The 144,179-nt window shown below is 42.1% G+C and overlaps 4 protein-coding genes and 1 pseudogene across 13 annotated transcripts; 1 reads left to right on the top strand and 4 right to left on the bottom strand.

The window, feature by feature from the left end:
* Positions 1-350: 350 nt before the first annotated feature.
* On the bottom strand, positions 351-46,427 carry DBN1 (drebrin 1). Of its 6 annotated transcripts, XM_034442104.3 has the most exons (15): positions 45,529-46,111; positions 19,480-19,535; positions 19,113-19,225; positions 16,408-16,482; positions 15,448-15,594; positions 14,997-15,074; positions 14,251-14,402; positions 9,165-9,228; positions 8,854-8,913; positions 8,242-8,353; positions 5,753-5,893; positions 4,129-4,263; positions 3,235-3,977; positions 2,454-2,556; positions 351-1,354 (listed from the first exon to the last, which is right to left on the bottom strand). In XM_034442104.3, the coding sequence occupies exons 1-15, from the start codon at positions 45,612-45,614 to the stop codon at positions 1,284-1,286; spliced, it is 2,136 nt and encodes a 711-aa protein (XP_034297995.1). In that variant the 5' UTR covers positions 45,615-46,111; the 3' UTR covers positions 351-1,283. The 6 variants fall into 6 exon arrangements, with proteins under 6 accessions (XP_034297995.1, XP_034298014.1, XP_034298006.1 ...); XM_034442123.3 differs by lacking the exon at positions 5,753-5,893 and having other exon boundaries at positions 45,529-46,384; XM_034442115.3 differs by lacking the exon at positions 8,854-8,913 and having other exon boundaries at positions 45,529-45,800.
* Positions 46,428-48,286: 1,859 nt separating this feature from the next.
* PDLIM7 (PDZ and LIM domain 7) lies at positions 48,287-112,294 on the bottom strand. Of its 5 annotated transcripts, XM_087887598.1 has the most exons (15): positions 112,124-112,284; positions 96,454-96,560; positions 71,826-71,977; positions 68,089-68,119; positions 66,194-66,366; positions 63,985-64,005; positions 63,174-63,257; positions 61,186-61,340; positions 60,649-60,685; positions 53,700-53,758; positions 53,108-53,348; positions 52,555-52,735; positions 51,436-51,556; positions 50,091-50,206; positions 48,292-49,491 (listed from the first exon to the last, which is right to left on the bottom strand). In XM_087887598.1, exons 1-15 carry the CDS (start codon positions 112,164-112,166, stop codon positions 49,405-49,407), a joined length of 1,608 nt encoding a protein of 535 aa, XP_087743724.1. In that variant the 5' UTR covers positions 112,167-112,284; the 3' UTR covers positions 48,292-49,404. The 5 variants fall into 5 exon arrangements, with proteins under 5 accessions (XP_087743722.1, XP_034298075.2, XP_034298084.2 ...); XM_087887596.1 differs by lacking the exons at positions 60,649-60,685; positions 61,186-61,340; positions 63,174-63,257; positions 63,985-64,005 and having other exon boundaries at positions 48,287-49,491; positions 112,124-112,294; XM_034442184.3 differs by lacking the exons at positions 60,649-60,685; positions 61,186-61,340; positions 63,174-63,257; positions 63,985-64,005; positions 112,124-112,284 and adding an exon at positions 104,413-104,925 and having other exon boundaries at positions 48,287-49,491.
* On the top strand, positions 93,384-93,477 carry LOC117660645 (U6 spliceosomal RNA; annotated as a pseudogene).
* A 3,454-nt stretch (positions 112,295-115,748) lies between the features above and the next one.
* On the bottom strand, positions 115,749-125,104 carry DOK3 (docking protein 3). Its single transcript, XM_034442227.3, has 5 exons — positions 125,048-125,104; positions 121,813-122,103; positions 120,238-120,328; positions 119,118-119,290; positions 115,749-116,762 (listed from the first exon to the last, which is right to left on the bottom strand). Exons 1-5 carry the CDS (start codon positions 125,102-125,104, stop codon positions 115,983-115,985), a joined length of 1,392 nt encoding a protein of 463 aa, XP_034298118.1. The 3' UTR covers positions 115,749-115,982.
* Positions 124,732-143,972, bottom strand: DDX41 (DEAD-box helicase 41). The gene is made up of 17 exons (XM_034442214.3): positions 143,817-143,972; positions 143,557-143,730; positions 142,541-142,700; positions 142,386-142,460; positions 141,656-141,716; positions 141,083-141,219; positions 135,900-135,972; positions 133,687-133,840; positions 133,422-133,558; positions 132,460-132,622; positions 131,258-131,389; positions 130,861-130,932; positions 130,553-130,649; positions 129,681-129,830; positions 126,958-127,029; positions 126,520-126,630; positions 124,732-126,134 (listed from the first exon to the last, which is right to left on the bottom strand). The coding sequence occupies exons 1-17, from the start codon at positions 143,838-143,840 to the stop codon at positions 125,998-126,000; spliced, it is 1,929 nt and encodes a 642-aa protein (XP_034298105.1). The 5' UTR covers positions 143,841-143,972; the 3' UTR covers positions 124,732-125,997.
* Positions 143,973-144,179: the final 207 nt, after the last annotated feature.

Below are 144,179 nucleotides of genomic sequence, written 5' to 3'. Positions count from 1 at the left end.
TCACCAGCTCCACCTAGTGGTGTGTTCTTTACTTTCATGCAAGGTCGGTCACTGGACAGATGTTTACTACCATCCCTCCGTGCTCCCTTACCACACAAATGCTTGCTTGCCACATGAATTTTAAAAATTGCACAATCCTCCCTCCCCCCAACACTCTTTATAAAGTACATTTCTAACCATTTATGGTAGCGGAGAAAAAGAACGCCACCAGAAATAAAAACAGACAATAGAGTTGCCCTCAATGGTTTTCTGTAGAACTCAGCCAGATTCCTTGGGCCTCTGCAGTTCTTCAGCAATTGCACCCCCACCCCCACACTTCCCCACCCCCTTTTCAATAAAGCCATCCTGGATTTCAAAGCCAGCTGCCCTGCTTGGAATCAATTTATTTATTAACATACATAAGCACATTGCTGTTACAGAATTTGTGCTTTCAAAAAAAACAATTACTGTACGGGAGGGAAAGAAAACGAAGCATGGAATGGACAAGGAAAGAAGAAAGAGAAAGGAGAAGGGTGCCCATCCAGAGTGTCCCCTTGTCCCAGGCTCTCAGGGCAAACAAAGACCTGAGGAGAAGGGTCTGGAACAGGCTCGCTCTCAGACAGAGGGCCACGGAGCTGAGCTGAGCTGTGGGGGGAAAGAACTTCTCTTGCTGCTAACGTTTGCTGGAACCCAGAATGGACAGGGCTTCTGCTTCTCTGGGAACAAGGCCTCTGGGGACCAAGTGGAGAAGGGAAGAGATGGAAGCCAGTGCCTTGCCCACACAGGGCCATTTTATTGCCATATTTTATTTTAAATTCGTGCAAAATACTCAAAACTCTGGCAGAGTCCGAGTGGAGGAAAGGCCCTCCCATCCTCCCCCAAGAGCAGCACACCTCACCCCCATCTCAAGAGATCAACCCAAATGGCATAAATGGCATTGGGACAGGAGGGATCTGAAAAACCCCCATGGGCAAAGGCAACAGGAAAGGGGTCTGCAGGGAAGCTACCAACAAAGAGGGGACCAGGCAGATTTACACATTTCCTATTTGACACCATTAGAAAAAGAGAGAGAAAGAGAAAGAGAGAGAGAGAGAGAGAAAGAGAGAGAGAGAAAGAGCGCGCACTGGAAAAAGTTATCTCCCCTCCCAGATTTTTCTATCTGGCCGGGGTACAATCTGAGGCCATGGACCGCAGGGCTACAATATGGAGCAAGGGGGCACCAGGCCCTCACTGCGGCTGCTCCAGGCTTGCAGACACTGGACTTGCTAGGTGCAGGGTTGAGGTGTTTGGCCTGAGAGTCAGCCTTAAACGCTGCCCCCAAAGCTCTCCTCATCTTCTGGCACTGGGTCAGCATCCCAACAGGTGATGTCAATCTCTGAGGGAAAAGAAAGAAGAAGAAGAAACAAACAAACAAACAAAAAAAAGATTAGCTGCAAGCAGGGCTGGCTGTTTGCCTTCTCCAAGGAAATCACTAATGCTTCTATTTCAGGAATCCCAAGGGGAGCCCATTTTATGCCTCGACAGAAGGTTAAAAGTGTGTTCAGGCATTAAGAATGTCTGACTGAGCAGGCTACAATGGAGACGCATCCACCAGATCCACCTCTTCATTCCCTCTGTTGATGGGAAAGCCTGAAGGACAGGCTGGTGGTCACGACTGAATGAAGTAACCATGATCCACGTGATAGGACGGCATCCCCCAGTCACATGAAATCCTGTTTTCATGTCTGGCCTAACTGTTCTGATGTTCCCTGTCTATTAGAACAATATGACCATGCAAGGCCCACGTGCATCTGTTTATATTGCCCTCACAATTAGCCCCTCTTAGAATCGCAGAGCTGTAAAGTACCACAGGGGTTATCTAGTTCAAACTAGATAAACTAAAGCATATTTGGGAACTGACCTCCACCTCAACCAAGAGAGAACTCATCACATCAGGCTGCAGCCTATTCCGCTGGCTGACAGCTTCTACAGTCAGGAATTCTTCCTTATCTCTAGCCTCAAACCTTGTAATTTTACCCCATGCTGGCTGGGGAATTCTGGGATTTGAAATCCACACATCTTAACATTGCCAAGTCTAAAAAACACCAGTCTAGATTCTATGTTCTCCCCGTCAATTCAATTCAGGATAGCTGTTTATCCAGCAGAGTTGGAAGGGACCTTGGAGGTCTTCTAGTCCAACCCCCTGCTCAGGCAGGAAACCCTATACCATGTCAGACAAATGGTTGTCCAATCTCTTCTTAAAAACTTCCAGTGTTTCACGCTGGTGGCTCATGCTTAACTTGGGGTTGACAAGGACATCCAGATTCATTTCGTAGGCACCACTGCCAAGCAAGGTCTGCCAGAGTTTATATTTGTACCTTACTTTTTTTTTTCTATCAAATGCAGAATTTTGTATTTCTCCGATTTAAATTAATTTCTTGTTTTTTGTTATGGAATGGATTTCTCTAAGACCACCTATCAATCTCAGAGCCTACCTGGGGGCTTATTGTAGAACACTGGAGGAGGAGCTTTAGCAGAGAGTTCTTCTGATTGGTTAAAATCTTCATCTTGTGATTGGCTAAAATAGCCCTCGCTGGTCTGGAAGAGAAAATCAAATTGTTGCATTTGCTTTCCTTTGAAAGATGTTCACAGTGTCTATTTCCAATTTATGAATACAGAATAACCATAATCTGTGCTTGCCTACTCCACCTCATTACAATTTGCACAAAAGGTTGCTATTCATTAACATGCATTTGAAAATAGGGGAAGGCCCATCTTTTCACAACTCTCATTGTACAAAAATGTTGTAAAAAAAAAATCACCAAAGATTAATTAATCCACATGAATGGAACAAACACTATTTAAGACTGCATATGGAATTCATCCGTCTTTTCATTCATTTACAGGAAAGGAAACTCTAGGTATCACTTCTCCAGGAGCAAGGTTAGCAAATACTTCAAGTTCAGAGAAAATGCTAAATTTAAACCCAAACTAACAAAACCCACTGATTTTCTTTGTATATCATTCTATGCTTCAATCATACCCTGGCATAATATGATGGCCTGATTTAACAGTAAGTTAAGACAACAGCTGGGTTGTCACCGTGCTCTCAACCACAAGCCACTCCAACTCGTTTCAGCTAAGCTGGTGTGAATCCTATCTGTGAAAATGTGCTACAGGAAGCTGTGATATAGTAGCATCACATGTGAGCTTTGTCCTACTTCCAAAGGCCGGCATAGGGATTGCAAAATTGTTTTGAAGCCTTGTCAGCCTTACCTGCGTGCTTTCCTTTTGGGCAGTCTCCCCATTGGTGAGCAGTTGGGGCTCCTGGTGCACCCCGGAGGCTTCCTGCAGGGCATGCTGGTAGCTGAGTGTCATCTGATGCAGCCCTTCAACAGCAATAATGCTTGCTGGCTCTTCGTCCTGATCTGCATCACAGAAAGTTGCTGGGGGCTCAGGCAGGTCGTTGAAGTTCAAGAGGTTATCTTCAGGAAGGCCTGCAGAAGATGGGGGCTCTGGTGCCCCTGGAGGGACATCCACCTCAACCAGCATGGGGGCAGGCATGGGAGGCCCATCACGAAGATCCCACGGGGCTGGAGTGGGAGGTCCACCCTGCTGGAGCTCCCAGGCATCAGGAGGGTTGGGTTCCGCGACGGTGCTGTCATTCTGCCACAGGTCAAGAATGTTCTCAGAGGGGGGTGCAGGCGGTTGTGAAAAACCAAAGGCCTCCCCCAGATCTAAAGCATCCTCACTCTGCACAGGGACCGGGGCTGCTGGGAACTGAGGCTCTTCTTTGGGAGGCGGGGCTACTGGGAAGAGAGGCTCTTCTTTGGACTCTGGGAGCACCACGTCTTCAACAGGGTCAGTCCCACTTTGCTGTGGTTCTGTCCAGTCAGGGCCTTGCCAGGCTGTAGCCCCAGGAGGCTCTTCTGCTTTCTCCACTGGTTGTTCTTCACTGGGGGGAGCCCAGTTCGTAGCAGATGCCATGCCTGTCTCTTCACTGCTCGGGCTGGAGGAGTCTGCAAGAGGGAGGAAGCGAGAGGGGGTGTTTGGAGGGTGGCACAGGGCTGGGCCTCTGTGAACTGGACAGAATGCAAAGATAACCAACGTCCTGCTAATTCGTCTGGGAACAGAGACAACACTGACTGTGGAGACAGGAGCAGCGCCTACCTTTTAAAGCATCCTGTTGCGTCACCTCATCCAGGGCACGCTCAATCTGCTCACCCACTGGCGTGGAAGCCGTACTGGAGTCACAGGGGCTACTAGCAGAGGCAGAGGCCTTTCTGTGTGTTTCCGTCTGGCTGCCTGTGAATGAGCCACATAGGCACTCAAGAGGGAGCGGACAAGGCAAAAGCCACAAGTCCCTGAGGCACAGGGCCCCCCCAAGTGCCTACAGAAAAGATGTGGCACCTTCACTTGAAACCAAAAGAGTAATATGATCTAACAGCATCTCCAAAAATACATGATTTCATAGCCAAGAATAGAAACCCAGGGTCCTCCCAGTATCTCTTTCTCTTCCTCCAAGAACAGTTGCAGCGCAAGGCCATCCTCCCTTTCTTTTCACTGACAAACATGCTGGAAAGTGGAGTAGTGAACCCCCCTGCATTTCCTGCTTTTGATGGGGCCGGAGGACAAAAAGCAGAGGTAGCCCCGGAATCATAGAACAATAGAAAAGGGCCTGATTCAAGAAAATGCAAGGCTGCAGCTGCAGGTTTTCCTGCTGCCAAATGACATTTGGAAGTAACAGGCTGCATCCACCCCTCTTTTAGCTATCTTCGGAAGCACAGCCCACAGCAAGCCATAGGATCAGACAATTGTGCCAGATTCTCAGGGTCCCCAAACCACACATGGGCAGCCGATTAAGCCGAGAATGCCACCCGTGGCTTTTCCCCACCAACACAATCTATACAGGGAATCCTCCTCCCCTCCACCCCCAAACAGACATGCTGTGTGTAAATGCTGCCGGGCTTCACATGCGGGTGGCTTTAGCTTCCAGCAAATGAAATTTACATCAAAAGCTTAAACGATGGTTGCCCCAGGTGGTGTTAATACTTTGGCCTGGGAACCAATGCTTGGATGTAGGAGTGTTCCTGAAGAAACCCATGTGCCAAGATTGCATTAATGGGGAAGGAGGGCAAATGAATGGAGAAACTCTCCGAGGATTGTTACTGTGGAAACCTCATTCAAGACCTCACTCTTCCCAGCACCGTTGCTTTCATCTGAAGCGAGGAGGCGCTGCTTTCCTGTGACGGTGTGATGCTGGGGAACTGGTTTTGACCAGGGTAGGACCTCCCTCTCCCCTTCCTTGCTAACGTTTTAGAAGCTTTTAAAGGCCAAGTTGTCCCGGAGAGCCTTCCCCTGATTCTGTCAAGACATCTCAAGTTTTATTCTTGATAGTTTTGGTTTGGGCGAGATTGTCTTCTTGTTTTTAATGGCGTCTGCTTTTATGTTCAGTTTTATACTTTATGTAAGCCACTGAAAGTCCCTGAAATTGTGACAGAACAGAAATGGGAAATAAATTCATAAATTGGGGTCTATAGTTCGGTGACGATGCATGCAGCCGGTTCACAAGCAGGATGCCAAAAGAAGAGCCAATCCCTGAGCTTTCGTGAGCCAGTCTCTGATGAATGGTTACTGGCTCCTGTTCCTGCTTTCAGAGGTGAGATGAGATGGGACATGGCAAAAGAAAAAAAAGAAAAAGAAAAAAAAAGCCTCTGGGGGTCTATCAAAGCCCCTTTAGGAGCCACCTCTGCAAACCAACTTCCCAAAGCCCAGCCGGGATCTGGCTACCTACATGGGAAGAAGGAAGAGAGGTTTGGTGTGCGGTGGCAAGTGATATAGGGGAAGGGAGTCCGTGGAGGGGAGGAAGAGGAAGAGGAAGAAGAAGGCGGCCCACTGTCAGGTGTCTTTATGAAAGGACAGTGCAGACGACCTGCTGAGAGAAAGACAGACAGACGGACGAAGACAAAGAAAGCAGAAGAGAACAGTCAGTCTTCCCTCCAGCAGCCCACTCCATTACCCACCCCCCCTTCTCCTGCCACTGGGCGGTCCATACTCAAGTCCAGGGCCAGATAGCAGGGAAAGAAGGCAAGTCCCTGAGAAGCCAAAAAGAATGAGAGGACACTGCCAGGGGCAGTGCAGGAGGAAATGGGAAGCAAAGTCGGGGACTATGGAACAGGAGGGCCAAGACAGATCAGCGTGAAGGGTTTGAGCAGCTATGCAGGAAGGTTGAGGGAAGAAAAGAGAGAGCCAAGAGGCAGGAGATGTCGGTAGTGATGGGAAATGAATCTGTACTTGAAATAACTGTATCTGAGTCCCCAAAGAGCCAACCAAGCAGACAGTATGGAGGTCCAAAACGTAAGGCATAATGCAGAAGATTTCAGAAAGTATAGCTGTTGACTTACTGCAGATAGGGACAGAAGTGGTTGGCCAGCTCTTGGGGGTCAACCCAAAAGGAGACAGAATAAGTCACAGTAGAGGTGCATCAAAGGATCAGTAGACTAACAATGGCTGCCCTGAGCTGCCTACCTCCCATTTCTTGCAGGAGCAGCTCAGGAGATTGTAACATGCATTAAGGCTATTGGCCATCCCAGATCATCTATCTGACTTCATTAAAAACCTTCAGTTTAGCTCCTCCTCTCAAAGACTGCATCTGTGTCCTAAGCAGCAGATCTAGCTTGCTTGCGGAAAAGGATACTCTCTGCTGGTCCTGCACCTCTTATCCAATTACAGCCTTCGCACACACCCCACTGCCACCCACATCACATTGTGAAAAACTGATTCTCCCAGAAGCCAAGATGGCCCCACCCACTGTCTCCAGGAAGCGACAAAGATCATTTTATTTAGTCATTCGAAACTTAAGTTAAGAGACTTCTCAGGAAACAACAACTGAATGAAAAATTGCTGGTGACCTTCTACCACTGCACTATAGAGTATTTTAACTTACTGCACCTGTGTATAGTTTGCCAATTGCACAGTGGCAGATAGGATAGTGCTCTAGAGGGTTAACATCATTGCCCAGAGGATCATTGCTTGCCCTCTCCCCTCCTTGGAAGAGCTTTATAGCGCCCGCTGCCTTAAGAAAGTTCAAAATATTCTTAAAAGATCCATCTCATGCTAGGCACCCTTTTTTTGAACTATTACCATCTGGCAGGCGGTACAGGACAATAAAAAAAAGGACCAATAGGCTGAAAAACAGCCTACTGAGCCTTACTCAGAGCAGTAACTATATTGAATTCTACTGTATAGAGCAATATTAATGCAATATCAGGGGTTTTCAATTCAGTTGTATAGAATGTGAAGGATGTGTTTTTTTTTTAATTTTATATGTATAATCTACACTGAAAATGGCATTTAATATCGTTGTATGAGGTGCAATGACAATAAAGCAAACTAAACTAAGTGCCTTTTGAATAGTTTGCTAAACAATTTGATTTTCATTGTACAAGGATAGTGATATGAACTTAGATTTTATTTGATCTTATATATTACTGTTTTGGGACCACCTGGAGTCTGGTGATAGGAGAAGTATTTAAATATTAGAATAAATAAAGCAATGCTTTTCATCCCTCATCATGCTTCCCGTACTATCCATGATCGAAAGTGCAAATGCTTTGCAACATGAATATGTTGTGCCTCTGAACAAAAGAAACTGAGCAAGTAGGTAAAAAAATGTTGTGACATCATGATATAAACTCTTCCCCTTGTTCACTGGGTGCAATATAGTGATGTATTGTGATGTCAAACACATATTTTGTCATTCTGGGGTCACTTTGGTTAGGAATGGAGGCCTATGCATGTACACATTCCAAATTTCTAAATCAATGCACATACATATCAAATTCTATGGAATAACTGGATTCAATCATATTCTGTGAGTTTGAGTTTCAAAACCTGTTTATATGTTAAATGGAATGGTGTCCTTTTATTTGTAGTAGACGGTATCCCATTTTTTAAAGTCAGCTTTGTTATAAGGTGCTGGCTTAATGTGCTTTCCTGTATCAAAAAAAGCAACCACCACCCAGCTTGTCTTTTTCTGCCACCATCGTTCTCTGCCTAGATTCTCCCAGTGGCAGAAGTTGCCAAGGTCTCTGGATATTCAATGGGCTTTAAACATCAGTGTGCATTTTCTCACTTTCCAAGGCAAAGACCACCTAAGTATTGACAATAAACTCCCAAACCCTCATTGCCACGTTTCTATGGTTATTATGTCCCTTGAAAGCCACTGTTGCATTTTTTGCTTTCTCTTTCCATCCAGAGCAGGAGACCTTGAAATCTGCCTACCTGTTCTGTTGAAGGGTGAGGGTGTCTCAGAGCTGGCCGAAGCCACTCGTTCTTGCTGCCGGAAGAACTCCCGAGGGTTCTCAGGCCGCTGAGCAATAATGGCAGCTGCCTCCTACCAGGAAGCGAGGGGAAGGGAAGAGAGACAAGGGTCAAGCACAGCACAGCCTTTCAGATACCCACTGCCTTAAATACAGACTGAACTCTCTGCCCCATCCTTTCCATGCAGTATAGCCAGGTCAAGAGTGACAAAAGTAGACACGTGCCACGCATATGCAATGTGCCCCCATGCCCCTCCAGCAGGAACAATGGCACAGAGTGACATCAAGAGGAACAGCACGACAAACTGGCTTCCAGCGAAATGAATACGAAGCACGCACACACACACACGTTGCTTCCCCCAAGATAAAACTCAGGCCCAACCCTGCTGCTTAAGCACAGACTCCATTCATCGACATACAACTCCAGCTAGGTCACAGCCATCAAACTGAAGCCTACCTTTCCCTGCTGAACCTTTGCACACAATGCCACAACCTCATGCAGCAGTACCCTAGTAGGGTGCAAGGGGAGTCCTTTGCCTAGACAATGCATGCTGTGCCCCGGGGCCGCACTCACCTCCACCTCCGACTCAGACTTTTTGGGCTGCTGCCTGTCTTCATCGTCCTCCTGCTCCCCCTAGGGAGAGAGGTCAGCGTCAGCCCCAGGGCACCTCAACCACACCAAAAAGCCCTACTTATGCCCTGACCTAGCATTAAGCTGGAGCAAGGGAGAGCCCCTGGGAAGAATGTCCTCTCCCTGGCTGCAGAATCAGTCCCCAAAGTCCCCAGCCAGCCTTGGTGCTCCATTCTTCCTCCGGCCAAGATCCTGGGTGGGGAGCCGGCTGCACAACTAGGCAACCTTCCCCCAGCTCCTGAAGCTTCACTTACAAAGATGGATTGCTCCTTCAATCGCTGCTTGGCTTCTTCTGCTTCCAGGGTCTGCTGCTTTCGCCTAGTGGTAAAGGAAAGATGGACATTTGCGACACTGACTCAAGCATCCTAGGCAGAGTTGATAGGCTATTTGAGTTTCCTAACATTAAATTTGATGTCCACAATTCAGTATTCTCATCCATCCAGAGGCCACGGAGAGCATTTCACGCTCTGGGATTTATTTATTTTTATCAAACCTGTTATTGCGTCGTCTTTCAGTGTTCATTAACAGGTCCAAATGTTTCATTTGTCCATTCTAAAACTGGCTTTGCATCTCTGTTTTCTGGCAATAACCCTTTGCAGCTGAGGGAGGAGGCACAAATGTAATGATTTATTTGGCAGCAAGAATTAAAGGGGGCAATGACGATCATAATGATGTCATCACCAAAGGGGATGGAGAATTTCCAGCCCATTTTTCCCCCAAATTTGTGGAAACTCTGAGGATAGTTGGTTTGTAAAAATGTTTTAAGTTCCTGCCAGAATTCAGTAGAAAATTATACAGACTCTTATTCAGAGCTTAGAAATTATAAACATCCTTTAACCTGTGGATTGCTTACATCCATTGTACCCTGAAGGATCCAAAGCGAAAAAACATTGCTGCCATATTATAGTCTAGGTTTAGTTCTAGGTTTAGAAAAATTGTTTTGCAAGAACATTATATTTCAATTCTCAACTTACCTTAATACCTTCTTTTAAAATTGCTGTTTATCTGAATGTTGTTTCTGTGTATAGTATTACATTTTATAATTCAGACTATTATTTTGTTTTTTGAAAAGCAACTATGTTTCATATTTATTGTTTAATTTTGTATCCTAATGCCTGCTTGAAAGTTAACCAGTCTTCACTATTTCATGCAAATTATGAAGGATTATTCTTTTAATTTAATTCTTCCTAAGCCTTCAGATATAACAATAGCAATATCACTTAGATTTATATACCATTTCACAGTGCTTTACAGCTCTCTCTAAACGGTTTACAGAGCCAACATATTTTCCCCAATAATCTGGGTCCTCATTTTACCAATCTCAGAAGGATGGAAGGCCGAGTCAACTTTGAGCCGGTCAGGGTCGAACTGCTGGCAGTCGGCAGAATTAGCCTGCAATACTGCACTCTAACCACTGCGCCACCATGCTCTTAGATATATTAATCTATATTAAGCTACAGATAGTCCTTGAGTTACAATCGCAATTGGGACCAGAATTTCTATTGCTAAGCAAGGCATTTGTTAGGTGAATTGTGCTTGATTTTACAACTTTTGCCACAGTTGTTAGGCAAATCATTGTGGTCGTTAAGTGAATCATGTAGTTGTTAAGCGAATCTGGCTTCCCTCATTGATTTTGCTGGTTGGAAGTCGGCTGCAAAGGTCACAAATGGCGATCACATGACCCTGGGACATTGCAGCCACTGTAAATACACACCAGTTGCCAAGCACCTGAATTTCCATGATGTGACCATGGGAATGCTGCAACTGTTATAAGTGTGAGGATTGTAAGTCACTTTTTCAGTGTTGTTCTAAGTTCAGATGGTTAAACAATGGTTCTCAGTCAAGTACCTGTATGAAGATCATCCCCTGGAATACAGATCTGGGTTGCGGTCAAGCAACCTCCATTAAAATTCCTTGACTTTCACCCATATGAACATAAACTTATTTGTTGCTGATACTTTTAAGTTTTAACTGACCATAAGCACATCTTCTTTGAAGTAAGACCTACAGAGCTGAAGTTTGCAGTTTCTTGACATTGAGTGATTAGAAATGCCATTTTTGCATGTAGATAGAGTCTCATAAGAGTGGCAAAAATGCTTTTGATTCTGGGAAGTTGTGGAATGTGCATAATTTCTTACATACCTAAATTCAAAACCACAAACCCTTATACGATTTTTTTGGTAGATGGTTCCTACTGCCTGCCTCCCACTGCAAAATTAAGCAGAGGGTACAAAAATTGTCTCTTTTTTAACATCCCTTCTCTCTCATTTACTAAAAGAGGGGCTACCTTAAACATAGGGATCAAAGGCAAACAGAAGCACTGCATGAATCATCTTTGTAAATAATGACTGCTATAATAATAAAAAAGACACTTCTCATATGAAGAATAAGCCAAATGATAGAATCTCTCCCCCAGCCCAATTAGCTCAGCCAGCTTTATAAACATTCAAATCTAATTTTGTTAAGTCATACCTTAACTAGGTATTGTCAGCATTCTGATGCTGCCATAAAAAGGAGGAGACGAGGCTTGACTTTTCACCTACTTATTTTCTCTGTAGATAATATCCCCTAGGAGATGGGATGGGAGGGGGGCATTCCTGTGGGCTGAGGTCAGAAGCTGGGGAGACTGACTTGGAAGATGGCCAATGAGAAGATGAGAATTGGGGAATGGAAAGGGTTTGGGAGTCAGAGGGTTAGTATCGGCTACAACGAAGTCGGGGCCAGATCTGTCGTACTCAATAAATGGAATATTTCAGCAAAGATTAATTGTTTGGGAGTGCAATTTATTTGAGATGACATCGAAACCTGACAGGTATCTTAACTAGAACAATGTTTCACAATCACCATGCTCCGTGGTGGCACAGTGGTTAGAATGCAGTATTGCAGGCTAATTCTGCTGACTGCCAGGGGTTCAGTCCTCACCAGGCTCAAGGTTGACTCAACCTTCCATCCTTTCAAAGTCAGTAAAATGAGGACCCAGATTGTTGGGGGCAATATGCTGACTCTGTAAACTGCTTAGAGAGGACCATAAAGCACTGTGAAGTGGTATTGCTACCTTAACAATTTTTAAAAATGTGGATTTCAACTTCCAGAATTCCCCTGCCACAATTCTTTGAAAGAATTGGTCTACCCATCTTAAAGATGCCAAGGCTGAGAAACACTTCTCAAGAAGAAAACTGGCAATACTTCTTGAGATCACAAACCTCTTCTCCATTGATCAGTTATCTAACAACCTGTGTGAGTTGAGTCGAGTAGCTCAACACTGTTGGGAAGGTATGTTTTCTGCTGGCAGGGTTTAGCAGTGAGTTCTGTGCAAATAGTCCTCATTTAGTGACTACATTTGGAACTGGCAACTCAGTCGTTAAGTGAAGTGGTCACTAAGTAAAACCATGACTATGCTTACAATCTTACTACTGCTTTCCTTTGCTTTGCAGATCTGTGGAGATCATAAATGTGAGGATTGGTTGCAAAGTTACTTTATCACTATCTTAACCGCGAACAGGTCCCAACCAAGGTAGTCACTAAATGAGAACTTCCATGCTTTTGTAGCCATTCTTTGTTTTCAGTAATTCTCCCCCCCCCCCAAAAAACACAACGGATAGGGTTTTGATAATCTTCCAACACAGCTGATTGACTTAGTGTAACGTGTCCATATGGGGGTAAGTTTTGAGCTGAATGGACTCCAGCTAACTGGAGTCAATTAACTGCAGATTGTTCTTGCAACAAACTATATTCTTCCAACTGGCCCATTTAAGCATATGAAAGGAATGGGACCACAGATAGCTTATAACAAGTGGAAAGGTGTTTTTTTTTAAATCAATCTGATTGCTAGGATAACCCTGCAGAGCTACCACAAACTACTGTATAAGTAGCATTTTATCTGTCTCTGTCATTGTCTATCTATCTATATTTTAGCCTGCCCCAATCCTAATGGATCTTGAGCAGGGAATGGCAAAACAAAAATAATAATATATAAACACACAAGACAATTAAAAACCATATACTCACAGGCACCCAAGATCCAAAATCAGTTTGAATAATATTACTTTAACTTGTTAATGAACTATAAAAAGAGTTGGGGCCACATGTAGTTTCAGGATGAGAGCATTCTGTGACATATTGTCTCCCACTGAGAATGTCACTCACGGAGGTGCCTTGCCTATTAATAGAGGAGGGGGTCCCTCAGCAGACCCTCTGGGGACAATGGGACAGCTGGACAATTTTGATTCTAGTGGGGACATTTCCTGATGCACCTCAGAGCTGCTTAATCAATCAAGCCACCAGTTAGGCCTTTCGGGCTTCCCATTAAAAATGCAGAGAGAGATTATGCTCTAGTCTAGTGCACAGCCAACAGATTTCTGTAAGTGCTCACTTCAGGGCACAATCAGGAAAAAAAGGAGCTGCCTTTTCTAGTTGTCATATGTTTCCAAGAGACCGAAGAGTGCCATAAAGCACAGTCTGAAAAATTATGTATGGATTGAGGAGGCTGAAATCCCCACTTTCAAAAACCAATTGGGAGGCCTATAGGCAGTCACTGTATCTCAGTCTAATCAACCCACAGGCATGCTGGGAGAATGAATTCCTTGAAATGTTTTTTATTATTATAATAAATAAAACAAGTTATAGCTTGCTCAACAATTCAATACACACACGGCAAAAGGCCAATCAGTTAGGGAATGAAACAAGTTTTTGTAAGCTATTCAAAGCCCTTTTTGATGGGCAGCAGCACTTGAACCTGGGACTTTCCGTTGTCAAAACGTAGCCTGTACCCTTGAATTCCTGTGCGGCCTTTTCCCAGTACTGAAGAAACATGTAAGAATCTAGCTGCAGCATGTTCATTAAAATTAGATCGATGCAGGCAGAACATTGAGACACAACTTGGACACACCGAGGACAAGCCAAACAGAAGGAAAAGCAACTGGGCAAGCAATGAGACAAGACAATTTTTACTTCTAATAATATGAAAATGTGTCGAAGAAACATCCTTGTATTTCTACATAACATCAATGACACCTCCCAAAGAGAGGTAGAACTATAACTTCACCCTAGGAGACCAGCAATCTCTTCTCAAAGAAAATCAATCAGACCATGAAAAACATGACATAACCACGATCGGCAAAAAACAAAAAAACAAAAATAACAGGAGTATATAAAATTCTAAACCTAACACGTCAAAGAATAATGGACAAAATTACAGCTGCTCATAAATGCCACCGTCTGTGGGAAGAAGCAGCTTTTGTCTCAGTTGGAGAATGCCATAGATCTGGCTATTGCTTCTCCCACTCACTATTACTACTACTATCAGCACCCCCAACCTCCTCCTCCTAGTCCCTCCCTTGCCTATGCTCCTCGATCTGCTCTTCACGCTCCCGGTAGCGCTTCTCACGCTCCTCTTGCTCCTGCCTCTCCTGCTCCATGCGCTCTTGCTCAAAACGCAGCCGCTCGTCCAGGGCTTTCTTCCGCTCTTCTTCTTTGCGTAGCTCTTCCTCTTTCTGCAAAGGAAGAAACAGGGATGGTCAATGCCAACTCTACTCATGACATGCCTCCCATCACACAGTAGAGGTGATCAAAGGAAGCCAGGACTGACCGTGTGTTTTGTGCAGGTCAAGAGGCATATTGGCACCCACACATACAGTATGTGTGTCTCAGCCTGAGCTATGTAGAACAGGGGTGTCAAACACAAGGCCCGCAGGCCGGATCCGGCCTGTGATGTGGTTGGATATGGCCTGCGGGGCCATCCTCGAAAATGTAAGGGGCTGGCCTGGTCTACCCAATGTGAAGAGGAAACATCGGGCCAGTGTGGCTTCGGCCTAGTCTACCCAATGCAAAGAGGAAACAGCAGTTTGGGGAGTGGTGTCAAGCTGGCCATGTCCATCCAGTTGGCCACACCGAGTGTCGTCAAGCTGGCCACACCCACCCAGTAGGCCACGCCCAGTGAGTGGCGTCAAGCTGGCCATGCCCACCCAGTCAGCCACGCTCACCCAGTCAGCCACGCCCATCTGGCCCCCCAAGGTCAACCACAACCCTGATGCGGCCCTCAATGAAATTGAATTTGACATCCCTGATGTAGAAGAAGGATGACCAACCTTAGCCTGCTCCCAGAACTGCTCCCGGTTGAGGCGTTTCATCTCCACAGCTGCATCCGTCTTCTGATAGACTGTGCCCTAGAATTCAGAAATCGGTCAGAGAAGGCTCATTGGGACATGTGTGTTTGTATTCTAGGTTTGCTGTCCCCCTTAAAAAACAACCATCTTTTCTTACTAGAGTGCATGTCACCTTAATGGAATGATTTCTTCCATTGTGCATGATCATAATTGCATGGGAATAGCTGCCTAGACATTTCCATATAACTTCCTCTGAAGGAATAGTAACAAAAGATAAACCCCAAGAACTGTATTGTCACTCTTAAAAATGAAATGTTTTGTCCTTGAGACCCAGAAATAAGCTGGGATCCTGTTGTTTCTGTTCCTATCCCAACAGCAAAAAAAGGAAACTAATATGAGGTTGGCTGAGTGAAGAGTGTAAAAGAAGCATTACCACAGGCTGGGCATTCTCATCCTCACGCAGGCGAAGGCGGTGCAGCACTGGGCTGGCAATGCGCGCCAAGCCATTGGAGAGTCGCTGACCAATAGCTCCCGGGTCTATGTCTTCCACACTGCTAGCATTGACAATTACATCCACACCCTGTCAAAGGAGGCATTAAAATCACAAAAAAGTATTCAGGATCAGCTTTTCTGAGACAAGACATGGCCACCCCAGACTCACCATGTGGAACTGGGCCCACTTTCAAATAGTTCATTATCAACACATTTTAGGGGAAGACCATCTTTAAATTATTATTTATTACTTATCCTTCTTAGTCTTATTATTACTTATGTATTGCCTAGGAGTTATCTGTTGGGGTGTTCATGATAGGTAGGATTGAAGCAAACTGTGATTGGGACCATACCTAAATAATTAATTCTTTAATTTCCCTCTTTTTTCCCTTCCTGACATCCTTATTTTTCTTGCATTCTGTTTGTATCACTTTCTTTTCTCTGCAACCAACAACCTGCCCCATAAGAGGCAGCGTGGAAAGACATTTTTTAAAGGCTGAAATTAAGTTACAAGTTACATTTATTTCTAGAGCAATAGGATGCCCTGTTCTATCTTTTATAGAGTAAATATCATACTTTTGTGGAGTCCAAAAGCATGATATTACACTATATGTAAAATGGCTATTATCTCAACGTTTTGGATACAACAGAAGTTTAATTATTGATTTATTCTATTTACATCCCATCTTTTCTCTAAGAGCTCAGAGCAGCTTATAGGAGATTATCTCCTAATTTTATTTTCACAGCAACAATGCGGCGAGATAGACTGAGCTGAGAGAGAGAGTGACCAGACCAATTTCATCCATATGGCTCTCCCCAGTCCAGGTCCAACTCTTAAGCATTAACCTGCTCTGCCTCTCATTTCCACCTGCATGTTCCATTCACATAACTTCTCACCTACCTGGAAGAACTCTGCAATTTTGGCCACGTGGCTAGCACAGGCACACTTGCGGGCATCAGCTACATCCTCTCCAACCTGCCAAGAATAAAAGGAAAGAATGATAGGGAAGATTAATGTTGAGAAATGTCATTCATTGCACTGAAAGTAGCAGGCATATTCCTCATGTACCCACAGGGTCTCCAGAAAAATTAACAGAAACAAAGATGGCACCAGACCAGAAGAAAACCAGTAAAGTTTCTTAGGTTTCAGAAATGAAAGGTATTCCAGACATACATTTGGGCCAGCAACAAGAGATGTGATACTTAGACAAAAGCCATATCATTCTGCTAGCAATGTAGAAAAGCAATGCCCCTCTTCTTCTGACCTCTCTTAAATTCTATGGATGCCAAGGTGTTCCCCTCATTTGATGTGATCCTATTGCCCTGATCTTTAGTAAATATAATTTTCAATAAATGGAAAGCAAAGCAAAGCATCATGCATACATTTCTAAGGATATATCCCAAGGAGTCCCAAAGATGCTTTTTCAAAAGGCAAATGGGCTTTGTTTTTCCTGAAAGACCTTTTGCTTCTCATTAAAAAGCTTCTTCGGTTCTAACAGAAGCTTCTTGGATGAGAAACGAAACATCTTCAAGGAAAAATGAAGTCCAGATGCCTTTTGAAAAAGCACTTTTGGGATAATCTGGGTGACTGAGAATCTTCCATAGACAAACTCTTGAGATATTCTTAGAAATTTTTTTAAAAAATGGATGGCTGCAATCTAAAGCATTGTGTGAATGTTTACCCACCCGGGGAAAAAAAGTTTTCAAGGATAAGCAGAGAAGTGAGAGGAATGGGGAAGAACAGACTCACCAGTTCTGTGACCGCCCCCACCCCCCGCCCCCATGACTATCATGAGAGCCATTTTATGTTATAGTCTCCCACTTTTGAAATTCCAGATGTGCCTACCAGCACAAATAGGGGGTGGATCTCCATGGGGACTCTCATAGCAACAACATCTGGAAAAGGGAAGCTGGAACTTAGAGTCAACATAGCTTCTATTGCTTTATATTAAATCCTCTCATAGTGGAGGAATGGACAAGCTCTTCCTAGGGCATGTTGTTCATCCCCTTTTCACTTTCTAAATTAAGATAACAATTTGCAGCTCTTAATCAAAAAGCAAGGAATTTATAGGAAGGTCTGCTGCTCAGCAATATCCAACCATGTGATATCCAGGAAAATGCCATCACCCCCAGGCAGTCAAACAGACATGGTTGCACTTCACAAATACACTCAGCTGTTTCTTTGCCATCTCAATTACTGCAAAACACCAAGGGATATCCTTTAAGTGTATTCCTCAAACAGTTTTCTCTAGCTTGGCATCCTCAAATGTATTCCATATAACTCCCATCGTTTCCAAGCAGCACAGCTCTAGCTATTTTGGTTGGTGGTAATTATAGTTATAATTCAACACATTTGGAGGGTAATAATCTGGGGGAGGTAATCCTTGAGAGAGTGGACACAGCAGCAGGAAACTGGTATTCAGGATTCCTAGGCCTCTCCTGAATAATGGGAAAACAGCACTGCCTTCTTTGTAATTGCCAAGTATTCACTTATAAGAATTCACTTATTTTAAAAAATATGCAAGCTATTTTCTCCCTGAAGAATATTGTGTATAAACATTTCCATTAGCTAAGGTCTGAGTTAAGTGCTGAAAATATAGGTTAAAAACTAGGGAGTGATGAAGGAAAGAAAGACAGTATGGTATTGTGAGAATGGGCGGTTTCTGGATGGTGCGGTAAGCAGTATAAACTTATGCTGTTTATTACCACAATAATTCCATTAGAGGGCAATACTGTACAATCTACGGTGGTCAGTGGAAGCCAGCAATATGTCTGCTAAAAGTACCGGCTTTTCCTTCACTGTATTCCTCAGAGCCATCTTGGTGTTTTCTTGAATAGGAGAAAGCACAGATGTTCTTACAAAGAGATCACCTTGTGTTGAAAAACTGTCATGTATGACTGGTCCAAAAGTTGGGAGAGACACCAATCTTCATCATGAGGATCAATTTCATGATATTAGAGGGCCACTTTCTATCTAAATTCTATCTAAATCTTAACGCTGTTATACCCAGATCCCAAAAGGACTCCTGTGGTGTAAGAATAGGAAGAGGGGGGAAAAAAGGAAAAATGTAATTTTGTGGTGAGGAAATCATCACTTGGAAGTTCTCCTGTTCAATTCTTGAAAGATAGCTAAGTCCACTCAGGACCAAAAAACACAGCACGTGGAGCTTAAAATGATTGTGTCCTTGTCCAGTTTTTTTTTACCATGAGGGAAACACACAACTGCTTGCTTCAGATCAAGCTCATGTTTGAGTAGGGTTTAGGAAGAGGCCTCTTACTCCCAGCCCCTTGGAAGAATGTATGTGCACACACTATTCTACCCAAACCAGATATGTGACTGTATTTACTAATTATTTTAAACAAAGATAGTGAGAGCAAGGATCAGGCCACTCAGCCTTACCTATCGAGTATCAATCCAGATAGAACTACTCAATTAAATGAGGGTGAGAGGAGGGAGAAGGAAGAGTATCTGCTTAGTATACATTTTAAATACAGCATAATTTGTTCTTCTAGCCTAGACAATTTTATACCACGCATATAAATGAAACATCAGGAAACGAGAGTGAGCTATTCCCCAGAGAGGGTTTTTTTTTTTTTAGGCCTTACCCAATTAACAAGGACATATTTAGGCAGGGTGGCCTGCGGATCTTTGACACTGCAGAATCCGTACATCACCTTCTGGTTCTCAAAATGGCTAGACAGCTCTTGCAGGCCACCAGCTGGGGAAAGAAAGCAACACACTCATGGGACAAAGCAAGAGTCAGACCCTTCTGCTTTTCAGCTTATGATACACTTTATAAAATTAAATCTGTTTTCTCCGCCATCTGGGGAGATTCCTGTCACAAGTCAGGAGCAACTCACTCCCAAATTCAACCCCCGGTCTATGCAACCGTGCCCTATGGAAGGGAGGAGCAGATATTCCTTTGTGGAGACAAAAGCTGCTCGGACTAAAGACAAAGATGCCAATACTCACTTCCTGAGGCTGCCAGTTTCAGATTATCAGAGTCTTCTTCATAGGTATACAAAGCCCTGGAATAAAAAAAATAATAATGCAAATACGTTGGAACAGGAAAGCACGTATAGAAGTCTGACTATTCCTGCTCTCCCAAACCTGCACAAAGGAAAACCGGAGTCTCTACTAAGGAAAAGACAATGTGATGGTTTATATTGCAATAGTTTTGCACATGTTGATCATTTGTTCTCCTGCTACAATCCCAAAAACTGTGCATGTCTTTAAAACACTTTATCTTAATTACTTGCAATAGAGACTTCTGTAGACAGAAATGAACCTCACCCTTCACAAGGACTAAATACATTTGGGATCCTTTCGCTTTCTAAAAAGTGAAAGATGTGGCTCATAAAGTTGAGTTGAGTGATGCTGAATTAATTTGCATGCTCTCTGCACAGAATGCGTGCCATACTGGCCTTGAAGAAAGACTTATTTAAAATATATTGCGTTCGGTACAGAATTTCACTTCCCAAACAGCTGAAGTTTTTTACAATAGAATTATTAAAAGTATTATGATGTATGTTTTCATGAATTAGTATCTGTTTCATCAAGGTCTGAAACACAGTCTGAGTTCTAGATTTATGGAGGGGAGATTGTAAAAAGTGAAATCGGGGAAAATGAAATCAGGAAGTACAAGTATTCATGCAATCGTATTAAGAGGAATCCTGCACAAAACAATACTTATTGGGAAAATATAAATATAATAAGAAGAAATGGATTGAGGGAGACATGGTGTGAAGAAGTAGGCAAGTTACTGTAGGAGGAGGGTCAAAAATTTGGTGCTGCTCCCCACTTCTAGCCCAAACACCTCAATCTGAAATCTAAGAAGTAAAACTGCTAGTGATCCTGGCCTTGAGTTACTAATGGTAGATGCCAGATTTACTTGTAATTTAATCATATGCATCCACACTTTGATACCGGATATCCAAGTGGATCTGGCATGCATTATCAAAATCTTGTGGGGGAAGAGCAATGATGTCATCCTGAAATTTCCCCTAAATACTCTAATTTTGAGTATTTCAGCAACCAACTCCAGGACTGGGTGAGGTTGTGATAATTATGGGATCCATTTTGTCTGTGGCCAAGGTTTCAGTTCTGGGGAAACAGGGCATTCGTGCCTATGTGTATGATTGCGCAACAGAGATAGGTTGGGGTCCTGTTAAATGTTCTGATTGCTGTGCTGCTGAATATGATGCTTTTTTAAACCTACCTATTAAGACTGGTTTGGAAATTGCCACATCTTGAGAGAAGCTTCAGAGAAGGTTCAGGAGTTCCAAAACAACCATTAGGCATATCCACATAAATCTGTTCATACACATACGTACCTGTATGTGTATAGGTTGGGAAAACAACCTATATCTAGGTTGTTTTCTCAGAGCAATTAATGAGGTAGCGGGCATTAGGTTGAAGTTTTTTATGAGATAACTCTCTGGTCCAGATAAGATTCATGATTGCCCAGAACCTCTGCAAAGCAGGTCTGTCTCAGCAGCCTAATGGATTCGGGTGGATTCTAGAGGGTATTTGGGAATCATCTTAGTGATCTTAGAGTAACCCATAGACTTTTGGATTCAGGAGGCAACTTTAATACTTAATATGTTTGCTCCTAAGTGGCCCCTTCCCATTAACCAATTCTAGGGAGCTCTTTGGAAAATCAAGGAGATGAAGCAGCAGTAACTATGCCTGGAATGCTGGTGGAGGAAAATGAAATGTGAATCCGACTGCGTAGGGGCATGAGCTTATGTTCAAGCCTACACAAGAGCAGTAAGAGCAAGAAAGCATCAATCCTGTGCTGCTAATCTCACTTTAGATGAATGTTCAATTCTTGCCAGAGGAAGCAGGAAGAGCTGCCACCTGGCTTCTATGACTTGTTAGTCCAACATTTTGATAATAAAAGTCATTGCAATTTGGATTTTCCATGAACAAAGACAGAAATGATGGCTGGAATAAGGACTCCTTTCAGCCTATGGACTCCAATGAAGTGGACAGGGTGCTGTCTAACAAACTATCTGTGAGATTTGATCCATGCTTGTCTTAGATCCTTCAGTTTACTTAATTTTATGTGCAGTGTGGGACACACACTAACTGGGACTAAGAAATAATCAGTCTCTAAGGGAGGGGATGATATCAGCCATCTTGAAGGAGGCAGCAGTACACTGCCTTTTCAAGAGGCTTCCTTCAGCTCTTTCGGACAACTATTGCCTGGTCTTCAACCTTCCCTTTTTGAGGAAAGTTATAGAGAAGATGGTGAGTTATCAGTTAACAAACACCTTAAAGGAAGCAGATTATTTAAATGGCTTTTAGTCTACATCTCCACCTTTTCACCTATATACCTCAACTTCTGATTGGAGGTTCAGGAACCAAACAGCCTGAAGTTAAATCCCAGCAAAACTGAGCTACTGTTTAGTCAGAAGAGCTTTCTATCAGCTTCAGGTGTAACTCTGAAAGGGTTTTTTCTAAACCCACAGTCTACTAGGATAGGTAGAGGCATGATCAGTTCTTCTTCTGTTTTGTGCCAGTTGTACCCTACATGGAGTGGGAAGTTTTAGCAACAGTGACTTATTCTCTTATTACCACAACTGGACTACTGCATGGGGCTGCCTTTAAAAATCACTCAGAAACTGTGTTTGTTGCAAAATGCAATGGTGTACTTGCTGGCAAACGAGTATCACCATAGTTACGTGACACCCATTAACACAGGGCCTCAACTGGCTATAAATTTGTTTCTAATTACAGATGGTTTTAGCTTATAAAGCCCTATACTGCTTAGTTTCAAAGTACCTCGGGAGCACTTCCACCTACCAGATGTATTCTCCCTGGCCAAATCTGGGCATTTTTATTGCAATCCCTATTTTGGAACTCTTCTCTCTTCCCCTCAAGGCCAGACTAACACTTAACTGGTGGCTATTTGGAAGTTAGTGGAGGCTGAACATTTCCCAAGAACATTCAGGAAATGATGGCTTGGTATGATCTTATTGTCTATATTGCTCAGGTGTTGTTGATTGTATGCAATATTGTTTTATTCAGGTCAAATTCCAAGAGCCCATGCAAATTGCAATGGTATAGAAATTAAATACCGGTAACCATGAAACTTTCCATTTTCAGAAGACAGAACTAAGCTTCTGGATGAATTGTTACTTGACTCTGGATTTTTGGAATACGTACCTGAAGTATTTGTGTTCCTGGACATCACCTTAAGTTTAACAATATAATTATTGGGGAGGTTGAAGTGTTTTATTCATTTTTTAACAGTGCCTTTTTAAAATATTGTCACTTCAAATCTCAGATTTTTATGTTGATTTTGACTTCTCCTTAGTAAGAAATTAGAGGTATGTTGTATTAAGGTATTAAAACAAAGAGTGAATCTAGGCCCTCCTAAAAAAACTGAATACCAAACATCATTGGGTCCAGAATGTAATTCCTCAGGAGATCTCAAAATAGCTCAGATGTGAAATCACTTGTCTTCTAATAAGAGGGTTGAAAGCACCTCCCACACTAATGTTGCAAAAAATTAATACAACCCAGCACCATCCACAGGCACTTATTGCCTTAGCCAAGTTGATCAAAGCAGCACTGCAGCATTGTGTCTATGGAGATTCTCAGTCCTCTGGGTCATGGTTGTCCCAAAGGTGCTTTTTCCCCAGAGGATTTCCAGAAAAACTGCAGACTACAGGAACCATTTGCGCTTCAGTGTGAGATGCAGACAGCACAGACGCATCCCCATCAGCCTATGCTCAACAGTGAAGGGACACAGGGTGGAAAACATCCTGCAGAAAGCACAGCTCCAACTTCTCAATGAAAGAAAACCAGAAAGTCCAGTTGCAAAAAAAAAGCACCTTTGGGACACTGCAGCATTGTGACACAAGTCCTGCCCTTAAGTTCATGTGACGTTATGATGTGTGTGGAAAAGAGGGGGGGGTGTCTTCCCTCATGATGCTGCTTCTGTCACTCTAACTCACTTGCCCCCTGCAGACCCCACGGAATATAACAGAAAATAAATGGAAAAGTATCAACTATATTTAAATATGTTAATTTGATAAATGTCAATTAAAATTAAATCAAAATTAATTTTTGTCCTATTCCTGACCAATTTTTGGAGTATAGCTCCTGGCATGCCACTCAAAAATGGTCCTTAGTCCAAAACAATTCAGCACCCTTATATAACAAAAGCATCCCTAATATATTCTGTACCAGAAAACATAAAAGTGGTTACGATAATGTTAATTAAATAAAAAAAAAAGGATTTGGCGAGGAAACAATAAAAAGCTGACCAGTTAGCTGTTTAGAGCATGCCCCAAATAAACTGATGGAAAGTATTATTAATGATAATTTTCTATAAGACATATAGAAAGCCAAAGGAGATGGTTTCTACAAAAATGCAATGGTGGTTATCTATTTGAAGGGTTTTAAGACAAGACTAGACACATTTCTTGAGACTAAAGCTATCAACACCTTCTAGTCATGATGGCTCTATTATTGGAAGCAACTACTAGTTACAAGAGAAATGACGGGAGATTTTTGTGTCATGCCTGTCTTATGGACCTCCCATACTCAAGTTTCTTGGTATTTTCCCCATCAGGCAAAAGCAAAATTCAATCATCTATGTCAGTAAATTCCACAAAGCATCTGGTTGGCCATTGTGAGGACAGCATTAGCTAGGCAGGCTTGGGATTAATGAGGCGATCTCTTATTAGTTGTATCTTTAACTTTATATTGTCAAAATATTTCAGAGATCCCGGACAGAATGACAGATTAATAATTGGCTGCAAAGCAAGGTGTCGACTGCTCAGCCTCGACAGAGAGTTGCCTTCCTAACAGTTCCTGCAAAATAATGATCATCACAAAATTGTGTTAAAAGAAAGCAATGATCATTTCTTATTTTAGAACATAGCTCATCTCAGAATTGTCCAGAGCATATTCTTTACTTTGGGGGAGTTGGCCTGGCAGAGTGAAGATTCAGAATCACTGCCGTGAGACGGGCAACTGTATCAGGCAACTGACTGATTGATTTAGTGAGACAATCAGTCAGGTGACCTGTTTGCCCACGTCCAATTCCAGCTGCAATATGACAGGGCAAAGATGCCAAATTATAGCGCCTTCCACCTGAGCAGGACTGCAGCTCCTATCAACCTGGAGCAGCAAAACTACTGGAGGACTGAGGGAGACTGAAGTGCACTAGAGTTAAAAAGCATAGTATTCAATTAGGGCCCCCAAAGCAAGACACCTACTGCAAGGTAACCCAATTCTTTTTCTTCTACATGTAAATTGACACATAAGTCATTTGCAAGGTCGTGAAGCGGAAGAAAGGATTTCCACTGAAACAGCAAATTAAGAACTAGAAACCGGATGGCATTAACGCCCTCCCTACCTGGTCTTAAAGACCCACACAGTTCTGGCGGTGAAGGACAGGCCCATTAAGCACAGGAGGGAGGAGGAGAGGGAGGGGAGAGAGCGTGGCAAAATTAAAACAGCAGCTGCATATTAATGAGCCATCGTGGTTTGTGTGAAGGGGCCTCCATGGAGACAGTCTCTAAGATACTGCCCTTTTTTCCATATCTACTGAGGGAAGCCTATTTGTCCACCATTGCCACTCTTCCAGCAGGAATCCAGTCCAAATGCTTTTGCACAGCCTCCAAAATGCAGAGGGTTCTGTTCTCTTTACCACCTCATCTGAAGGCCTCCTGTGAAGGAGGAGGAAGGAGCATAGAGAATTGGTCTAGGCTGCGTGGGTGGAGAGACTTAAATCTCAGCTTATCAAGGCAACCAGCATCTCTCTATCACCATGGCAACTACACTGCCATCCAGCGGGAGACAGTTCATATGATGAGAACAAGGTGATTTAGAGGGGAGTGGGGGATGAGAGACCGTTGGCTGTGTGCGGTTCCTGCCATGTACAGAGCCACCATGGCATTACAAATTGAGAGGCACTTTCGCGTCTGTGTATTTAATGGCTAAAGTGGGAGTTTACTGAGTAAGGTCTCTTTCTGGATATCATGTGCTCTGTTTGCTGAATTGCTAAATTTTTTTCTACTGCACGCCTTCCAGCATAGACTACGTTCCATCTGCTCTCCATTTCTTGCTGCAAAAGTCCTGGTAGAATTTAAAGAACTTAACATGGACTTCATCCTTCATAAAAACGTTAGATTTACACAACCAGCTTCTTGGCAATGTGTCCATTCCTTTGATATCAGAACAGGGAATTTTACAAGATTCAAATTATCCTATTTTGGACACATTATGCAAAGAATTAGCTCAGGGGAGAAGGCTGGAAAGAAAGAGGAGATAGACAATGACCAGCAGCAAGGTAGCAACAAAGATGATTAGGGGACTAGAGGTTAAAACATATGAAGATCAGTCGCAAGCGTCAGGTATGTCCAGTTTAATGAAAAGAAGTACCAGGGGTCACATGACAGCAGCATTCCAATATCTGAGGGGCTGCCACAAAGAAGAGGGGGTTATCAATCTATTGTCCAAAGCATCTGAAGGCAGGACAGGAAGCAATGGGTAGAGAGGAGGAGAGAAGCAACCTAGAACTAAGGAGGAATTTCCTAACCATGAGATCAATTAATAAATGGAATGGCTTGCTTCCAGAAGTTGTGGGTGCTCCAATATTAGAGGCTGTTAAGGAATTGGACAACCATTTGTTGGAAATGGTATAGGGCCGTGATGGCAAACCTATGGCACGTGTGCCCAAAGTGGCATGCAGAGCCATGTCGCCTGGCATGTGCAGCATCGCACAAATAACATTTGCCAGCAGTCTGACTGACTCCAATTTATCAATCAGTTTGCCATAGATGTTAGATTGCAAATGACACCTTTGGAAAAATGTGGTTGATCGATGAACAATTTCCTATTCGTTATCAGAGGGACACAGTGCCTTACCTGTACCCCTGGTTTTGAACCTCTATTTTCCTATTGCTGCAGCAAGCTCTATGCAGCCTCTGAGGGTCCCTGCTGTCTTATTTCTCTTTTGCCATAGTAACAATGGGGTTAGCAATTTATTTCCCAAGTAATGCTCAGGAAGATTTGCTATGACCTAAATTTGAGGAACCTGAATTGATTGGCCATTTCTTCGCTGACCTTAACCAAGAAACCTGTTATTTTAAAGGTCCAAATGTATATTTAAAAGGTAGTTAACCTTGTTTAAAAGTCATCTGTCTCCATCAGTGATGGCTGTTTATGGAATTTGACATGTGCTAAAAGCATCTATATTGAGAAACTACATATGCCTGCAGCGGTTTCAATCATGCAAAGCCATCAATGTTTCCTGGAATTATTTACGTTATTTTATTGCTATCTCTTTGCCTTCTATACAGCAAGTAATTTGACAGGTCATCTCTATACTGAAAGCATTTCCATCAGCTGAAAGCTGGCAGCCTGCTGGTTCGTAGAATAGCATATTTCTATCCAAACATCCTGGAGTGACACTCAAAATATCTGAGTGTGATGTTAAACAGGGTATTGCATTCAGTTTATCAGAGGATTGTTTTTCAAGCAGAAGAAGAAAAGCAAGAAAGACAAAGAGATGATTGTGTCAGTTAAGCAGTGCTCAGTAGAGTTATAAAGTTCAAAGGCTTACAGCTATAGATTGTCACCAACCTTCTGCTACTCTTCGAGTGTTGCCCTACTACAGGAGTACACACTTTTATCAGCTTGAGCGCTGCACCGTGTTGAAGGTTGCATTCCACAAATGGGAGAATCCAACTCGTTTTGGGGGAGAGGGAGATTTCCAATGATTTTGAGATGAAACGGCGGCTGAATGTCCCCGGAAGGCTTAAGATTTTAATTAGTCCCTTATAAGCCATGTTCAAAAAGAAAAGCCTGGAGAAAAAGGTGGTTGTGGTGACTCACATTTGGAGAGCACCAGACTGGGTAAGCCTGCTTTATTTTAATATAAAAACTCCTGGGACAAACACTGAATATTTTTATCCCCCGTTTTAGTGGGGATTATCTTAATAATAGAGTATCTGCACTGTAGGACTAATTTAAACAATTGACTGATCGGTAAAACATAGCAGAGAGTTTGGAGATCCTTACCGAACAGAATTGGTAAATAGTGAATTGGTAAAGGGAAACAAATAGTTTGCCCTTGGATATTGTGGATTCTTTCATCCATTAAGTAAAGTCCAATTCCTGATCTTTGGGTAAATATCTTAGATTGTATACCTGGAGCTCTTTCATATTAGCATTATAACACCCAGTCAAAACTACATTATGTTGAGATAGGATTGGTCAATGAGAGTCACAGCTGGCCAGCAATCTGGATCTAGTCCTGCTTAGTCAAAATCCAACACTTTGTACTAACTTTAGAGCTTTAAAGACCTATGGCTAAAATAATATGTAGAGTATTATATTCTCCTAGAGCCAACTTAACAGTTGGGTAAGGAAAAATAACCTTACCACATAGTAATCCTCAGAATTAAGGGAGAGTAAAAAACATGGTTAGTTAACTGGCCTGCTCTCAGCTAAATCCTTCTCCTGTTCTTTTTAGACAGAGGCATCTTAATCTTCTTCTCTTGGCACAGGACATGTTATAGATATTATAACATTTTCTCTTGCACCAGCGGATGTCTTAATTTCTGTAATGGAAGTAAAAAGCACAAAATCCAGCCTGCTTTTTTTGCTCCAGGCATTATTTTAAATGTTCAGGCCTAAAAGAAAGAGTAATGCAGTGAGTATAAAGGGCCATAGACTGCAGTTCAGGTTTTCTCTCTTCTGAAGGATATCTGGGGATTTAGGTAGGGTTGAAATCTTTTGAACTTTCTTTTTTTAAAGGATGGGAATAGGAGCAGAGGGCCTCCTGGAACCAAACTTCTCTTATCTTAAATCTCTTCCTTCTGAAACAGCATAAAACTGCCATTCATCAGGCTAATTTGGGATCTTCAGTGGGTGGGGATGGGGATAAGAAAGCTTCCCAGGGATTTCCTAGGGAATCACATGCAGCTCATGCTTTCTTGACTCCTGCTGAAATTCAACTTGGAATTATATTACTTTATAATACCACTTTATAATGCCTTGGTAAAACCATATTTGGAAAACACTGCATCCAGTTTTAGTCGCCACAATATAAAAAAAGATGTTGAGAGTGCAGAGAAGAGCAACAAAGATGATTAGGGGACTGGAGGCTAAAACATATGAAGAACAGTTGCAGGAACTGGGTATGTCTAGTTTAATGAAAAGAAGGACTAGGGGAGACACGATAGCAGTACTACAATACCTAAGGGTTTGCCACAAAGAAGAATGGGTCATCCTATTCTCCAAAGCACTTGAAGGCAGGACAAGAAGAAATGAAACTAATCAAAGAGAGAAGCAACCTAGAACTAAGGAGAAATTTCCTAACAGTGAGAACAATTAATCAGTGGAACAACTTGCCTCCAGAAATTGTGAATGCTCCAACATTGCAGGTTTTTAAGAAAAGATTGGACATTTGTCTGAAATGGTATAGTGTTTGTGCTGGAGCAGGGGGTTCAACTAGAAAACCTCCAAGGTCCCTCCCAACTCTATTATTTTGTAATGCTTAGGTTTACTTTTCACCATTCATATACCTGTATGTCCAAGGGCAGCTCTGTAATAAGCCAGGTGAAGCAATCAATTTCTGGTCTCAGCATGGATTTAGAGTTAATGAAAGCAGGACTGAGTTTCTGAATGGTTCTCCCTTCCCCAAGTGCTGACCCTCTGTGCCTTTATATTAGTAGGGCATCTAGACTCTGTTTCAAGCCTCCAATGATTTGGCAGTAGTGCACACTAAGGTGGATGAACCATGGACCATAGCATACATGAATGCTATCAAGATAAAAAAATAATTAGCATCTGGAATGGAACTGGCTTCATAAGGGCCAATGCTTTTTGTTTTTCATTGGAACAATGTAGAACTCTTGCTGCCTGACAGATTTTTAATATCTCAAACTACCATCCCTATCTGCTTTTTAGTTGTGATTCCCTCTTTAACTGCTGAAAATCTGGCTTCTTCTCTCAGTCCTCCTCCCTCTTCTACCTGCCTACCTCTTTATCTCTTTTTGCTAACATACAATTCTTTTGTAAACCTATAATTTTGTTTTTTGGTTTTTTGTTAACTGCTAATTACAGGAACAATGCCAAGCCAAATAAAAGTATGTAAATTGTGTAATGTGCATACTTTATTCCAAATACTTCCTTGTTATGAAAGCAACAGCACGGCATATGACAATATAGTGTACGGAAACTTCAGCACTTCTAAGAAACAGCAGCATAAAATATTTGCTCTGCTTTTGGCCCCATCTTGGCCTTATATCCAAGGGGGAGTAGGAACATTTCTAGAATATGATTTATAATAAATTCTTCTTGAAAATTGGAGATTTGATGCAAGCCAGTTGTACCCAGCCCATTTTACTTGCAAGTCAATGGCTGGGGAGAGAGAGAGAGAGAGAGAGAGAGAGAGAGAAAAAACCCCAGCCAGCTAGAAGAAAAACTACCTCTGCATTCCCAAAGTATCTGTAAGGAAAAATTGGCATAAGCAGAAAGCATTACATTTCCCAACCCCACCCAGCAATAGTTTGATAAACATGGGCTTGGTAACTGCCACTTATCCTCACAGATTCAAAGAGTTAGAAGGGTCCATTTGAGCCACAGAATCCAACCCTTTGCTTCATGGAGGAATCCAGATTGAAAGTATCCCAGCAAAGGGAAAAATGCCACATCTCTCTGTAATTGGATTCCAATGTCAAACTACTTTTATCCTCACTTTTTCCTAACATCCAGTCAATTTGCTGTCCTTTAGCTTCAATTAATTATTCTGTCTCCAGCATCTCTGGCAACTTCTTTAAACTTTCTGCTGCGTGACATCCTTTTAAGGATGAAGAGAGCTGCCAGTCTTTTCTTGTCACAGTTAAATACTCCCTCTTCCTTCAGCCACTCTTCATAGGACTTTCTTGTTCCTGGATCATCTTTGTTGTCTTCTAAATCTGTTTTTATTTTTGAGGTACCTATATATCCACCTAATTGCCATGTCATCGTGTGTACAGCTTGCTAATGAGAGTATCATGGGATATTTTGTCAAATGCTTTACAAGATATGTTATAGAATTTCTACAGATGCTAAGGAAATCACCTGACCCAAACATGAAATTTATTTCCTCTGACAATGGCTTCTTGAAAAATCCATGTTTCCTGGTAATAACTTCATTGTCACTAAAGTGAAATAAGGTTAGTCTGGCAGGATATTATTAATAATAAATCACATTATGAACTCTCTATAACTTTTTCTCCTTTCTGTAGCTAGGGACAACCCTCTAATTGCCTGGTACCTCAGGATTTCTCAGTGCATAAAACCAGAAAGTCCTCCAATATTCTAGGACACAATTCAACTGGTCAAAAGATTTAAACATTCAGTATAAACCAATATTCTCTGACCATATTTCTATCAGACTCTAACTTCAATGCTGTCCTTTCATCCTGTTCTTTCTGGTTGCCTCCTGGAACACTCTTCCTCTCAACCAAGACAGGTTTTTTTTAAAGAGCTCCCACCCATTTTGAACTCTTTATTCCATTAGTTTATCTTGCCTTGGAATCCTAGTTATACTGCTCTGCTTTTATTGCAAACCACTTTCTTGAACTCTAAAGTATGCATTCAGCTGCACTTAGTTTCAGTTTTCCCTCAAATGAGATACAGCAATTCCCCCAATCTTCTTGCTATTTCCACATCTTTGACTAAGTTTATACTGATTAGTATCAAGTCTTATTGATCCTTTCTTTGCTCTCTGAAGAAAAAACAGTATCAGCAAGAATCAAAAATTTCCTAGAAAAAAACATGCTTGGCAGAATTTGCCTTTCCACAGATGTTGGAATAATTAGAGTCCCCTTGTTATGCTCACTTGTTGAAGTTTAACACAGATTCACTCCTCATTCCAGTTTATTTTTCACTTTGGGGGCTGTAACAACATTGAGTTCATTGGTGAATGAGCTACCTCAGGAATTGGACACGGAGAGGACATCCATATTATTCCTGCTGGATTTCTCAGGGGCATTTCATGCTACTGACCATAGGATCTTTCTGGGATGCTTGGACTGATAGCTTTGAAGACTCATTTGGCTCAGAGCCCTAAGAAGTGCATGCCTCAGTGAGCCACTCTCCTCAGAATTTCATCAGGAGTCCATTTTACACATTATCCATGTTATACTTTTTAACATGGGAGTCTTGGGGGATACCTTCAGGGTAGGTCTTCCAGAGTTTGGAGACTCATTTCTATGATAGTGATAAACACGTTTACTTCTTTTTCATTTAATGTTAATGAGGATGTACATCGTTGCACTGAGGCAGAAATGCTCTGCAAATTAGTACTCAGCTTAGAGAAAGCAGCAATTTGATGCTGTGGCCCACCCTTTGCAGTCTCTACTGTTCTTTCATCCTTCATCCACAAGATTTTTTGCTCATCGTACCTGAACCCAGGATTTTCTACCCTTGTGAAATGAAGTTTTTAAAGTTCTGAAGTGGGGAGCCATTTTTCAAAGCAGATGTGACTATTTTATATCCTTAAGCTCGAAGTAGTGGCAGGAAATTTGGTTTCCCCCAATGAAAACCCAATCGTTCAGATCCTGTCTTGAATTCTGGAACCCCCCCAATTCAAATGAGTGCAGTCACAAAGGGATGGGCAGTAAAGGAAAAGCACCAGAAAGCTATGGATTTTGAATATATTTTAAGGTTCCTGATGCTTCCAGGAACCCCTTGGCTTGTGCAAATATTTCACACCAGGCTGGTTGCATCTGCTCTTGCAATAAAAAGGCAGCTGTTCACTACACCTGAGGGAAACAAAATTATGAACGTATGTGCATGGAACCATGGTGACAAGACATACCCGCACAAACATCACTGGAGGACTGTCTTCACAATGTTTGCATAAATTCTGTGACTTGGGAACATCGCTGTAATGTGGCAAGTTTCCTCTGATCAGCCACATGTTCTGTGGCAGAGAAACCCATGAAGTCTCATGCTGTACACATCTTAAGGGCACCCTTTAACATTGCTGTGAATGAGGCATGCTCTTGCATCGACTGAATGGACCAAAGAGCCTCCAGGTGCAGGTGCTTCACATTTCAATTACAGCAATTGTCTACATGGCCTTTGGCTTCCCACTTCTGTTAGAGGGCTTGTTCTTATTTATAAGGCTCAAAATGTTAGATACCATGTTATCTGACGTTTCCTGCTTGTAGAACCCATCTTCTTTTTAGGGACTGCTATGCATTCCAATATCATAAGAAACAAAATCAGGGTCAGATCCCTTTTCAGTTGCAGCAATGTAACTCTGAAGCTGCCTTCCTATTTCACAGCTCTTCAAATTGGCATTGTCCTATGTAAAGAATTATGTTGGTCTACTGCTTAGAGACCTCTGTGTGGGACAAACAATGACTAATAAATATTGTAATGAATAAATTGAGGGGGGAAAGCCAGATTTCCATGGTAGAGTGTAAAGCAGTGTTTTTCAACCTTGGCACCTTGAAGACAGGTAGATTTCAACTCCCAGAATTCCCCATCTTAATTATGCAGGTTCCCATGGCTGGCTGAGGAATTCTGGGAGTTGAAGTCCACTCATCTTAAAGTCGGCAAGGTTGGGAAGCCCTGCCGCAAAGTATTGTTGGTTTTTTTTCTCCATATAAAATAAGCAGATGTTCCCATTATGTAGAAATGCGTCCTCAATTTTGTTTCCTATCCCTGGTAAATGCACTCACAAGACTGCAGCATCAGTTCCCTCACCACATAATGAATGTGTTGACTAAGCATTTCTGAATAGGTGGCACTAGCCCTGGAATACAAAAATAGAGCAAACATTTCTCTTCAAGTTCAAGTTTTGAATTAACATGGTGATAACCCAGCCACCTCTGAAAATTCAAGTTTTTCTGAAGAGAGCTGAAGGTAGTATTGCAGTGGCAAAAATGGGCATTATAAAGTATCAAAAATGTGTTAAGTAAAAATAGAAATGGACTGAAAGAGAAATGTTAGGCTGGCAGTCCTAGGATAGGGACTGAACTCACCAGATTCACTTTCACTTTCCAATCATCCTGCACCCAATTTGCTTCTGCTGAGCCACCAAGATCCAGGAAAATCATGGAAAGCCTTCCCCAAGGCTACTGCCACATTATAGACAGCTAGACACAGAGGGCACAATACATGAGAGGGACTCTGAATGGGAAACCCAAATCCTGTGTTAGTTCAATATTGAATATGGGTGCAGCTAATTTGCAGGGGGGGAGAGAGACCATCTGGATCCTGAGAGCAAGAGAAAGAGAAACCTTAATTACAAGTACAAGTACAAAACCACAATGGATTTGTACACTCGGGCACTTAGAAGGTGCTAATAAAAAAAAGTTGTGATAAGCTTGATAAATTTGTCAGCTCTGGAAGCTGGAAAATCAAATAGATGCTTGGCTTCTGAGGCCATGCACCAGAGCTAAGGAAAGGTATCAGGCTGTTAACTTCCCCATTGGATCTTTGGGTATACAGTCCTAGTCCAGAAATCCAGGCTCCCCAAAGATTCAACATAGTACTAGCTCAATAATGTCTAACCCAACGCCTGGGTGCCTTCTTTCCATTCTAATGTCCTCTCTGCCCATTTATTACCAAGAAATCCTAACCTCAGCCTGCCTGTTTTATTTCCTAGAGGCATCTAACTAATACCCCAAAAACCAAACCTATGAGATTGGAATGCCTTCATAGATTTGGTAGTTAGTAGCAAGGTACCAACGAGGCAGAACTAATATATGTCATTCACATCTCCCTCAAAAGCATAAAATTACACGGTACTGCTTGAAATGAAGCAGCAGCTGTCTGTGGACAGCAGAGCAGGGCAGCTGGGAGCACAGCCACATCAGATAACAAGAGGACTTGGGGCTTCCTGGACCATGTGAGATTCATACAGGAAGTGAACACCAAAATGAGGCTATAGAGATAAATGCACCTCTTGCTGAGCGAAAAAAGTAAATCACAGTTTCCAAGACCTAAACCCATTTATTTTACTGCTAGGAATTGAAGGGGATTTTCCTAGATGAAACATATTATGCTGATGAGTTTATAAAAGTGCCCACAATAATATTAAAAGCATCATTTATTACTCCTGGTTCTCCCACAGCATACTCTGTCATGCTCCTCAAGATACATCTAGCTCTACACTATGTACTACTTAGGCTCAACGTCTTATCCATGGATCCAGTGACTGGGTTAAACTCTGTAGGATTCCTTCCTGCTAGTAGAGAAATACATATTCAAAGAGGAAGTTAATTCCTCCTGTGGTTTAACCTTACTGTGGGCTGAAAATTTATTAGAGTATAAGTCACAAGATTTAGTCACTTATATTTCCTAGAAGGATTAATAACGCAATTCCTCTGAAATGGGACCACACCTATGATTAGCTGTTTTCATCTTCACTCAATATTTGGAAGGAAGAGGACAAAAGGAAGACCTCATCCTTTCTAGCAGCAGATTTTGTCAGAAGACATCTGCTGTAGCCTACTGCAGTCTATCGTAGAAATAGCTTGTGCTGGTTTTAGCTGCAAGTTGCTTTATCCCCTTCTCCTTATTAATTCAGATAGTCCTCGGTTTATAACCTTTTTTTAGTGACTATTTGAAGTTGTAACAAACTGAAAAAAGTGACTTATGACCATTTTTCACACTTATGACCATTGTAGCATCCCTCTGGTCGCATGATCACATTTTGGATCATATCTATAATGGTTGCAAGGTCCTGCAGCCATGTAATCATCTTTACCAATCTTCTGACTAGCAAAATGGGGAAGCCAGTTTTACTTTGTTTCACTTAAGTTAGTGTTACTAACTTAACAACTGCAGTGGTTCCCTTTACAACTGTGGCAAGAAAGGTCATAAAATGGGGCAAAACTCACTTAACAAATGTCTCACTTAACAACAGAAATATTGGGCTCAATTGTGTCGTAAGTCAAGGACTATCTGTACTTTGAAAAATATTATTTGATTTCCACTATGCCTGAAACACTGAAGACAAAGGATAGAGAACTGAAGTGGGATGATTAATTTCAGAAGGTGTCACATTTTAGAACTGGTATCCCCTTCTCTATTTTTTCCTGTCTTTCATATGTACACACATATACACAGATTTTCTGGAACTGAGACAGGTTTTGCTGTAAGAGACATAAAGTGCAAATATGGCAAAGGTCCAATAAGAGTTAGATTGCACACCTCTAAGCAGCAATAGCAGGATCCTGCCACCAAAGCAGTTTAGCTTACAGCTGTTTGGGGACTAGAAAAATTCCTCTTGACAGCCTGCCAGAGCCATGCCGTATTCCATCATTCCATATGAGCAGTCTTCAGTACGATTATTAAGGTTATTTATTGTTTCACACAACTGCTTTACTTTTCTTCAGTAGCTTTGTCTTCAATTATCAATATAGCAGCAATATATTCCTTCTACTGGATCCTTTTCCAATTTAAGGTCTGTTTTGAGAATTCATGGCTTCTGCTGCAGACCGAGAAAGGTCCGTGCCCCAAACACACCATTTACAACAAGGCTGTGCCTAATATGGTCTTGAGACGGGTTCGGTCATAGATGACTTGAGTGTTTCCATCAAGAAGAAAAATCATTTTAAAAATGGGAGGAACAAAATACCCTGTCTGTGAAAAATGGATGTCCGGGACCAAGACAGATGTTTCATTTCTTCATTACTGAATCCAAAATCGATTAATAGTTAGGCCGAGTTAATAAAAATATTAAGAGCAGAGGAGAGATCTATCCTCCTGTTTTTATTCTCACAACAGTACTATCAGACAGATTGCTTAGAAAACTGGAGACCAGCTCAAGGTCACCTGGCAACAGAGTCAAGCAAAGATTTAAGCCTGCCTCTTTCTGAACCTGGTACCACAGTTTCTAATCACTATGTCACATTACAAAGTATAGTGCTGGATTTGGAAAAACGGAACCCTAATTTCAAGACAGAAGGCAGGCATCTCATCAGAAGAACTTTATTGCTACCTTACTGTACTCCTGATTGAATGGGGAACTACCAGTACAGGAGCTCTGTTATTTCTAAGTCCAGAATTGCTCTGTGCCCTTTTTCCAGGTCACTGTGCAGAGAAGCCCAGCTTGGCACCAACTGAGGCGCCCACACTGCCTTTAGTTCAAACAATGCGTCACTAATTACAGTAACTTCCATCCACTACTAATTTGGCACTCAGCTAGCCGATAAGTGCTGGATAGAAAATTTCCATGGGTATTTGGACGGAAAGGGGCACAGCCTGTCATAAGGAGCAATGCCCCCCCAATGCTCCTGAATTCAGCAATTAAGCTGCTGGCAAGGGCTGCATGCAACTTAACCCTGAAATATAATTGTTCCCCACGGGTGGGAATGGAAATGCAGCAGCTGCTGCTACTCTCAGCTAAGTAGTGTTTCACCCTGATTCTCCCAGCTGTATCACATCTCTCGGCTTCAACAGCAGGCAGTGCTTTGGGTGGAGATATGATGCACAACTTCTCATTGCCAGCTGCTCTGCTCTTTGTCTTTTAGCCAGTTGCTGTTGGACTGTCATTTTGACACAGAGACAACTGCCTTCCCCTCACTGTGTCCTAAAAGGTAAGAGTGGGTCACATTTTCTGGTTTGAGAACAATTACAAGGCCCTAAGCCTACATTTTGCATCAGGGGACTATCCGAAAGGGAGGGAAGGGAAGAGAGATAGTACTAACCAGGTCATCCAGGAGAGGGAAAGGTTTCAGCCTTGATCTTACTCAAAACCTTCTGTGGTTTTGATTTTTAACACCTTTGTAAAAAAAAATAAAATTCTTCTAAGATACACCTTTCAAATGGGGGTGAAGTTTGGCTGTCCCATCATGTACTACAGTGTGCAATAGTAATATTATAAAGACCAACTATACCCCATATACAACTTGTGTGTATAAAGGTAATTACACATAGGCCTTGTTTGCAGGTCATACTTAAATTAACCATGGTTTACTCAAGCCCCAGTTTTCTAGCTTTGCATGTCATTGAATCCTCATTAGACCATGGAGATTAAGATGTGGATGGCTAATCCCTAGTGCAAATTCATATATTCACACTTATCTGCCTTATTCCTATGTTAGGAAATCAAACTCTGTTACTGAGGTTTTAGAAATGGTTGTACTACACCCGAGACACCCCATCAGAGCTCTTTCCTCTCATTGGAACTGCAGGCAGGGCCTTTGGTGAGAAGCACATTTGCACAGTGAAAGCTGCAATACAGGTAGTCCTCAATTTACAATGGTTCACTTAGTGACCATTTGAAGTTACGACGGCATTGAAAAAAGGGACTTATATGACAATTTTTCAGATGTATGACCATTGCAGCATCCCCATGGTCCTATGATTTACATTCAAATGCTTGACAACTGACTCACGTTTATGACGGGTTGCAGTGTTCCTGGGTCTCGTGATCACCTCTTGCAACCTTCTGACAAGCAAAGTCAATGGGGAAACCAGATTCACTTAACAACAGGTTACTCATTTATCAGCTGCAGTGATTCACTTAATAGATGTGGCAAGAAAAGTTGTTAAAAAGGGGCAACATTTGTTTAGCAAATTTCTCACTTACCTAGCAACATAAATTTTGGGTTCAATTGTGATCGTAAATTAAGGTAAACTACCTGTGGTAACTGCAAACCTTTCTGAGCCAGCTGAATTGTTTCCGATTATCTACAATCGCATCTGACCACTCTATATGGAAGAAGTCTTAATTGACTAGAAGTTGCAACTGGGGGGGGGGGAAGGCAGCAGGGCTGGGCCTATCTGAAAGATCTGCATCGGTTGTTTCTAGGACACAGATTGATGGGTTGGTATTTATTTTTAATCACATTTCCTTTCAAAAAGATCAGGACAACCATAAGTTAGCAACAAAGAGTTTTCTGCATCTCTTTGCTATCATCTAGAGTTGTCCAGATTTTGGCAGCTGGTGTTTAATACCTTGCCAATGGGTTAGGATGTGATTACCTAAATTAGTGCTTCTCCCTTTCTGAACTTCTGAACTTGTCCAGCCCTTAAAATATAAAGAGACACCCCTTCTCAGAGGCCAGCCTTTCTCCACTTCAGGATAAACTAGCCTTCTTCTGCATTACTCTCAGGCTATGGAATGTACTTCCCTGGGAACTGCTTTGGCAAAATTCCTCTTCCTGCACGTAAAGTCGGTGTAAATGTGCCCCTCTTTCTCCAGCCTATTAATTTATTGTGATATTAGGTTTTAAACTTTTAAGTTGATTTTTCTTTTCTTTTCCAAAGGACAGCCACCGGAGTGCTTGCTCTTGTTGGGGTGGGGGGTGGGGTGGGATTTAACCCCTGTAATTCAAGAAAATGTTTAACCCTGCATGTTTTCCCACCGTGATCCTCGCCTTAAAAAAAAAAAAAAAAAAGACGGGACACAGACCCGGCATACATCAGCAGCTGGTTGCTAGGCTCAGAAGAGAGGCTCGCCTTAAAATCGGGCCCTCCCAGCCCGGGGAAGAAGGTCCGGGTTTCTGGTTGCAGGAGAGGCAGAGTCCCCCACCCCTCCCAGCCCCTCGCGCACTCTGCCCGGCGAGGAAGAGCCGCCCCCACCCCCGGGCCGCCGCCTTATGGAGCCGGGGGTTCAGGCACATGTGTTTCTAATGCACCACGAGCCCCAGGGCGCCGGCGTGCGGAAAACGGCACCAAATTCCTTTCTGCTCAAGTAATGGGCCCCAGCAGTCTCCGCAAGGGGGAAGGGCGGTTGGCGAGACCCCAGGCGTGGAGGAGGGGGAGCACCACGCCGCCTTTTGGGGGGAAGGGGGCGCAGCTGCTCGGGAAAGGCGAGCCTTAAGAGGGCGTGGCTTTAGCTGGACCGATGCTCGGAGAAAGCAAAGGCCAACAGGTCGCGGCTGTTCTCGGCCTTTCTAGAAAGCCTGGCGGAGGGCCCTGAGCGCTCTCTCCCCTCCCACGCCCAACTCCACCCCCGGGAGCAAAAGGCAGCGGCACCCCGGCACCCAAGCAACTCCTCCCTGCGCCCTCTCGGTTCTGACGTACAAAGCAGCCACGTGCGACTCTCACGGCTGGACACCCAGAGAGTATACATTCTGACCCCAGCCCCGAGGTGCTCCCCGCCCTCCCGAGAGCCTCAGTGGGACCAATTTTTGCCGAAGGTCACAGCCAGGTAGGTGGGAGAGAAGCCGCTCCCGCCCCAGCATCTCCTCCCCCCCCCCCGCCGCCAGAGCAGCGCAGAGAGGCAGAGGCTTTGTCCGTCCCCGCTCTCAACCCCGCAGGCAGTTTCTGCCGCGTTCAGCACTTTTCTGCCTTCCAGCCAGGAGCCATGCCTCTCCCTAATTGAATTGATGCCCCACAGCCCACCAACCATGCACGGCCAAGGAATAGGAGTGGTTAGCCTGCTCCCCAAGATAAGGAGTCTTGTCACCCACCCAAATGACCTTGAGCCACAAGAGAAGGCGGCCAGGTGCTTTCCACCCACCGCCCTGCCCTCCAACAGTCCTTCCACCACACTCTGGGGTTGAATGGCTCCAGGATGGGGCCTGCTGTGTGGACAGCTGCCCACCAGCCATGGTAAGGCTTGCTGCATAAAGAAGTTATTGTTCAGCCCCACCCCAACCATCCCCAGCTGGCTTCAACAGCATCTTTTGGGAATAAGATCCAGACAGCAGACTTTTCTTGGCCCCCTTTCTTAGAAACTTGGGTAGGGTTTCTTTTGTCCCACCTCCAGATGTTGCTTTTAGTGCTGGAACTGAATCCTGAAGGGTGCTGCAACCTTTGGCTCATTCATTGGCTTAAACATTTGAGGTTTGCAAGCTCTCTTGGTCCTTTAGCAAAGTATTGTTATCACTTGAGTGTGCCCTGGAGCAATAATGACCTGATGGGTTCAAACCACAGGATAATTGGGGGAAATAGTGGGCTTTTTAAAAAAGGAGGTGGAAGGGGGAGATCCCCACTTAGAAACCAGCTTTAGGCTCAAGTAACCTTCCTCCCTTTTCAAAGGTGACACTTGATCAAAACCAAAGGAAATCCTGGTCTTCATTTTCTCTGAAACTCACTCTTGCCATTTAGAGCCCTATAGACACACCCAATTTTGCTGAGCCATGTGGCTTCCCAATTTCATCCTACCAAATTCATCAAAGCTAACCCAGCCTCCGTAATTCCACCATACTTCAACCCTACAGTCTACCCCTAAATCTCTGCAGCTGCCACACATCAGGGTTCTTTCGCTACAGGTTCTCAGCTTCAGTGATATCATCCCTTCTCTGTTTCACTACTAGAGTGAACCGGATGAGACTCAACCCAGAAAATCTGGGCAGAATCCAATGTTGGGTTCCAAATGGGAAAGGCTTTAAAATGCTAGAGGAGGAAGCGGCATGTTGCAAGAGGAAAAAGACTTTTGGTTGCAGCATTGGGTAGAAGGGGCTGTTCCCGCCCAGCAGCCTTGGAGAGCAAGCCGGATGAAAATGCTTCAAGAGGACAAAGGAAGGCCAGCCAACAGGGGAGAGAGATCTCAGGGCCAGGATAGCAGCATGAATGGAAAACTAATGCAAATGGAGAAAGAAAGGAGAGCCAAAAATGGGGCATGGAACTAAGATCATGGTAAGGCAGAGGATCCCCAAGTTCAGATCCCTGCACAATTAAGATTTTATTAGGACCACTGATACATGTGATCAGTTTTATTAATTCATACAGTTATTAAGAGTATAAAATGCCACCCCAGGTTCTTTGGAAGGAGGAGATAAAATGGCCTAAAGCTGGGAAAAGATGGCTAGTACAACAATGCAAATACAAATGGTAATAAAATCTTGAAAAATTGCAAGGATATAATTCCAGAATCCAACAGCAAATTAACAGAGATTTTAATATTCTTACTCGAGCCTCAAAAAGGAGGGTGGTAGCTGGATCAATGGGACCAGAGGAGAGAGGCTGGTTAGCAGCAAATATCTTTAATTAAATTCCGACCAACTCACAGAGCACTGGTATAATAATTGAAAGCATCTCTGAAAGCTCAGGGAGGGGTTTACTTGATAGCTAATGCCATCTTCAAAAACTGATTTACAGGGCAGAATTAATGTCATGACAGGATTTTAAATTCTGATTTAGCATGCACTATTTGCCTGCCTGCTTATAATAAAGATCCAGGAATCTCTCTAATTTCAAGAAGCTTGAGAAAGAGCTTAAGTATGTCATGTCACAAAAGCCAGTAAAATAACTGCCAAGCCACCAAATCTGACTGACTTCAAGATGGACTTCTCCCTACAAAATCCAGCCACACACATTTCTGGAGAGATCAAAATCACATGAGTCTTGTCTTTAAAAACACAGCAGCACTACTTCTATTATGGGTATATTTTGTGCTCTCTTTTTAGAGAAGAGTTTTTTCCTTAGGAGCAAATCCATGAACATTGTTGCAACACTGCCTAATTTTATAGAAGTTTATGCTTTAGGTATGACCCCATCTTTGATTCAAGGGATTTTCTATCATGTTGATTCCTTTACCTGCTCCCTAAGCTGTTGACAGCAGTTTCATGTTGATCACTATTACCTCACCCCCACTCACCCCAAATAGCCTGCTCTCCCAGAGATACAGCTTTTTCATGGTCGATCCCATGAATGTAATTTGCCCCTTCTCTAATTCTCCCAATTAGTGTTGCTACTTAGGCAGTATTATTAATTTCACAATTTTAAAGTATGTGGGAAGAGGAAATGACAGGCCACTATCCTAAAAAGCTGACAGCTTAATTTCTGACAGTGGGAACAGAACAAAGGAATGAGTGTATTTGATATATTATATAGTCTTTGCTTGCTTTTAACTCATTTTGCAGCAAACTTTTCCTTCTGTTGCAAATTCATGATTTTCTGAGCATAGAATTTCTTTCATACAATGCTGTGATCATTTCCCATTGTTGTTTCTCCACTTCCTACCACAAACCCTACCCATACTATATATGCTCTTCCAGCTGCCTCTTTATTGTTAGCAAGTGGATGTATAATGATTTATAGGCAGCGTCTCCGGCTAAGCAGTCCATGAGGCCCTAGCTTCCAAGTTGGAGCCAGGGAGGAGGGTCTCGGAGTGTTTGGGCTTTGAAAGGGAAGGAAGTAGGCAAAAGAACAGCTGGAGACCTTCTGCTATGGAGGAAAGAGAAGAAGAAGAGTGAGCTTCAAAGAAAGAAGACCTCCCCCTATGAAGCACATGGTGTGTGTGTGCATATGGTAGGGAAGAAAATAGGAGCACTAAAAGGGGAAGAAAACTAATAGGTTGGAAAAAAGTAAAGCACAGATGAAGGCTTTTAATATCCCCAGAAAGCCATGTCTACCATCTTCCTTTCCAGAAATGAATATAAAACTCATGGCTCAGCAGGAGATGACAAGAACTAGTTGTCCTTCTGCAATCAATGTGCTGATGATATGGGCAGCTTCAAAGACATTGTAGTAGATGAGGAGGAGTAGGGGCAGATCAAGTTCAAAGCACAGAACAGGGTTGGCTTCAGCTTCTGAACCAGAAGTCATATCCTGCCAAGAAGACCAAAGAAAATAAAAGATACCATCTTACACAATGGCACATGTGTAAGATTTGGAAGGAGGAAATAAAAAATGTTGGCACCTCGCTGGCTCTCTCTAGGTTTGGAAACCAAGCATAGGTAAGCCAAGTTAGAGTTTGGATAGAAAGGTATCAGTTATGAGAGCTGGAGGCTAAACTGGGAAGTTTAAAAAAAAAACATCCAGGAAAAAGGCAATGGCAAACTACGTCATTGCTGTTGCCATAAAAACTGTATGGAGGTATCTGTAAAATCATTAGGGGTCAAGCTCAACTTGGAGATTTTACTTTTTATCACAGTATGCATGGCACTCTTGCTAAAATTATACTTTATGGGGTACGCAAGAGCTTTCAAGCAACCCGAGTGGGGAAAGAGAACCCCAACAATGACAGAGGGAACAGTCTTCCTGGCAGATAGGGAGGGAGAGATGTAGCAGGCTCAGGAGATTCAAGAAACTGTTTTCAGAAAGGGGAAACCCTGCATTAAAACAAAACAAACATTGAAAATGTGAGGATCAATATGCAAAGTAAATAAAGCCTCATGGGAATCCTAGAACTTTAATCGCTTACATTTAAATTCTAAAGTACTTTTCTATCTATTTTCCCAACTATCACCCAGCTGCATGGGAATAAGAAGGTAATAGCAGTACATCTGGAAGGCATCCAGATGGGAAAAGCCGCTATGAAGACAAATGCAGGATTATATAAATTATTAAAAAAACTTAAGTCCACAGAGGTGCATTAGAAAATATCGTGAAGCCTACAGTGGATGGAATCCAGTCAGCAGCAGTCACTTATGTCACATATGTATAGTAAAACATTTTTTCTATTGTTCCTTAATTTACTTATCTAAATAAAAGAGAGTAAATGCTGGATTTCACCAGTAGGGAACTGATGCTGAAAAAGAGAGACCTATTCAAAACACCCATAGAGGATAATAGGCCACCATTGCTTTAAAGACTAAAAAACAGTTTCCCCCTCCCTCCCTTTTTTAAACTGCATAATAGGTAACAGATTAACTCTTCTATAATTTCAGGCTAAATGCAGTATTGGTGCCTTGATTTAGGGGACTATCTGAACTTCTCCAGTCAAGCCTGCACCTTAGAAAGTACACATACTAAACTGCCTGGGAGTAATCTTCAGTGGCCTCTGAAACAAAAGTTGCTTTAAATTTCTGAAAATGATTAATGAGATATAAAGGGAAGATTCCTTCTGCTTCAGAGCTGCGAATACCTATTAGCTAGAAATATGAATAAGTCTCATTATCAAAACCTGCCTTACTCCATCCTATTGGGGGGGGGGACTGCAAAAATGGAGCAGATGCCAATTGTGTTGTCTCTTTGTAAGGAGGCGGCTTCCACAGGCAGCCTTCAAATCAAGGTTGCTCTGGGAAGGAGTAGCCTCAAGGCTCTTGACCAACGCCTCTGAAGGCCTTTGAATGGTACGCCATGGCTACAGAGACTCCTATAGGCTTCCTCTGCCACAGAGAAGAAAAGGCCTAAAACACACAAAATTCCCCTCTTCTGCAGACCCAGGCCTCAGCAGCTAGGATGAAAGGCTGCCCCACAGTTTGGAGCCGAGCATTTCTTGAATTGAGATACCTAGTTCTGGATGCCTCCCTTTACTCCTCTCACAGACCCTCCTCCTCCTCCTCCCCCTCCCCCTCCCAGTCCACCAGTCCCTCCCCTCAAGCCTTCAGACCCCCGCCTCTCTCCTTGCCCGGCCCCACCTTCCTTTGTGTAGCGGGTCTCTATCGGAGAACTTTCACCCACCCACCCACCCACCCACCCAAAAAACCCCGGGGAAAAGAGTGGAAGGCAAGGCCACGAAGGGCTCTAGGATGACCGCAGCAGGGGGCAGCCTTCCAAGATGACGGCCTGGGGCTGTCTTGTGCGGGGCTACGGCCGCGAGGCTTACGACAGCTCCGCGCAGGCAGCAGAGCAGGTGGAAAGAGCGAAGGGGATCCGCCCCCGCCCGAGCCAAAGTGCCGGGGTGGGGGCGTCCGGAGACGGACGCAACTGCTAGGACGTGCCTTCGAGCCTCAAACCGCAAGCGACGGCTTCCCTGGCTGGTCCCCTCGCCCAAATGGGGCGCTGCCGTTAGGGGCGTCTTTTTTCAGCTCCGCTCCGACTACAAAAGACCGTCGGAGCATCTTCAGCCGGTGCCCTCCTTGTATCCCACAAAAGGAGCCGTCGCCCCACCTCGCTCGGCAAAGCGGTGTTGCCAATGCACCACTTGGGGTTGCTAATGGCTTCTTCCTCCGGCTGCGCCCGCCCGCCCTCCAATCCGTCCCACGTTCAAGTAGCATCTTGCCGGTGGGAGGCGCGGAATTCCCTTGATCATCCTCCGGGGCTAAACGGGGAGCGTGCAGGGGAAGGAGCGGGAGAGCGATTACCCAGAGAAAAGCAGGCAGGCAGACACCGCCCACGCCCCCCTGTACAAAGCGGCTGGAGCCACCGCCCCCCTCCCCACCGAGGGGACAAAGAGCTGGATCGCCCGCTCTCCGGGGGGCTTACCAGTCCGTGGGGCTGTCTTCCCCGATCACCTCCTGATATGAGGCCAGCAGCTCCAGGCGGTTCGCGCTGAAGCTGACGCCAGCCATGCCGGCGGCGACGGAAGGATGCTGCTTTCGGGAGCAGAGAGCAGTGCCGGAGCCGCGCTCGGATTAAGACAGGCCGCCTTGCCTGCTTGCCTCGGAGACACTGCAGCAGCGGAGAGGGAGCCGGGCGGGCGAGGAGCAGAGGCTCCGCCTGTGCGCGCGCTGGGTCCTAGCGCCGGGACCACGGGCTCCCCCTCCCGCCCCTGCCCCGGCTCTTCAGCACCAGAAACCGCCGCCTCCCGGTTTCTCCACACGTGGGTGCGCGGAATCAGCCATCTTGCAGCCCTTAAAGCCTTGGCCAGAGTCCGGCCGGCACGAGAAAGAAAGAAGCTGCCCTGCCCTGCCCTTCCCACCCGGCCTGCCTTCAGGTGTAAGTTTTGGGCGTAGGAGATGGGCGATCCCAACAGATCTTCTGTTCCTTACGTGCAGCCGCTTGGGAGCTGTATAGAGAGCGCCCTCGGGGTGAACTTCACTCAGGAGCGGCACTCTGCACAGGCACTAATAGGCTCTTTTGTAAAAAAAAAAACAACTTTCTGGTTTTGATCTGTCCCACGATTACTGGCCAGGAAGGAACTGACCGTTCCAAACTGCATTTTCTGGTCCAGATCACAGGAAAGTAGAGTATAAACTATTAAGGAAAACGGAAACTTCCCCAATCTTGCACCTTCTGGGGTGTTTCCCACTGCAAAGTCCATCGGGCCTGATGGCTGTGTGGATGGTGGTAATCATATCCAGCACATCTGGATATCATCAGGCTGGGAAAAGATTTGAGTAGGGAAGGCATCCTCAGCCAGGATGATTTACATCAGAACAATTGCATCAATACAGACAAGAGCAGCTGCGGGTTTTTTTTTTCTCTCCAAATGACATAGATCCCTCCTGTGTTTTTTTAAAGTTCATCACTGCTTGCTGCATTTGGGAAAATGCAGGATGCTTACTCCTACCAGATTTTTCTTCGTATCACTCTTCAGCATTTCTCATAGGCATTAGATGTCTGCCTGTTTGAAAGATGTCTGCCTCCTGTTTAGCTTCTCCAGGTCATTTTCTGGGACTGTGAAGTCAGACAAAGGCTCTTTCCCATAATGAGTGGGTGGCAGCTGGGCTGTCATGGCACCTTGCAAAATCCATCAAGTGAGAGGCTTTCTCTCCCTCGGCCCTGCATTTCTTTTCTAGTCACCTGGCTTCTTCAGCTAAAGCCCATGTGGTTTCTAGTGGCAATGCAATCAAACTGAGCAGCTGTAAGATGACCTGGACAAGGTGAAGAGTAGGGAGAAACTAATTGTCCCTGCTTGACATTCCCATTTGTTCCATCTGCTCTTTCCAAAGCCCAACAAGCAAATCTCTCCCCCCACCACCACCAATAAAACAAGTACAAAAACCTGAAGAACCAGGCTCTGCCAAACTACTATATTCCGAAATATTTATAAAGCAAAAATCCTAGGAGTAACGGTTGGTCTAGTTAGTATTAGAAGGGCGGAGGGGGGTGGGGGGAACTGGCACGAAATATCATGGAAGTTGAAAAATATCCTAAGAGATGGTCATGGCAAACAACTATATTGCGGCTCCAAAAATATGTCCATATCATCCCCAGGAGTCAAATTCAATTTGAGGTGGCCTTTACCCCTTAGCAACAATTATGAATGAATTGGGTTTAACAGAGTTTCCATGTGTGCTAATCTGCTGTTATCATCTATCTTACAGTCTACTTATAGATCAACTTTCTTAGAAACAATGACCTCAAGGCATTGATCTACTGTGTGCTTTTGATGAGGCTTTGCTTGCCTAGAAAAATGTGCTCCATTGAAAAGTTGCCTCATTACAATAAATCTTTCATAAAAATTAGGATCAATAATCATCAAAGGCACAAAGGTAACATCCAACAACAAAACGACCCCCAAAGCAGACACCAAAACTGAAATAATCACAGCAGGCATATGCTATATATCTCAAACAAGGAAGTGCAGAAAACACTTCTCCAGTTTATGAAGCATAATGCAGTGATTCATTAAAAAGGATAAATTAATTTGTAAATAGAAGAATTTATGGTGGGGGAGTGGAGCAAAAAGAGCAGCTTTCCTCATCTCCAAACAAAGTATATGAAGTATATGATACCTCAGTAGGTGCCATGTTCCCAGGAATCTTCATAAACTTTGACCAAGCAACATTAGCATATTTTGCTGACTCTAGTATCTTCCTCCTTTTGATCCCATTGTGGCTCTTCTCCCATTATTTTTATGAAATGGTGGACAGCCTTTGCACTAAACAGACTTGACTGGGGGCTGGGGGTTCTCATTCTCCAAGACTGCTTATTTTTCACTGAACTATTGCCAGAAGAGAAACAATCTGTCTACATATGATAGTAAAAGTATTCTGTCCACCTTGTTCCAGATTAGGGTATTTACTTATAAGAGAATTATTCCCAGCAGACCTAAAATATCATCATTGCATGAAAAGATGCTTGCTAGTTGTCGCTTTTCAAAATAAGATAAGTGGTTCTGAATTGCAGCAATAGTAGTTACTCTCTCTTGAAATTTCCTCTAAGTACAATTGGAGGACAAGGAACAGAAAGAAAGCAACAGCACTGGGCTTTGAATGTCCATTATTTGCATCTGATTTTTCTACTTCCAATGTTCCAAGCATTAGGAACTCCTAAACAATCAGAGCCCACAAGGATGAAGAATTAAAAGACGTATTTTATTAGGGCATCAAAGGTGGCGAGGAATCACAGACTCCTAGCTGAACAGCACAGTTCTGAGAAATACATTTAGAGCAAAAGAAAAAATACTAGGTCTTTGGTAGGGGTGCTTTGGGGCCAACACTGACCTCAGAAGCTTTGTGCTACAGTATATATAAAGTTGTGTTCCTAAGTATAGAGTCCCAAGTTCATCTCATGATGGAGAAGCAGTTTTTGCTGGTGTGAAGAAGCAGGATCTTGAAACTGTTCTTTCCTGTACGGTACTTTGAAGTAAGATTTTTCTTAGTCTGTGGAAACTTACACCTCCATCCTTCAAATAAGCCACTCACTTACTGTGGTAGGGGGGCTTTTATTTTTGTTACTAGCAAGTGGTTAGGAGGAAAAGAGATTTAGGGTTTGGGGCTTTTTTTTTCTTTTTTTCCTTTTTTCTTTTGGAAAAAGCAATTTCACTGAGCAACATAGCTAGAAATACATGCCAATGGGCAAAAGGCAGAGCCAACCTGATTATAGAAGCCCTTTGCAAATGCTTTGTCAGAGAAGGAAGGGCAGAGGATTGTTGGTAATTACATTGCAAAGGGGACAGAAAGTAATGCTAGCGAACTCTGGGGAAAGCTGCCTTCCCTCACTTTTCCCTGGAGCATTAATAGCAAGTTTTCACTGAGTTAATGACTTCAGGGGAAGGCCAGCTGATGCTTTCTTTCAAGCATGCTATCATTTGGGTTCCTTTACTAGGGAGAAACTTCTCAAGATTTTCTTTCTTTGGCTGAAATGGGCACAGAACTCTACAGTATCCTTCCCTAAGCTGGTGTCCTCTAGAAGTCCTGGACTTCAACTCCCCAAATATCTAGCAATTTCAACCACAAGTTGGATGGAGTCTGCAAGAGATAAAAGCCAAATACATAGGAAGAACACCAGTTTAGGTAAAAACAATACAATAGTTGTAAACCTCCCTAAAAGGACCCTGAGCGTTTTACCCTTTCCCTCTATGGGGAAAAATGGTCAAGTGAGACATCTGGTCTGGGAGCTCTCTCAGGACAGGAAAGAGGAATGCAGAGTTTGGGCAGGCAGCAGCTTGGGCACTTTAAGGTCTCTTCCGCCTCACACATGGGAGAAAGCGTGGCTCTTGCACAGCGGCTTGTCCTTTTTGGAATAGAATGTCTTTCCTTCCAAATTGATCTGGCAGATCTGTGAGGAAAAAGACATTCTCCGTGAGATTCACACCAGTTCCCTCCTCCCACTCCCCTGATAATAAAGGCCTGGATAGATGATAGAAGGGGGGAAAGTCAGCCTGACAAATCCTGCCTACTGCTACCATCAATGCATATCGCAGTTGCCCCCCCCAACATTAATTATAACTCTATGTTTTCATTTCCTCCAGGAGCTCTGCAGCAGCAACCCTGCAAGGTAGGCTTGGTTAAAATGGAAGGCTGGCTTTAAGCCATTCAGTGATTTCCCATGGCGATGGAAAGCTTTGAAAGGGTCTTTCTGCTGATCCAACATCTCAAATGCTATGCCACATTGGCTCTCCGCTATATTTCATCAGCAGGAGATCTTCATGTTGCTAGTTACAAAGCAGTGAGAAAAGGGCTTGCGTAGGCACCATCAAGTAGCTCCAACCTCAATGCACAGGAAGAAGGAAGCACATCTTAATGCCAGCCAGTCCTGCCCCTGGCTGGGGATAATAGCCTGCAATTATTTTATAATACATTTCCCTGAAGTGCAGCAGAAGATAGTAGAATTACTTAAAACCTGAGAGAAGGAAAGAGGGGAGGAAAGTGTCTTACCGCACAAACAAAGCAAGTGTCATGCCAGCTGAAGCCCAGGGCCTCAAGGAAACGATCACCAGCGTCTATTTTGAAATCACAGCCACGGCACTTCGTTCCAAACATCTTGTCATAATCTTGCACAAAGGGGAGAGATAGGAGGACAGGAAAATGACATTATTCCTGAGCCAGCGTTTTCAAACATAATACTGTATTGTACCTACGCTGGGAAAAAGGGCTTTGCTTGCACTGGCCCCCATAACATGCATTTCCTATGGAGTAGTAGATTGGATGGTTTGGTGGGAAGGTCAAGCCCCAAAGCATCTAGAGGCCCAAAAGCATCCATATACTGTAGCTTTATTTTGCTTGAGCAATGCTGAGCATCAAAACTCCATGGTTCCTGACTGGAGTCCTTCTCAGCCCAGGGGAAGATTCTGAAAATTCATCACAGGATCTTCTGCCACTGCTTTTCTAATTTGTTATTAACATGGCAACTCTTAAAAATAATTGACGGTTCATCTGATTTTGTTCAGGGTTAATTTTCCAGTGCCTGAGCTCCTCAAGTATACCACCAGCTCTACTTAACATCTTTTAGTCCAATCTACAAATCTGCTATTTCTGTTCTGGGTTTCCTTCTGACCTTCCCCCCCACAGCTCCATCTCTCTGCTGTTATAAGCTAATCTTATAGTCTAACACAACTGTGCTGCTTGTTGGGCTAGAGATGGCTGACAATCCTCATACTCGAGTCAAGCAAGGCTACACATGCTGTTAAGAATCCTGTGCACTGTCCCCACCCATTTTCTGATGAAAGGCAGCTGCTTGTTCATCTGGGAGAATACCAGATTTGTTCACAGCATCCAATAACAGGGAATGGAGATGGAAGGAGTGACTATTTCGTTAGTGAAATCACATCCCTCCCCCCCCCCATTTCCTAATGGAATATTCCAGAGCAGTATTGTTCAGACCCAGAATGAAAGGAGGGGAGAAAAAAACAACAATTCCCAGCATGCTCGTTGGCGTTCTATGTGATGCAGGTACTAATCTATCATCTCCATAGCAACCTAGCAGAACTGGCACTGCCCAGCAACCATCAACAAAAGGTGATCAAATCAGGGACAGAGGAGAATTGCACGGCAAGTATTTTATTTTGCAACTTCTTCCTGCTGCCCAAGATAGGAAATCCAGGGCTAGCAGTACATTGCATGATATATGTTTTGCTCAAGGCTTTCCTTTTTGGTACAAGGAACTCTGATGCTACCAGGACCAATCAGGAGACATTCCATCTCATCAGGCTGGAACAGCAGCTAAAGGCTTTCAGAAAGCTTGAAACACGGAGCCATCCCTCAATTATTCGGTATGCAGTACCTCTCTCACAGTAGGGCTGCCCTTCTTCTATGTAGAAAGCACGATTGCGGATGGGAGTTCTGCAGGCAGCGCAGACAAAGCACTGAACGTGCCAGGTCATCTTCAGAGCATGCATAATTTCCTAAAGCAATACAGGAATGTGAATCACTCCACTGAATGGATGCACTTTCTTAGCCAACATGACGAGATAATTGGGGGGAAAAAGAGCTTTATGGAGCACTTAGCATTGAACATGCTGTACAGCCATCATCTTGATAATCCGAGGCCAGCATGTGCTCACATTAGGAATCGGGAGAGAAGGAAGAGGCTAGAATAGGCAGGAGATTGATAAACAAGCCTGGAGAAAGACGGACCAGGAACTTCTATCTTATAACTCTTAATCTTCAACACATCAGCACCCACTTCTGTTCCAGCCCTGAATGAGGCCCTTGATGAAACAAGCATATTACTATCTCCTAAGGCCATGATGGTGAACCTATGGCACGCGTGCCACAGATGGCACGTGGACCCATATCAGTGGGCACGTGAACTCAGCTCCGGCATGCATGCATATACCGGCTAGCTGATTTTTGGGCCTTCTGGGCCCACCAGAAGTAGGAAAACAAGCTATTTCCTGCCTCCAGAGAGCCTGGGAGGTTGAGGGAAGGCCTGTTTTTTGCTCTCTCCAGGCTCCAGAGCCTCTCTAGGAGCCTGGGGAGGGCAAAAACAGCCTTCCCCACCCCCACAGAGGCCCTCCGGAGGCTGGAAACAGCCCATTTGCCGACTTCTGGTCCCACTTTCCAGCCTCCAAGAGGGCCTCCGGGGGAGTGCATAGAATTATGGGTGCGCGCGACCCCTGCTTTTGGCACGCGATGGCAAAAATGTTAGCCATCACTTTCCTAAGCATGAACCACGCTTGAATTAATACAATGTAAGCTTAACTGTGACCCCCTAGCTGTTTCTGGACTTCAGCTCTCATTGGCTTAGCCAGACCAATTAAAAAAGTGGAAGGAGGGGAACTGTAAGTCAGGGACAGCTAAAGGGTTAAGAGTCAACCAGGCTTTCCTAAATGTTCCTAATTTCCAGCATACCTGAGAGTGTAACCTGCTACCCTGAAGGCCACGTTTCACCTGAACTCACCCCTGTAATCTTCTTCTTGCATTTGGCGCAATTGGGGGCGTAGCGCATGTCGTAACACTTGGGGCAAAAGATGGAGCCCTTTTCTTCAAAAAAGCCACCCTCATCAAGCACCTTCCTGCACTGTGAGCAGGTGAACTCTTCTGGGTGGTAGTAGCGTCCCAGAGCCATCAGGTAGCGCCCCCTGTTGGAAAGCAAAGAGAAAGGGTGAGTGGTGGATTGGCAGCAACTCTCTTGTGTTGGAAAGACAGGCTCTCTCTCTCACCAGCCTGCATTACTCATATTGCAGGAAGCCAAAAAGCCCACTTCTGAGACTCCTGTTCACTTCACACATATTCAATCCTCATTAGCAAAGGCAATTTGTACATTTATCTCCTCAATCAAGTCATGAGGGAGGAAAAAAAGGAATAGGAAGGCCCCACTAGATGTTGCTAAAGTACAACCGACAGCATTTCTAACCGCTGGCCATGTTGGCTGGGTTGCTGGAGCTGTAATACAGCAGCGGAGGGAGACCACAATGAGTTCCCCACCCTAGACGAAAAACTGCATGGCTTACCTGATGATTTTGTTGCACTGATAGCAGATGGGCGTTTTGCTGGCACACTCCGGAGCTTGCTGTGCTGCCTGGACAATAGAGTTGCGATTCTGCACAGGCGTTGGGGTGGCTGGCTGGCTGTGGGTACTCAGCACAGTGCTAGTTTTATCTGGTGCATATCGCTCAGCGAAGGAAGGATCCACAGCCCAGGGTGGACGACTGGAAGGGCCTGTGATAGGTACAGGCTTTGGAGCAGTAGAACCTGGTGGAAATTACACAAGGTATCTTATCTGGCACTGCACGTTCATGGGGTGCTTGGGTGATCCAAAATGTGCAAGGCTCATGCTCCGATTCTGTGTGTGTGGGTCACTGGGAAAACATTACCCTTGGTATTTCTTTAGGGAAATAATAAATCTGCTTCTAATCTATGCACACACAAAGGACAATTTAAAATGAGCTCACTGTTTTACAGAGTTGAAAGCTGTAGCAGCTTCCACAACCAGGAAAGAGACATTCCGTTGAGGTTTCCCCTGCCCCCCACCCCCAACTTTCCTGCTGAGGGACCACCACTCCAGCTGCCTTTCTCCTTAGCATGCACAGGGTTCCTGCTTACCATATCCAGGCTCCACTGTCAAGGCTGGTGCAGAAGGCGGATCTGGTATGGAGACCTGGCTACAAAATAACCAATTAGTTCCAAATAACCTGGCCGTTTACCTTATAACCCAAGCAGAGGCTGGCCCTTCACAATGCATTTAACAGAGGAGAGAACCCAACCTAAATTTTTAGGCTTCGGGAGCCCCCCTTTCCTCCTCCCCAGGCAGGAATTAAAACCAGGACAAGGAGACCATAGGCCGAGTTCTCTGTGTAGCAGTGACCCCTATTGGCTGGTTTGGTTCCCCAACATACAATAGAGTTAAAGGAAGGAGAGTTCATGAAACTAAACAGGAAATGTCGGTTCTGAGCCTAGAAAGTCCAAAGCTGCCTGAGAAGAAAAGTATTCTTCCAACTTATGTGGAAAGATGGCATCCCACTTTTGCCCTCCACAGGACCAAAGAAAAGTCCAATTTAGCCTCAAAAGGAGGTTTAAAGAACTACTGTAGAGAGCGCCAAGGACAGGGACTGTGGTCTGCACACACATTCAGAAGAACATTGATTCCTCTAGTTTCCCTTTCTAAAAAGAGACATAGGAAACAACAGTCAACTCTTCTCCAGGCCCGCTGCATTCCTCCAAGCCAGTCAAGATTGAGTCAAAGGCTGCAGGAGGAGGTGTGTGTCTGCATACTTACAAAGGAAACATCTCTTAAGTAGTTGTTCTGTTGCGACAGTTGTTAGGATAATAATTGTTGGGGCAGTTCCCGAGTCATTAAACAATGGTATAGAAACAATGCCTGGTATTAATGTTGTAGAAAAGCATACTCTACTAAGGCTCCCTGCAGGAGGTAGTAGGACTTTCCCACACAGGAGAGTTAGCAGAATTGAAGATCCTGATCAAAACAAGGAACAAAACGTCATCCAGTACCTGGCATTTGAGACAAAGTTGTTACAGTGCCAGAACTGTTTTGGAGTTGGCAACTTACACTTAAGCTGTGCGTCTGGTGTAGCTGTCAGCAGGCAGCTTTTTTTTTTTTTTTAAATAAACCGAACTTTGCTTGAAAGCATCCCCAGAACACTCCATCTTTTCTGAATCCTACTGGAATGATGCTGAAGTAAATTCTTAACATTTTAAGAAAATTAGCCAACCCAGCTCTTTCTGCCCTCATCTCTCTGATGATTACATGCTTTTTGTGATACCCGATAAAGTATCATCGGAAAGATGGGGTGGGGAATGTGGTGAATACTTGGGTATCAATGCTAGCTTCATGCTGTTTTCACATACAACTCTAGTCAGGGATGTTTCAATGGGAACATATGCCTATCCCAAACCAACAGGGTAAATAGGGCCATGCTAGATTTCCCCAGATGTTCAGGCCATGTGCCTGCAAAAGGACAACCGGCTTATCGAGTAGAAATAAATTATCAGTGCAGAGCTTAGAGGGACATTTCAAGGCCAAATACTACCGCAGGGAGCTCTATGGCAGGGAAGAGGTGAAATCAAGTGGCAGTTTAGTTTGTGTGATGAATCGCAGAGGAAGCCACCTCAGCCCTGGAGCCAGCCTTTTCCAGCAGATGATCCAGAAAGAAGAGAGCAAGATGCTACCTGTACTTCAGCAGAAAATGCTGCCGGCCAGGAGCAGCGGGCCTGCACTGGAGCAGAAGCTCACCGAAAACAGAAAGGTGGAAGAACTGAACAAATGCATAGAGCTTGTCAGACGAAGTAAAGAGGCAGAGAACACTCCTGAGCAGCCCCATGAAAGGGAAAATAAAACACAGACATCCCAGGATGTTCACCAATTCTTTCTTTCCCCTTTCTTAGATACCTAGTTGGGGTGAGCTGGAAGAAAACATTCTCTCAGGGTGCAAGCACCCCACCCCACCCCCACCCCACGCAAGAACAACTGTGGTTATGTACATTTATCTAAACTCTACCATTCTGAGTGCAAGCGATGGGCTGTAGATCTGAAAATGATCACACACACCTTTAAAACACACAGGCAACGTTTCTTCACATCAGAGACCGTCATGTTTGGGGAATCTCACATATTTGTATCACTAGGCAGGAAACGGAGGGGTTTTTTTTTTCTCTCTCTCTCTCTCTCTCTCCCTCTCGCTTTTAACACGGATTGTTCCTCACACTTAAGATCCCCCACCTGCAGTGAAAAGTGGCACAGCTCAGCAAGATCCGCACCACATCCTCCCAGGCTGAAAAGAACAATGGAATGCTGGCACATTACAGAGGCCATGCAGTGGTTTATTCTTCTCTAGATCAAGGGACTTTGTCCTTTTTAAAAAAAACACCCCTCTGTGCATTTTTACCTCTAGTCCACTCATACAATGATTTGCCTAAAGGGTATATTTTGTATCTGTGCCCCATGACAAGAACAGAAGGCTCAACCACCATCCTGTTTCTTACTAGCTACCTAATAATGTAATTGCACTAGAAAATAGTGCATTGAGGAAAAGGAAAAGAAAGAAGCTCCAGACTGCTGATAGGCTTCTGCTCCCAAAGGTGCCAAGGAAAAACAGCACCTGAAAATACTGATTTCTTTTATATATGTATTTATGTATATACAGTATGTATGTGTGTGTGTATATATGTGTGTTGACATATATACATTAATACTGTATGTCTGAATGTGTGTGTGTACGTGTGTGTGTGTGTTTGTGTGTGTATAACCATATCTCCCACCAAAGTGGTCCCTATTTTTCTACCTGCATTTTTTACGTGCTTTCAAAGTGCTAGGTTGGCAGAAGCTGGGACAAGTAATGGGAGCTCACCCCATTACACGGCACTAGGGATTCGAACCGCTGAACTGCCGACCTTCTGATCGACATGCTCAGCATCTTAGCCACTGAGCCACCACATCCCTTTGAAGAATGCACTACTTCTGTGCAAATCTCAATAAAATCATCAGTTTGAGAGGCCAACTCCATCTCTGTCCTATGCTCAAAACTGAACTTTAACTGAAATACATTCAAATAATCTGCTTCTTCTAGACTGGTCTTCTAGACTGGAATCCTTGACAAACTTCTTCCCAGTGAGCTGGACTAGCAGCCAAAGGTACAAGAACATGAGACTTACAGTGGAAAGTCTAAGAAGCCATTACAAAAGAATTCCAGCAATTGCTGGGTGTCCAATGCAATTTCTACTTGTAGTCCAATCAATATATTTAAATTCTTGCACCTCTTTCCTCCTGTGCTCAGTGTACATGACTGCAAGTGACTCTCTTTTGGGTGGAATGGGAAGTTTCCATTTGATCCATGTTTTGATAACAGCCAAATGTGACATCAAGTTGTTTGTTTTTGATTGTGTAAGAACTGTTCCCAACCACCCACTCAAAAACGTTCCTTAAAAAGAGGTGTCAAATAGCTGTCAAAAATAACCAGATGCAGGGATAATCTATTAAGGAGAAGCTCCACCGAAGCCTCCTTCAAAACTGCTGGCACTGTCACCTTCCAAATCCAGCCAGTTATGCCCCCACCAATACCTTACAAAGCAAGTGAGGGCATGGGGATAAGTCACAGTGTATCCAGAGACTACATCATCAGAATCTACAGGCCAAAAGCATAATATGATAAGGTATCACCTGTGTCACCTCATTGGACATCAACCATAAAGAGTCAAAACTTCAGCAATTCTGAGTAAGTATATCCGAAAATATTGTATGAAACAACTACAATGGCCAGGAGGCAACTACACCTACTCATGCTCCCCAAGAAAGCCCTAGACATACTAAATGATGCTGCTAATCAACAGTCCACCACTGCCAGTTTGATCTAATAATTAAAGCATCAGGCTAAAAAGCAGAGACTGTGAGTTCTAGAACCCCCCACCCTTAGCCAGCTGGGTGCCTTAGGCAAGTTGTCATTCACTCTCTCCTTACCCCACCTCATCTGACAGGATTGTAGTTGTGAGAAAATAGGAAGAGGAAGGTGCACATGTTCACCACCTTGAATGATTTGTAAAAATAATAAAAGCGGGATATAAACAAACAGACAAACATGCAACAATGGAGAGCTGCACTTTTTTACTGCCATGATAAAGGTATGAGTTTGAGTTCCCACCCATACTCAGGTTGAGTCCTTGTTTTTCTTCATCAACTCTCCAAGTATCACATTTTCTACTTCATCTCTCCCAAAGTTCCTCAATAATCTAAGATGTACTCTAGGAGTAGTGAATGCAATCTTGTTAAAGAGCCTGAATCACCCTCCTGATGCCAGAGGTCAACCTGGCAATAAATAAAACTGCCTATCAGGTAGAGAGAAATTTCTCAAGTACCTCCCAGAAACCTGCCTTGGACAGACCATTCTAATAAATTACATAGTCCGCAAAAGTCCTCAGTGGCAGGACATCTCAAATGGACCAGGAAATGATCTGATCACAACCAAGAAATAGATATGCTTTCCACATCAGGATCACAGCCCAACTATTGTGAAGAAAATTAATGTTCAATATAGGCCAATCTGCATGCATAGGAGCAGAGATTGTTTGGGACAAGCCTGTGGTTGCCAGTTGCCACGATGGCCATCAATCCTCTAGTTCTTCCAGACCTAACCCTCAGGGCATGGAGATGGATGTCAACCAGCACCAAAAAGTAAGAAAACTCCTAAATTAAAAGTGAACAGAGACTGCTTTCCCAACTGCATCCTAAGTGACCTTTCAGATGACACACAGGCTGAAACTCCACTGCAGAACAATTCCTCACCCACAGCTTGGCTTAGTTCACCAGTGACTCAGCATCTCCAGTTTCAGTTGCCTATACAATAATAAACAGGCAGAAGCCAGATATGAGAATAGAAGCATTTATTTTTACTACAAAAAGGAAAGTAGTAAGTGAGTCTCCATCTAGACTCCAAAGTCTTAACTACATTTCAGGCACTCAAGAGTGGGCGGTTATAACACTGTACAGATAATAGTTGAATTCTGCATCATGCATGTAGACCAAACATTGATAAAATTCTCACAACGGCAGAGTTGTAGCCAACAGAGGAGCATGCGATGTGCCCTCCATGAGGGAAAAGGACATTCTAGATCAGGGGTCTCCAACCTTAGCAACCTTAAGACTTCTGGACTTCAACTCCCAGCTTTGCTGGCTGAGGAATTCTGGGAGTTGAAGTCCACAAGTCTTAAAGTTGCCAAGGTTGGAGACCCCTGATCTAGATGCAGAAAGAGATACAGAGCAATTCACCCCTCTTCCCGAGTTTCCTCTGATCCCAGCAAGAGCATCTCTATCGCACTTATCAAATGTGGTTGTCTTTTGCAAATTAAGGCGCCTTGGTATATAGATCAAGTGCAAAATAGACATCTCCAGTCAAATTATGGGCAGCAAGATACTTTGCAATCTCTCAAGATCTCATCGGCCCACCCAGAGAGGAATGCCGGTTCTTCCCTGATGGTAGCAAACACAAACCAACACTCATAGCCAAGGGAGCAAGGAGAGGACAGGATAGCCATGGCAGGGTGGAAGACCGGAGGGAAGACCATTTTGTCTACCAGATATGGAGAGGCAGAAGGGGGTTTATCTGGGGAAGAGTGTTTCTTCATTTCCAGTCCAGGACTGAGAAACTATATCAGAAAGTGGCAAAGGTAGACTGTACAGCTCTGACTGTTCCAAGATTCTATGCTGCCCAAGGAGATTTTTGAATTGGTTAAACTGAGAACTACCTGTGCAGGTATTGGAGACTAAGGCTCAAACCCCAATGCTTACACGGATTACGCTGTGTTTCCTTGGGCCAGTCGTTCTTCCTGCACTTAGCTCACCTGACTGCATTGTGAGGAAAGGGCAGAGAGCCATGCATGTGAACTTACATTCCTTGGAAGAAGGCTAGTTTATAAGTGTCATCAATAGAACCCAAACAAAACAAATGGCTAAAGATGCCATCTTTTCCTGTAATGCTTATCCAGGAGGGAAAAACTCTTGACAGTTCATAAAAACAAGGCCAGTCTGAGAAATCTAGAAAATCTTCCATTGGTAGAATATGCCAGCCGTATATGAGTATACATATTCAGGAAATAATTCCCACTTATTTCCTTCTTCCAGAACATTTCTTTAAGGTGGGGAAACTAATCCTCCTCTCCAATGGTAAAGCTGGATTCTAAAGTTTCTTTCCATTGAGGACATGGAAGTGAGGCATGGAATTCAAAGTGTGAGTCCGTAAAACAAAAGTCTCCTGCTTATTTCTAGTTCCTAACTAAGTAATTCTCCAGCACAGATCAATCATTACATTCCAGGAGTTGTGGGGACTTCCTATTTTCAAGTTACACTCAACAGCCAGAAGGAAACAGACAGAAATGTGCCCTCCCTATGTAACATCTGCATTGCATACAATCAACAGAAGGGTCGAGTTGGAAGAGCAAGACAGGATCAGCCTACACAGCCTAGGAGAGCACATTCAGAGAGGTAGCTGATCGCTGGTGGTGCCAGTCACGCAGGTGAGTGTAACGGGGGCTCCGGAGTTCCAGGACAAACTTTTCTCTAGAAAAAGAAAATGAAAGGGAAGGCAGACAGTGGAGAGGAAACAGTAAATGTTAGGGGAAGGGAGGAGAGAGGAAAGAGACAGAGTGCATGCAGAAGACACTTCACACAATGCCCAACCTGTGTCAATAGCACCCCACCCTCAAGGGGAAAAAAGGACTTCTTTCTTTCCCCACCCCCTTTCCCACCAGCAGACAATAAGGCCATGAAGCAAGTGTGTTCATACAACACCTCAACTCATCCAACAGTTTAAGCCATTAGTTTAGGCTCTAGTGTGCCATATGAACCCAGAAAACTGGCTTAATAAACCATGCTTAACTATGGATGTATTGTACAAGCTATCTGTAGTAAGAGATCAAAAGTATCTCTATAAACAAGTCTGAAACCCTAAACTCATCTCAGCTGGCATCCTAGCACTTGAGGAACTCAGGCAGAAATCCTCTCTCTAACCCTAAGAAATCCAAGCCCCAAAGATCTGGCCCTTCTTACCTGGCTGCCTTAAGATGGTCGTCATCTGGGTCACGCACTGGCAGCAGCAGAAGGAAAGGAGAAAGAGAGAGGATCAGAGTTTGGGCCAATCAGGTTGGTAGATGGAAAGAAAAAGCAAGAATTAATTAAGGTTATCCCCAAGAGAGGTGGGGCCTGGGCATAGCAATCGGGGTGAGGGAAGCAGAAGGAGATGCCTGCTGCATCCCCAGAAAGATTGCACAAGGCCAAGGGGGCATCCCCAGGAATATGAGAGAGGAGGAGGAGGAGGAGGAGGAGGAGGAGGAGGAGGAGGAGGAGGAGGAGGAGGAGGAGGAGGAGGAGGAACGCAAGCACTTGACTCTGACCATGGAGACCGAGTGAGAGAAGGACCAGAGCTGTCACCAAATCTCAGGCACCACTGCACCTGTTTCCTGAAGTGGCAGATGCAAAAAGCTTGCGATTTCCCCTAAGCCTCTAGCGGGAACTGGCCACTCAAGAGGGATAGGAAAATAAAGCTTGCCGTGCTCCTTACATAGTTCCCACCGAAGGGGCACTTACTGAATTCTGTGCCTGTGAGATGGGCCAGAACGCGGAAGGAAGGAGACTGAGTAATCCCAGTCCGTGGTCGCCAGTCCTCTGTGTCCTCAATAAGTCTCTTTTTACTGGCGTCGCTGGGGAAGAAAGCCGGCAGGCTCACCAGCCGCAGAGAGTGCCTACAAACAGACCAGGGCACTCAGCCAGAACTGCACTGAAAACAGCAGTTGCCAGGCATGCATTGCACCCAAACGCACAAACACATACACATATACACAGCAATGAATCAAGACATGGCCACTCTAAAGGGCCAGATAAATAACCTGTCCTTCAGTAGTAATAATGGGATCCTGAAGCTCACCCTATCAGTCCCTTGTCTACAATGGTTAATTTTCTGTAGCTAAAGAAATACATCAACTAGAACTGCAGATGGCTGACAGTCCTGAGAGTCACAATCTTAACAGATCTGGAGGGTGAAGGCTATGAAGGCTGCTTAATATCCTTCCTACTTGCTGGGAGGGAGACTAGGCGGACCAGACTCTGGGAGGAAATAGGAAACCATCCTATTTGCACTTCCTTCAAGCAGAAGGGAAGCTTTTCTATCAGGGGACTAATCAGGGGGCTGATCATCTGGCTGGGGAGGGCTAGGGAGCTGGGGTGTCACTGTTAGCATCAGTGACAAATTAGTTTCTAAGAGCTGTTTGGCAGTGAATATAGATGGCATCTGAGGAGCCACACACAACACGACCAGAAAGCCTTGGGCCTATCATCCCTGATATAAACCTGCGGCCATTTTCTCACCTCTTGATAGTGTAGGATTGTACTGCTACCGAATATGAAGGATCTGATTAGGGAATATAAGGGATAGCTGTGAAGTGAACTGTTCTAGGTCCTTTCTGCATCAGTCTTCAGCCCTTTCTGTGGCTGCTTGAAAAGCAAGCACTTTAAACATACGAGTGTCTGCCTATACAGCTCTTATTGTGAGCTACAACTCATTTTGTTCTGTCCAGACTCGTTGTTAAACATCAGCAAAGTTCAGACCTTATTTTTTTTCCCCCCAAGCCAATCAATGCATGGAAATCCTTCTGCAGGCCGGAGCAAGGTTTGAAAATATGTGCCAGAACAGGCAGCAGATTGTAAGAAATTCCTTCAAAAATCCTGAGAAGCAAAGAAAGACTATTCGTGTGGGGAGTGGGAGGTCTGTGTGTGTGAGTGGGAGGTATATGTGGGTGTGTCCTAGCAACCCCACTCTACAGAAAGGCTACAAAAAAACAGTGCTTCCTACCCTGAACGCCACCAAAAACCTTCTGGTTGTCCATTATAATCACAACAGAAGCCATTTGCAATTGTAAATTGCAATCTGGCTGGGGAGAGGGAGGGAGGATGCTTCACAGCCTTTAGGGCCTGGCTGAGGGGGACTACAAACCCAAGGACATGCAAAGCATCAGAGAAAACTGGATTATCAAAGAAAGCATGAACTCTTCAATCCTCGCCTAAAGAATGGCCCAAGAGAGAGGTACCTGGAAATGTCTGATCCCACAAAGGAATCACCTTAAGAGGGAAAAACTGGATTTCCCCCCCCCCCCAAGGACTGGAACAACCAACAGTTAAACTGTAATCAGGAGTTAAATATGAACTGCTTCATGCGATGGTATGTTGATTCTGAGTTAACAAAGCACAGAGTTTGTTAACAGACTACTCCGGTGCTGTTAGATTAGGCAGCCAGAGGGCTAGCTGGACTAATGTCTGACTTTGTGAGAGACAGGCCTTAAATCATGAACTTTTGTGTCTTACAGTGGCCTAGTTTACCAGGTGATGCTCTAATATACCCCTTTAACCAGAGGTTTAAAAAAAAAAAAAAAGACTTGAATTGTATCCATGGGTGTCTCAGAGATTGTTCCCCATAACTTTTGGGAGGAACATTTGCAAGCTATGAGGCAAGAACATCTACATGCAATACAAACATTACTGACATTGCCATCCTAGCCCCGAACCCTGTTCCCAAATCTTACTGGTCCTCCAGGTAGTAATCTCCATAATCAGGTGGGGGGTGATTTGGGGACACAGCCTTTACTTCAGGTGGGTGAACAGTCACACTGAGGACAGGAGCAGCAAAGGATAAGAGAAAGCGAAGTACCAGTCAGGTAAGAAATATTATTCCCTCCCAACATAGCTAGAACATTTACATCTCTGCTGCTCACAGGGGAGCAGTTAATGTCCCCAGAGATATCTGCAGCTTCACTGGGAAGAAGAGAAGCCACAAGCTCCCTGCCAAATTTAGCACCAATTCCTCACCCTTATCTAGGTCAGGCAGTCACAGTTATAGATGTATGTAGACTAGGAAGAGCTGCACCAGACTGCTGTTCTAGCCGCAGACAGAAGCACCAAAATCTTCTTTTAGAAATCAAATCTTTTTGGCAACCTTGACCTCAGAGTAACTTCCGTGGCTTCTTGCCATATAAAGAGATCTTTTCACTTCCACTTATTTCCAGGAAAATGGAAAAAATGGGACTTCAAAGGGGTTCCAGTATGACTCAAGAGGATTTGGTCAAGAAAGTACAAGTAAATTTTGCTTTTCTTGTTTAGGTAAAAACAGCTCTTCCCATCTAAGCCTGTTGTGGGCTTTGAAACTTTCTGATGTCATCTCCCCCCCCCCAATCAAAACAAACTTAAGATTTCTTTAGGAAAGGATAATTTCCCACTCCTGTCACAACCGTGCCCCTCTAAAGTGGGGCGAGATGGGAAATGAGAAACCCGACATGGAAAACATCATGCAAATTAGCAAAAAAAAAAAAAAGACTACAGAGAAGACCAAAAGCTTACTGACTTGTCAGGATTCTGTGCCTGCAGGAGAGAAAAAGAGGGAAAGAGAAAAAAGACAGGAAAGGCAGACAGATTAGAATCAAAGGCAGAGAAAACAATGCTCCCCCGTTTCTCTTTTGGGTACGAGACAGGTGGTCTTCATCAGAGAGAATCCACAGGGGAGTCAAAGCAGCAGAATGGCAGGCACAATGATGACTGAAGCCCAGCCTCTTTTAAACATGCACTGCAGGCAGGTAAAAAGGAGTAAGGCTGTGATCACCCAGTCACACCCACCATTTTGATGCCGTTCCATTTTGATGCCGTTCACACCCCTTCCATCCCTGGATCCCCCTACTTTTGTTACCTCTAGCATGACACCCCTCTTAATCAGGAATACCAGGAACTGAAACCTCAGCATATTTGGAGGGCACCAATTTGAGAAAGAGTACATTAAATCATGACAGGTGTAATCACAGGAAACGACAATGCTGGCTAAGGATGTTGTACGGTGCAATCCCAAGCAAAATCTAGGACAAAAGTCTCCCATCCAAAGAAGAAAATGCTTACTATGTAAAAACTCTCATCTCCAAGCAAGTTAAGAACAGTCCTCCATAGTTATATTTACATGCAAGTGACAGAAAGTTTATAGAAGCCCTTTGCTGAAAACTACAAAGAAAGATCTGATGAGTTCACAGTGAGTCTTCACAACTCCTTTTGTACTATAAATTGTTGCACAGAAAACTTTTCCTTGCTAAGTAAATAAAGTTATACTGAAGCAACTAAGAATATACAGCACTGGTATATACATTCTATTTCTATTGCTACTCTCACTGTTCCACCAGTACCACTTATTAGTTTAAATAAATAAAGTAAGAACCAGCTGAATGCACCAAGTTAGAGGAGCTCAACTAAAGCATCATTATTTTCAGCAACAAAGACTGTCAAGAACTTGCATGCAGTTAAGCACTTAGGGCCATCTTCCACACATGAGCAGCTCATCCTGGCAGAAAAAACAGGCTAATGTTGCTGATTCCAAACATATTCTTTTCCCCTCTCCTTTTCCGAAGCTTATTAATTTTACTGAATTAATCCCCATCCATCCGGCATCCTTTCCACCAGTTGTACCCTTTAGGCTTCTTTTTTCTGCATTAACTGAACAGCTTGTTTCTCTAGTCTCGTGACCTGCTCTGGTCAAAATTTGCAAAGCTAACAAGAAGAACCTAAAATTTCACAGAAGGGAAAGTGAAAAATAAAAAAGGCAACAACCCAAAAGATTTTTTTTTTTTAATCCCAACTTTTCCCATTTGCGGTAAAGATAGAACTACCAGTTTAATGTTGGGACAATGAGATGCCACAGAATCTTGTATTTTATGTACATTTCCTTTGTAAGGTGTATTTTTCATTTTAACATTTTTCTTCATAAATTAGAAATCTTAGTTTAAAAGAATGGCATTTTTGTTCTTCATTCATAGGAAAACATCTTGGCATCTCAAATCTGTTTCTTGGTGTCTTCTCTGAAATGTGCAGCTTTAGGCTGAATAGCACTATACTTCAGATCTCTATTTTTCTGAGCCTGTCTTTCAGATCGAGAAATATTTACCCTGCAACCAGGGAGTGTTTGAGGGTGGAGAATTTCAAAGACATCTAGAAAGTACATTTACTCTATTTTATAAAAATAGAATATATAACTCATAAGCAGGCAATAATGAATGTGTAGATGCAGCTGAATTGCTATAATATGCTATCATTACAATCAAAATATCTGATGTAAGAATTATTTAGGATTGGTCGGTAAAAAGAATTATAGGTACCATAGAACATTTTCCCTAGGACACTGCATTATGTTTCCAACTTCATCTATTGGGGTGCCCAGAACATGTAAGAAGACTCAAGTTTTAAAAAGTGAGATGCTATCATTAAAATCACAATTTATTGGGCTGCCAGTCTGACATTCTACACTGAATGAACATCATTAAATTGGGGAATGGTTTTACTCAGGAATTGCAATATCTTTTCCAGCCACAAGAGGTCACTGCAACATCAGAGGTTTATATTTTTCAATGGGGAGGAGGGACATTCTTACCTACCAGGTGCCCCTCAGTGGAAAGCCTCACATGCACAGGTTTACATGCACAGGTATATAGAGGAGGGCCAGTGTGCAGAGTTTGACAGTCGGATCACTACCCCCGCCCACACCCCAACCCAGATGGCCAGAAGCACAGCAACCTACCCATTGTGCTGTGTGGTGCAGTCGGATGCAGGGGGAACATATCGCACGGGTTTCGTCACCCGCACGGGCTCAGAGTTTGGAGCAGGGTTAACTCCAAAAGGCCGGGCTGTCTTGTTGAGGGCAGAACTGGGAGTGAAGTTGTATTTGGGGGGCTGAGAAGAAGGGAGTGCATCCTAGACAAAAGACAAAACAACAATGCCCAAGCTGGCATGGCAGGCAGCATGCAAGAGCACCCAATAATCAGGCAGAGCCAGAGGCCATAGTGTCCCAGATGGAAGCCAGGCCATTCAGGACTCTTCTTTGAGCACCAAAGCAATAAATACAAGCTGGCACAGAGCAGCTGTAACATAAGCCAGTGGTCCATCTCTGTCTCTATCTCTATCTGTCTACTCCTAAGCAGGCACTGCCTTGTTCAGCAAATCCCTTCGGGGGCAGAAAGGGCCCCCTCTACGGCTGCCCAGAGGGTGTGCAAGGTAATCAATTGCCTTCCATCCAAACAGCGGAAACAGGACACAGGCACATGCTGAAGTTTTAAGGAGCAAAAACAAACCATGCGTGTCCCTTTATCTACTCTCATCTCATTTCCCTCTTCCACCAATGGACCCGAAAAAATGAATGGGGATCTTCCAGGGCAGCCCTCCCAACGCCTTGGAAAGGCCAGGATCTGACCGTTTGCCTCTCTACTGGGTGAAGCAAAGACGCAATTCAGGGATCAACGTAGCCCTACTTGTAGCTTCAAGTTTATATCCCTGTTTGTCTTTGAGAATTGCGCACAGCTACACCAGGGTAATGCCCATGTCTAATTTCTGACTTTGGGAAGTTCTGAAGTACAATTTAAAAATAAGCTAACGATGAGCAGTAAACCAGAAATTCAGGAAGGGAAAAAAAGGTACTGCATTCTACAGTTCCTTAAACTGCCGCCCTGTATCAGAACATCACATTTATATGAGATTAAAACACCAGATTAATTCTAAGAAAAAGTAGAAGGAGAGGAGAATTTTAATTTATTTATTTATATACTGGTAGCCCTCAACATACAACCATTCATTTAATGGCCGTTCAAAATTAGAACGGCACTGAAAAAAGTGACTTATAACCAGTTTTCACACTTACAACTGTTGTAGCATCCCCATGGTCACGTGATCAGAATTTGGATGCTTGGCAACTGGCATGTATTTATGACAGTTGCACTGTCCTGAAGTCATGTGATCACCATTTCTAACCACCTCAGTTGGCTTTTGACAAGCAAAATCAATGGGGAAAGCCAGATTTGCTTAATGACCAAATGATTCACTTAGCAACTGCAATGTTTCTGCAAGAGATCATAAAATGGGGAAAAACTCACTTAACAATTGCCTCGCTTAGCGATGGAAATGTTGGCCTCAATTGTGTTCATAAGTTGAGGGCTATCTGTATCATATTTAGCAACTGCTCATCTCCCTCATAGAACAACTCTGGGTAGCTTACCAAAATCAGATGCAAAAAATAAAAAAAAATAAAGCATTTCTACTGATTGCTGAGAAATTCCAATTGGAATTATTCAGAAACTCAGCATGGATGTCCATTTTAGGCTAAGAAGGCTCACTGCATACCTTCGAAGCTGAAGTCCCCTATATCTACTATTCTTTTGGGTATTAAAATAACTATCTGAACAAAGTCAGTTTTGGCTTGGTTGCAAAATGTTTCACAGTCAGAGCTTTCAAAGTGTGGAATATTTTTCACACTTCTACCCAAGCTATATATGGACATTTATTATCCTGCTTTTGAAATACATTTTTGTATCTATGTATTGCAGTTTCCTTTGTAACTTCTAGGAGAGGCTAGGAGATCACCTCCAACCTTATTTCAGAGTTCCCCAAAGAGACAGAGAGAGAGAGGAACAGCTGCACACGCACCTTCTGAGGTCTGCCTAGGAGATTCTGGACTCTGGAAGAGAAAAAAACGTTGTTAACAGAGGCAACTGGCCTAAGAAGTTGAATTCAGCTACACAATTTACAATCAAAGCTTTTTGCAAGTCAGCCTCTCTGCTGCAAGAGTGCTAGGTAGCTGCAGCCATCTGTAACCATGGAGAGCTAAAGCAAATAAGTATAGGCAATCCAGCTCCTTTCACACCGTAAGGCATCTGGAAGGAAGCTTTGGGAGAGAACAGTCATAAGAATTCAGACAGTTCAATGAGTGCATTTGTTTTTGGTTTTTTTCCAGATTGTCTGGAAATTCTTTCAGTGAAGAAATAATATTTCTCCTTTGCATTCTAACCTACTCTCTTTTTAAAAAATGATTGCATCAGTTCAGATCACTCTTCTGCAAATATCACCTTGGGTATTTGCATACTCTATGTACTTCCATACTGCCAAAACAGTAGCAAAGACTCTATAGTCCTCGTTTAACAACTGCCTCGGATAGCGACCATTCAGTTACCACAGTGTTGAAAAAGTAACTTTGCAAGCAATCATTTATGACCTTCATAGGTCTATAAAGCAAAGAAACACTGTAAGCACATTAGTGGTTTCACTTAGCAATTGCTCTGCTTAACAACCAAGTGACTGGTCCCCCTTTGCTAAACAAGGACTGCCTGTACAGGTTAACCTGCTTTTGCAGACTGAAAATAATAGGGGACAAAAGATGAAAGTAAAATAAATCAGGTATATGTGCTTTCCTGTGCTTTTGCTTTCTGGCAGAATCCTGACAAACAGGATTTTTTAAAAAAAGAACGACTACTTTGGATAGTGACAATTGACTGACACACAAGAAACAATGATTTAACTTGAATAAACATAAAAAAAACATTATGGGTAACTTTCTAATAACACATTCTCTACTTCCCTTCCAGATATTTCCCCAACTACTAACCGCAACCTAGATACAATATACATGCTTTACATTAAACATGTAAGGCTATTGCTAGTATCTAGATTCAATTCTTTCATCTATGTTTTTTCATTAATCTCATAACCACCTTCCTAAAAAACTATATTCCAAATGTCTAAATTTGCCCTGCTGTGTAACCTGCAGTCTATATGGAAGTCATTACCGCACACATTTGGTCAGACTTCCATTATGAATATATATTGTCAATTTTGCCATTGCTGCACATTCTCCAATTATGGCCTCCCAATCTGATACCGTCAGCAAAGGCCCCCTTTTCTAACGTTGTGCCAAATTTGTTCTTGCTGTTGTCAGCACATAGTAAATGGTAACATTTTTGTTTATTTTATTTTTCTGGGATTGTACCCAATAAAAATGTTTGTGGTTTCAGTTTAAATTTTATTTTTAGGATTTTTAGAATATTTTGATGTATTGCTTTTCAATACTTTTGAGTTTTTGGCATAACCACCAGATGTGATAAAATGTTCTTTCTTTGTTGTGACATTTCCAGCACTGATTTATCCAACTTGAAAATTATTGATGGAGTCATAAATCATCTGTAAAACATTTTATATCAATTGTCCATTAAATTATAACATGGAGTAAATTTTGTTTCCCCTCTTCCCCCCCACCCCCGCAATAGTTATTGCCATTTTTGTATTACAATTAAGGATTGTTTGAGTTCATGTTATCTTTCTGGAAAAAAAATCCTGTTAGATGACTATTCCTTTTTCCAGATGATAAAAAACATGGTTCTTATCAAGAACACATATATACTGTGGCATACACGTACAGTGCATATTTTATTAATTCTGTATTATCTAGATTTTTATGCAGGGGGAAATCACAGCAACAAGCAAATATTGCACCAATTGGTAAGAGAATTAATAAAGCTGCTGCAGAATTAAGATAGGAAAAAAATTAATTTTGAGGCCAAGTTTATGTTTTAATCCAGAAGATTATTAAAAGAAATATATAAGTGAAAGCAGTTTTTCTTTTAGGATTATTGGATAAAGATCTTGAAAAAAATAGAGCGTTGTTGTTATATATGTTGATATATATATATGCAAAATATATATATATATATATTGCAAAAAAAATTATATATGCAAAAAATAGAAACATATGTCAATTTCTGCAATGAAAGAATGGATGGAAAAAGTGATGGAACTGGCAGAGATGACAAAATCAACTGTCCTAATTAAGGGGGAAAAATGTATCTTGTTTTTACCTGGAGACCGCTTCTGGATTTTGTGCTCAAAACAGGGGGGGAAATTGCCTGGGTTTTGATGCTTAGATTAGTTTGTTGTTATAGAATTGGTATTTACTAATTACTAATTATATAAAAGTAAAAAGCTGAGATTGTAACTTTACTTTGTATCTTAACTGAACCGATAGTTTTTTTTCTTTGTTTCCCCCACTTTCCCTATTGTCTTAATTTTTACTTGTATTTTATATTAACATAAACTTCAATCAAATTTATGTTATAAAACAGACAGCAGAAAAATTAAACCCTAAAAGTCACTCTACTAAAGACAGCTAAACTGCTTTTCTGAGACCAGAAAGCCTCTTGGGATAGCATTTCATAATTTTGGCATCATATTTAAGAAATCCATCAGTGATAAGAACAGAGTTTCCAGCACCTATCATAAAGTTCATACAGATAAACTACAATTATGAATGTTTGACTGTTAAGGGTTTTAGAATTCATAGCAAATAACAGGGTAATTCTACTAACTACATTCTGTACCAATTGCAGCTTCCAAGCTATCCTTATAAGGAAATCCAACAACAAACCTTGTGTTCATCCAAAAATAATTTTATTTGCCATGCTTTGGCCAACCCACATTAATTTTGGCTATAACGTTTTTCATGCTATCTGTTTCACAGGTGTGGAACTGAAATAATAAACAATTAACAAGCAAGGCTGTTTTGGCAGGCATTTTCTCTGCCTCTTAACTTTCAGGAAATATCAACCAGCACCACCTTGCTTGTCAATTGTTTATTATTTTAAATCCACACCTGTTTTCACCTAGGAATCCCTTTTGTGTAGCTTGAAATCAACTTGGATACTTTGGCTGAAATCCATGTGAAGTCATGCTATTGCAAGACAGTCAGTCTAAGCCCTTTTCTGCAGGAGAAAATGCACATCTGGAATCAGAGGTACACTGGTTATGCAGGAAACAGTCTACAGGCTGTAAAATTTGCTTAGCAATTCTGGACACTGAGCTGCCACTTTGTTTGGGCTATTATTGTTATTAATATTAAATTTGTACATTGCTTTATCATTCAGATTCTCAGGTGCTTAAAAGGTAAAATGCAACAGTGGACTAATTCAAGCAGCCAGATAGATAGATTTCTCTCCTGTTAATCCTAATGACGCTTTATTTCAGGAACAACTGGAGTCCTAGTTTAAAAATCCAGATGCTCTGATCTAAAACTTTCTACACTGCTTATTACTTTGGTTTAAGTTTTTAAACAGGGAATGTGATGGTTGGGAAGCCCTATGGGGAAAAAATAGAACATGCAGCTTACATTTCCTATCAGTTTGGTGTGACTCAGGAGCCTTTACCTTCAGGATGTAAAATTCAGGCAGGTGGCTGTTTGTTTTATTAAATACCAAAATTAAAATTGGCAAGCAGCTGCTTCCCAAAAGGACTGAGTCTGAATGAAATAAACCTCTGGATGAAACCAAATCATCATTATTCCAACAGGCACATTATGTTCCTAACAGAAAAACCCCAGCATCAGCATAAGAGCTACTTACTTGCTTAAGCTGAGGGAGAGTTTGTCCCCACAGGCACGGATCTTGTTCTGGGCTTCAATGTGGGTCATGGTGCTGGTGCTCTCTCCGTCAATGCTGAGCACCCAGTCCCCAACTCCAACCCCTGCCTGGGCTGCTTTGCCTCCGGGGGTGAGCTGCAAGGAAAGAAAAAGTTATTCCCAACATGAAGACATCATTAATGGAACCTATCATAAAAATCCTTCCAATGCTATTAACAGTAACAGAGTTGGAAGGGATGTTGGAGGTCATCCAGTCCAGCCCCTTGCTCATGCAGGAGACCTGTACGAGGGATTCGAACCACCAACCTTTCTGATCACAAGCTCAGTGTCTTAGCCACTGAGCCACCTATTTATTGATTCAATAATATTCAAAAATAAATAATAAACAAAGGAGAAATGGGAGCGGTCACAACTCTTGTTTTTCTTATACTTTTTTTGCTAAATAACATGCGTAGTAAATGTATTTATTCCCAAAGAAGTTTCTTAAAAGATAATAGTGCATGGAAGCAGTGTGATATAGCAAGCTAAGGGGCACACCTGAATGGTGGCCACCAGGGGTGGGTTCTACTTACCTTTACTACCGGTTTGTAACGGGGTCGCGCGCGTGCTCTTCTGCGCATGCGCAGAAGCATTCTGATGACGTCGGGGTCGGTGGGCGGAGCCTCCCACCAGTTTTACTACCTGTTCTATAGAGCCAGTGCGAACCAGGGGCAACCCACCACTGGTGGCCACCCATACCTTTGCTAAATCATATTTCTCACAGTCTTCCCAATCTCAGAGTAGTCAAGCAAAATATGCACTTAAAAAGAGTTTGTGTTCACTACAGAACACCTATTTTCTTTATTACCAAAAGACTGGTTTCTATTTTCAGGCAGATCCTTTTTAAGTTTCAATAAACAGGTGATTTTGTAATAAACTAAGCCGGAGATGCTTCTGCTATTGGCCCTGTCTTCCTGCTCATTAAACTCTGGTCTAGAGCTACTCCTTCAATGTTTATAAGTAAGATGGATTGATGCTATCTTTCAGCAAGAAGGCAAGCCACTAACACCAAAAAGCAAACCACTCAAATAGTCCAAAGATTTACTCATCATCAAGTTGTGTCTCCAAAACTTGTGTTGCTATTGTTTTATACTGCACTGGGAAGACCACAGGTGGAATACTATGTTCTGGTCACCACGATACAAAAAAGACTCTAGAAAGAGTACAGAGAAGAGCAACAAAGATGGGGACTGGAGGCTAAACCATATGATGAAGGGTTGTGGAAACTGGGAATGTCTAGTCCAGAGGTCTCCTAACTACGGCCTGCAGGCTACATCCGGTCCTCCAAAAGGTTCCTTCCGGCCCACCCACCCACCTCCTCCCATGTGCTCTGCTCTGCTCTTTTCCAAATAGCACAGGGAGAGAAGGCAGGGCTGTATTCACCACTGTTTGGAAAGAAAGGTAGGATTCCTTGCGTTTCTCCGACAGAAGTGGGGGGGGAGGTTTATCACATTGAGCAAAATAAAACACATTTATTCAATTAAATTTTATTCACTCATTTGTAAAATTGATTCCCCCCCCTCCCCCAACAATTGAATGTTTGCAAAATGCCCAATGTGGTCCTCGGACTGAAAAGTTTGAAGACCCCTGGCCTAGTCTAATGAAAGGAAGGCGTAGGGATGTCATGATAGTAGTCTTCTAGTATTTGAAGGTCTGTCACAGAGAAGAGGGGGTCAACCTATTCTCCAAAGGTATAAGTAGAGGTGCAGGTATAGGGTCACCTCCTCGAGCAGGGGGTTGAACTAGAAAACCCCCAAAGTTCCTTCCAACTCTGTTATTCTGTAAACTTAAATATTACAGTACTGCCAGTGCCAGACTGAGCTATCTCTGTGTAGTGTAGCAGATGTGTCCATGCCGAGGAGAAATAAGTGTAAGTGGACTAAAGGTTTTCTCTGTCATGTTTCTTTTATTATGGAGGAATAGTATTGCCTAGTATTTTTTCTTTCATTAAAAAAAACAATAAAAACAAACACGCAAACAATACAGTCCTCATAGCTAGTCTCATTCTGCTCAGGGCATTGAAATAAAAACAGTTTCAGACCTGGAATCTGATAAATCCTTTGATGTCTTTGAGGCTTCAGGCAGCTCAGAAAGCAATCTTTTTTTTTTTTCCATTAAAATCTCCCTACCACAATATCCTAAGATGCAAAGGGTGCTAAGATTGCCTTCCTGCCTACAGCTTATTCAAGAGGGTGTTGGTCTATCCTGCCTAATCATAATAAATACAGAATAGGTTTCCTTTTCTTTCGGCACTCCATTCTTTGATATCTGAGTATGTTCCATACTAAATCTTTTTTGGCCAAATGTGTAAATATGCAGCTTCGTTTCCAAGAGACTTAGCAAAGGATAACAAACATCTTACCACTTTATTTTCCTCTATTCTTTCTTTTTCTCCCTTTGACCCTTTCTTTGATTTTTAGGAAAGTATTTTTAACTGAATCTTAAGCTAAATTGTACAGTGGTGAGTCTGTGGCAAGCCTCTACTACCGGTATGCTACCCTGGCATGCCTAATGGGGCAGTGAAAAGCAAGCTGGCTTTGTCCACAATGAAGGGAGAACTCTAACTATAGTACTTACTAGCAATCCTAAGAAGAAAATTATTCTGGGCTTTAGGCCAGGATTTAAAGAGAAAGGGCATTACATTAATGTGTGTAACTGGCCTACCTTAAGTGGGAGTTGTAGTCATGGTTTCATCACATTGGTTTTTGTAGAATTTTTCAGGGAAGCTTTACAAGATGGCTTATCAAGCCGATTTTTATAAAAACCAAAAAATGCAAGTCAATATAAGCAACCAAAGCAGCATAGAAATGGATTAAAAATGAATCTGTACAAGATGAGAGCTAAAAAAGAGGTAAACTGGGCGAGCCAGGCTGCTACCACTGTAACATCTATACAGATGTAGAGATTTTGGTAGGTGCTAAATTTTTAATTCCTGCATCATAAGTGTTCTGGCACATCAGCAGCCTGTGAAGATTGTAGCTGATTCCGACAACAAGGAGATTGGTGTGGTGCTGCGAGTCGGACAGTGAGGAGGCTGGAGAAGATGTGGTGCCAGAGGCAGGGATTCAGCCAGGGCCTTCAGAACCTCCAGAACCTCCTTTAAGTGAAGAGGACGAACAGGAGGAGCGTCTTCTCAATGCACAGGCACGCAGAGATGCCAAAAGGCAGGAGTGGCTCCTCAGGAGGAGGTCTCCTAAGGCTTGGGACTAATTGGCCACTCCCTTAGCCTATTTAAGAAGGAACGCCGCTTGCAACAAGCTGTAGAGAACAACTTTAGTTTACTCTCCTTTGCGTCTGGATTCTCTGCAAAATTGCTTCTGGGCTTTCTGCCAACTCTAGTTAAGACTGTGATTACCTTATCTTAGAATTCTGGTAGGCTGTTAAGACAGTTCATTAACAGCCTTTAATTGATAAAGACTAAGTTATTTGAGTAAAATAAGCTTTGTATAGAGTTTGTGTGTGCTGCATTCTTTGGGGTTCATAGCTGGGGCAGAACAATAAGCTGAAACCTGCAGAAATGCCTTCAATGATCGCTGGCAACCCCAGCAGGTTCTCCATCATCTTTTGCAGCAGTCAGGTTATCTAGTAGAGCCATTGCAAAAAATAAAAAAAAATTGAGCAACCAATGCAGAGTGCTTGAGCAATAAAGCACATTCTTCGGAAAACCTCAAGGCCTGTGGGAGTTTAGACTTGCTGATGAATGCAGCAGATCAGACAGAACAACCTCAGCAGAGTTGAGCAGGGGCCAGCTGCTGATCCAAAGCGCACTCCTTAAGGCCTTCAAATTGGAGCACGTCAATTGTCAGCCAAGTGGCAGAGATGGTGCACCTGCTGTTATTTGTGACATTCAGTTATTAAAGCCAGGTAAGTCAGAAAGCCTTTGCCATCTAGCAACACGCCTCCCCGTAAAATATTTGGCTTCATATTCCCTTTGCTTCTATTTGCATCATTCCCAAATTTAGCAGCTGTGTGCTCACATACACAAACGGTCCTTTGAGGACAGCCCAATTAAGACTACCCGAACAAGCTGACAAAATTCCTCACCTTCTGAACACTGGAATACAGGAACCTAATTCCACAAAGAATACTGAATTTTTTAAAAAAAAAAACTATTGGTGCATTAAATATTAATTGAAAACAGAAGGAGGAAGAAATAAAAATATTTCTTTCATTTTCAGACTGGACTTGGCTCTCTCCTCTTTGCTTTCTTTCTGCCTTAATTAGATGTATTTACACATTACCTTTTTAGAAATGAAAACAACAATCATATTCAGAAAACAGCTATCTGTACACCTAAGTCACACTATTGTAAACAATTTGAAATGTGGCCTTCACACGATGCTCTGAAAAACAATTTTGCTTGCAGAATCGGCAGCCTAAACCTCTAACAGAAGAATAAAGTCTCTTTCCACTTTCCCTGCAAGATTGGAATCCTCTGTGGAAATCTGGAAGCCCAAACGAAAGACATTCAAAATTAGAGCTGGGTTGGTTACTGGTTTGTTTGCTTGGTTATTTTTCCTTCCCCATCTTAAACTAAAAAAGCAGAAATAAAGCACGTGTACCTGCCTATTGTAATAAGTAAACATTCCTGTGATTACAGAATGTCCATTTACAAAAGTTGTTTTAAAATTCAAAAATTTGCAGGAGAAACCTGGCAACCCTGTACCAACAACTGCAGTTTTCTAAAACACCAACAGTTATGATCATGTTGAGAGCACCTAAAGTATGCTACCTCCATCCTAAATGATCACACAAGGAGCTGGAATACCTTTCCCTCTGCTTTCTGAGTACTGCCACAGCCTCCTGAATTAGGCAAAAGGCACACTTCTGACCACAGCAAATGTGGCACTTCCTGAAAGCACAATAACATTCTCCTACTCTTATTGCCTTCCAACTGATTTTGACGGGTCCGTCCTCTGATATTGTGCATAACAACTGATAGACCATGTTCATTTGATAGTCGCATCTGGCATGAATTCATCTAAATATCACATCTTGTGGGAATGAATCCCACCATTCGGTGTTGTATCCATAGCAGGTATGCACAAACAGAGCTGCGTGCTCCAAGAAGGCGAAATCACAGGCATTGGATCTTCAGCACAGTTTTCGTGCACCACAGGATGGGATGTGTGAGTTTGCTTTGGGAGTGGAGTCAGTTCATGTTCATAGGAGTTTAAAAGGCAGAATAATAAATTAATTTGAGGGGACAGGGAGAAATGAAATATTGTTTATGGAATGGTTGGCCTGCTGAAGCAAAAACTGGAGATACAAGAGGAATTGGGGGGGGGGTTATGTATGCTGTTCTACTTACACCTTTCACTCAAGTGGTTTGGAGAAATCACTTGCCTTTATTTTATCCATCTTTTCTTCTGTCTAATAGGTTATTTGTGACTGGCCACACACTCCCATCACTGTTGTTTTATGACTTTCTTAAAATTCATAAAGTCTTAAAATTTGAGATAAGCCACCTTCAGAATGACCCTTTTTCATGACAAATTTGGATTTTATTTTTTGGCAAAAGGAATCACGCAAAGCTGCATCCCCAAGTTCTAAAATAGAGCTATTTGTAGGACTGGTAGGATGATTGGTATAATTCTGCAGTTTGACCATCATTTAAATCCAGATTGCAAGTCTGTACTGGATTGTAGTATCTGTGAATCTAGGGAAGCAAGCTCTAGTTTACCAAAGTTCTTGCTGCACTAAGTATTTCAAATATCATGATGCAATAGGTTTCTAAATGGGCTAACCTACACAGTTTAAGCAGAAAAAAATGTAGTGCCTTATTGAGAAAGAAAAGGGGGTGAGGAATGGGGAAGATAAGCAGCATTTAATGACTAATGACGAAGACTGTTGGTACAAATGAGAACTAACCTGAGAACTAACCTTTGAGTAACCTCCATTCTTGCTCACAATAGGGCAATTGTGGATTAGTTACTAAACAGAAACTTTCAGAAAAGTATCAACCTAGGTTCAAATATTTACAGCCTTAAAACATAAAAGACTTTGCAGATCAGGTAAATATTTTAATTTGCTTCACAAAGCAGGGAGACTGGTAGGGAAATGATTTTTTTTAACTTTAGAAACAGTCATAACCTGGTATTTCTAAAATTTCAAGCCAAGAATTTAAAAGACTATAATTTATGTAACTGGAAATCATCTGAGGAGAATCAGATGCATCTATTGGTAAGATATTCAGAAAACTGAGGAAGACACTACAATTTCCAGTTTTCTTTTTATAGTTTAGTTTGGATGACATTTCTCTGTATGCTCAAAAGCATTTTATTTTTCAGACAACACCAAAGAGGCTGGGAATATATTTTAATTTTCTGACACGTAATTAAACTTGTATTTGTTTGATTTATAAGCTCTTTAAAGAGTGATTCTAGTCTGAAGGGCTAATAATAGATCTTTCTAGGAGTTTTGTTTTCTATTGTTTTAAAACAAACATCTTCATTCAAAGTTCAAAGATACTTAACAGATATCTTTGAAGGAGAAATTCACACTTGGATTAATCTGGATAACCTGGCTGGTATGCAGATCTAGCTGCCTCCTACTTTATGTTGGCTGACATTCTCTTTTAAAAACTCTCTAAAATAGCTTCAGTCTCTCTAGTTAGGTAACAGCCATCTCCTCAGAGAAGATGATTTACATTTGCATTTTTTTCAAGCTTCTATTTTCTACAGAATTTGAGGGACATCAGATTGTCCTCAACACTTAATTATATTTAGTAACCCTACCTTTATTATTTTATAAGTAACTCAAAGAGGAAAACATATGTAGAGATGGGAAAGCCTGGAAAAAAACTGGAAAAATTGGAGGGTTTTTTCTGTCTCACCCCCCCCTATTTTTCCATTTTTTTCTAGACCTTCCCATCTCTAGACATATGTAATACTTCTTCCTCTTCCTATTATCCCCACAACAACCATCCTGTGAAGTGAGAGAGAGACTAGTCCAAAGTCACCCAGCTTTCATGTCTAAGGCTGGACTAGAACTCACAATCTCCTGGTTCCTCGCCAGCGCCTTCACTACTACACCAAACAGGCTCCCATTTTCCTCAAAGAAGCTCACCCAAATTACTATGGGTATTATATGGAATATATACTGCAGGAACTCCTGAGCATTGCTATTTGTGAGCAACTCTCGGTCAAGTAAATTGACTTTTTATCTTTTATGGCACCAGCTTTCCTTCCAAATGGTTTCCAGATTGTCAGACACCAATAATTCCCAGGCAACATGGCCAATAACCATACCGGCTAGGAATTATGGAAATAAAGTTTAACATACTGTATATGGAGGGAACAAGATTGTTCAAGTCTGGTGCATACTAACTTTTTCCAGTGCTGGAACTCATAGTTTCCTGCCAACACCTCACACAAATATACACACATCTTTAAAAATATAAAAGGCACGTCTTCTGTTAATGGAACTGAAATGGAGGAAAACTGTATAGTTTTGAAGGTTATTTTTGGATTGGTACACATGATCATTGATCATCTGGACATATACTGGAGAATGAAATCACAATGTGGTTTGCCTATCTTCTTCAAACTGGGAAATCATGACCTCAGTAAAACTTTAGATTTATAAAGGCCACTTGTCTATTGCTTAACCCTCGCCCAACCAAAAGGAGAAATTTCAGATAGCTTAACTGGAGAATGACAGCATTCTTCATTCCTCTTTCCTATCTCCAGAACTAAGCACTAAAAATGATGTCATAACATTAATCCTAATTTACACTGATAATCTAACCACCATTTTAATCAATTCATCCAGAGTTGCGGAAGAGAAATTGCCCATATGCACTCCAATATATGCTTTCTCGCATAAACCATATTGAATAAAATTAACATGGGGACAGTATCAGACTTCCAGTTAGAGCCAATTTAGGCATACAGTGAGTTGATTAACTCATAAGCAGGGGTGGGATCCTCTCGGTTTAACAATCAGTTCGGTGATCACGCACAGTTTGAAGAATATTCACGTTTCTTCAGAGGAGAAACACAGCTGAGGGGCAGCAATCTGCTCTGCTGCACGAATCAGCCGAGAAGATAAAAGTAGGAAAATAGCGCAGGCAGGCGGATGGGCCCATCTGACCGTCGGGGCGAACCGGTTCGCTCCCAGCTGATGTTGGAGCTACCGGTTCGCTTGAACCAGTCCGAACCAGTAGAATCCCACCCCTGCTCATAAGTACTTCTTTGTGTCCTCCTCTCTTACCCCAATCCCATTCTATACCTTACAAAGAAAGTTCTCACACATACACAACCAGTGTGTGTATCCATCTTTGTAAAAGTACAGAAGATAATTTGGAGGAACCCATTGAACTGTTCTTCCAGCCTGATTCATTCAGAAAAGGAGGGGTTGATGGACTCCAGCACCTTCAGACCATCACCAGACTTGTAGAGAGAACAGGGCACTGGAGTGAATCAACACCTTTCTCGTAACACAATCCATGTGGTCACACTCATGCTTCTCAGAGCTACCAAGCCACAAGAATTCCTAAAGCTTTTACATCTGCTCTGTGAAATGGAGGGGGCTGCAATCAGCCCACCTCTCCATAGGGCTCACCTCTCCTGGCAACTAATTTATCTCCCTCTGTCAGCAAACAGAGACATTAGCTCATCAGCAGCAATGCAATACCTACCCTGGGGGCTGGGAACCATTAACTCAAAGCCTTCTTGCTACAGGGGCCCCAAGCAGCAGCCAAAGCAGAGGAAAGGAAGACTGATCTTGTACCATTTTGCTAGGTCTGAGACGTGTCTAGTCGCCAATGCAATGTATAACAGTGATAAGCAAGAAGCCTAGCTGGAGAACATACAGTAGATACAGTCATCTGCAGAGACTGTAGGAAAACAGTTTCATATGGAAACTCCTTGTTTCCAATGTCTGTTGGAAAGTCGAGCTGGCCATGCCCACCCTGGCCACGTCCCCCCACAGCCACCCCGACGTCAAACACAACCCTGATGCAGCCCTCAATTAAATCGAGTTTGGCACTTCTGGTCTAAATGCTATGAGACCTGTAACAGTTTCTACAATACCGAGGAGCTCAAGCCACAACATGGACCACCATTTTGGAAGCTATCCTTTGGCATAATGTGATTAATATGAACATAATACAGTCTTTTTCTAGGCCTTCTGAGGGAAGTCTTCAGTCATAAGATAGTTTAGACATTAAAATCACCAATTCATTCTTCAGGATGAAGAATGCAAATGGCTTCCTAGAAAGGAATAGAAAACTAGCCTTGAAAAACAATAATACATCCCCACCCTCAGTATAGTACTCTACAGCAGGGCTGGGCAACTATGGCCCCTTTATGACCTATGGACTTCAACTCCCAGAATTCCTGAGCCAGCATGCTGGCTCAGGAATTCTGGGATTTGAAATCCACAAGTCATAAAAGGGTTGCCGTTCCCTACCCCTGGTCTATAGGAAAAGAGGCTTTGTCTGGAAATCACTTAGTTTCCCAAGATGGCCCTGGAATCAGTATGACCTTGTAAGTGCTGAGGCGCACATCCCTGACCCCGATAAAAACGGAAAGGAGTACATCTGCTGGCACACAAGTTACTCATACTCTTCCTTCTTCCACAGCCTTCCACGAGGAAGAAGAAAGGTTCCCCAGAAACCTTTAAAGCAGGACTACGAAGAACATCTAGAAGCAGAATACATGATGTGCATTTGGGGCGGAGGGGGGCTTTATTCATATTAGTACTAAGAGTGTCCACTGCTGGATGGATTGAAAAGAATGCCAAGTCCACTCTCCTGGAGTTCAAAGGTAGAATTACTTGCTTATCCACAAGCCAGTAACAGTTCCTGCATACAGCTCAGGCTACAGCAGTAGAGATTATAGGAAAAGATGGATTGTGATAATATGCATACAAATATGAGTCCACCATGACTTTCCTCACAGGCTATTCCCCAATCTCTTCCACACAAATGCTGGTACAGCTTTTTCTGGAAGAAGCTTGGTTTGCCTCATATATCCTAGCACGTTTTCAATGCCATCATCAATATTTCCATGAATAGTTACTATAAAGCAGAGGTCTTCAAACTTGGCAGTTATGCTGGCTGGAGAATTCTGGGAGTTGAAGTCCACAAGTCTTAAAGCTGCCACGTTTGAAGACCTCTGCTCTAAAGAGTCAAGCAACTGTGTTCCTCAGCAACTCTCCTAGATAGGGCTCAATAATTACTATAGCCACCTGGTATGAACACACAAATAAGGAGTCATACCTTTAGGAAATGTCACTTTATCATATTAAAAAAGCACACCAACCATTGGGTTTCCAATCTCCCTCACAGATTTTTTTTTCTTTGCCTCCGCAAAACTGTTCTTTAAAAAAAATTTGGAGCAGCAGAAAAATAGGACACAATATGTATTTTAAAGATGCTCCTAGCACGCGATGCAGTTTTGGAATGGAGATTTCCGAGTACTTGGAAAGAATAAAGTATTTGTGTAAGTCCAGTTCGACATGGACATAAAAGGACCGAGCACTTGCTGACAAATCTCCGTGGAAGCCCAGCAGTAAAGCCCTGTTTTCTTGACGCAGATTCAAACTGTCTTTGGGCTTGTAAATATCACACTTAACACTGTGACAACAGATCCCAAGAGACATGCAAGCAATACCAAGGATAGAATGCTCTAGTAGGGCTGGAAGAGTGAGAATGGATAACGAGGTAGAGAGTTACAAAGGAATTAGGCCCTGATATTTGCCAGAGTCCTCTTTCAGAGCTATTTTTTTTCTCCAGATAAACAGGTGCTTCATCCGTTCATATTTTCAAAAAAGGAACACTACTGCAAGAAATAGACACTGCTATAAGAGGCAAGACCAGAAGAGGCTGAGCCAAACTTTTATGTTCCAAGGGTTAATGCACCCCAGCCTTTTCCAAAATAGCACTCTCCAGATATGTTTGAACAACTCCAGGAGTTTTGAGACAAATTTCCAAATGTTGGAAAACCAACACAATCCACAGAATGCCATACCAGGAAATAATGCTTTATAAAACCATATATCGACAAAGTTAGAAGAAACAATGCCAGGAGTATTAATATTCAGAAAACGTGGAGGTGCAAAGAGTAAGGAAGATGACCTTGATGGAAGCATGTAAGATCTATTGGTAGGGTGATGTGGGGAGACCTCTTTGTTTGGTATACCTAGTGGGGCGGATTCGGAGAGGAGAAAAATAGGAGAAAAGTGAAACTTACGGGCTTTTGAGGAATGGAATAATCAAATCAGATCAACTTAAGCCTTTTAGATGTGAGCAATATTGGATGAGAACCGTGGTGGCGCAGTGGTTAGAATGCAGTACTGCAGGCTATTTCTGCTGACTGCCGGCTGCCAGCACTTTGGCAGTTCGAGTCTCACCGGCTCAAGGTTGACTCAGCCTTCCATCCTTCCGAGGTGGGTAGCCAGATTGTTGGGGGCAATATGCTGACTCTGTAAACTGCTTAGAAATGGCTGTAAAGCACTGTGAAGCAGTATATAAGTCTAAGTCAGGGGTGTGCCCATGGGTGGCCTCACGGGCTTAGATCTGGCCCGTGGGGCCACCTTGGAAACAATTAAGGATCAGCCCACGGTGCCTCTGCCAGTGAAAACGGAGCTCCATTTTCGCTGGCAGTTGGTTTCAGGAGGCCATCGCAGCCAGAAACGGACTTCCATTTTCGCTGGCAGAGGGTTGCAGGAGGCCGTCACAGGCGGAAACAGAGCTCAGGATCCTGTCTTCACTGGCAGAGTGCTCAAGCTACCACAGGCGTCTCCGACACGAGTGACGTCGAGCTGGCCATGCCCACCCTGGCCACATCCCCCCACAGCCACCCCGACGTCAAACACAACCCTGATGCAGCCCTCAATTAAATCAAGTTTGGCACTTCTGGTCTAAGTGCTATTGCTATGAGACCCATAACAGTTTCTACAATACTGAGGAGCTCAAGCCAAAACATGGACCACCATTTTGGAAGCTATCCTTTGGCATAATGTGATTAATATGAACATAATACAGCCTTTTTCTAGGCCTTCTGAGGGAAGTCTTCAGTCACAAGATAGTTTAGACATTAAAACCACCAATTCATTCTTCAGGATGAAGAATGCAAATGGCTTCCTAGAAAGGAATAGAAAACTAGCCTTGAAAAACAATAATACATCCCCACCCTCAGTATAGTACTCTACAGCAGGGCTGGGCAACTATGGCCCCTTTATGACCTATGGACTTCAACTCCCAGAATTCCTGAGCCAGCATGCTGGCTCAGGAATTCTGGGAATTGAAGTCCACAGTTCATAAAAGGGCCATAATTGCCCAGCCCTGCTCTACAGCATAATACACACAGAAGGAACCTTTAAAGGAGAAGCAGTGCATACAGGCCCATCACCCCAGGTGTTAAAGGGCAAAGAAAAAGCTTGGAATACTCGGAGCAAGAACCAGGAATATCACAAGATCTGAAGCTGGGCAACCAGCATTTATCAAAAATGCACTAACCTTCCATTTTCTGGCACAGTTGAATTCCCTCCCTCCTCCCCACTTCCTTCCTTCTTTACAGACCAAATAAGTCTACAAACTGCCCTCTCTTGGCTGTATACTTAATCAGGCTGGGCAGGAAGTTCAAGGCTCCAGGGTCTGCCCTATGGACAGGCAGTCTATTCCCAGGCATACATCATCGCTGAGGCCCCACAATCTCCACTCCAGGGAAAGCAGGCAGGTCGTGTTCCTTCTATAAGCCAGAACTTCCCTGTTTCCTGCCTGGGTTGAGGTTTCGGTCCTGAAGCCAGCTGCATCAGACAACACCTGGCCTTCGGCTTCCTTCCTTCACTCTCCACCCTCGGGCTTTTCCTTCGGCAACTTTCTGCATTACATGCTTCTTCATTCCCTGACCTTCCCAAACGCTGATGACCTTCCCATTGGATGTTCCATACCTGCTTGCTGTAGCCAACCTTGAAAGAAGAGTCAAGGCACTGAAACTGGCTCTCCATTCAAATATCTAGCTCTCCTGTTGAACCAATGTTCTGGAACCAACTGCTATCCTACTGTTACTAATGTTTAAGCAGGGAAGGTTAATGTGATATGTTGCTTTTTAAGAATTGCACATGTGTATTGAAACTCATCTTTACTGCTCTTATTTGGCCCTGCTTTCAGGCACTTGCATTTGGTATTTGCATTTTACAGATATAGGAATTCACAAGCATTCCAGGAATATTATTACTGGGCCTTTTTCTAGTTTAACTAGAAATGTATATTTCGTATATGTGTGTGTGTGCTCGTGTGTACTTGATGACATGCATTTGGGGGCAAGTAGGGCAGCCTTCCTCAACTGAACAGCAGGGGTGGGTTCTAAATTTTTTTACTACCGGTTCTGTGAGCGTGGCTTATTTTGTGGGCGTGGCTTAATGGTCATGTGACAATTCTTTAGGATTTAGCAGAGGTACTGGTCTACCAGGCTTTTAACTGCTTGCAGAGCTGTACCGGTCTATCCATTTATTTTTGCAGGCACCAATCTACTCATTTGTTTTTGGAGGCACCGGTCTACCACCACACTGCCTTTTAACACTGATCAGTTGTAGGGTGGCCCTTTGAAGACCGGCAGCAAGAGTTTAAACATTTTTTTCCTTCTAGCCGATCAGCTGGGACTCAGGAGGCAGCAACAGATTGGGGGTGGGGCCAAATAAAAGGTAAGAATAACGCGGGGGGGCGGGGGGGCAGAACCGGTTCGGTGACGTCATATCGTCACCGCTACCGGCTTGGCGGAACCGGGCGGAACCCACCACTGCTGAACAACATCCATCAAGTTCAACCTGGCCCAAAATTATATATGCAGTAATCAAAATGATATAAATGGGGACAGTTTGGGGAAGAAGAGGCCCACAATGAAAACAAGTTTTAAAGGACAGCAAAAATATCTGGCAGAATCCTGAAAGGCAGAGGGTGATTCTATTGGCCTTCAGCACCTCAGGAAGGACTTCCATGTTCTGCCTCTCACCTTGATCAAAAACCTGACCTCATTACAGTTACACTTGACTTGTATGACTTAGGCAGTTCACAGCATCTGGCATGGATTTCTAACCTAAATTTCCAACCCTGGAATAAACTTTCTCTGCTTAATAGAGCCATACTCTAAGTTTGCAACCTTTCTCCTCCACAGTTCTGGTAGAATCAAACTTCAACAAGTGTTTTAGGTATCTAACCAGGGTTTTCAGAAATCTGCCAATGATCCCATCCTCAGTAAAAAGCAGTTCTGCATCCAGTTCCCAAGCTACCAGACAAATTGGGAAAATGTCCCATATAAGGCTATGTACATAACCTGGGGGAGGCACCTCTTCTATCTGGCCAATGAACTTCCTTGGAAAATGCCCACCTTGCTTCAGCCTTATTTAACAGCAAGGAGTGTATTTTTATCCTGTTTTCCATTTGACCTCAGCAATCCTCCCTGGTTTTCAGAACTCAGCTTTGGGACAGCTGAACAAGACGGGCATAAATCATTCCATCTGCTTTTTTCTGTCATCAATCATTCCCTCATTCTTTTGGATATGACATCTACGCCCCATACAATATCATCATCCTGGCTGTTGGTTTAGGTAATTCTTCAAATAACCTTACTATAGCACATTTTCCCTACTAGGAGAGAGGCACCAAGCACAAGAAAAAGCAGACCACTTGGTATGATGAACAGAGTCAGGAACTTAAGGAATGGAATTCATCCAGCTTCATACTCCTTGGTAAGTTGTGCCAAGCTACATATATCAGAACAAACATAAAAAGCTTGGGTTTCTCCAGCTGTACATGAGTTGCAAGACCACTCTGACATATTGCTGCAATAAGGAAACCAAAATATTTCATCTACTCGCCCAGTGTGTGACTCACACATCTTTCTACTTGCACACTGGAACTATGCAAAAGTTACAAGCTCACAATGACCTAAAGAAAGCAGGTAGCACAGAACAGTCATACATTCCATGAACCCTCAAGTTCTAAGGCATAGGATTTAATGAGTCAATAGGTTCTGCTGTACTGTAATTGGTTAATGTTTATTTAGTATCTACCCCACAGTGCAGAAACCAGATACATGATAAACTCCATATTCCTGGAAGATAGTTTCTTCTATCTCTCAAATCCAGTAGGATGTTCTAACCACATAGACAAAATGAGCTAGATGTCTTGATTATTCAGTGTTCTAATATCTGGAATAAAAGAGCATCTCTGAAGAAGAGACCGGCCAAACTGTAGAGAAATTTGCCCAACAAATAATTCCTTTTTTTAAAAAGTAAGAAGCCTCAAAACTTCATGGTAAGCTAGAAAAATGTGGGATAGACAGCATCACCACCAGATGGATTTGTAACTGGCTGACAAACCATACCATCCAGTGGTAAAATGTAAAATTTGTTACTACTGGTTCTGTGGGTGTGGCTTGTTTGGGGGGGTAATGTGACTGGGTAGGCGTGGCCAACTTTTTTTTTTAACTTTTAAAAGCATTTTTCTACAACCATAAGAGGTTGCAGAAAAAAATGCTTTTAAAAGCCTCTGATGATCCCAGCTGAGCCGCACAATCATCAGAGGCTTTTTTTTTTACTTTTAAAAGCATTTTTTCAGCCAAAGAGATTGTAGAAAAAATGCTTTTAAATTTTTTTTAAAAAGCCTCTGATGATCGCGCGGCTCAGCTGGGCATGGGGGGACCCAGGGATGTTTGCTACCGATTCTCCAAACTACCCGCCACCATCGCTATCCGATCAGGCGATCCGGTCCAAACCGGGAACATTTCACCCCTGGTACCATCCTTAATAGTACTACATCTATATGGAGGGAAGTAAGCAGTGGGGTGCCACAGGGTTCCATCTTAGGCCCAGTACTCTTCAATATCTTCCTAAATGACTTAGATGATGGACTAGAAGGGGAACTCATCAAATTTGCAGATGACATTGGCAGGAATAGCCAACACCCCAGAAGACAAGCTCAGGATCCAAAAAGATATTGACAGACTTGAACAATGGGCCCTATCCAACAACATGAAATTTAATGTGGTTTTCAGAAAAGCAAGGTTTTACACTTAGGCAGGAAAAACCAAAGATACAAGTACAGATTAGGTGAAACTTGGCTCAAAAACAGTAACTGTGAGAGGGACTTTGGAGTCCCAATGGACGATCACTTAAATATGAACCAGCAGTGTGCAGCAGCAGCCAAAAAAGCTAATACAATCCTTAGTTGTATAAATAGAGGCATAGAATCAAAATCATGTGAAGTATTAGTACTGCTTTATAAAGCCTTAGTAAGGCCACACCTGGCATACTGCATCCAGTTTTGGTCACCACATTACAAAAAAGATGTTGAGACTTTGGAAAAAGTGCTAAGGAGAGCAACTAAGATGATTAAAGGCCTGGAGACTAAAACATATGAAGAACAGTTGCAAGATTTAGGTTTGGCTAGTCTAGAGAAAAGAAGGATTAGAGGTGACATGATAGCAGTATTCCAATATTTGAGAGGTTGCCACAAAGAGGAGGGGGTCAACTTATTTACCAAACCACCAGAAGGCAGGACAAGAAACAATGTGTGGAAACTAATCAAGGAGAGAAGCAACCTGGAACTAAGGAGAAACTTCCTAACAGTGAGGAAGTTAACCAGTGGAACAGCTTGCCCTCGGAAGCTGTGGGTGCTTCATCACTGGAGGTTTTTAAGAAGAGACTGGACAGTCACTTGCCTGAAATGGTATATAGTCTCCTGCTTGAGCCAGGGGTTGGACTAGAAGACCTCCAAGGTCCCTTCCAGCTCTATTCTGATGATGATGAATTCTAATTCATAAAATGACTTATTGGCAATCATCAAACTTCAGAACTATTAATCTCTGTTTTTCCAGAAAAGAAACTCAGCCTCTTGCTCAGGACTAGGTAATAGCAGAAACTTTAAGAACTTGATACAGGTATAATAGCTGTTAACGTCAGACTAAAAGAAGTCATATCTATGCGGAAGATCCATCTGATGAAGAATATAGAAATCATGCTCCTTCTGTATTGGTCAGTCATGCCTTTTCTTTTCATCCTTTTCAACAGACTTTTGGTTATGTTTGAATGAATGAACCTGTTCTCTATTTATAGAGGGCTCTATAGCAAATCCTATAGCTCAGGGGTGGGTTCTACTGTTGTGGCCCGCCAGCGGCCTGCGCGGATTGTTGCTGATCCCGACGACGAGGAGGCTGATGTGGTGTCGCGCCAGCAGCCTGTGCAGCCAGCACTCGAGTTGGACAGCGAGGAGGCTGAAGAGGATGTGGTGCCAGAGGCAGGGATTCAGCCAGGGCCTTCAGAACTTCCAGAGGCTCTTTTAAGTGAAGAGGCTGAAGTGGAGGAGCCTCTTCTCAATGCACAAGCACGCAGAGCTGCCAAAAGGCAGGCGTGGTTACTCAGGAGGAGGTCTCCTCGAGAGTAAGGCTTGGGGCTAATTGGGCTAATTGGCCACTCCCTTAGACCTCCCACCGACCCGTGCGCTCCCACAGAGAGGGCCTCCTCGGGGTGCCATCAGCCAAACAATGCAGGCTGGTGACCCCCAGGGGGAGGGCCTTCTCTGTGGGGGCACCCACCCTCTGGAATCAGTTGCCCCCTGAGATAAGGAGAATCCATGACCTCAGTGCCTTCCGCCATGCCCTTAAAACTTTCTTTTTTCAACAAGCCGGGCTGGCTTAATTTCTTTTTAAGGGTTTTTTAATTGTTTTGTTTTGTTTATCGTTTTAATTAATGGGACCAAATTTATATATATATTTTAACTGTGTTTTAATATTTGTATTTGATGTTTTTATTTGGCTGTTCACCGCCCTGAGTCCTCAGGGAGAAGGGCGGTATACAAATTCAAAAATAAAATAAATAAATAAAAATAAATAAATTTAAGTTTGCACACAGCTTGTAAAAAGCTGCAGGAAACAACGTGTGTTTGTCCGTTCGTTCACTGATCATTGAGTTTGAATTTTCTCTGCAAACCTGGTTTCTGGGCTTTCTGCCAACTCTAGTAAGACTCTATCTTATCTGTGGAATTTCTGGCAGGTTGTTAAGAATGTTTTATTAACAGCCTGCATTTGCAAAAGACTGTGTTTTGAAGTAAACTGAGTTTAGTTCGGAGTTGGTGTGTGCTACATTCTTTGGGATCCGTAGCTGGGGCAGAACATCTACTTATCTTTACTACCGGTTCGCATCGCGCCCACACATGCTTCTGTGCATGCGCAGATCACTTATGATACGTCTGGGTCAGTGGGCCGAGCCTCCCACTGGTTTTACTACCAGTTCTTGCGAACCGGTCCAAACTAGGGGCAACCCACTACTGCTATAGCTGCTGTAGGTTTCTCTACTTCTTCCTGGATAACTGCAGTAGTTAAGGATAGAATTCATGGGAATAGCATTCATGGCAATCAAGATCAGCTGATCTTGTTATAACATCCAGAAAGATATTAGATGACCTATCGGTAATGGAACCATTTGATTCTCAGGACATGAAACCCAGTTTTTAAACAAAAAGAAGGGAGCAATGAGCAAGTCCAAACTTAAACCATCATAGGCCTCAAAAGGCACTTTGAGATAGAATAAGAAATAAACCTAGCCTATATTTCTAAGGTGTTGCTGCATACAACCACCTACAGTATATCAGTATGAAACTGGTCAGAGGCAGCATCCCCATGTATTTATTTGTAGTTTTCGGGCAAGATGTAACTGAATTTTAAAGGTATGTTTATTTATTGTTTTATATCATATTTTAATTTTATGACTGTAAGCCTCCTAAAGTTACCTCGGCAAGATGGGCGTCTTAGAAGTTTAATAATAAATAAATAAATAAAAAGATACCATGCTCTGAGCATTGTAGTTTGCTTATAAATCAAAACTAAATGAACACCAAAACTATTCTCTTGTAGGCTTTTGACAGGTCAAGAGGTTGACAAACTAGGCTACAGTTATCTAAATGTTACAGAATAACAGAAGAAACCTTGTGTATTACAGCAGGAAAGGTTTTTTTAAAAAAAATCATTGTGTATTCCTCCTCACTCCTAGCTAAATGCCAGACTTGAGGCTGACTAAGCTGCATGACTTTGTCTGAGTTAAAAGTAAAGAACAAGTTAAGAGAACAGACCGCCCAGTTTTAGTTCCCATCAGACACCAGCTAATTCATGCAGAAAGGATGACTTTAGTTAAAGTATAATTTAAAACTGTCGAACTGGCCTATACTTGGGAGCCTGTACAAAATGTTAGCCGAAGTGGCCTACATAATACAAATACAAATCATAATATCTGAAACAGAATGCCTGATCCAATAGCATCTTCCATCATCTCTCCCTTCTTTCTCTACTAGATACGTATGCCAACATTTGCAGGAAAGAAGCCCACACACATAGCAGATTTGGGTGGAGATGCTAAAGAACATAACTGTCTCTTCCAAGAAAGACCCACATTCATCTTTGCAGAATCACACACTAAAACGTTAGAGAGCTGCTTCTGCTTTTGGCTGCATCTCCATTCAAGATACCAGCTATACTGATCAGGGTGGATTTGATTTAAATCAATTGAATTCAAATCACGATTTAAATCATGATTTAAATCACTAATAAAAAGGCTTGATTTAAATCAACTCGATTTACCGTAAATCATAATTTTTAAAGAGCAACTGTCATCTCTGTTGTGCAGCAGCTCCTCCTCTGACCCATTGTTGACTCACTGACAGTCCCAATATTGCAGAATATATAGCCTCATGCTACATAACTAAGCTCCGTTTCATGCTGAATAAACTAAATTATTAATGTATCTTAAATAGAAAACTATCTTTAGATAGATTTTTACTCCAAAAGCATTTTATTAAAATAAATTTGATAAAAATTTAAAAAATCCAATTTAAATAAAAAAATCCATTGTTTTCTTTTAAATCATCGATTTTTATCCACCCTGATGCTGCATTCACTAAAGTGGCCTTAATTAAGCTACTCTTTCTCATCCTTGTGCCATTAACCACTAGCTATGGACAGGGGGAACTGAGAACTAAGGGGAAGAAAGCCCCCCAAATGCTAGTCAAGCTCTGCTCTTCCACAAAGCCATCTCAGAACAGATGGGCTCTAGAAAGCCATTTCAGTCATCCTGGGCCAAGAATTCCTTAGAAGCACGACTCCAAAAGGGAAAGCAGTCTTCTGGGAACTCACTTCATTTTCAGACAGTAGTAATTGACTGCCTTCCTAGTTATTTATGGGTAACTACTAAGAACTGGATCTGGATTATCTGAAAGATAATTATTCCCATATTAAACTTGAACCAACTTTCTGATCTTCAAGGATTGTTCTTCAGAGTGCAAAGGACAAAATATGTGAAAAGTACGTCCCCTCCTTCCCCACATTACACTGATTTGGAAACACCTATTCAGTCTGGAAAAAAGACTTCACTGGTTAGGATAGAGATATCTAACCCAGAATGAACACCTGATCTTTGAATAGGACATTCTGCCTAAGAAGCACTACAGAAACCATAACCTTAGAGAGCAGTCCCAAAAGAGGATTCAGGAAAGCTAAAACTCATATTCTCCCAAACCAAAAGGATGACATCCATTAATCAATCAAGCTGAACAATATATGAACCATATCCTGGAATAGCCATTTGGGGTTTTAGATATTCCCCACCTGCTGTCTATATAATATACAATTTAGCTGTTGCCATTCTGTTTTATTTTAAAATAATACAGCTGCTATTCTCTAGATTTAGACTATAAAATCTTCTATGTGATCACGTCTATTGAAAACTCTAAATATGGTAATCAGGCATTCCTGCACACGTGACTAAGGGTATGTTCCAGTAGTGGGTTCCACTTACCTTCGCTACTGGTTCAAAACCAGGAGCGCGCATGTGCACAGAGTGTCCGTGATGATGTCTGGGCGGGTTGGCGGAGCCTCCCGCCATCGCCACTACCAGTTCGCCCGAACCGGGGCAAACCGGTAGAAACCCACCACTGGTATGTTCAATATCACACAAATTTTTTACTAATATTTGAATGGGAGATGCAAGTGCAATACCTATTTGCACTCCACTACTTATTTTCCATGCTAGAAGTTTCTGCATTTTGTGTCCAGAGGTTTCACACCTCTGTGAACCCAGTGGTGGGTTGCTCCTGGTTCGGCCCGGTTCAGGCAAGCTGGTAGTGGTGATGATGTGACATCACCGAATTGGTTCTCTTTGACTGGGAGCTGGGCCCTCCCGCCTGCCACCGTGTTATTCCTATCTTTATTTCTTTTTTTTAGCCCAGCTGATAGGCGCGGCAGAGTGGATTGCCTCAGCTGGGCAGAAACGTAATGCGCTTGCACAGAGCACAAGTCTGGCAATCGTGCGCAAAGCGCGTGCGTGAAGAGAACTGGTGGTAACACCGGTTGGAACCCACCAATGTTTCACACTGTCCTCTGCCCTATGTTTTTACTCATATCATAGTTGGGGTACTACAGCCATCAAGATCAGGGGTCTTTTAGACCCAGAAGCTGGTTAAAGATAATTTTTTCCAGCCTCTCTAATCAAGAGGTAAATCTGCAGTGTGTTTGCTTCAGCAGCCCATATACTAAAATTGTTATGATATAGGGACAATTAGCATGGCTCCTGCACATGGATGAAGCCCCCCCCCTTTTTTTAAAGAGACAACAGTATAGAATAGTGGCAAGGGAGCATGTTATTTTGTTCCTAGTGTCATAAAACTCCAAGTTCTCACATACCCTCTGAATTTTATGAAACAAAGGTTTTACTGAATTACAACTCCCAAAGTCCTCACTAAAGTCACACTGGCTGAGAATTGCAATTCAGTTTCCTTTAGAAAGCAACAAGTTTCACCTCCAGTCTTTGAATAGTTTTATTGCCCCTTTCCTCAACCTGGTCCATATAGTCATAGAGTATCCAGCTGGACTGAAAGGCATCTTCAGCATTTTTCCACCACATTAAATGCCTTATTAATTTTTAACAGAAACAAATCCTAGCTTAATCATTCCTGATACGTCATAATCGACATATCTGACCATCTCCTTCCGGAAGTTTCCCAGCATTTATTAAGCAGAAAAGGAAATTAACATTTTTTTAACCAAGAAGAGGAAAGCATATACTGAAAAAATGAACACATCGATTTTGGAAGGACAAAAGTAAAATGAGGCAACTCTAGTGGAAATATGTAACAGTGCCAGAATCAGCAATGAATCTTTGCACCATATTCCCTTTGAAGCTTGCCAAAATAGACAATAGTGCTCTGCCAGAGTACAGGTCAGTGGTAGCCATCTGCCTTTGCCCAACGGTAGGGGAAGGAAGGAAGGAAGGAAGGAAGGGAGGGAGGGAGGGAGGGAGGGAGGGAGGGAGGGATATTGACTATTCTTAGCCGCGATGCCTGCTGGCAAATGCAGCGAGCCACAACAGCATAGGAAGGAAACTTTTCCCAAGGCCTGGCCACTAAGGAAGGGCCCACCTTGCTTGCAAAAGGGATGGGCTGCTGTGGCATGTTAGGGCCAAGGAGAGGGGCTGCAATTCTTGTCTGGTATGTTTGTGGGAGGCACTAGCTGGGGTCTCGCCACAGAACGGCTCTACCCTGTCTAGGCTGGGGCTTTGTTAATAGCTGGCTGTGAGCCAAGAGAAATCTTTTTCCAAAAGGAGAGAGGGAGGGAGTGGGAATAGCTGGGGCTGTTTCAGCAGAAAACCTCCTAGCAGGAAAGCAGATCTCATTCCCCCCCCCCCCCCCCGAGATGGCCAAGCAGAGAATAAAAACAGGACTGCCCCAGACAAACCGAACTGGAAAGAGAGTGGTGCTCTGGAGGGTGAGAGGCGTACAAAAAAAGAATTTAGGAGCGGGTTTGCACGGGGAGGAGGTGCCTAGCTCTGGGAGACTTCGTGGTGCCCTTCTCCAGCCCTGAGGGCTTCTAGCTCATAAAGAAACCTTCTGCTTTGCCAAAGGGCTGCAGGCGTCAGCAGTGGCTGCATTCAGCATTCCTAGGCTTATAAGGCAATTCCAAGGAGAGGGGGGGAAACTGTCTGCAAGCCATCTAGTGACAGCTTTGTAAGCAGCCAAATCAACCCCGAGAGGCACTTTCAGGTCAAGAATGATCCACACTGGGCGACAGAAAGATGGCCCTCCAAGCCCAGAAAGCAAGCCCAAGGTACACTTAATAATGAACAATAGGAAATACTGAGAAAATGCCTGCGGGTCCTAAGAGGCGGCTGTTCACTAATTTTAACAATAGAGTTCATGGCACTTTGTGGCTGAAACGTCTTCATGGGTTTGTTTTTTTGTTTTATTTTGTTTTGTTTTGGTTGGGGGGGTGTCAGTCCCAGAAGGTACAGAGACAAACCCATTAGTTTTCTTAGTGAAATTTATCAGAAAAGGTTGGTCTTTGCTTTCTTCTCAGTACACAGAGAGACTGATTTGCCCAAAGTCACCCAGCTGGCTTTGTGCCTAAAGCAGGACTAGAACTCATCATCGACTGGTTTTTAATCCCAATATCAATCTGGCCCTTCATGCATCCATTATGGCCTTATAAAGAGACAGTTGTGATTCCTGCATAAGGCATGAGAAGCTGAGGCATTTAAAAAGTATTCAGCTTAATGCTGTTTTGCCAAATTACAGCTGTATCGGTATTTGAATTGAACATTCCCAAAACATGGTTCTTTGTAATTTCAAATCCCATTTGCAGCTCAGAAAAGTTTGCCATGATGATTGGTAATATTGAGAGCTAGAGTCCCAGTCTATCTGCTTGGGAGCTTATATAAGCAGAACGGATTAGTATAAATAACCAATAAAATAAATGCCAGAGAGTGCCAAGTTATTAAAACCTTATTTGTACTGTCTTGTGGCTTTTCTGCCCACAGTCTCTCTAGCAGGAGAGTTAATCTCTAGGCTTTCCTGTAGAATGTGTCAAAAAAAAAAAAGATCAGGGAAAGTGAGGGCGGCTCTTATATATTTCATTTTGGAGATGCAGGGACTGAGCTTAGAGTGAGTAATCTCCAAAAAGATCTGTGCATCTTATTCTTATCCTGCTACAAAACTCAGTCTTATTTTGTCTAAGTGGGAAACCTCCTGAATTTGCAAAAGGGAACCTAAAAAAAGCCCAAACCTAACAGCTGGAAAGAAACAAGATTGATTAGGTACCAACAAACATCAGCTGCCAGTAATGTGTCAAACCGAAACTGCTGCCCTCTGGATCAACTAAATTACACATCTTGCCAACACATTTGGAACTGCAGGCATGTGTGTATTCATATTACCACAATCCCTTCCTGTGCTGCTATCTCCACCTAGCCACATGGCAAGAGCTATTGCCACAGATTCAAAAATAGTGTGTGGGAGCTCCAAGAGCCTGATATCAAGTAACAGCCTAAATGCTGAGGTCCTTCTCATTACATCATGGGAGCAATCCAAACTGGCAGTTTCCTGAGGGAAGGGCCTCACTTGGCTTGGCGAATGAAACACAAGCCCACAATTTGCTGTGAACATTTTAACTTAAATGTTTGCAACCAAAATGATGAAGTAACACAGCAATCGCAATGTCTCAATATCCTCCAGTGTGCATGGTAGAGAGAAGAGAAATGAAGAATACAACACTTCCGTTAACGAGACTTCAGATGATACTACTTACCCTGGAAATGGAGAGTGGCATATTGAAGTCCTTGCCACCTTGCAGTCTGAACCCCCATGGTGCTGGTCCATCCAGAAGAACCTTGTATGAGTCCATGTCACTCATTTCTAAGGGGTTAGAAAATATTAACTTAATAGTTACCCAAAACAGTAGAAACAAGTAACATCAGGCATGCAGAAGAGGAGTGGTGCCAAAAGGTGAGCGAATGGTGGCATGCTGCAGAGCAAGATCTTAGAATTTTGCTATTTTATGCAAACAACATTGCCCAATTGCTGCACTATTAAACTTCTTCCATTTGCTTCAGAGCTAGTTTCATTCCCCACCCACTTCTTTACAGAAAATGTCCACAAGTTTTCTTTGTCCAAAAACATATTGAAAGCCTGTTAATAGAAGCCAAGGTACTTCTCTATTGAGTTGTATTTCCAATAGCCTTGATACACCAGAGCTTCAGATATTTGGAGCCAATTTACATGGTGTTTGGATGGGCTAGTTTTATATTCTCATCAATTTTGCTTAGGTGTTATTAAGTACCCGGAGTAGTTGGATAAATAAGGCTTCCACATACCTAGGCACTAAATTTACTCCTGGACAAGTACAAATGGGAGACTAACTTCTTTTCTTTTCTTAAAAAAAAACAGGTTTTACATGCATTTATTTATTTAAACAGAATAGAGAAGGAAAACAATAAAAAAGAAAACAACAAAATGGCATTATATATATTCAAGGACTTCTACATGCATTTACATGATTATATACAGTACATGATTATCATATTTCATTAGAACTACTGTATCTATGCAACTTCATAATTCCAATTCATGTCTTCAATCCATTCAATAATTGGGGCCATAAATGATTCCTTCCAATGTGAAAAGGCAAGACTTTTAGCAATCAGAAAGGTCCATGCAATAAGTATATAGTTCAAGAGAGTACTGATGACCAAACTATCTCAACCTGTCTCAACCTGCCTCAAACTCAACTTAGTATGCGGAGTGATACTTTGTCAGAACACAGCAATTTTAGGATGGTACAAAAATCTATTTTTCTCATGGCATCTCCAACAACACTGTTCTTTTGTAATGGGGCCTAATCAGGGTGAAAGATCTAAGATCTACTGAAATTTTCAGTAAATATGTTCCCACTGTTTAGGCAAAATGGAAATCTGCCAACTCCTTGTTCCATTCAGTTTTTTAAATGCATGGGTTAAATTTAGCAACAAGAAGTATTTTTAAAAACCCTAATTCGGGGAAATTTTGCCTCTAATAATGCAGGTGTCCCTAAAGCTGAAAATGGAAGAGTTATGTAAAGACCTAATGCTTCAATCTATTTAATTCAGTATGAGTGTTTTTCCTTGCATACCTCAAATCTATCGAGTTTAAGCCAACTTCCTATCTCCCCTATCAAAATAGGCTTCAACAGCACCTCCAATTCTACAGCACTGTTTCTCAACCTCGACAGTTTGAAAATATGTGGACTTTAACTCTCAGAATTCCCCAGCCAGCAGCAGGCTGGGAAATTCTGGAAGTTGAAATCCATGTATTTTGAAATTGCCATAGTTGAGAAAGTGTGATCGATCGATCGATCCAAACACTGTCTTTACTGACAACCGACTTCCTATACATAAATAAATGTATTAAATTTATTTATTTATAGATTTAAAGTGGAGAAAAGCAAGGTTTTACACTTATTTAGGTAGGAAAAACTAAAGATACAAGTATAGATTAGGCAAAACCTGGCTCAAAAACAGTAACTGTGAGAGGGACCTTGGAGTCCTAGTGGACGATAACTTAAATATGAGCTAGCAATGTGCGGCAGCAGCCAAAAAAGCTAATACAATCCTTGGTTGTATAAACAGAGGCATAGAATCAAAAACAGGTGAAGTATTAGTACCGCTTTACGAAGTCTTAGTAACGCCACACCTGGCATACTGCATCCAATTTTGGTCCCCATATTACAAAAAGATGTTGAGACGTTGAGTGCAGAGAAAAGCAACTAGGATGATTAAAGTCCTGGTGATTAAAACATATGAAGAATGGTTGCAGGAACTGGGTATGGCTAGTCTAGAGAAAAGAAGGACTAGGGGTGACATGACAGCAGTATTCCAATATTTGAGAGGCTGCCACAAAGAAGAGGGGGTCAACTTTTCAAAGCACCAGAAGGCAAGGCAAGAAACAATGGATGGAAACTAATCAAGGAGAGAAGCAACCTGCAACTAAGGAGAAACTTGCTAACAGTGAGAGCAATTAACCAGTGGAACAGCTTGCCTTCAGAAGTTGTGGGTACTTCATCACTGGAGATTTTTAAGAAGAGATTGGATAGCCACTTGTCTCAAATTGTATACGGTCTCCTGCTTGAGCCATGGGTTGGACTAGAAGACCTCCAAAGTCCCTTCCAGCTCTATTCTGACTGCTAAACTAGTCCTAAAATCAGAGAACCGTCCTTAATAATGTTCTGCACTCCTATAATTAGAAGGGAAATATCTGATACAAATGCTATTCTAAAGAGATAGGAAACAGGAAAAAAAGTGTTCTGCTTCTATGGCTAAGACAACTGGCCAGAGTTGGGAGGTTCCTGACATTCCTGAACCCCAGTACCCCTATTTACCATGGTAATGGTAAGAGCTTTTGTTCAAACGACGATTGGAGGACCACAGATTCCTCACCTTAGCAAGCTGCTGGGTGGGTGGCAAATAAAGATAGTAAATGGCAATGCCTAGAATCTCTCCTAATATTAAGGAAGAGATATCTTCTCTTAGACATGGCTATCCCCTATTTCCTTACAACATAAGCTGATTAAAACCCCCTCCCTGTACAGTAAGCAGGAAAGGTTTCCTCTGAACACAAAGCCCTTCCTTTGCCTCCTCCATTTCCCACAGGCGGTGCGTTGTCTATATAAGGCAAGCATTACTGTCATGTTCCAAGGCTTGCTCATCAAGGCTGCAGCGCTCACTGGGAACTCTTCCAAGTGTCAACTTCGTTCTTATTTGATCTAATAGAAATCAGGACAAATCAGAAGGAAAAATGAAAAATGTACTCCCACACCTAAAACATTTTCTTTCTTTTAATGCAGGATGGATGGATGGGAGAGTATATCGTGAAGACAAAGGGGGGGAGAATAATGACCCCCATCCGCTCCCTGAGAAAAAACTCTGGCAGCAGCAGCAGCATACAAGCTTGAACTATCCTTCAAGCACCCTTGAGGTGCTTCAGCTTGGAACGTTTCCAAGAGTTTAATATCTTCTCTCCTTGGGAATCACAGAGGAACATGCTTTGCTGGAAGAATCTGAGAGCCTAGATTTCTCCCACCTCCTCCCAAACCTGAGTCGGCAAAACATGCCTGGGCGGGCAGGAGGAATGTCTTATGCCTCACAACAAGAGCTCACTCATCAGTTATTTGACTGCCTGGTGCAAGGTTTCTACAGCATCCTCAGACTCACCAGAGCATCCCCAGCCAAGAGTACCAGGGTGAAGAGTGGTAGCATCCTGTGTTACTCAGCATTTGCAGTCTCAGGCTACGTCTGTATTTCTCAACCTTTGCAGCTTTAAGATGTCTGGACTTCAACTCCCAGAATTCCCCAAACAATATGCTGTCTGGGGAATTCTTGGCATTGAAGTCCAGCTATCTTAAAGTTGCCAAAGTTGAGAAACACTGAACTACACAAACTTTGGTCCTTGGTGCTCTCTGAGCTTGATTGTTTCTTGCAGATGTTTCATTATCAACTAAGTAACATCAACAATGCAAGTAAGGGAGTGGGGTTTGCTCTCATTTTATATACTAGCGGCTTGCCCTGTCACTGTTCGTGGGAGTGGACTTGGTGGTTTCTTGATTGGGCTGTTGTTTACTGTTAGTTTATCTGAGTTTGTAGTTTCTTGACTGGAGTACTGTTTGCTTTTGTAGTTAGGAAACTATAATAATATAATCAACTCTCCTTGTGATAAAACATACTGGATATGGAGAAATAAAGGTGAATCAAGGTGCTGAGAAAAAGAAAGGCTCTCTCTAAATGAAGGAGAACACTAGTCAGCAGCGACAGGTTTTCATACAGTCAGATTTCTGCCTTATTAATCTCTATGCTTTTCTCACTAGTGACCAAGTTTTGAAGCAATGTGTCAGTTGGATAGGGTAACATACCTACATACACCAACAGGCACTGCTAGGATTTGCCTGCTGAAAAGGAAGGAGACAGGAACTACAGAGATTCCAGAAACAGACCCTGCTTCCCTCAAAGCACTCTGGCATTTTTAAAAAATAACAAATGTATTTGTTTACATGAATCAGAAATCACTTTATCGTGTTATTCTAAACAGGCATACATATCTATCCTGGCTGGGAGGAAGGTTTGAAGTGTTGAGATTAGCATTAAGGTTGAAATGAAATTATATTCAAACAGGCTTTAACAATTTTTTAGGAGCTGACAGGCACATTTGAAATTTTGTGTATTTTACTAGTGTTTTCCCAAGATGGCTGCCCTGATATATATATCCAATCATTAAAAAAATCATTTATCAAAAAGTAAACTGATGAATTTACTTCCACAATCTCATCCCCAAATGGATGCTTTCCACAACCCAATTTATTTTTGCCTTTTTTTCTGAGCTGGTTATTATAAAGAAGAATGGGCTGTGTAACCATCCACCATTTTTATTTTCTATCTATAAGGTCTTCTGTAAGTAAAAAATAACGCTAAAGCAATTGTGGACACACTGCAGACACAAGAATCTATGAGAACACAAATTATGACAAAGGTGTCGTAACATAATAATGCAAATGATATGACTGAGATACCTCAGAAGACCTCATGATGCAAGCACATAATTTTGTCTGTGATGATATTATGACACAGGTTATCATTTTGGTGTCACAGTGGCTTACAACATATATCTTTAATTTAGTTTTAATTATATATCTCAATATTGTCAGCCACTCAGAGTGGATGGCCATAATATATTTAATACATGCTTAGGCTTATAGTCTTAGAGTTACAAACAACGTGGAATCTCCTTTGACCATGATTCTGCAGCTACTGGTATTTTACAGCAGTTTCCAAAATTCCCACCCCAAGTGCACTGTGGCTGAATAGCAATAGCACTTAGACTTACATACTGCTCCATAGTGCTTTACAGCACACACTGAGTAGTTAACAATGTCAGCATATTGCCCCCAACAATCTGTGTCCTCATTTTACTGACCTCAGAAAGATGGAAGACTGAGTCAACCTTGAGCTGGTCAAGATTGAATTCCAGGCTGTGTCCCCCTATAGCCTTCCCAAATGTCCTGAGCCATTGAAAGACTGCCCATCCCTGTGCTTTAAATTTAGAATTTTTCAAAAACTTAAGTCAGGCAAGGCAGAGTAATTGATAGGCATGAAGGAAGTTCCAATATAAGAGAATATCTGTAACTCTGGACTGAACTGTGGAATTCTTGGCGCTCTCTGAGCTTGGTTGTTTCATTGAACAAACAATTTCATTGTCCAAATATGACTTGCATTGATGATGTTACCTAGTTAGGTAAGGAAACTTCTGAAAGCAAACAACCAAGCTCAAAGAGCACCAAGAGCTGCACCAAAGAAGTTGACCATAGCATAGCATCTACAGGTAACCAACCACTCTGACAAGGAAATGGGTAACACACATACCAATATCATGAGATAAACTCTGTCCCATCAGACATACAGCACATAAATAAGTCAGAGAGTTCATTTCATGAGGTCAGTCACACATTTCATCACTTGCTTTGCTTCCCCTTCTTGATCCCCATTAGAATCCCTAATGATCCGAGGATCCTAAAGCAGAAATCAAACCTAAACTGGAAAGCTAATCAATCCACCGACAGACATTAACTAAAAAGTAGGGAATAAGGAGAGGCTTCTGCCTTGAAGCAGAAGAGAAAGGTAAAATTACTCAAGCACTACTGTACTGTCTTGAAAGTAAAATCACTCCGCAATGCTGGAGTCCACTGTAAAAAAAAGGCAGATATTTTTTCCATATATTTACCAGCACTAAAGAAAAAGTCTATTGAATTTTAGTTTTTAATAAATAGCCTTCAACTCCCTTGCAAAGTTTAACACAAAAATACTCCTCTGTAATAAAACTTTTCAAAGTAAAAAAAGAAATATCCCTTCCTACTTTCCCCCTTCACTTTGGGAAAGAAAAACATCTCTCTTATTTCATTACCTAGCTGAGTGACCCAATGGATTTTTGTTTGTTTTGCACACAAATCTCTCAACTTCAAGGAGGCAAGTTCTGTCCCAGGAGATAGCATGTTTAAAATCCCTAATGTTTGCAAATGTCAGAACTTTCATCTTTTCAGAGTAAGGTCACTTTGGAGTGGAGAGCAATGGAGAATGACTAGGCTTCCTTTCTCCCTCTTTAACCCTGCACTTCTCCAGAAGAAGTTTATTCATTATGTGGATTCAGCTGGCAGTTCTCCCAAATGGAAAGAACCAGATGAGCAATAGCCAGGGAGTATTAATCCCAATCCTCTTTGGAAATCTTTTTCCTCATTAATCTTGCTGTTTAAGATAAATGACTTAATAATGCAATAGCCCTGATCAACCACACTTTCCTTAAAATTAAGAAAGAATTTTGACACATGGGAACTGAACTTTGTTTTGGTTAGGAGGTCCCTTTACATCACAGACTGATGTCATAGAGTAAGAAAGAAACACACATATATGATATGTATGCCATTTAGTTTATTTGTTCCCCTGACAAAACAATTTTTTAAGCTATCCAAACAAGAACCTCACTAGATAAGATCAAAAGATCATTTTGTTCAGAATTCTATTTCTCCATTGTGGGCAAAACTTTCTAAAACTCCATTAAACAACAACTAGGAATTTTCCTACTGTCTTGTTTTCAAAGATACACTGTTTGTGTAGAGGGGGCTATTTATCACAACATCTCTTCCAAATCCATTCACCATCAGATTTTTTTTTCTAAAAAAAAGTCCTATAGTTAAAATGACAGAGAAGTGCTATGCTTTACCATCTTAATAGCATCCCAGCTCAGGCCCACTACAAAAGCCACACTATCCACAGCTCACCTGGAGCTGGGTTCTCCTAAATGTTACAATACTGTATTAAGTTGAGCTCAAAGATACTGTAATATAAATGACAACGCGGAAAGGTCCATTTACTAGGAGGCAATACTACTGTACACAGGAGACTTCCCACACCTTGGAACAGCCCAGATGCATTGGGTAATAAAACTCTCACCATCCCTAACCAATGGCATCGTTGGCTGGGGCGAAGGATGTAGTCCAAAAGACCGGAATAGTTAAATTCCAGGGGAGGCTAATAATGTTCATGTTTCCTCCTTCACGAAAAGCTCCCGATGCCACTTTGCAGCAGCCCGGGTTCCCTTCCCCGATTGAGAGGAGTCTGCAACCCCGCTGACTCCCAGAAAACGGGGCGTTCCGATCCGGCACAGGAAGCCGGGAAAGCCGGTAACAATCCAAGGAGGTTAAAAAAAAGCTCCTGCCCATCGCAGCAGACGCCACAAGGGCCGCGCAAACATCCCCAGACAGTGTCGCAGCAACCCGGACTCGGGGCGCCGAGGCTACGCGGCGCTTTGCATCGCGTCTGGCCCTCGGCGGCAAGATAGAAACGGGACTGGGGTGGGGGGGACGGGACGGATAGTCTCTGGATGACTTACTTGGTGCCCCGGCTCTTTCCACCTCCGGGACACGCGCTTAAGATGCGGGGTGGGGAAAGGAGGTGCGAGAAAGCCCAGGAAAGCAAACGGGGACCCACCGCCGTTTGCTCAAGGACGGTCGCTTTGCACCGCTACGGCGCGACCCGGGCTACAACGGAGACCCAAGTCACGTCCCGGTAGTTAGTTCAGTGGCCAGGCTCTCCACCCTCCCCTTCCCGAGGCTACAGCAGCCTTAAGGCTCCCCCAGAAAAGGCCAAATCTAATCTACCGCCTTCCCGTCTCCCCCATAAAGTGGGCTACCTACCTTGCAGGGCCCGCGCACGGCAGTCTCCCCTGCCTCGGCTCTCACGGAGGGGGCCGCTAAATGCTCCAGCGCGCTCGCCGCCGCGCAGACGAGAGCGAGCCTTTATATATAGATATATATACCTCGCGCTCCTCTCCGGCCGGGATAGGAGAGCCCCGCCTGCTCAGCGTTCAGCCAAGCCCCCTGAGCGCCTTTTGGTAAGAGAGCGCATGCGCGGCGGTGGGAAGCAAGCGCCTCCTCGGCGCGAAGGCTCCCCCTGGAGTCGCTGCTGGGGGTGATGTCGCCGGGGAGGGCGCGGCCGCGGGCGCCGCCGGTGACTTCCAAGCCCGGCGATTGTGGGACTGGATAAGCAAGAAAAGCGATTCCCCTTTTAGTGGAGAGGTGGGGCGCGCCCCGTTGACATTCGGCTGCTAGCCGGGTCTTGAAAAGCCTTTCTTGGGAAGAAAGAAGCCCAGGAAATTGTGGCTGCTCCCTTTCCAAGTCGGCGGGATGTAAATTAGGGTTGCCGTATTTGAACGCAGGAAAATAGAGAAACCCTGGAAATGTTTGGGGTGGGGGGGGTGAGGAGGGCTCTTTCTGGAGGGAAACAGAAACTTTACATATGCTCAGGAGATACTTGTTGCTTCACACAACTGAGGAGTGAAGATCTCTGCGTTGACTGACTTTTAAACCATCTGTAAGCTGTTTCTTTTTTTTTTTAAAGGCGACATTGTACAGTAATACCTAAACGCAAGAAAGCAAACTCGAGGGGGAAGGATTTGAAATTGGGGGGATTGTTTCCACAGTCCATCTTATCCACTCCCTGGGTAGAATAGCTTAATCTGATGTGCGGGCAGTCTGGGAAGTGGCCCAGATAGAATTAAGACTTTGGTACAGTACAGCATTCCAAAGTCAGAAAACATGCCATATAAAGTAATCGGTAGTAGCTCGCATGATCCTTATGTTTGCAGTACTTTTTCCCCAGAGGAGGCAAATAATAGATGCCAGGGTACTTCACCACACAAAACCAGGCGCACAAGAGACTCCTCTTCTAAAGGGACTCCCAGCAATGAGAATGCAGCATATTCCAAAGCCATTGTTTGCCATTTCCGATCAGGCCAAACTCTCAACCTCTCCTGAATATGGCGAAACTTTTTCCCCTACTTGATTCTTTATTGCCCACGTGTGCACTGTTCCAGATCATAAAAATGGATTTGATCTAATTGTTATCAAGCACCAGGTTGTTAAAGGTGCCAAATAAACTATATCTATTGACCCTGGATCAAATTAAAAAGGGTTCATCATTAGGTGGAGTAAGCTGTCTCCCCTAAATGTATGGGCTTTTGTGTACAGAAAAAGCATACACAATGGCTCTGACAGAGTTGCACATACACAAAGCCAGCTCAGGTTTATAGCATGTAAGGCAATTACTTTTAAGTGGTGCAATTTAAGGGACATTTCCATGTTGAAAACACTGAGCAAGACTGGACTAGTTCCCTGCATGAGCAAAAACTGAAATGATACATCACCATTTTTGGGATAAAACCTCTGAGGAACTTTTGCACTTCGCACAGGAATCTAGCTTTGTCCAAAAACGAAGACTGTTCTCTCTTCCTGAGTGTGATGAAGTAGACAACAATTAAGCTGGTCCTGGTTTTATAAAAGATATCACACATCTATTCTTTACAAGTGGGATTCAATTTTGTGTAGCTTCTCAAAGCTCTGAGGCAGGAATTTCCTTACAGAAAGTAGAGGTATTAACAAATGAGCTTTTCATTGGCCAATTACCCTAATTGCACAGAATTTACTGAGACGAATGGGAATATCATTTTTGCAAAACCCACCCATGCCTTCCCAGAGTTTTCTTCACATTTTTTTCTTACCAAAGAAAACTTAGGAAAGACAAAATCACTGGATAATAATCTCAAAATTATTATTAGCAGTAGAAACTCAATTTGGAAGGACTCCAAAGCTTTCTAATGAATTTTCAACACCTCTGAAAATTATAATGCCTGAGCTTCTTTCAGGAGCCACAACAGTTATACTAGCTTCAGACAATTGTGATGAGGGTGGATCTCAAACCTCTTTTGTGCTTTAACTTGTTGAAGCTATGTACTGCTTTGTTTCCAAATTACATCTTTGTTATTATCATCGACCAATTTAAAGTAAGAATGTAACAAAGGAAGCAAAACATTCGCATGAAGAGTATGTTGGTAAGATCCAGGTAAAGTTCTAGTGATTCTGGGATTTTGTTTTGCATGCTTATAATTCCTAGGGCAATCTGCCATAATCCTTTTTTGAAGAGAAAAAGAAGTTCATTAGAGATTTCATAGCTTCAATTATTTGCAGTGTTCAACTTGTGTGCCCATAACTTTCCTCCACTTACTCGTGTTCACACAATGAATTAAGGACCTTCTACTGCAGCCATTTTCAATTAGCTCTCCTCTCAAAATCTTCCCCCAAAGATGAAAAATATACATACCAGTACCTAAAAGTACAAGAAAAGGATTATACTTTTCTGTAAAAGGATTATACTATGTCTATATACTATACTATACCTTACATACTATAATACTATGTAAGGTGGCCTTAGGAGTGGTTTTCTGAGGAAAATCTTTAAAGATTTATTTATAGTACAGAAAATATTTCGTTTCTTATTTTCACAAATCTTGAAAGATTAGAGGGAAAAGTACTTTAGAGATGCAAATAACCAAAGAAAATAGCAAAAACTTGAAAGTAGTGTACATGCATATGGAATCAATACATATGGATTTATGTACACACACACCAGTTCCATCAATATTATATGAAGGTCATCAGAGGACACCTTACGGAGGAGTTAAAAGCCAGCGCAGAGCCAGGAAAAATTACTGGGCCAATGCAACTGCATAGCTGAATAAGGCAAATCTCCAGTTGCTTTCTTTTCTATTTAAGGCAAAATGCTGTGATTCACAATTCCCAGAATGAATTGTCATGTTAGAAAGAAGATGACAAAGCTCACACTCTCCAGATTTCTTACCTTGTAAACAATAACATAGTTTGTTGAGAAGCCAGTTCTTTCCAATTCCAAAATATTGTCTAATACTGTATTTATTAAATATCCATAGGTTTTTGTAGTAGGCAAGAATCTATGATCTTGCTGCATTTACTTCAGTCTAACTAACTTCAGTCTAACAGAAGACTGCAAGACCAAGATGGCTGAGAACCATGTTTACCTTTGATTTTTCAACCACGAAATGTTGCCAAGTGTGTGGAAGTAAACTGCTAAATTTATTCATTTTTTTAATCCTACCATTCTTCTAAAGTGATTGTGATATATTTTTTCTTCCAATGATATCCTCCCCCAAAGCCTTGTGAAGCAGTTTAATCTGTTCCAAAGTAAATCATTATCTTGATCTGCATAGCACGGTTAAGTCATATTGTGATTTGTTACATTTTGCCTTAATACAACGTGTACTTTAGCTGTTAGGTATTATAAATCATGGTTTCTGATTTAGTGTTCTGTGAATCAAGCTGATATGACTGGGTTTATACATCATGCTAAACAGTTTAGGTTTATTGAATTAATCACAATTATCTGGGTTCATACAATGTAGCACAATAGCAGGATTCTCACAATCTAAAGCAAGCAAACTTAGTTGCATGATGTATGAATTTGACTAACTACCCTGTTTCCCCCCCCAAATAAGACAACCCCTGATAATAAGCCCAATTGAGTTTTTGAGAACATGGCAATAAGGCCAAGCACTTATTTCAGGGTTCAAAAAAATATAAGACAGGGTCTTATTTTCAGGGAAACATGGTAGTTTATAGTCCAATGTGTAAACTTGGCTATTATGACAGAGGAGTTAACAATTGAACCCAATTCTAAGTGGCCTATATCTTGCTTTATTAGTTTATATTATATTATATTATTTATATTATATTATAAATATTATAGTTTAATATTTCTGTCAAACTTCTAGCAATGAGCTTTCCATTCTCCCAACTGCTGCCGAGCACTCATCTTGCCAAAAGAACAAAAGTGTGAAAACCCTTTTTCAGGTCTGTTCAAAACAGACCAAGTTTTCTTTCCAAAGAAGATGTGTGAGAGATACAGTGGCTCAGTGTGGCACTCCAGCTTCCACCATACTAGATTTCAAACTCTGAAATCCTGAATGCTGCTGTTAGAAATATTTATGGTATTTATCAAGTGCATATATTTTTTTATTTATTGGTAGCCCATCTTACCACAGGGTAAATATCAAATTAATTGGACTTGCATGTCCACTGTAATGGTAAATTAGTGGCTTGTGGGACCTTTTAGGGTGGGTAATCTATTTATTTAGAATTATTATGCAGAAACTGATGATTTTGAAAGTAAATCTCAATGCTCAGGAAAGGCTCAGCATCAGGCTATTTTTGCATGTCTACATGCAAAAAGAAGAAAATGCAGAATTCAGATGTTGGCCAGTAGCTCAGATACACCCTTTTCTAGTCTAACAGACCCTCTGCATTATATGATACTGTAGTTTAATAAGTTCGGTCCTCATTTGGTTATGTTTTTAAGGATGTTCTTTCAATTATTTTGTTTATTTGCAAAGGACTGGTTTCTCATAAGCCTGCTGAAATCTTCTCTTTTTGAGTATGTGCAATCTTCATAGAATATACAATTTTTAAAACAGTACTACTTTTTTTTAATGTACATTTTGAAAAGAATAGATCTGGTAAATTAGGTTCATATATATGTTAAAAAGCAGAAGAGAGGTAGTTATGCTTATAGCTCAGTTTAATTTGGTGTTTTCCTATAAATAAAAATGTAGGGATTGAAATGAAATGAAATGAAATGAAATGAAATAATGAAATGAAATGAAATGAAATAATGAAATGAAATGAAATGTAGGGAATTGAAATATTTAGATACCTAAACTAGTTATATCAAGTCTACTTTCACAACAGAGGTCAGAGGCCAGCCAGTGTGTATGGAGTATTCCCTTTTACAAAGGGAATTATAGTATTTTTTCCGCTTTCTTCAATGGAAAGGAATTATTTCATTTATCAAGGAGCTATTGGTTTTATAGCAACAATAAAATTGTGCTGATATCTGTTTAGCTCCTCCATGTATTTTTACATTCACTGCACAATTCATGGCAACCCTGCACACTATGTACTACACTTTTGCAACAGTCCTTCATAACTAGTTTGATTTCCAGGTGACAAGTAACTGCTTTGATAAAAAAAAAAACATCAAAGCTTCTACTCTGCAAAACTATCCCAGATATCTGGGCTTCTTCGCTGGCATTCAAGCTGTTTGACTATTAGGTTCAAAGGACAGAAGATAACATTCACTCTACCTATCAAAAGATATTTGTGACTTGCCAGGAAGCAGAGACTGAAACACACAGTAGACGTGATGGTGAATGAGGGTGCTGGGTCAGGCAGAATGGCCCTCGCTTCCAGATGGATTCTTTCTACTGCTGATGTTTGATAAAATCCAGTGATGAAGAAATGACCCTTCTTATGGTTCAGAGTGATTCTTTAACATGGTTTGAAAGGATATCTGCCTCTGCTAGATACTATAAAGTACAGGCAATCCTCGACTTATAACAGTTCATTTAGTGACCATTCAGACAATAGCTCTGAAAAAAGTGACATGACTTTTTCACACTTATGACCATAGCAGCATCCCTATGGTCACATGATAAAAATTCAGATGCTTAGCAACTGGTTCGTATTTATGATGGTTGCAGTGTCCCAGGGTCATGTGATCCTCTTTTGCGACCTTCCATCAAGCAAAGTCTATGGGGGATGCAGACCAGTGGTGGTATTCAGCTGGTTCTATCCGGATTGCACGAACTGGTAGCGGCGGCTGCAGGAGGCTCCGCCCACCTGCCCGGATGTCATCACATCCTGTTTTTGATGCTTTGCACATGTGCGGAAGGGTCTGCGCATGCGCAGAGGTGGCGTGTGCGAGCAAAGCGTGTGCACGCACACTCACATTTGCAAACCGGTAGCGAAGGTAAGTGAATACCACCCCTGATCCAGACTCACTTAATAACCGTGTTACTAATTTAACATGCAATGATTCAAAACTCACTTAACAAATGTTTCACTTAACAATTGAAATGTTGGTCTTAACTGTCGTAACTCGGGGACTACCTGTATTTGGTTTAGCATGTTAGGTAAAACTAACTACTGGATATGTAAGCTGTAATTTATGGCAGCATGTTGAATGAAACACAGTTAAGCAAACTGATTTAGAGCTATACATGAATCCAGTTATACTGTTTTAATTACGAAATGTTGACATCCATAGGTGTTGTCCTATGGATTATACTCCATTAACCTTAGTAGCATAAGAGAACATAATGACTACGTGTGTACAGTATGTTTAACTTATTTACTGTTGTACCTGTAGGGAACATGTTACGTAATTCTATAGCCGTTGAGAGAGTGAAAGAAAACTAATGTCTAGCATCAGAAAGGTGCAGCCTAGTTTCTCCCAAAATGGGGTTATTAAAAGATGGTTCTGAGGTCTGTATATACACTCAAAATTTATTCTGTTGCAGCCAGGGGTGAAATCCAGCAGGTTGTGGAGAACCGGTAGCAGAAATTTTGAGTAGTTCGGAGAACCGGCAAATACCACCTCTGGCTGGCCCCAGAATGGGGGTGGGAATGGAGATTTTGCAACATCCTTCCTCCAGGAGTGGGGAGGAATGGGGATTTTGCAGTATCCTTCCCTTGGAGTGGGGTGGGAATGGAGATTTTGCAGTATCCTTCCCCTGAAGTGGGGTGGGAATGGAGATTTTGCAGTATCCTTCCCTTGCCACACCCACCAAGCCACATCCACAGAACCAGGAGTAAAAAAAATTGAAGTCCACCACTGGTTGCAGCTATGTACCTCCCAGATGTTAAGATCTGAATTCAGAATTATTATAAAACTGCTTCCAGGGGAGGAAAAGGCAATGAAAGAATGTAAAAACAAAACTGAAAAGCTACAGAGTTGGGAGAGGAGGAGCAAAGTTTGCAGGGACTAAAGAAACAGGGAGGTCTAACACAATCGTGAAGCCAATTCCTTTAATAGCCACCATTTTAAGCTTAATTATCCTCTGCTTGTAGTCTTCTAGAAGAGTCAGTAAAAAGAAAAGAAACTGGAGCTCTGGAGTGGAAATAACTTTACAATCCTCTTCAGTAACTCAGATTCCAGTAACAAAACTCATTTTTAAGATATTGGCTGGTTTCATTTCTCTTACCTCCGTCTTAAATTACACTTTACAACACAAGCAGTTGGTGCAGAAGGGTGAAACATACTGTGTACATGATCCTACAGATGTTGAGCAATAATTCTCATTAACCCTAGCCAGATAGGAAACAATATATTGTCTCATATTCACTCTGGTATCCCAAAGTTAATGGAGGCGGCATCATCACTGGCTATATTCTGACACTTAAGTTGTTGAATTCCCAGCAAGCTTTGTCCTGGCTCAAGATTCAGATGGCTCTCGACAGGCTTGAACACTGGGCTCTGTCTAACAAATGAAATTCAGTATAGAGAAAAGTAAGGTTTTACTCTTAAGCAAGAAACCCAAATGTACATTACATGTGCAGATTAGGTGAAACCTAAGAGAACTGAGAGGGATCTTGGGAGTTCAAGTGGACAATCGGCTTTTAAGAAGAGACTGGACAGCCACTTGTCTGGAATTGACTAAAAGACCTCCAAGGTTCCTTCCAACCAGTGGTAGGTTTCACTTACCTTTGCTACGGGTTTGCTCGCACACATGCCCACTTCTGCACATGCGCAGAGCGTATTTGATGACGTCCAGGCGGGTGGGCGGAGCCTCCTGCGACCGCTGCTACCGATTCACCCGAACTGGGGCAAACCAGTAGCAACCCACCACTGCTTCCAACTCTGTTATTCTGGCCATGCTGAGTTTGTAGCAAATGGGAATATTTGAGGACCATGTGGCCCTATAACATATTACTAGCTGAAGGAGCTGATCAGCTCACCCCCTCTGCTGGATAAACCTAATAGTGCAGCAGTCAGGATACTTGTCCTTATGCATGAGACCCATCCAAATGGAAACCATCCTAACATAAATTTGTGTTGGCCGAACAGAAACGTTAGCTCTAAGCTTGCACCTGGGCTCTCTCCTTATCCTACTCATTTGAAATTTATTTTATTTATTTTATTTTATTTTATTTCTATACCGCCCTTCTCCTGCGGGACTCAGGGCGGTGTACAGCCGAGATAAAACATAGCATTTAAAATTTAAAAACAGTTTAAAAAACAATTAAATAATTGAGTAATAAATTGTACTGACTCGCAGCCTTACCCCTCCTGATTTATTGATTTGTGACTGATTCCTGAGCTATCACTTAAGCTACTGCACTGGCAGAGCAGGGCCTTTCGTCCTTTGTACTGAGGCCTGGAGTTGTTTACAGCAAGTTGCCTGCTGCTTCTATTCAGGGAGCACATCTGGATTTGCTTAGTCAAGCAAAGCAGGAAGTGGCTCCATTATTGTCTTCAGATGGTGGCAACAGGAAATCTTCCTTCTATCCACTCCATGCGTTTGCTGCAGCCTGTAAACTGAGCTCTTGCGGGGGAAAAAGAACCTCCCTCATTTTTCTACACAGAGCTGACAGATGGCCTATATTTTAAGACTGGTCTATGTTTCAAAGCACTACAGCTCTAAAGTTTATTTTTGTACCCTTTCTTTCCAAAACAAATCAATCCAAAACAAATCATAGCATACTGTACTGTAGTATTAATGTTCATGTATACAGATGTATACATATACACACTTATCCATGTATTTGTGTGTATGTGGGCTATGCATAGAAAATATGATAGATACTGCCTTTCTCTGGGTTTTGTGGCTTTGACCCACTGTGGCAACACTTAAACTATATTTCTGTAGTTAACACACCAAGCTTGTATGGTTTGCATATCGAAGTGCACTCTAGTCCATTAAGTTTATGCTACAATAAACTCCATATGGTTCGTTAATTAAACTACGGTTTTAGTCGTGTTGATGCTCTAATTCATAGGCTCATATTCTTTCTTCTGGATGTATTTACTGTATTAGGCTCAGGTTGATGGCTATTTATTTATTTGAATTCTGCCTTTATTATCCTTATAAATAATTCAAGGCAGCAAACATATTCAACACACCTTCCTCCTCCTATTTTCCCCACAAGAACTCTGTGAAGTGAGTTGGGTTGATAGTGACAGGCCCAAAGTCACCCAGCTGGCTTTCATGGTCTCTGCCTTTTTAACGTGGTGCCTTAACTACTAGAGTGACTAAACTGGCACTCCATTAGAGTTCCATTAAGAAAAAAAAGGCAAATTCATAAACCTAAAAGCCAAGATTCCTCCCTTTTTTGTGTATAAGACTGATCTTACTTACAGCTTTTCACAGAACCAAACATCTACATGGCAACTCTTTCACAGTGCTTCACAATAGTTGCCTCTTCTCTCTCTGATCTTTTGCACTGTCAAAGTGAAGTGCTGATGTTCCAACTTATTAATCAAAAGACACTGTAAAACTATTATTTTTCTAAAGATAAAAAATGGGATGTTCTCATCCAAATACATACCAAGAAATATATTCCTAAAAGGTTAGGCAGTTACAAAATCAAATTCATAAATACCATTTCTCATAGAGTTCTCAGTTCTTGGATGTTTTCCTCCTCTAGGCATGTGGAGAAAACTGGTTTAGATGGAAGATTATTTCAATATGATTACTGTGATACTATATGCACAAAGATGGAAAGATTTGGCATTATCCACCATGGAGTTATGGTTGGTGAAACTGACAGAACTTGCTGAGAGGGATAAACTGATTTCTTTGATTACAAAAAGGATAATATTTATATTTATTGATGACTGGAAACCTCTTATGGACTTTTTGAATAAAAATGAAAGTGATTTACGTTTGATGATTAGATAGAATAGGTTATAAAAAGAAGAAAGCCATGATGTAGCTTTAAAAACAGAGGGGTTAAAATATAATTGTACTTATAATTTCTATGAAGAATTTTGGAAGCTGCTTCCCTATATATCTTTTCTTTTTTTCCTACTTTTTTCCTTTTTTTCTTCTACTTTTAGCTTTTTCTTTTCATATACTCTGTTCTATTTTAGATTGTGTTAGTTATTACTATTGCTGTTAAAACTTTCAATAAAAATTATGTATATAAAAAAGAGAGAGTTGGTTTAGAGCCCGTTATTACTGTTGCTATGAGGCTAAGCTTTCTTGATGCAACTATTAATCTTGATAATTACTGTTGGGATTGTTTAGCGATTTTGTCCTGCTTTTGTTTATTATGGATAATTAGTTGGAGCAGTTATATTAACTACTTAATACACTAACTAATTAAATTGCAATTATTTATGAGCAGGCCAAGGGCATCTGTGTAATTTCCATGTATCACATTATCTCAGAAATAAGCAAATCACATGGTGGCTTCAAGTTACATATGAAATTGAATTGCACTCCTGAATGATCTATCCTGGCATATTATAGCTGCAACTATTGCTTTGGTTTTCCCTAATGCATAATACTCTTGCCTTAAAATGTCTGACGCTCAATTTTCAGAGTAAATGCCATTCCAGTAACTGAGGAACAACAGAAGGGAAACAGAGCTTCAAATGCAGATTCTGTTGTCTGCATTATAACACTCTATAGCAGGGGTGTCAAACTGGCGGCCCGCGGACTGGATGCGTCATGCACAGGCCAGCCCACCCCAGCTCCGCAAAAAGGGGCAAATGTCATGTGACATGACGCCACAAGTTTGACATCCATGCTTTATGGGGTTTAAGACGAATGGGCACCCTATCAGATCCACATCAATTCAGCCACCTAGTATCTTATGGAGCAGAATCTCTTCTCAAGCTGAGCTCTTAAATGCAAGCAAGACACTGCACTCTAGTGGAAATAAAAGAGCAGGACTAAGCAATTATGAGAAATTTACGTACTCGGAATAGCTATGTATTTAGTAGCTATATATAATAAAGTTATATATTTAAAAGCTTGAATATTAAGCTATCAATATATTACATTATATAGGTTAAATATTAAGCTATATTAAAAATAAAACTATATATTTAAAAGTGTAAATATTTATATTTAAACCACTGTCTTTCCATCTCTGTATGAGCTAGCAATAATTTTCCAAAGTCACACCATTTTTTCCCCATTTGTTAGATCATAAAAGCAGGAATGGAAGAAACCCAAGGTCTTGCATCACTGAGTTATCGTCTTCACTACATATGGAAATGATTACAACTGATAATTCTATAGTACCAGCAATATAGTGAAATGATCTGTAATAAATGGAAAGGAGTGAAGAGAGTCAAGATTCTACAGCAACACACACTTGAGATAACAAATGTTATTATTGATTGCCTAAGATCATGGTATTGTAAAACAAAACAATTAGATATCCACTTAGCCTTCGAGGAACGGAATAGGCCTGGAGGATTTTATCTCCACCATGCATAGGTTATCCCTGCTTAGAGGTTATGGCTATGAGGCAAGAGAAAGAAAATAAAAGATATGCAGATCAGAAGAACCTCAAGCCTTGGGACTTGACCTCTCAGCTACAGCAGTTTATTAAGGCTTGTCCACATGATTAGAGTTCTTGTTTTTACCACCTCCTCCTTCTCTACTAAGCATAGTAACCAGCCTGTGTCTGAATGCACCAGCTCCTTTTGCCTTGGGCCTATCACTCCTTTCGCTTCCACTTGCAGTCTCCTGGCCATCTAGCAGATGAGATGGACACTGTCTGTCCGGAGAGGAGTCCGCCCTTGCACTTGAGATAAGATGGCCGCTCAAGCGCCTGAGTGTTTTAGGACTATCATAAATGGGTAATTGGTCATTGTTGTTGCTGCCCTCAGGGGAGTCTCTGTAGCTGAAGCCAAGACATTCTGAGGCAGAGGCACGCTGTTCCAGATTGTGCAGGTTCTCGTAGAGATGGTCTGAGAGCTGTGCTCCCTGCTCTTGGGATTCCGTCTCTGTCTTACCCCAAGGCTGAAACATGAGAGGAAAGCTCTTGCCAATGGAAGCGTAGATGATGGGTGGTTCAGGAGACTCAAGCTCTGGGGAAACAGAGTGGTTTTCGCTAGAGAGGTTAATTTCCTTGCTGCCCTTCGGAAGTGGTTGCATTTCATCCAAACTCTGTGTGCCAGAGGGCCATGACCATAGCTCGGCTTTCTGCATATTGTCTTGAGCTTGAGAAATCCCACCTTTCTTGTTGTTCTCGATAAGGATGGCCTTTTGATGCTCTATTGCAGCTGAGACAGCTTTGCATATTTCTGCAGCCTGTGAAGTATTAAAAGTGAAGAGGCCCTCTCCTGAATCACAGCGGCGACCTGCCTCAAAAGAGAAGGCAGTCTGGGGAGAGAGAAGAAAAAGAAAACTTCAACAGTTATTCTTTTAGGGTAATTGCTAGCACTCAATATATCAATCGTTTATTTATTTGACTTAGATGCTGCTTGATTCCAATCGACTCAGGGCACATGAAACCATAAAAACGAAACAACAAACATACAATAAAAATGGAACATTAAATAAGGGGGCAAATCTGGTCAGCAAAGCAGAACCAAAAAAAATCATACACCAGGTAAGGGGCTCCAATCACCTAGCCCAGAACTTAGAGAAAAGCCCTCTGAAACACTATCAGGGTGGGAGCAATCTAGATCTCATGAAGAATCTCATTCCAGGTGTCACAACACAGAAGGTATGCTTCCCGGGTCACTATAAATGGCACTGATCAAAGGAATCGGGATCCTAATCGATTAAATTAGCCAGGTGACACCAGAAGAAAAAGGCAGTCCCTCAGATAACCTGGCACTATGTCATATACAGCTTTATAGGTCATCATGATTTCCTTTGTTCAATTTTGCCAACAACTACTAAGATTTTCAGGTGATGCTCAATTTCATCTCAAATCCATGAAAACAGATCCATAAAAAAATCAGCTACTGAAATCAATATCTGTTTTATGTGGAGTCAGATCATTGATATTATCATATATTCAAAATAATCCCATATCACCCCTATGGGGGACATATATCTTCTTCAATCTCAAATCCTCTACCAGAGGCCTGGGAGTTTGAAGGTTCTGCATAGTATTTCAGCTGTTCCTAGCACTCCACCCTTCTGGACACAGAGTTCTGGTTTTGTTCCTGGGATCTTGTTCCAGTTGGAGCCATTCTCCCAGTTTAAGAGTGACAGCCCCCAGAGCTCCTAGCATCACTGGAACCACTTTGGCCTTTACTTTCCATATCCTCTCCAGTTCCCTCTTCAGACCCTGCACTTCTCCAGCTTCTCATACTCCTCCTTCATGATATTCCTATTGCTTGGCACAGCTACATCTATTATCACTGCTGTCTTCTGCTCCTTCTCTACTACCAGGATGTCTAATTGGCCAGTACCTGCTTGCCAATCTGGATCTCAAGAACTTGGCCCTGATCTTCTGTGGAGTCCCCCATCTAGACTTGGGTCTAACCCATACACTGTGTAGATGCTTTTGAACACAATGCCAGCTACTTGCTTGTGCTGTTCAGTATATGCTGTTCCTGCCTAGATCTCATATCCTGCCATTATCTGCTGGACTGCCTCTGAGGCCTCTCTGCATAGTCTGTGCCTCAGTCTTGTCTAGTGTGGAGGACCCCCGCTTCTATGGAGCTGGTGCTGAGTGCCTATTCTTGTGTGCTGCTATAATCAGTGCCTCAGTGCTGTCTTTTAGTCCAGCCCTTTCCAATCACTGATAGGATTTCTCAATGTTGGCCACCTCAGCTACCTATCGAAGGTACATTGCACACAGGGTCTTGTCTTGCCATAGCACTTCCTGTTTGATCTTCCTCTCATTAATTTCCATATTTCAGTGACAAGGGAGCATAGGAAAAAAAGTTCTAGTGTTCTGCTGGGTAGTTCTCGACTTATGACAAGGCCAGAATTTATGTTGCTAAGTGACAAATTTCTTAAGTGAGTTTTGCCCCATTTTATGGCTTTTCTTGCCACATTTGTTAAGTGACTCACTGCAGTTGCTCAATTAGTAACATGGTCGTTAAGTGAATCTGGCTTTCCCATTGAGTTTGTCAGGTCGCAAAAGGGGATCACATGAACCCGGGACACTGCAACTGTCATAAATATGAATGTCAGGCATCCAAATGTAAATCACATGATCATGGGGATGCTGCAGCGGTCGTAAGTGTGAAAAATGGTCACAAGTCACTTTTTTCAGAGCTGTTGTAACTTCGAAAGGTCACTAAATGATCTATTGTAAGTCGAAGGCTGCCTGTATATGTATATGTACAGCTTTGGTTATTTTGAAACGTTCTTATGGCCTGATTAGAGCCTGTCAGTATCATTCACAAAAACTGATGGCAGGTAAGAATAAACTGGAAGAACTGGAAGAAGAGCTGCAAACAAAGCAATGATCAGATTTTTTTAAAAATGGGTCTGAAGTAGAAATGTAAATTGAGAAAGCATCTCAGACTTGACCCTCTCCAGTTCTCTTGAAGATCAAGGGAAGGAAGGGGGAGGCACATTCAGATCTGCAAGATTCTGTTCGTGTAATCCTACAATAAAAGTAGCATTCATAACTTTGATTTCCTAGTCTGGTCTACTTGAAGGACTGATAACTCTCTCATGTGGTTCAACAAGTGAGGAAATCCTCCATGTGTGACGCTCTTAAGTCTTTTCTGCCATAAACAAAGAGAGGAGAAAGAAGCAGTTATGTACCTTTTCCTGGCCAAATCTCCGGAGGAAGGTATAAGGCCAGTTATATTGTACTTGTCCAGACTGCACATCCTTCAGGACCAGTTGCTCAGGTAAAGAGGCCATCAGGTAGTTCCCTTTCAATTGACATCTTGCAGAAGCCTCTGTTGGGAATACACTTACTGGGAACTCACAAACTGTTGGAAAAAAATATCAGACTTTTTGTTTACTTATCTAATAATCTTTCTTAATCTTTTACATAATCCTTCATTGATATCATTTTTTAAGAACCATGGATGCCTGATGTTTTAAGCTTTCTCATTCTGTGGTGACTATTTGGGTTTGGCAAAATGAACCAAATTTATTTATTTATTTATTTAAAAAAACTTACTAGCCACCTGGTTTATGTAACATTAGACAGCTCACAGAATAACATTAAGAGCTGTTGGAAAATAAACAGGACATCCTTGAAGAACAAAGGAAAGCGATCAGCTCCAGAGAGCAGGAAAAGCCTAACTGCTAAAAATACTGAACTTGAAGACTTAAGTTTTAAAGCCCGAGTACAACTAAGGATTCACTTTTAAAAGTAGAATTTGAGACACTATCTCCTGGACGGAAGGTATTGTGGATGCTTACGTTATTGTTTTGTTCCATAATGATGGTTGCTGTTTGAGAATCTTTGTCAGCACTGACACAATGGGGAATCAGATGTGGACTAACAAAGTCTAGTACCGGAATATGTATCACAATGGTGAGCAACCTTTGTGTGGAGATGGGCTGCACTTGGCATAGAGAGATTGCACTCCTGTTAACTTGGATGGAACCAGGACAAAAACAATTTGGTTTAACTTAAGTAAAATTAAAAATTAAACCTAATTAAATTAAACGATAAAAATTAAACGTTAAATTAAATTAAACCTATAATCTGATGGCAGCTTTGGGTGAAAAACTGGGATCCATAACCACAGCTTTGGGGCCATAGACTAAGTTTCCATTGCTCTACAGCAACCTCAGCTACAGCAAGTTGTTATGCTTGGCTTTCTCCAGAGGGTTTTTCTTTGGCCAGCCCAAACGAGTGTTAACCCCTTTAATGGCCTGGCTGGCTATAGGTCCTTCATCCCAACTCTTGGCTCAGTATACATACTTTCCTTCCAGGATGAGTAGATGGAATTCTCCTCCATTAGGGGTTGAGGGCTTGAAGTGTTTCCAGCTGTATTGGACTGAGAAGGTCTTCTCTGCATGCACCAGAACAAAAGTGAAAGAAATGAGAGGGATTCTCAGACCTTATAAAAGCAAAGTTGCAATATTTGAATGGCCCCTCTTTATCACCACTTTACCATCATCTTTTATCACCCTATCCAGCAACCCTTGCTGCAACTTATTATTTGGTATGTTTACATCCCACCTTCCTCCAAAATTTCAAGGTCCTCTATTATTGTTTCCACCCACCAGTGAAATAAGTTGTCTGAGATCACTGAGATCAGTACTGATTTCTCCACAGTCCTCTAAAATGCAACACTCTGACTACTTTGCTACACCGGATCTCAAACCTTATCAGTCTGGTATGCAATTCAAGCTACTGATCTACCCATTCAATTCCAATACTTTTACACCTGTTGTTCATCTTTGTATCTTTTTTTTGTTTCTATGCAAGCTACCATCTATCTAATCATATCAATTACAATATTTGTATAGGAAAACCCTACTCAAAGAAATTAAATTTATGGTTTCATTTGTAACATAATAACTATGGAAAAAGTCTGCTGTATTATTTATTACTTTAAGGATAAACACTACTAGGCAAGCACCCAAGTGAATAGTTAAGAAAGGGGAAAACGATGAAGCCGTGTAAACATTACATTCTCACTGAAAGAAAGACACTCTGAAATCACTAGGATCCTCTTGTGAATAAGAAACCATAATTTTGTCATGTTAGCAATCCCAGAATTTCTAGTGCTATGTTGCTATGTGGTTCACTTAATCTCTAATGAATGCTCTAATGAATCTCCAGTGAGTGCTCCAACACTGGAAGTTTTTAAGAAGATATTGGTTAACCATTTGTCTGAAGTGGTGTAGGGTTTCCTGCCTAAAGATGAGGTTGGACTAGAAGACCTCCAAGATCCCTTCCAACTCTGTTATTCTGTTTTGGCAGCAGAACTACATTTTTAAAAAATTGACTAGTAAAATAAAATAAGTAGATGAAGAACATTCATTATTATAGCAGTCTCCTTCAAAAAACTCTTCATGCAGTGTATTAAGAAGCTTCTGAAATGAGAATGGAATCCTGAAATTTTAGGGTTGGAAAGTCATTCATCCAACCTTCCATGAATAATATAACAACAATCTTGGAGGAGCAATTCCATTATGGCTTGTAAGAGCCATGGTAGCCCAGTGGTTAGAATGCAGTACTGCAAGCTAATTCTGCTGACTGCCAGCTGTCAGCAGTTCAATTCTCACCAGCTCAAGGTTGACTCAGCCTTCCATCCGTCCAACCATCGGTAAAATGAGAACCCAGATTGTTGGGGGCAATACGCTGACTCTTAAGAGTAAACTGCTTAGGGAGGGCTGTAAAGCACTGTGAAGCGATATATAAGTCTAAGTGCTATTGCTGTTGTAGGGCTAACTTTTGGGCATCAGAAATCATCCTATAATTCAGTTCAAGAAGATGCAAATGAATGGTATTCAGTTATGCACGGTAGTGTACTGTATTGATCTATACCTGAAAAGCTAGTTGGCAGATGAATTCAATCCATTCGTTTGGTTGATCTGCTGCAAACATCCAGTTGCGTTCCAGCATGCACAAGTAGAAAGGCACTGTGTCCTTGGGGGAGCTCTGATCTTCAGCTCTTTCCACAGAGACGCAGTCCGAGAGGCGAATCACTTTACGTTCCCCTTTCCTCAGGGTTGCTTTTCCTGCTGCACCACTATCACGTGCTTCAAAGTACTCAAGACGGGCAACACCAAAGGGACTGTCAGCAAAAAGCTGGACCCATACTTTCCGCCAAGTCTTCTGTGAATGGAGGCAAAGGGATGAGGGAATGAAGCAATCCAGGAAACAATCCAATTGCAGTCAAATATTTGCACACTCGAGGGAGAAATAAGAAAGTAAGTTTGAAGTAGCTGCACAGAAACAGAAAAAAATATGATTCTGCTGCTACTGAGCTACTTACGGAAGTAGGAGCCAATGTATAGAATCACAAAAAGGCAAACATTTGTTTTTCATTACTACATAGTCCCTCTGTGGCATTTATAATAAGCACAAAAAGTATTTGTACAATTGCCTCATCTAATATCAGGCCTACTTTTCAAAAAAATCTTTTTTTAAATAACAATTTTATTAGTTTATAATATAACATAAAAAAAAAGGATAAAAGCGAATTCTAGGAAAAATAGGGAACGAAAAGTGTGGATAAGATGCGGCAGGAGATGGTGCAGTAGAATAGGGTAATAACATCAAACCACAACTTTTTACTTTTACATAATTGTTTGAACTAACCATTTAACAACAAATCTATCTAACCGGTAAAATCCAAAATCAAAGTTTCATTTTTTTTTCTACCTCAAGCACAAAGTCTAGAAAGTGGTTTCCAGGTGGAAACAAAAGTATTTGTGTTTTTTTCCTTGTTCAAAGCAATCAATAGAAATGTAAACTTCTAATCCTTGTGGGATTCAAAAAACTACAGACTTGATAGTGAGTAATGGTTTCAGAGCCCTCAGCTATTATTTATTGGACCAGCTCATCTTCTAGCTCATCTTCAGCCTGTCCCTTCCCTTTTGACATTGCATTTCATAGTCTGAGATCAGCGATTGAGCAAGTGAAATATAGTAATTTCCATTACGCAAGTCAGATATGTAATTTGTTCAAAAAAGGCCAGAGAAAGGGATGTGCACTGCTTTTCCTTAAGTGGATTTGTCTTTAAAACATAAAATACCCCAGATTCAAGTCAGCTTTTCCAGACAGAATTAAAATCTGTCTAAATCTTATGAAACTGCTGCCTATCAGCGTCAATAAGTCTCAGCCAATCTAACTATGTTCTGAGCTATTTTTTATACCCACCCACTTAATTTTTGATGGAACAGCTTAGAATCAGAGGATCTGATTCTAAGAGAAGTATAGACAAAATGTCTGGAAATGATGGAAATACTGTTGAGAAGATGGGACGCATCAGATTTAGGAAGGCTAGTATAAATATCTGGAAGATGAGGATTATCATTGTACTCACCCACACCAATTGGTGCTCATCCTGTAAAATTCCTCAATGAGTAGCAGTTATCAAAGGGATACACTGAATCAAATCATTGTTAAGCTGTGGGTTCTAGAATGGTTTATTCTAGAAAGAATGGTTAGCTTGGTTCATACTATGCCAAACTATATTAGTTTTAGTGTACTGTATGAGCCACTTACTTCTGCAGAGCATGATATGAGAAAGCTGTTAGAAAGAGCATCTCAGTTGATTGAATTTTAGCCAATTTTGGGTTAAGTCACCAGGCTAGAAACCAGGAGATTGTGAGTTCTAGTCCCGCTTTAGGCATGAAAACCAGCTGGGTGACTTTGGACCAGTCACTCTTTTTCAGCCAAAACTCACCTCACAAGGATGTTGTGGAGAAAATAGGAGGAGGAAGGATATGTATTATTATAAAAATAATAAAGATGGGATAAAAAATATTTTTTAAAAAAACAGAACTCTAGGTAACCCAATATAGAATCTCTGTGACATTTTAAAAGCAAGTTAAGAGTTTGGAATGAAACGTATTTTTCAACTAGCACTAAAGGAGTAATACTGAGGCCTGGAGGCTCCAGCCATTAGAATGGTAACAACCTATTTTAACCTATATCCATTTCCATGAAGTCAAATTTTCATTGTGGTTATAATAAAACAAGAAAGCAACTTCAACTTGGCATTTAATTTTGCTTGCAAACAGCCATTTCACAAACTTTAAAGTACAATAAGAGATTAACGAAAGAGGATTGAAATCTAGTTCCCTGATTTTTCAGTTGTCACCAGTAACCAAAATTGCCAGTTAGAAAGTCTAACTGGTCTTACCCTTGGTCTTACCCTTCGAAAAGGATTTTGGCTTCATTGGGAGCCACCAGGCTTAGTGAGATAACATCATTGACACCATGGAAATACTTTCAAGAAATGCTAGACTATTAAAAGCCAAGTTATGGCTCCTTTTCAGTCCTGGGGGTGTCACCTGACATCTGTCAGTCCTGACCTATAAGGCAAGTGACTGAAAATGAGAGAATCACTGAACCGTTTTGATTTTGTACTGGTGATTTCCCCACCTCGCACTGACTAATTTTACTTTTGGGAAGACTTTGATTGTATTTGCATTAGTTGGTAGCTGCAACACCAGAGCTGAGAAGAGACAGGAAAATGAAGAGGGTGGGGAATAGGACAAAGGGATCCAAACCTCCCTCCATCCCAGCCTAACATGGGTGTCTCAAATTTAAAAATGTCTGAGCTTTCCCAAATCTCCCCTACTTGGGAGACTCGGTACAGTACAAAGACCCTGGTCTTGGGTTTCTCCATTCAAAGGCATACCCTACAAAGTAATCTTGTCCATATTCCATTCAGAATGATTGCTTCAGGCCAATTTCCCACATTTTGCCAACAGATATATTTATGCTACACTCTTTAATATATACAGCATTTAATTTTATTTGTCATTTGATTTAATCATATCCAGAAAAAACAGAATATAGAGCTGTACACTCACAATTCAAAATAACAATAAAGCAAGAGGATGGAAAATAAATACCAGATAATCACAGCTACTGCAGGCTCTGCCTTGTACGGCTAAGGCTAACATCGTAAGCCCTAACAGTGCAAAATATACAGAAAATTTTCCTTGACTTTGACAAGACAAACAAAACCCACAAATCCATTCACCTCTACCTTCAAGGATCTGTAGAATCAGCTTTCCCATTACAAGTGAAATACCACATTTACCTTCCCAAATTTCGCGTGCTGAATATACAGGAACCCATCTTTCATAGGGTGCTCCATAGGAGTAAGATCCAAGCTAGCAACCCAGTAAAGTGTGCGACAAATACTGTCAAGATGATGAGCTCTTGTGGCTGCCCAAGGGATGAGTCAGTAAGTATGATAGTGCAGGCAACTTCCTCTGCCTGCTAACTTCCTCTTTGGGGCCTGCAAGCACGCAGAAAGTTATAACAGGCAAAAAGTCCCAAGAGAGACAGACTGTCCCAGGAGACATTCAACTCAACAATTTTTAGCAGGCAAGAACAGCTCTTCTGCAGCTGCAGGAGCTGTCATCCAAAACAGAGCTGTTAGAGAAAGCAACATGGCTGCAAATAAGATGGGTGGAGTCAAGCCAAGGGGTAAATAAAATTATACAAACTGTTTTTATAGTGACCAAAAACTAGTAGTAGAATGTGAACTACATACCGAGTCTCTGGCTCCTCATTATGGTCAACTGCTGAGGAGCGGGGCAATGTTTGCCCAGCACACGTGACAATCTCTGATGCAACAGATTATTGCAACAATGGCTTCCTACCCTCAAGAAAAAGTACACTGAACAGTTTAAAAACAAACAGGTGTTAAAAAAGGATGGCGCATGCCTTTAAAGAATGTACAACTCCAGAAACCAAGGTGATGTGATTGCCTCAAATTAGCACAAAATGTCCACACAGAAGGCAACGTGGGAGATAGGACAACCAAGCCTAGCACTTGACCTTGAGGTGGGATCAATATTTTCAACAGAAGCATTAAGATCCCCAAATGGAAAAAGAGGAAAAAGTCCTCTTCTGTCAGCCTGTTTTCTACTTCTATTGGTGATAGTTGTTCCAGAAAGTGCATTGGAATTATTTCAGAAAAGATGCCTTTCCAGGAAAAACAAAAACAAAAAAAACTATGCCTAGTCAAAAGGCAGAACCAGTCTAGAAGTCCATGGAGCTGTGTGCCAGATAGTCTTTGCGTCCAATGTTGCTGACTTGCTTGGTCTGCATGGCTTCCAGCTTGGGGCAGTCTGTGATACGATGACCCAGTCCTCCACAGAAAGCACAGCCTCTTTCTCCTGGAAGTGAAAATACTGCATCAGTTCAAAGTTCAGATCATTGAAAGGTGATTACCACATGGGAGGAGTAGAAAGATTTCCTATGCAGCTCTCAGCCACAAGACATGCCTAGCTTATTATAGCTGTAATGTGACTTAAAAACCTCCCGCACTTTGTGAAAAATGCACCTGGCTGGCATCTAATTTGCATAGCAGTTATTTCTTTCCTTCCTTCATGAGGCCACTGAGCAGATAAATCCTTCCATTTCTTCGAATAGCAGATGACCATAATTCCAACATGCTTTTACCTAACACAGCCATGCTGAAGGTTGAACTATCTCAACTGTAAAACCATTCTAGTCTCCCAGGCCTCCTCTCATCCCAAACTTTACGAACCAACTACTGACCTCCAATATCCAACATGGATTCATCTCCACAATGCAACACTTGAAGCACAGGGGGCACCTTCTGCTTGGCCTCCAGCAGCAGCGCCTTCAAATCCATGAGTACCGATTCATCTAGGGACCAAGAGACAAGTCATGTAGACAAAGGTCAATTTCTCAGATAGAACACAAATGCATTTCAATTACAGTAGACAAAGAACAGTGCCTATACAAGTAACTGTCTCTATAAGGTATCGCTTGTGATATGCCCAAGCCACCCACTGATCATATCCCAGTTCCCCAGAATATTCTTTGTTGTTAATGATTCATTAGGAAGCATGACTGGATGAGCCCAGCTGACAAAAATATAATTAGTTGAAGTTCATTCATCCTTCACCCTCTTAGTTCCTCTGGCTCCATTCATCACAGCCCAGCTTTTATATCAGCTTCTCAGTTCCTTACCGCAGGCTTTGTTGATGAATGTGGTGGCAATGCCAGTATTCCCTGAGCGGCCCGTACGCCCAATCCGATGAACTGGGGAGGGAAAAAAATCAGACACAAATACCATTTTTAGTCCAAAGAAATATGACTTGATTATGCTTCCTCACCAAAGCAAAATAAAGTAGCCATGGGAAATTAGTAAAAAAAAAACCAGACCAAAAACAAACGGTTCAGTTGTCCTATCAGGTTAATTTAAGCCTATCCAGGTTAATTTAAGCCTATTCAATGAAAAAAAATCCTGGAAAGCCCTTCCCACTCCTCATGAATAATGATTGATGTGACACACTTTACATGTGCATACATATAGTTACATTTTTTTCTTTTTATGACTCTGTAATCCCTTTTATAGCGGTGGCATCGTGGCAACTGAATGCAGCTCAGCATTTACATATGCATACAGATGATTACATATACCCACCAAAAGCCACATTCCAAATAAAATCAGGACCAGACTGCTTATACAAATTAATTGAATTCATGAGCCTCGATTTCATTAGTTGTGGGCAAAATAAGATTCCTTCTCTCACATACATTCAAATTCCCCTTGCTCTTTCAAGAGAAGAGCAAAAAAAAGAAGAGAGAGAGAGAGAGAGAGAGGAGAAAATAGGAATGAGCAAGAATAGAAAATAAAAAAGGGGAAAAAAACTAGATCTTTTATATGAAAACAAAAGAAAGTAGACAGAAGCCACAAGTGTCCAGTAATTCAAAGTGGTATCGCACACATCATGATATTGTCACTCAAATAATGTGCATTATAAAACCTATATTGGGGGGGGCGCTTCAGTCATGAGTGACTCGTGGCTTGACTACTGCAACACACTCTCTATGGGGCTGTCCCTGAAGACCACCCAGAAGCTGGTTCAAAAAGCAGTGGCATTAACAGTAACGGTCATGCCCATGTAATATGTCAGCTTTGATTGCACACCACTGGTTGCAGGTTTACTTCTCAGTGCGATTTAAAATACTGGTTGTTATCCATAAAGCCCTCCATGGCGTAAGTCCCGGTTACTTGAAAAAAACCCACCTGTATCCCATAATACATGACTGACAGATTCAATGGTGGGGGAGGAGGGTGTGTGACATGCTCCAGGTTCCTTCAATTTAATCAGGTAATCTATCAGAAGCCCAGAAGCACATTTGCTCTGTAACAGCACCTGCCTCCGGAACTAAGTTTCCCCTGAGATCCAATCTGGTATTGTTTAGAAGAGCCGTGAAAACCTGGCTCTTCACTCATGCTTTTGGAAGGGACAGTTAGACCCCTTGCTTCATCACACTTGCCATCCTTTACCTTTATTTTTATCATTTAATGAATTGATCGTAATTTCTTTTATTTGACTGACTTAAGCTGCCAGAGGCATTGAGAGTCAGGCAGCATGCAAATGATTATGCCAATTACATAATCTACACTACAGGTAGTCCTCGACTTACAACCACAATGGAGCCCAACATTTCTGCTGTTAAGTGAGATATTTGTTAAGTGAGTTTTGCCCCATTTTACGACCTTTCTTGCCACAGTTGTTAAGTGAATCACTGCAGTTGATATGTTAGTAACCTGGTTGTTAAGTGATTCTGGCTTCCCCATTGACTTTGCTTGCCAGGTCACAAAAGGAGATCACATGACCGTGGGACACAGCAAGAGTCATAAATATGAACCCGTTGCCAAGCATCTGAATTTTGATCACATGACCAGGGGATGCTGTAAAGGACGTAACTGTGAAAAACGTCGTAAGTCACTTTTTTCAGTGCCGTTGAAACTTTGAACGGTCACTAAATGATCTGTTGTAAATCATAGGACTACCTGTATCTGCAAAATATGCAGATGATGTCCCTTGTCCCCTTGGCCTATGAGAAGCTGTTAGGTGGTCACAAAAGGAATTCAAATTCACTATCAGCAGGGAGGAGCTTCATTTCTTCCTAATCTTCGGTCCTCAACAGCTGATTTCTGTTGCTATTTGCATCTCCCAGCCATTCATTTGTTGGACCCCGCCCAGTAATTTATTTATTTTATTTATTTAACACAAATTTATATGCCGCCCTTCTCCCAAAGGACTCAGGGCAGCGAACACAAGCTAGAAACATACAATGATAAAAGAAGAGTCTAATTAAAACCAAAATAATAAATAATAAAACCCCAGAATCAGAAATCAGCCCATTTGTTGACAAAGCCAAGTCTTTAGACCCCGACGGAAGGAGTGGAGATCAGGCGCCGTCCGGAGCTCGGTGGGTAACTCATTCCAGAGGGTAGGAGCGCCCACAGAGAACGCCCTACCCCTGGATGTCGCCAGCCGACATTGTCTGGCCGACGGTACTGAGGAGGGCAGCCCTATGTGAGCGGACAGGACGGTGGGAGGCAGGGAGGAGATGGTCCTGCAAGTACCCTGGACCTAAGCCATGTAATAAAGCTAAAAGATACAGTAATAGATGAGCCAGGCAAAAAATTGATAAGAGGAAAAGCTAGGAGGTGTCTCATATCCTATTTTAGCTGAACTCATTTTAGAACTCAGATACTATATATATATAATTTCTGCAGCAGACTCGCAAGCCAAATTCTGCTGATTGTTTTTTCACTCAATACTTTTTTTAATATTGCTTTTGTCACAGTGGATAAATTCTGCATATGTTTAAGGATTCCAACACATGAACCCGGTAACCAAAAACCCCCCAGGAGTCCCTCTCTTTCATACCATAGTTTTCTATTTCCTCGGGCATGTCATAATTGATGACATGCTGAATGGCTGGGAAATCCAAGCCTTTGGAGGCAACATCTGTTGCAACAAGAACGTCCTTTTTCCCATCCCGGAAAGCCTCAATAGCCTTTGTCCGCTCCTCTTGGTCTGTAAGATGAAGTAATACATTAGAAGAGCAGAAGGATTTCCCCATATCCCTAATCCAGAAGCTTCCATTCTCTGTGGACATGATTCACACTCTTGGAACAAGAGAGCCTTTATCTTTACGGACACTTTTATGAAATGGCAAGAGTAAACTGCTTTACTGGTCAAATCTGGTTTAATAATTTGTTTTGACATTCGTGTGATACCACAGGCAATACTGAGAAATCCCTAAAAGATCTGATAAAGCTGCCGAAGCTCCTGCTTGAATCTTCTTTTCTAGAGCCTTTTCTAACCTTTATCATGCTTCATACCATGTGACTGCAATTCTGTGATATAAAAGAATAGCAATAGCACTTAGACTTATGTACCACTTCAAAGTGCTTTCCAGCCCTCTCTAAGCAGTTTAGAGAGTCAGCCTATTGCCCCCAACAATCTGGCTCCTCATTTTACCCACCTCAGAAGGATGGAAGGCTGAGTCAACCTTGAGCCTGGTGAGATTCGAACTGCCATCTGCTGGCAGCCGAAATAGCCTGCAATATTGCATTCTAACCACTGCGCCACCACAACTTTGAGGCTGGCAGCAAGAAACGTTTTTTAAAAATCTAATCTAACTATAGTGAAGTCAGAAAAACTGTTATATATACAGTTTCTGCTCTTTCAGATTACTACATTTTATATCTGGGACCAAAGGTGTACTTTTTTCAAAACCAAAAGGTTTTACAGACCTTTTCCACCATGAATGGCCACAGCCTCTACACCTTTGAGTAGTAAATATTCATGAATTGCATCTACATCAGCTTTCTTCTCAGCAAAAATAAGAACCTGCCAAAGAAAAACAAAAAATAAGTGATGATTATACTACAGTCCCTTAATCAAAGGGAGTTCCCACTTCAGAAATAAGATCACAACAGCCAAAAAATCAGATTGTTCTCATGCAACACTGCTTCCTTTTCTACGACAAGAGCAAAAAATCCAGATAAGATGACTTTGAGAGTGATAAGATCAGATCAGATCAGGACAGGGCTGAACTTACAGGTGGTGGAGTCTTCTGTAGACATTCAAGTAGATATACCATTTTAGCTTCCTCTTTCACATATTCTACTTCCTAGATCGAACGAGAGAGACAAAGTGAAAGATACTACAGAAAAGTCAGCACAAGGTGGCTCATTAGGGCTCAACAAATTAGTACCTTGAAGTATTGAGTATAAATATGAAAAGCCAAGGTTGACATTATGCATGAATAAAGACTAAACAGGATATATTGAATTATATAATGAATAAATTAACAGAACATTTTGAGATTTCTCCTACCCAACACCCACAATCTAAAGAACTCACAGGCAGCTCACTTTAATTTGGACTCCCTACGCAGTACAGTTTGAGGTACAAACAGAGCCAGACTGATGAAGTGCTCTAAACTAGTGACATACCTGTATGACATCCAAACTGGCAGCTCCTGCACGTCCCACATTGATTGTGATAGGCTTTACAAGGGCACTTTTTGCAAAATTCTGAATCTTTTTAGGCATGGTAGCACTGAAGAGAAGGGTCTGTCGCTGTCCCTAAAAGAAAAAGAGAACTACAGATGGCAAATAAGCAATGATGGATAATTTGCTCTGCTGATGCCACACTGTAAAAATTCTGCTTCCAGATCTGGCCACAGGATATATTTTACAGGATTTGCAAGTCTGAATAAATGCAGACCAACATTTGTACTGGGCAAGTAAGAATCTCATCTTTTATTTCTGAAAAGTAAGTTTGAAAAGACAGAAAATAATGCCTCAAAAAACTCACAGGATCTGACCTGCAGGGTGCTTAGATCTGGCTGGCATGGCCCGCCTGGAAATAGCAAAGGATTGGCCCGTGTGGTGCCTCTGCTAGCAAAAATGGGGCACATGGGGGTCAGCACGCATCCTCCTGCACCCTGTTTTGGCCGGCAGAGTGTTGCAGGAGGCATCTCTCCCATCTACCGTCCATCCCATCTCCTCCCCCTGCCCCCCACCCCGGCTGGCCCCAGGAGGACAACTATAATGTGCTCCAGCCCTCCAAGAAATCCTGTACTAGAGGAAAGAGAAAACAGTAAGTGGCAGAATTTCTAATAGCCAGAAAAAAAGAGCTTAGTGGCCCACATAGCTTTTTGGCTATGAACTAAGATGAATTATCTCAAGAGGCAGCATGAAAATTAAATTTTATCCTATGTCCTCATGAAAGCTGGCTCTTTCTGATAACTGAGAAAGAAGAATTGGTATGATAAGTAGCTGTTCACAATATATTATTCAAACATCTGTGCTTCTATCTACTCAGTGCATGATTTCTAAAAAGAGCACATGTACCAGATTGCCAATCTGCCTCACAATCTTTCCAATTAGTCTAATGTTCTGTCAGGTTTATATAAGTTATAAGACCAACAAATGGAGACATCCAACACACAAATAAGATCCTAACAGGTGCAGATTAAATCTTATCTCTACTACTAGCCTAAAGCTTTTATATAGACCAGAAAAACACCACAGTTGTCATTAGTCACCTATCCGGTACCCAAAAATGCATAAGGCTGAGAGAAAAATAATCATTTAAGTGATCAAGGGTTGACTGGGATCAGGTTTGGAGCAAAATCTGCCCTCCCTAGTACCTTGAAGTAGGAAAAGATGGTGCGGATATCTCCTTCAAAACCCATATCAATCATCCTGTCAGCTTCATCCAAAGCCAGGTAGCGGCAGACATCCAAACTGACCATCTTTTTCTGTAATAAATCCATCAGACGGCCTGGGGTTGCCACCATCATGTGTACGCCACTGAGAGACAGAAGGGTTAGAACATTGGAGAGCACCCTGTACTAGCAACAACAACAGAAGCATAGTGTAAAAATGTGGTTATTCCCCTGTGAAGCATTTGCATCTCACATTTCATAAATGTGATACCTACACAGACCTTGATTACTGGTCTGTGGGGCCTCTAGAGGTCTTTCCTATTTTTACCACCAACCAGAAGATCAAGTCCTAAATTATGGGAACGATGCCACTGGAGCAGGGTCATTAAACAAAGAAGCTTTCTTTCCTTCCCAGTGATACCATTCAAGATCCCTGCCAATAAGAGTGGAATAACCGGTAATTCTGTGCCACATGTGCCGCACAGTTCTTCTCTCTTAACTCATCCGGGTGAAACACAGCAAGCCGATGCAAGGACAGGATGATACATGGGCATGGGCATCCACGTGCATCACATCAACCCACTATCTATTTTTGCACGCAGAGATAGCTGTGATTTCCTCCCTTCAACAATGAAAATTAGAGGAGAGATTAATGTGGCTTTTGCTCTGGACTCCTAGCAAGCCAGGAATCAGATTAATTTAGATATGTACGTAGCCAATATGGGTGAGACAGAGATCCAGATCTTTTCAAAAGAGGAATTTCTGCAGATGAAAAATAACAGGCCAATCCTACTGACAATAAAACCACAATCTTTTATACTGTGTAGGAAGAGGGGAAAAAAGCGTATTAAACCAAGAAGCTGAATGCTGCTTTGCTTCCTTAACACCCACACAAGAAAAATGTAGCCACTCTGCTTTAAATGTTCTTCAAATGTCGCCCTTACTGTTTGATAGTCTCCATTTGTTCTTTCACAGACATGCCACCGATGCAGAGAGCACAGCGCAAGGCAGGCATCCCGTCCTCGTGCAGCAGGCGGCAATAGTACTCCAGGATGCCATGGGTCTGTCGAGCCAGTTCCCTCTGTAGAAACAAAAACCTTATCAGCTAGGGACCGTTGTCACTAAGTTGATTTAATTCTCACCTCTTTCTCTTGGCCAAACCACTCCCCATGCCAAATGCACAAGCGCAGTGAAAGCCGGCTGACTTACGGAGGGGCAGATGATGAGCCCATATGGTCCTTCCCTTTTGGAAAATGGCAGCCTCTTTTCCTGCTCCAGGCAAAACATGATAACTGGGAGGGTGAACACAAGGGTCTTGCCAGAGCCAGTGAAGGCAATACCAATCATGTCTCTACCGGAAAGTCTGTGGAGGAAAACAAAGGAGCAAATGAAGCCCTTGCTGCTGTTGGAACAAACAGGGCTGCAAAAGCTGCTTTCAGGTGCATTAGCCAGGGAGGAGGAGAGTTGAACTGCCACTGCCTGGCAAACTATGAGAATACAGGTAATCCTCAATTTACGACCACAATTGAGCCCGACATTTCTGTTGCTAAGCGAGTCAGTTGTTAAATGAGTTTTGCCCCATTTTACAACCTTTGTTGCCACAACTGTTAAGTGAATCACTGCAATCATTAAGTAAGTAATACGTTTGTTAAGTGAATCTGGCTTCCCCATTATCAGAAGGTCACAAAAGGTGTTCACATGATCCCGAGACACTGCAGCCATCATAAATAGGAATCAGTTGCCAAGCATTTGAATTTTGATCATGTGACCATGGGGGTGCTGAATTTGTCATGTTTTCAGCAGTGTTGTAACTTTGAACCGTCGCTAAATGAACTGATGTAAGTTGAGTACTACCTGTATGTTGAAAAGTTGAAATCACATAGACTTTTAGCCTCCAGATGCTGAAGGCACCCTATAGCTTCCTGTCAACTCTAAAGTCTGCCCTTGTCTTTTTTTTTATTATACAAATTTTATTATAAGCTAAGTCTGCCCTTGTCTGAAGCTGGTTGAAGGTAAGAAATCTAACAGTTTCTGGAGATCCACAGGTTGCCTCCACTGCTTTATCTAATTAAGAAATGTATTTAAAATCATTTATGTATTTAATGTATTTAAAATCATAGAAAGTCTAAAGGAAATGGAAGAACTGAGGTTTCCAATAGTGTACCTGTTAAGCTTATTTAATTTACAAAACAAAAAGTCCAGACCATATACTTGGGTCCTAGTCTCTTTCTCTATTTTTGTCCACATTCTGCATGCTTTGATCCTTAATAAACAATTCCAAAATAATGAACAAATGACTCTTTTGCAGATCATCAATTCAGGGATTCTATTGGACTTGATTCAGTGTGTAATAGCGTTGGTGGTATCACCGGAAACTTGTGACAGCGATAATTTTGGCTGGTACACAAACTGTACTCTATCTAGAAAATGCCATCTTTTGAATTGGCTTGGTGCACAAACTGTACCTTATCTAGAGAAAATTAAGCTTGCTTTAGGTTTAAATTGCCATTGTTTCTTACAGACTATATTAATATATTCTACATAGAGCACCATTTAAAGACCATTCAGAAAGTTCAGCTGATACAGAGTGTAACTTTTCAAATGTTGGGAAAGGGAGAAGGAGGCTGATGTAGAACCTACTGTATATACTGCAAGAATTATATTGCTTATTAATTTGGAGATCCGGTTTAAGATGTTGATAATAGCCTTTGAAGACTTAGATTTCAGATCTGGTTAAATATATGCATCTAAAGACATTAAATTATAGCAGGCAAAACTGCTTTTCAAAATGCAATTCTGTATTATTCTAACTGCTACTGATTTAATGTTTTGCTTTAAACTGCAGCAGCTTATCTGTAATGATTTAATGCAAGCGAATTCAAAATCTGGCATTAGAGCTTAGAGATGCTTGCAATAATAAATTTATTTCAATGATTTATATGGCCACCCATTCTGTGAGCACAACTCTGGATGGCTAACAACAATAAACATAAAACCCAAGAAAAACCAGGTGCCTAATTCATTATTTGGATTCATCCCTCTGTGTAATCTCTGGGCTCCAATCTTATTATCCCAAAGCTAGCAGTTTATCACTTTCAAGGAAATGAAGAGGAACAAACTCTGCCAGATTTTAAGGGGGGACGATTGCAGCAAATCATCTTGCAGCATCAAATATCCCACATATTTATTGTTGTTAAAAATGGGTCTAAACCAGAAACTCAACTTTGCCAATATCTGATAAAATGGACTCTCACCTAAACATCTTTCCCACAATAAAACTACAAGATTTGAAAGTTCAGTTTCTTTACGGATTTACCATGGCAATGAGGTGAAAATAGAGAGCATAACTAGTAATAAAATTTCACATAGTGCTTAGTAGTGACCTATCAGAAGCAGGCTGGCAGTACTCATGCAACACTCACATGGTAGGAATACCCTGTATCTGGATAGGAGTTGGTTGCTGGATCCCCTTCTTTTTCAAGCCTCGCAGAATTGCTGGAGGGAGAATTCAATGAAAAGATTAGTAAATTAAGCTAAGTAGATCAGAAAACAGAGTTGTGTGTTTCCAGAAGAAGGATATTGAAGCAAGATGGGGTACTTTTCATGCTGAGATTTAATAATGTGACATCATCAAAAAATTCCCACGTATCCTGTTGAATATGAAGGGTTGTCAAACACGAAGCCCACAGACCATATGCCCATTCCGGCTCCGCAAGGGCAAAAACAATCCCAATATGTCACAATAGGGCCTGCAATGTGATCGGGTTTGACACCCCAGTGTAGAGTCTTAAAGGTGACAATCAGCACTTTGCTTTATTTATACCAAGAAGCCAATTGGCAGTTAATGCAGTTCCCGAAACACTAAGATTACCTAAGCATAGTGGAAAATACATGTCACTGCCCTGGTGATCCATTTTGCACCAGCTGTAATTCCAAAGGCTTTTCAAGAACAACCTCATATAGAGTGCATTATAGTGCAATAATTCAAAGGGGAAGTGACTAGGACATGAGTGATTCTGAGTAGGAGTCCCCAGTCCAGAAATAGCTGCAATTGGCACACAAGATAAGAGCTGTACTGAAGCCCTCCTGGCCATCTGCCACTGATTCCTTGAGCAAAAGCTATAGCTAGATGAATCCCAAGTTGTAGACTACCTTTGGATGGGGGAATATAAATCTGTTCAGAGCAAGATTGGTGCAATTATGGGATTGCTTGCCCACAGAGCCAAAGCCACTCAATTTTGGAGGGATTCAGTCTGTTCCTCCACTTCCAAACACTGATAGCTTCCTGGCACTGGGTCAGCACTTCTTCTAGTTGGCTGGGACAATACAATCCTTGACTTAGTTACTAACAGAAAGCCTGCTTTTCAGCCCTTCTCCCCACAATTCATATAAGACAAACTCTGCTGAGATAATTGGTATTTCAGCAAAAATTAGGTAAAATAATATCCAATCTTAACTAAGCTTAAAGAGAAAAAAAAAGATTACCGGTAGATCTCCGTAATATTTAATCTAAGTGAAAAACACACACATTTCCCCCAAACAATAGAGCACTTAGACATTTCTAGTCAAAGTGACTATCACAAGAAAAGCAAGCCAACATCTTAACAGAAACCTATCTAATGAGTTCGAAAGAAATCACTACTACGGTAATGATAAATCACACCAAGGAAAGTGATGAATAAAAGAATGGAAAATTAGTCTGGAACCTCTAAGAAAAAGTTTAACTTTGCTTATTCCAATAGCCATAAGAAACTTCTGGTACTCTCAAAGACAACTTATCTCTGCAGCAATGAATAAAAGCTGCTCAAGTCAAGTTGTGTATATGAATTGTGCTTGGTACCTGTCTGTTAAAATGGGTGTTTACTGCTTTTTTGGGAAGAATTTTTAAGTGCTACTCTTTTAAATTCCAGGCAGAGAAGTGAAGCCACCTGGACCTGGATATATAACAGGTTCCTAGCTCAGAAGGTTCGGCTACATTGGAAGATTTCATAATTCTTGGATGCTTATTTTGACCTGAGTTAGAACCAAGATTTCCTGAGCCAAAAGGGAACAATCATTCTACCACTTGCACCTATCATTCTTAATTTTGCATGTCCCCTTTGATAATATCGAGGCAGGTGAGAATGCATGTAATAAGCACTAAAGACAAGGAGACATCAAAGCTTTGGTCCCTTCCACTCTGACATTGTGAAAATTAAAGAAAACCATGGTCACCTTCATGTTCTTTTTTGTTGCAGAGGCCAACCAAAGGGACTCCCCACTAATCCATGATTGTCTAAAATATTTCTGGGTACGATGTCTGCTCTACTTTTGTCAGGGATTTTATAAAATCAATCTGCAGACACGTTCAACATCCACTTTGTTATATACTTTCCACTGAAAGGAAGGTATGAGGTCTTTCTACCCACAGAAACAAGTGAGAAATCTTTATCTTCAGCCTGCTTCCCCCACCCCCCCTTGACTGGTGGGGTATGCTTTTCTGTAGATATTGTCTGTCCAAATTAACATATGGTTCCTTTCTCTCAGTCTTCCAATGCTAGGCACCCTGCCTCAGCTTGCTGGGAAGGCATGATTCTTCCCTGGATCAGACCATGAGATGAATGACTGATCTCCCAAACCCAACAGGCTAGAACCCATGATGATTTGGTCCTTCTAGGGTTCTCCAAGGACATTCCTCTTGACAAATTGTTGATGCTAACCACCACCAAGAGGAAGAGACCATAGATAGTCCTTGACTTACAACAATTCATTTAGGGATCGTTTGAAGTTACAACGGTACTGAAAAAAAGTGACTTATGACCTTTTTTCACACTTATGACTGCTGCAGCATCTCCATAATCATGTGATAAATTCAGACACTTGGCAACTGACTCATATTTATTGCTTAATGCATTGTAAGCCGCCCTGAGTCTCCGGAGAAGGGCGGCATATAAATCGAACCAATAAATAAATAAATAAATATTTATGATGGTTGCAGTGTCCTCGGGTCATGTGATCACCTTTTCGTGACTTTCTGACAAAGTCAATGGGGAAGCCAGATTCACTTAACAACCGTGTTACTAATTTAACAACTGCAGTGATTCATTTAGCAACTGTGGCAAGGAAGGTTGTACAAAGGGGTAAAACAACTGTCTCACTTAGCAACAGAAATTTTGGGCTCAATTGTGGTTGTAAGTGGAGGACTACCTGTACTGCAATTGTAACCTACAGAATTAAACTTGTATTTAAAATGATATGTTTCTGAAACACAAATAGAAACCATTGTGGTGGATAGTCTTGCATATGATTGCATCCAAGGAACTGTGTTCTGAGTCATAATCACAATTCCTTATATCCTTGCAAAGGCCACAAGAAAGTGGTTCCTGAATATTAGTATTTCCCAAATTGCAGCATCAATTCATCATACTCTTGAAAGATAAATATTATTTTCACTGGTTGTTGTGAACACTCCCCCCCCCATACAACATCCATCTAGAATGCTAGAGAACTTTTCCCAAGTCACCAGAAACTCAAATTTATACAACATAAGATGGTCTAAACAGTGTTCCTCTTTGCCCTGTGAGAGGACACTCTGAATAGTAAATCATCATAATAAGCATAGATATGAATCTCTTGGTCCTCACATTTCTGATTAGGGCCGTGATTAACTTTTCAAAGATTACAGGGGCTGAAGCAGAGTCAAGTGGAAGGGGTCTGAATTGAAGCAATCCTGAGAAATATGTGGTGATTCACTCTAATGGAGATGTGAAGGTATGCATTAGAGAGGTTTATGGTAGCCAGGAAACCTTTTGTCAAATGTCTTCACTCTGAATATAGAGCGTTCAATCAATCTGTTCAAATTTAAAAAGTCCTCTAAATCTATCTTCTTTGGGATCATGAACAATACCAAGAACAGGCCAGTACAGTAAATCGCTCATGCTGATGCACCTGCTCAATTATTTGAATGGTCAGCAGATGACCCAGACAGACCAACGTCCTTTGATGTAATTCTGATTTCCTGAATGCTGATTATGGTAGAAATCTAATTATTGAACTCAGTTCCAGAGCATGTCTCTACTTGATCCAAGCATCAACTGTTGTCCAAAAATGAGATAGGCATTTGCCCATGAGTTGTTCTCTTACATCATTTTATGTTCTTTTCGGTTAGGGCTAGAATCCTTTGACATCATTAAAATGCCTGCCTTGTAGATCCTGTTGACCCCAGCTACTGCTTTCTTAACCACTTCCAAAGTGAAAAAGACAACAACAACCTGGCAATGTTTCTCTAATGGCATCTGCTTTTTTCCCTATTTACTTGAAAGCAGGGTGGATAAAAATCTATGATTTTTTTAAAAAATCAAAAAAATCAGATTTTTTTTTATTTAAATCGGATTTTTTTGATTTTTATTGAATTTATTTTAATAAAAAACTTTTGGGGTAAAAATCTATCGTAAGATAGTTTTCTATTTAAGATACATAAATAATTTAGTTTATTCAGCATGAAATGGAGCTTAGTTATGTAGCACAAGACTGTATATTCTGCAACACTGGGACTATCAGTGAGTCAATAGCGGGTCAAAGGAGTAGCAGAGATGACAGTTGCTCTTTAAAAATTATGATTTAAATGGAGTTGATTTAAATCAAGTCTTTTTACTAGTGATTTAAATCATGATTTAAATCGACTCGATTTAAATTAAATCCACCCTGCTTGAAAGTAGATACTTTATATTTTTAATCTCCACCAACACCATGTCAATGAACTCACCAAACAACTTTTTGCCCTTGAAGGACTTTAATGTCACATTTGCCCTCGACTAGCAGTCAACTTGCCAATGCCTGAGCTACAACCCTTGATGAGCAGTCATCCCTGGTGCCATTGAGTACATCCTCAAGTTACGATGACAACGGGAACCAGAAATTCCACTGCTGAGGTCATAAAGCATAATATCACATGACTACATGCTTAGCAATCCTGGTACACCAGGATAACCCCAGGACCGTGCTGATCTTTAAGTGGGAAGTGAGTACCAGGAGTGCTGCAAGGAAGTAGGGGTGCCATGGAATTCCTAACATTTGAAGATAGATTTTTAAATGATAAGTGAGATCAATTACCAGACTCTTAAAACAATGGAGGTATTTATCAATACTCTAACCTCCAAAGAACCTGCTTTAAGAACTCTTTTCAACACTCTGTCTGCCCTACATTCTGTAGGCTCTGTGAGAATCTCATCCCCTCTTCTCTGGACTATAGACAAAGAGATGAGAGCTGCCACATGTTTATGCATTGATGGAGTAATGGTTCATGTTCTTGTGTGGAAATGCGTATGATATATTAGCTGTGGAAGGAAGTGCCTTGTGATTGAATAAACACCTTAGTTCAAATATATTGATTGCTAGGGAAGGTCTTATATAAGGGAAATATAATTTATTTGGGGCAATATAAAAGTAGGTCTGGAACATTTTGCAAACTAGATAACTGTGTCTTGATCCAAAGATTGTACATGTTTGAAGGCTTTACCACATTATAGAGCTGCTAATTTATTTGTTTTTCAAAGTAAAGCAAGTATATATGCCTCATAATCTGAACACTCAAATCAAATTTGAAATCAATAGCATGGATACTTACCAGCTGGGAACTTCATCTCTTTGAAACTTTTGAGAGGAGGTGGAATGCCTTCCCCTTCCACAAGGATATGGTATTTTTTACGGACACGGTCATGCCTTGCTTCTGACATAGATAGGATATATCGGGGAGCCTTCCAGCTGGTGCAGAAACACAGAAAAACCTTATTTATTATAATTACTATTTCTGATCCTACTGATTGTTTCATTTGAAAATTTCTGTCATGATGTTTTAAGCAGAAATTGATAAACAGTGTTTGTTTTCCTAACAAGCCAACATCAACTGCAATTTTCAGACATTTCTTTGTAAACAATTCGACAGAAGATTTGACAAAGAGATCAACCACCTATTTTATATCCATCCCATGAACACCATGGCTACAATCTTATATGTGATTGCAATTTTTAATACCCTTCTATCTATATAAGTAGACAAAGTCACATGCAAATGTTAATTATTTCAAGGTAGAACCTCAAGATAGAGCACATTTTTTTATGCATTTTAACGCAAATAAATGTTATGGAGAAATGTTTGTCATATTTTGAAAAGGGTCTTGTACAACCAGCATACATCTACCTGGTTTTAATTGGATCATCATATGTGATGCCCTTTGCCATTTCCTTCACAGACATCAGAGCTACACAAGAAAAAGACAACAGTCAGCAGCCATGAAAAAATAAAAGCAACCTATTTGAACATGGCTTTATCCTATGCAATAGCAACAGAAGGCTAAAGTTCCTGGGAAGCACTCGGGATTTATGGTGCAGATTGTAGAAAACCTTCCATGCATAGATTGTTCTGCAATTTCAGCATGAATCTGGAACATATATGTTCCAGAGTGAGGTAAAAGGGAAAGTCAATAGAAGTTACAGTACATAGTAGAAGCTAAACTGAAATAAGGGAATCAAAGGCACAGAAAATGTGGGTATGCATAGCAGTGGAGACACAGTAGAGGAACGTAAGAAAGATCAAGGTGAGGAGTCCCACTGGGCATCTAGACAAGGTACATCAGCCTTGTCCTATTCCCCTGAAAGACCCCTCAAGTCTATCTCAGCCAAAACTTGGAATAACTAAGATGTTATGGGTTTCAGTTTGGCTGGCCACAAGCATTCCAGAATGGCCCATCCAAACACCTGAGCCTTAACATGCTTCTTCTAGACATGAAACTTAATGCATGTTTTATTCTCTACATGTTCAAAATTAATTGTTATTTCCCAACTATCCCAATTTTTCCATCTTCTATAACATCAAAACCATTTTTCCAAGTACCAAAGCTATTTGAAAAAATATTATTTTTGCTCTTTACCTCGTCCTTCTGCCACACTTTCCAGGATCTTTTCTTCTTCTTTAAGCTGTTTCTCTTTAGCTGACTCCTTACGTGCTGGAAAGAGTAACATATTAGTTAGTTAGACCAAAATCTTCTCTCTAGTAATAAATCAAACCTAGTATGTTGATTGTTACCTTCCGCCTTCTCTTTGAGATGCTGGTGCTGATCCAAAAGGCTGATGTTAGACTGAGGGCCCAGGGGAATGTCATCTTCATCACCATGATACTCGCTGCCGCTGTCTCTTTGTTCCTCCTCCAGCACTCCTTTGCGACGAATCTGCAGCAACTTTTGCAACTAGAGGCATAAATTTATGAGCTGAGAATTCCATTAGAGGCAGGCTTTAAGTACAGATCTTGTATTTGTTGGAACCCTGAGATTTGTATTCTCAACTGTTTCTCAGTGAAACTCACCTCATCAATATGTATCTAACCCAGTGATGGCTAACCTTTTCTGGACGAAATGCCCAAAGTGCATGCGCGCATGTGCACGCCCAAACCCGCAAAATGCAATGCGCGCATCCCATGCATGCACACAAGCACCCGCATGTGCCCTGCCCCCGCGCGTGCACGAGCACCCCCACGCATGCGTGTGTGGGGCCCCGCGCCCTCCCTGCCTCCTATGCATGTGCAGCAGAGACCTGATGACCAGATGGTTGGTGGGAGGCATGCACGCATGTGCGGCAGACTTGAACTGGGACAACGGCTTGCGTGCCCACGGAGAGGGTGCTGCGTGCCACCTGTGGCACACGTGCCATAGGTTCGCCATCCCGGATCTAACCTATTCAATTCTGCCTATTTCTAGGCTAATTTTAAATAGTCAGGTTTTATTTTATGTTAAAAGCTTAACTAAAGTGCCAGTTGCTTTTCTGATATACCACCCAACTTATTTCTGAGTCTCACCCATCTCCCACAGACTCCAGTGGGGAACCATTGACCTCTTCTTTGGTCCCGAAAACATACAACAGAGCAACCAATAGAAAAGGGGAAGCAGAAAAAGTGCGCAGACCCTTAACTAGAAGACCCTAGAAAATCCTCAATAAGGGTGCATGGGATCGGGTCACACAGGCCCCGCAGCTGCGCAGTGAGGAGACAACAAGCTGCGGTGTCCGTTAAGGGCTCCCGCCGCCCCACGCCAACCTGTCCCACCTTACCAGCTCCTGCTTGCGCTGCTTGAGGGGCACATAAGGCCGGTAGTCTTCGTCTGCGTCGTCATCTTCCTCCTCCTCGACCTCTCCTTTCACTCTTTCTTCTTCCTCTTCGTCGTCGTCTTCTTCTTCTTCTTCTCCAGACAGGCCCGACGCTTCCGATTCTGGCTCGTGCTGCCTCTGAGAGGGTTAAGGGGGAAAAAAAAATCACTCGACCGGCGTTCCCCAAACGTGGCCGGGATCCCTCCGGCCCGAGGCGGCCTTACCTTCCTGCTACTTCCGGCCTCCATGTTTTCAAGCTACTCCGCTTGCTCGGCCTTCCGCGCGTGAGCGAACGGACGTATCCAATGAGGGAAAGGTTACCGTTGCTTAGCAACAGCAGCCCGCGCCTACAAAGCAAAAGAAGCGACGAAAACGGATGTGCGACCGGCGGAAGCACAAACGGCGGAAAGGTGGAGCGGAAGTCCGGTCTGGGGCCGTCGGGCGCAGAGGAGCGCGCCGGGAGCCCTGCCGATTGCAAGCTGCCAACCTTAGTTGGCGCTAATAACTCGGGTTCGCTTTTGCGACCTCTTTGGTAGTTTCCGGCGTGAAGGAGTGCGAAAAGAGCCCCGTTCTGTATGGGGCGCTTG

This window comes from Pantherophis guttatus, chromosome 2 (genome assembly GCF_059756535.1).
Source record: "Pantherophis guttatus breed Tessera chromosome 2, ASM5975653v1, whole genome shotgun sequence".
Taxonomy (NCBI): domain Eukaryota; kingdom Metazoa; phylum Chordata; class Lepidosauria; order Squamata; family Colubridae; genus Pantherophis; species Pantherophis guttatus.
Note: the sequence above shows the minus strand (reverse complement) of the source record. Positions and strands in the feature narration are given on the sequence as shown.

Excerpts from the sequence above, each read along its gene's own strand:
- DDX41 (XM_034442214.3), bottom strand. The coding sequence starts at position 143,840 with ATGGAGGCCGGAAGTAGCAGGAAG. Across the intron at positions 133,559-133,686 it reads GGCTCATCATCTGCCCCTCC|AGGGAACTGGCTCGACAGAC; the intron begins GTAAGTCAGCCG and ends TTGTTTCTACAG. Across the intron at positions 129,831-130,552 it reads GGCCATTCATGGTGGAAAAG|ACCAAGAGGAGCGGACAAAG; the intron begins GTCTGTAAAACC and ends TTCATCTTACAG.
- DBN1 (XM_034442104.3), bottom strand. The coding sequence starts at position 45,614 with ATGGCTGGCGTCAGCTTCAGCGCGAACCGCCTGGAGCTGCTGGCCTCA. Across the intron at positions 9,229-14,250 it reads GAGCAGATCGAGGAGCATAG|GCGAAAGCAGCAGACCCTGG; the intron begins GCAAGGGAGGGA and ends CTTTACCACTAG. Across the intron at positions 3,978-4,128 it reads GCAACAGGATGCTTTAAAAG|ACTCCTCCAGCCCGAGCAGT; the intron begins GTAGGCGCTGCT and ends TCCCTCTTGCAG.
- PDLIM7 (XM_087887598.1), bottom strand. The coding sequence starts at position 112,166 with ATGTGCAGAAGTGGGCATGTGTGCGAGCAAACCCGTAGCAAAG. Across the intron at positions 63,258-63,984 it reads CACAGAATCCTGACAAGTCA|TGTGACTGTTCACCCACCTG; the intron begins GTAAGCTTTTGG and ends TCCTGTCCTCAG. Across the intron at positions 49,492-50,090 it reads ACACTTGCTTTGTTTGTGCG|ATCTGCCAGATCAATTTGGA; the intron begins GTAAGACACTTT and ends TTTTCCTCACAG.
- DOK3 (XM_034442227.3), bottom strand. The coding sequence starts at position 125,104 with ATGGAGCACCCTATGAAAGATGGGTTCCTGTATATTCAGCACGCGAAA. Across the intron at positions 122,104-125,047 it reads AGCACGCGAAATTTGGGAAG|AAGACTTGGCGGAAAGTATG; the intron begins GTAAATGTGGTA and ends CTCCATTCACAG. Across the intron at positions 116,763-119,117 it reads GGAGATTTGGCCAGGAAAAG|ACTGCCTTCTCTTTTGAGGC; the intron begins GTACATAACTGC and ends CTCTCTCCCCAG.